The sequence below is a fragment of the Phyllostomus discolor genome, chromosome 3 (genome assembly GCF_004126475.2).
Source record: "Phyllostomus discolor isolate MPI-MPIP mPhyDis1 chromosome 3, mPhyDis1.pri.v3, whole genome shotgun sequence".
NCBI lineage: Eukaryota > Metazoa > Chordata > Mammalia > Chiroptera > Phyllostomidae > Phyllostomus > Phyllostomus discolor.
In genome coordinates, this window is record NC_040905.2 from 88200281 (window position 1) to 88344459 (window position 144179).

At 37.3% G+C, this 144179-nt stretch overlaps 1 protein-coding gene across 2 annotated transcripts; it reads left to right on the forward strand.

Annotated features, from left to right (window-relative positions):
• Positions 1–11140: 11140 nt before the first annotated feature.
• On the forward strand, positions 11141–101505 carry SLC12A2 (solute carrier family 12 member 2). 2 transcript variants are annotated; one of them, XM_028531312.2, is made up of 27 exons: positions 11141–12370; positions 37991–38110; positions 39368–39443; positions 39745–39840; positions 51271–51410; positions 53108–53218; positions 55565–55673; positions 59329–59456; positions 59564–59648; positions 62391–62542; positions 67482–67589; positions 68653–68776; positions 70017–70118; positions 71600–71755; positions 73474–73573; positions 78025–78136; positions 79742–79882; positions 82905–83011; positions 85253–85332; positions 86997–87122; positions 90054–90101; positions 91512–91634; positions 93078–93189; positions 94910–94996; positions 96950–97085; positions 97399–97466; positions 98674–101505. In XM_028531312.2, exons 1-27 carry the CDS (start codon positions 11639–11641, stop codon positions 98807–98809), a joined length of 3615 nt encoding a protein of 1204 aa, XP_028387113.1. In that variant the 5' UTR covers positions 11141–11638; the 3' UTR covers positions 98810–101505. The 2 variants fall into 2 exon arrangements, with proteins under 2 accessions (XP_028387113.1, XP_028387121.1); XM_028531320.2 differs by lacking the exon at positions 90054–90101 and having other exon boundaries at positions 11639–12370.
• Positions 101506–144179: the final 42674 nt, after the last annotated feature.

Here is a 144179-nt window from a genome sequence, read left to right on the forward strand (position 1 = left end):
AGAGGAAATCATTTAGAAAATAAAACCAAAAATAACCTTACATTTTATGGGTTACCATAACCTCTCAATAGAAAAAGCAAAAAAAAAAAAAAAAAAAAAAAGGATTGTTAGAGAAATAATTTTGTTTAGCCATTAGAAAGAACATCTTGCTCTTTAAGTATACTACATGTCTTTAAGTGTAATACTATGGCTGTAATGACTTGTAACTATTAGAATGTTAAAGAAAAAAATGCTTTTTTTCCCCCTTAAGTGTCAGTAGAATAATTATTCTTTAGAGTAGGGATATACTACATAATCCTTTAGGATCACATCCATGTTTATGGCTTTTTGAATTTCAGGCATCTTAATTACAAGACAACTTCTCAATTAAACAATACTTACAGCTTTTCAAAGGTGAAAACGTGGAGAAAAGTTTCCTGGTGGCATAGGTAAACATGGCTCACCTCCTCACACAACCGTATCAAAATTACAACTAAATTATAGAACAACCATCACTCAGAACTGTCAGAAACAGAGTTGAATGGAAGTCCAACAACTACAGAATTAAAGAAATCAGATCCATCCAGACTGGTGGAGGGGCAGAGTTTTTATTCATGTGTGGTGGACAAAAATTGGGGAGGAATATCTCGGGAGCAAGAGTTTACACCAGGGTTCCAGTGCCAGGAAGGTAAGCCCCCAGGACTTCTGGCTGCAAAAACCAACAGAAATTGAGTCAGTGGAAGAAACTTCTGGAGTCCCAAGCAGTTCCTCTTAAAAACCCACACATGGATTTAGACTCAGTCCCTCTGAGCTCCAGAACTGGGGTAGCAGCTGAGAGGCACCAGTGTTATATAGGAACTGAAGTGTCTGGCATCCAAGTGAGAGCTGGGAACAGCTTTCTCCCAGACATTAAAGTGAGCAGAGGCCACTGTCCCTTTTCTGAACCTTTTCCTAAAAAGCCACAGAAGGGTGCCATTATCTGAGACTCCATCAACCTGGCTAACACTGTTTGCCCCACCCTGCAAATCCCCTGAGGTTCAGTCCCATCCAACTCACAGCTGTTAACAGTGGCTTTTCCAGTAGAATGGCTACTATTGGCTCATGCTTCACAACTTCCTAAATCCTTTCAAACAAGCAAGAGCTGGCCTCAGTAAGCACTCAGCCCCCATACCCCTTGCCAAGTTGCCCTAGGCCTAGTACTAGCAGCAGCCAGCCTAGATTCTCAGCTTGGCTTTGCCTGAGAATCTCCAAGCCTAACACAAGTAGCAGCCATCTCAGATTTCTTTAACACTCAGGCAGGGTGGCTCTGGGCAATACACAGATGGGAGTTGACCCTGGCCTGCACCACCCAGGAAACCCCAAGGCCAACACACCCAATGGACAGCTACAGACCACTTTGGACCACCTCCACCCTGCCCCTGCACAGCTGATACTCCAAAAAGGGTGGAGGTTGATGGTCAATGGTCACAGCCAGTCCTTGCAGCTGACTGGCCTGGGTAAATCCCTCCCATTGACCTGCCAAGAGCCACCAAGGCTCAACTACAAGAGGAGGATATACTCAGCCCATACAAAGGGTGTACCTCAAGTACCCAGCCTGGGTGATAGGGGAGGCTGTGCCACGGTACCCTATAGGACACCTACTACATTAGGTTATGCTACCAAGACAGGGAGTCATAGCAGCTGTACCTGATACACAGAAACAAACACAGGGAGGCTGCCAAAATGAGGAGACAAAGGAAAAACCTCAAATGAAAGGACAGATCAAAACTGCAGAAAAAGAATGAAACAAAGTGGAGATATGCAATCTATTAGATGCAGAGTTCAAAACACCAGTTGTAAGTATGCTCAGCGAGCCCTGGCTGGTGTGGCTCAGTGGACTGAGCATTGGCCTGTGAACTGAAAGGTTGCGAGTTCAATTTCCGGCCAGGGCACATGCCTGGGTTGTGGGCCAGGTCCCTGGTTAGGGGTGTGTGAGAGGCAACCAGTAGGTGTTTTCTCACACACTGATGTTTCTCTCCCTCTCTTTTTCTCTTCCTCCCTCTTTAGAAATAAATAAAAATTAAAAATAAAAGAAAAAGAAAAAATTAAAAAAGGGAACTTCAACAGCATGAAAAAGATCCAGTCAGAAATGAAGGATACACTAATTGAAATGAAGGACAATTTACAGGAAAACAGCAGTACAGTGAATGAAGCTGAGAATGAAATCAAAGATTTGGAACATAAGGAAGCAAAAAACAACTAATCAAAACAAGTGAAAGGAATCCAATAAAACGAGGATAGTGAAGCAGCCTCTGGGACAACTTCAAGCACTCCAACATTCACGTCATAGGGGTTCAAGAAGGAGAAGAAAAAGAGCAAGAAATTGGAATCTATTGGAAAAAATAATGGAAGAAAATTTCCTTAACTTGGTGAAGGAAATAGACATGCAAGTCCAGGAAGCACAGAGACTCCCAAACCAGATGGATGCAAAGAGCCTCACTCCAGGATACATCATAATTAAAATGCCAAAGGTTAAAGATAAAGAGAGAATCTTTTTTTAAAAAAAAGATTTTATTTATTTATTTATTTTTAGAGAGAGGGGAAGGGAAGGAAAAAGAGAGGGAGAGAAACATCAATGTGTGGTTGTCTCTCACATGCCCCTACTGGGGACCTGGCTGACAACCCACACATGTGCACTGACCGGGAATTGAACCATCAACCTTTGATGAGCCTTTGGTTCACAGGCTGGGGCTCAGTCCACTAAGCCACACCAGCCAGGGCAAGATAGAGAGTGAATCTTAAAAGCAGCAAAAGTAGTTAGTTACCTACAGGGGAGTTCCCATAAGACTGTTAGCTGATTTCCCAAAGGAAAATTAGCAAGCTAGAAGGGACTGGCAAAAAATATTCAAAGTCATGGCCCTGGCTGGTGTGGATTGAATGATGGCCTGTGAACAGAAAGGCCACCAGTTTGATTCCCAGTCAGGGCACATGCCTGGGTTGAAGGCCAGGTCCCCGGTTGGGGGCTTGGGAGAGGCAACCAGTGGAGTTTCTCTCTTGCACATTGATCTTTTTCTCCCTGCCTTTTCCCCTCCCTCCCTCCCTCCCTCTCAATAAGTAAACAAAATCTTAAAAAAAAAAGAGAGAGAAATTCGCAAAATCATGAAAAGCAGGGAGGGCCCTATAGCCAAGATGGCTCAAACCAGCAAAGCTATTATTTAGAATTAAAGGGCAAATAAAGACCTTCCCAGACAAGAAAAAACTAAATGACTTCATCTTCACCAGACCATTATTATATTGAATGTAAAAGGGACTTATTTTTAAAAAAGAAAATCAAAACTATGAACAGTAAAATGTAAATAAATACATATCTATCAACAACTGAATCAAAAAAACAAACTGAGCAAACAAGAATAGAGATAGAATCATGGATACAGAGAGCATTTTGATGGTTGCCAGATGGGAGGGGAGTGTGGGAAATGGGTGAAGTGGTGAGGGAATTAAGAAGTACAAATAAACCCTGGCTGGTGTAGCTCAGTGGACTGAGCATGGGCTGTGAACCAAAGGGTCACCGGTTTGATTCCCAGTTAGGACACATGCCTGGGTGGCAGGCCAGGTCCCAGTGGGGGCCACCTGAGAGGCAACCTCACTGGCAATAGCAAACAATGGCAAACAACCATTGATGTTTCTCTCCCTCTCTTCCTCCCTCCCTTCCCCTCTCTCTAAAAATAAATAAATAGAACCTTAAAAAAAAAAGAAGTACAAATAAATAGTTACAGAATAGCCATGGGGGTGTAAAATACAGTGTAGGAAATGGAATAGCCAAAAAACTCACGTGCATGACCCACGGACATGAACAATGGTGCGGGGACTGCCTGAGGGAGAGGGGGATGCTGGGTGGATTGGGACAAATGTAACAGCATAATCAATAAAATATAATTAAAACAAAGAAAAGAAAGCAAAAACATGAATTAATCATTAAGAAATGTAATAGAGAATAAAAAATAAGGTATTTTTCATTAATAGTCAGGAAAATATAGGTATATAATTTAGTTATGGGATATACTACAATATTTGAGTCCATAAAGGTGGCAATTACACTAATTATTAAGGTATGTGTTTTTTGTAAGTGTTGACACGTGCTTTAAACCTCTATTTTTTAGAAAGTAAAATGTAATATAGTGAATGCAGACAAAACATTCCTATAGCATATTTCAGTATGTAAAATACATTTAGTATGTAATGGTTTTTTAGTAACAAATCACTGAAGAGTACAGTAGAAGAAAACAATGAATTTAAGGTGAATAAGAAAGAAATCCTCAGTTTAGGCTGTTGCTCCATCTACCAAAAATGTGGCAAAATGATATTAATCATTTAACAACTACTTTAAAAATCCAGAATCTCTGCCCTGGCTGAGATTTTAGATAGAGCTCAGTTGGATAGAGCATTGTGGCAATACGCCAGGGTTGTGGGTTTGATCCCCGGTCAAGGCACATACAAGAAGCAACTGACGAATGCATATATAAGTGGAACAATAAACCTATGGTTTTTTTTCTTTCTGTCTCTAAAATCAACCAACACATTTTTTTTTTAAATCCAAAATCTCTAACAGAAAAAAATAGCTTACCTAGCACTAAAAAATTCACTCAAATGCCTCTCAAAAACAAAACAAAAAGCAAAATTTAAAAACAGGACAGTCACAAAAAAGATACAATTTTAAAAGTTTATCTTAGAACTATTTCTTATTTTGAATAAAATATTAAAAGTTTTAAACACTTATTTAATGTTTACTTACATTAGGGCACTCCTCTAAGCACCGTAAGGGTAGTAATTCATGTAATCCTCAGAACCCTATGAGTCTACCATTATCACCATCTTTCAGGAGAGGAAACTGAGACATAGAGGCCACATTAGCCTAAGTTCACTTGACCATTAACTAGTAGAACTGAGGTTCAAATCCAGGCAGTCTGGCTATGGACACCATGACTGTAACTATCAAACTATTTTGTAAAAGTATTTACTTTACATATTAACGATTTTGAAGTCTGCAAATGTTCACACCCTGCAGAGTTAGAAGTATAAAAGTAAATCAGTGGAGATGGAAGGTAACCTTTCCAATATAAAATCTGAGTGGAAGAGATCTCCTTGACTAGCTTCATGACATACATTCAGGGAGAAGTGAGGAATGAGAAGACAGAGATTCCATTTATTTTCACTGCATTTGTCCTGCACTACTGCTTGGATAAGATTTAAACTCAATAAAACCTTGGACAGTCTTCTTTGAAAGACATAATTCACAAATATGAACTTAAGTATTACAGAAAAAGTCAGATTTTGTTAAGTTCTATGACAAACTTAAAAATGTTTATAATATTTTTAATTAAAGAAGAATGTAGTTGGGACTTAGGTAAGAAAACAAAATTATGACACAGCATAAACAAGTTTCTCTTGGTAACTTTTTTTTTCCATGATAGGATAATCACTTTATTTCTTAATCGAAATACCAGTGACCTAATCTGTATGTTAGTAAAAATGGAAAACCATAAGCAGGCAAAATGTAAGCTTAGAGCATTAAACTCATAAAAAAAAAAAAAGAGATGCTGTTAAAGGATTCACATGGTGTTCACATGTTCTAATGCTACAGATATGAAAAGTTGTAGGTCTGATGTAATTAATATCTCCATTTAGCATTTGTGAAATTAAAGTCCCTTCTAGTTACAAAATTCTAAATACATTCAATACACAGTACTAAGTACACTGAAAAGGCTGACTTTTTAGCAAAAAAAAGGAAAATGACAAAATGACCTAGGTACTTCACCACAGCATCAATGAAATCTCTTGGCCTCAAGGTCAGTCTCTAAACTGATACATCGTGGAACTAGTAACCAAACGTTTGCTGCCGGAACTAAGAGGAGACCTCTCCGCAGTGTTTCTAGGAGTTTCACAAGTATATTTGGATTTTATCTCCTGGAACCCTTGCTTTCCCTCCCAGTTCCCTCCTATCATATCGGCTAATACATGTTACTAAATTCAATATGATATATTCACCTGGTATCTTTTTCCATCTCTTGGTCCAATTTAACACAGCTAATCTACTTCGAAAATGCCTTCATCTGGTTGTGTTCCCACCCTCAGGCCACTCCTCCTTTTATGTAGTCATTAAACGTTGGAATTACAAAACCCTGAGCCCTAGGCTTTCTTTCGAACTGTATATCTATACGGCTTAACATGGTAGCCACTAGCCTATGGGGCTATTTAATAAACTTAAAATAATAAAATTAATTAAACTAAAAATTCATTTTCTTCGTTGCACTAAGCATGTCAGGTGGCTCATGGCTATCACATAGGGCATGGTGGTGACAGAATATTTCCATCATCGTATAAAGTTCTACTGTACCCTGCTGCTCTATACCATGCCAGAGCAGTTGTCTGGATGAAAAAAGGAGTTCTATGGAAAGTAACCTGACAGGGTTATCTGATCTTGAATTTCTAACGGGGGGCGGGGGGGGGGGGGGGGGGGGGGGCTCAAGTGGTGGTGGGTAGTCACTGCCCCAGGCAGATAACTTTTTAGTAAAAGGTTTATCTTTGCCTAAAGCAAGCACTGTCCATGGTTTCGGTGGATCTAGGTTACCACACTTTTGAAATACTCCACCCTCAAGAGAGCACATAATCTTGTTAACTAACCTGTAATCAATCCCACCTTACTTTTTCCCACCTACAGGTCCTGTTCCTTACATACCAGTAATTCAAATGCATTAAAGAAGCTGCAAACTGTCCTTCTGTGGTGTATTTGAGATCTTGATCCCTGGCATATGTCATCAGTTCGGCTCCTAAACAAACTCATAAAAAAATTCTCTACAGGTTTGGACTTTGCTTATGTCCACACATCCACGGTGTCAGTTTTCATCTATGTGCAGAAGGCCTCCACATCTGTACTTTCTTATACAAACTTCTCCTCTGAGCATGAAACCCATGTAGCCAAAACTTTCTTTACTTTTCCACTTGATATCTCAAAGATGCCTCAGCCTAATATGCCCAAGAACGAAATTCACATATTTATCTACAAACCTAGCTTTAGGATGTTCTCTTTCTCGTTCATGTCACCACCATCTAACCCCAGGTAGGTTACAAAACTCATTTATCCCTTTTTCTCTCTCATTCCTTCAATCCAGCTCCAAGTTCTTTGAGTTATCTCTCAAATTTTTCTCCTTCCTCATCTTCCTACCTCTACAATCCAAACTCTTACAGCTTGATTAGTGGAGAAATCACCCTGGACTCAAATCTTGGTTTTGGCTGAATGACTTTAGATAAGTTACTCAACCTATTTTTCTTAACCAAGTTTTTCATCTGTAAAATGGGAGAAATAATATGACTTTCTTCATAGTGTCCTAAGAATAAAATAAAAGTATGAATGTAGAGTTCAGCACAGTATCTGGGATACTAGTTTCTATTGTTATTATCATCTCACACTTAGATTGCTGAAATTGTATCCTGTCTTTTCACACTTGTTCTTGCTCTCTCCAATCTTCTCCCCACAAAAGAGAGACTTTTAATAAATATAAATATAATCACATGCCTCTCTATTTCCCTGGAAACCCATTAATGGTTTTATAGGGCTTTTAGAATAGACAGGCACCTGATTGTGGCTCAGTGGATTGAGCACCAGCCTGTGAACTGAAAGGTTGCAAGTCTGATCCCCATTCAGGGTACATGTGTGGGTTGTACGCCAGGCCCCCAGTTGAGGGCCTGTGAGAGGCAACCCATTGTTGTTTCTCTCTCACATTGATGTTTGTCTCCCCTTCTTTCTTTCTGTCTTCCTCCCCCCTCTCTAAGAATAAATAAATAAAATCTTAAAAAAAAAAAAAAGAATAGGCAGACTCATTCATTTCTTATCTAATCACTATGCTTTAACCAAACTGGCTAAGCTCCTTAGACAGGTCACATTCACTCCAAGAGGGCTTTTGCCTGTAACGTTTCCCTTTTTTTGAAAACCGCCTCCAAGTTATAGTTTAATCCTAATCAACCTTCAGACTTCAGCTAAAAAGTCACTTCCTCCCTAAGTCTGGTCCCTCTATTTTACAGTCTCATAGTACCATGTTCCACTCTGTCCTACAACTTCTCAGTTTTCACTTACACATTTTTATACGTGACTACTGTTTATTATTACTATACATTTATTTTCTCCAACCGACATCTCCTGAAATTCCTCCCACCCAAGGTTGCTCCATTCACCATCTCATCTAAGAAAAGAGTAGTATCATTTTTCTAGTTGTTCAGGCCAAAACTCTTGGATTCTCACTCACACTCCATATCCATCAGAAAATTCTATTGCCTCCTCAGAATTCAACCACTTTCCAAACATTTCAACTACCCATCATGGTCAAAGCCACATCATCACTTCCTGAATTTTTTTATTAGCTCCTAACAATCTCCTTGTTTCCTTCTTTGTCCACCACCACTTACCCACTTGTAAATTTACAACAAGGCAGCTAGGCTGATCATTTAAATATATGTCAAATCATGTCATTCCTCTACTCAGACCCTCCAATAACTTGTCATCTGCTAGGGACAGAATGGTGTCCCCCTCCCCAATCCATATATCAAAGTCCTAAACTATGTGACTATATTGAAGATAGTGTTTTAAGGAGGTTTTTAAGGATAGTGTTTTGCCATGTATAATGCACACCCACATTTTTGGCCCAAACTTTCAAGAAAAAAAATTTTCGTTTTAGTTTTTAATTCAATTATTTATTTATTTATATTTAGATACTTGTTTTTTTATATTATAAAGGACTTTTAGCATTTATTTTTCAACATATTATGGTACAAGAAATTTTATGCAACACATAACTACAAAACACAAGAACAGATACAAGGTATTTCAGATACTACCCACGTATAATGCACATCCTTATTTTTCCCTTAAAAATGTGGGCAAAAAGTGTGCATTATACATGACAAACTATGGTATCAAGATTTAATGAAGTCATAAGAGCAAAGCCCTGATCAGATAGAACAGGTGCCCTTATAAGAAGAGGCACCTGAGTTCTGTCTTTAACATGTGACCACACAATGAGGGGACACTCTGCAACCTGTCACCAAAACTTGGCCAAACTGGCACCCTGATCTCACTTTCCAGCCCCCAGAACTGTAAAAAAATAAATTTCTTTTTCAGTTACCCTGTCTATGATATTTTGTTAGGGCAGCCCAAGTTGACTGATACACTGTCCCACTCAGAGTAAAAGTCAAAGTCCTTCTAATAGCCTAAGTCCTACATGATATGGTCTTTCTTACCCCCAATCTGTAAGCTCTCTGATCTAATCACCTTTGATTTCCCCATCCCTTAAGCAGCTTCAGCCACACTGGCCTACATGAAATTTCCATGAACATGTCAGACATGCTGTCACCTTTTTGTTTTTCTTCTGCTTGGAATATTCTTTTCCAAATATTTGCATTACCCACTTCCTCACTCAAATGTCACCTTCTCAGTGGGGCCATCCTAAGAAAAATTTTACCACCTCCATCTCATATACCTCTCCTAGTCCCTTTTCCTTAGCACTCCAAGCATGCTCTATATTTCTAGGTATTTCTATCTTCTACAGCATGCTAAATACTTTATCCATTTATCATTTATTGCCCCTCCTCACTTTCCCTAGACAATGAACTCCATGAGAGAGGACACTGTCTGTTTTGCTGTTATATCCCCAGAACACAGAGCACCTCATAGTAGACACTTACCCTTTGTGCAGTTCAATGAATGTTGAACTCCAATAGCTATCTAATTAGCGTTGGAACTAAGAGGTACCACACAGATCAGCTACCAAGACAGAAATCCCCTAGTAGAAACAGCATTTCCTAAAGGACCACCTGATTTTTCTGGCCTCTTCTGTTTTTTTTTTTTTTTTTTTTTTTTTTGCTAATATTACTAGTGTGCAAGAAAGCATTTAGAAAGTGTGCCTACATGACCCAAGAGAGGTTCTTTCCTCTCTCCATCTTTACAACAGAGATAATAAAATGAGATGAAAAGTTGTGCAAGTCAAATAAGATAATGGTTGCGACAATTTTTTGGGAACTACCTGGTTGCAGTTTTCTTAACAGTACTGTATTTCCAAACAGCTCTGCAAACTCTGCGGTTCTTCAACGGTTCAGCAAAGGACCGTGTTTATCCCCACAAATAAAATATAAAAATATATAAATACAAATACAGGCAAGTGATCTAAGAAGCCATTCATTGTTATCTGTTTTCATGTAGGGCTGTGGGTAGAATTTAGGTTAAAAATGAATTCTGCTAAGCACGTTGCAAAATAATTATCTCCTATATTTTACATTAGAACAAATTGACCTGCAGAGAAGTACCTTTTTATTTTAATTAAAACAGGAATGATTCACAACCTACACCATATTTAAAGTTCCAGGTTACTGCTCTCATATTCATTTCTGAGCTTCCCAGCATTTTTAGAAATACCTCAAGTTAAAAATCCTGATGAAACAATAAGGTATCACAACTAAACTCCCTGCTCACCTTCAAACACCACAGCTTTTAAAATAAAGGTGTCATCGAAGTGTGGACACACCCACTGCATCACCACTGGGATTAGTCTCTGGTTATGCAAATCTAACGCTGCCAGGCGGGAGAGTTTACAGCCTCAAAGACGGCACAGAGGAAATCCTGCTTCCCGCTAGGCTCAGGCCTGGAGTGTGTGCGGGCGTCACGGCGGGCAGGAGCTCCCAGCAGGTTCGCCAAAGGGCGAACCTCTCCCGCAACTCCGGAAGCACCTGCGGGAGGGTCGGGAAAGCCCCCGGCATCACCCGGGCAGCCGATCGCTCCAGCACTACCGCGGGTACCACGCGCCTGAGGGAAAGCGGCCCACTAACCCTGCAGCATCTCGCGAGATCTCGCCAGCTCAGCCTAAGTACTGCGCGCTCATAACTTAAAAAAAAAAAAAAAAAAAAGCCAGCAGTCTAGATCCTCTAGAGCTGCCGGTGTGGTGGCAGCTGCCTCGGGAGTAGCAGCAATCCGCGTGCGCCGAGGCAGGGCCCGCGCGCCCATTCGCTAGCCGTCGGCAGCCGGGTCTGCTGTGGCTCCGGCTACCATCCAGTAGACGCGCAGCCCTAGGGGCGGGGAGAGAAGAAGGCGGCCGGGGGGCCTGCTCCTCATCTCCGCAGAGCAGGGCGGGGGAAGGAGGTGGAGGAGTGGGAGGAGGACGACGGAAGAGGAGGTAGCGGCGCGGGGATCTTCCCGGCGACAGCGGTCAGGCGGTGCACTGCTGCTCCTCCGCCGCGCTGCTCGTGCTCTCCGAAGCCCGGCGCGCACTGGCTGGACACGATCCCTGCGCTGGCCGTTCTCGCGCGGGGTCGCGCAAGACCCTAGGAGGGCCGGGGCGCCGAGGGAGCGTCCGCCGGGCGTCACTGCGGGACCGCGGGTGGGCGGGCTGAGGGGTGGAGGAGCCACGGGCCCCGCCTCCCGCGTGCTGCAGCTAGAGCCGCCACTGCCGTGGCCCCGCCGAGGCTTTAAACAGTGGGGACCGCCCCGCGCCGGCTGCACTCTCGCGCTGACTGGGCTGCGGACGGCGGAGAGCCGGCCACCGGGAGAGCGACTCCCTCTTCAGGCGTTGCGACCGCGGAGGGCGTGCAGCCCGCGACGTCCGCCAGACTCTCTGGGTCCGCCGAGGGTCGGCTGGTGATGGAGCCGAGGCCTACGGCGCCCTCCTCCGGCGCCCCTAGGCTATCTGGGGTCGGAGAGACGCCGCCAGCCGCCGCGCTAGCCGCTCCCGGGGTGGACCTGCCCGGCGCGGCTGTGCCCTCGGTGTCGGAGGATGCTGCGGCCGCTAGCCTGGGTGGCGGCGGGGTCCGCGGGGAGGGCGCCGCGGCGGCCGGGGACGGACTGGGCAGACCCCTGGGGCCCACCCCGAGCCAGAGCCGCTTCCAGGTGGACCTGGTTTCCGAGAACGCCGGGCGAGCTGCCGCGGCGGCGGCTGCAGCTGGTGTTGGGACGGGGAGCAAGGAGACCTCCGTGGATGGGAAAGCAATCGGCGAAAGCGGGCCTGCGAAAGGCAGCGAGGAAGCCAAGGGCCGCTTCCGTGTGAACTTCGTGGACCCGGCTGCCTCCTCTTCAGCTGAGGAGAGCCTGTCGGATGCGGCGGGGGTCGGAGGCGACGGGCCCAACGTGAGCTTCCAGAACGGTGGGGACACAGTGCTGAGCGAGGGCAGCAGCCTGCACTCGGGCGGCGGCGGCAGTGGGCACCACCAGCACTACTACTATGACACCCACACCAATACCTACTACCTGCGCACCTTCGGCCACAACACCATGGACGCCGTGCCCAGGATCGATCACTACCGGCACACAGTAGCGCAGCTGGGCGAGAAGTTGCTCCGGCCCAGTCTAGCGGAGCTTCACGACGAGCTGGAAAAGGTGAGCTCTCCTGCCCCCCCCCCCCCCCTCCTTCCCCAACCACTGGTTCGCACCGACCGCGGGATGTGGCCGCTGGCTCTCCGCCGGTGAGGTGGCGGGAATGGATGTGCACGACTTGCAAGCATCTCTGGATTCAGCTGTCAAGGGTGGAATTGCAGAGGAATGTAACTTAATCTCTTAAAAGTTTGCTGCGGGTTAGACTAGTTACGAGATACAGGAGAGATTGCATTTAACAACTTTCCTCTTGCACTTATATTGCTCGTTTATGCTGGTTCCCACCCGACCTTAACAATTACCATCCCTCTGAATGAGTTATGCTTCTGGACCCTGGGAAGGGAATGTACAGGAGGTATAGGTGAGAAAGAAGGTCAGTTCGTAGAGAAGAGCACACCTCCATCTGTGTTAAAGATTGTATTGCAGGGCTCACGTACACCCATTAGGGGTCCCAAGAGTGGGAACTTCAGTGTTTGAAGGAAAAAATCTTAACAGTGTGTTTGTGGTCCATGAATTATTAAAACTCAATTCCTGCAGTCCTGAATATGCAAAGATCATAAATCTTGGGACATGGTGTTCCTGATAATGGCATAAATCCATTTTTAATGTAAACCTTTTGGTAGAGTACTATTAAAAAAGGCGGGGGAGGGGCTCAGCTGGGGAGGGAGGGAAGAGAGAGAGAGATGGAGAGAGAGATTGAGAGAGTGAATGCTTTTTTCTGTGGAGGAAGTTCAGAAAGACTTTCTGGGGTCTTGCATAAGTAGTTAACACTTTGTGAAGAGAAAATCATTCCTATATCGTTTCTGTAATTCTATTTTATGGCCATATACGGCTTTTATCTTTTATTTCTTTATGGTACAAAATTGGGATTTCAAGACAACATTGATGCTTCTGAAATTCCATCAATTAATATTTAACTTTTTTTATGGGCTGGGATTACTTGAAGTTTGCTTTTACAGTGTGTAATGACCACATTGATGGAATGTGGTGAATGCAGAGTTGGTACCATACAGGTTGAAAAGATCACAGTGTGGACGAGTTTAAATACAGAAGTATGAAGTTTCTTTTTGATACGATTATTTGATCTCATAGTCATTTCATACAATAATGTATTTGTCCCAATGTTTGATAATGTAACATTCATACAGTCTGAAATAATTCTCTCAACGCTTACAACTTATTGAATAGAAGCCTGACATCATTTAGCTTTGGATAATAGTACTCTTTTGTTATTCCGTTGTGGTATTTTGTCATATTAGAAGAAAAACAGTTTTCATGATGGTTACTTATACTCCGGTAGTTTCTCTCAAATCTATTATTTTTTTCCTTTCAAAACTCAAAATCTTTACAAAGTTGATATGTACCTGGTAATTTTCCTTTTTTGTGTGAGAACTTTTATTATTGAAAACACCTGGTTTATTTTACCAGAGCTGAGTAGTTTAGCAGTAAAGCACTTTATATTTACCCTTAAGTTCTAGAAAGGCTTTTTGTACGTTGAAGGATGTTATGCCTCCTTAAACTTGTATGCCTCCTAGGAAAGTGTTGTTATTTTAAATTAAGTTTTCTCGGTAAGGGAAAGGCATTTGAAGTTCTCCACAACTTTGGTTTTTTGTGTGTGTGTTTATTTTGGCATTATTGGATCAGTTTACAGTGTCTAAAAAAGAACACCTGTATTGTAAGTTGTGTGGCAGTGGAAGGCACCCAGCTTTTCAGTTTCAGCTTTTTCAGCTTTCAGGGTTATTGTAAAGACTAGAAAATGCTCATAAAGGCTCATGTTCCGTGCCTGAAAAATAATGGCTAGTGTAGTTACAGTTTCGATCTTATATTGGCCCTTCAGAAAGTATCTAAACTCCATGAGTCCAATTTTAGACCCTCTTAATTCCTACATTATTTGATGAATACAGTATGTAAAATGTTATGTTCAGAGTTTCACTTATGCAACAAGTGGTATAGTGAATTCTTTGTAGTTTTTTATATTCTACCACTGAGGTCCTTTATGGCCAAACCCCCCCCTAAAAACATTTATTAGGTTAACTAAGCATAGACTATAATATTGAAGATAATTTTGCTTAGAAGTTAGCAAATACATTAAAGAAAAGTTTTGTGTTAGGGAGTACCTATCTGCCTATACCGCTGTTAGAGGAGGGCAGGAGTGGGGGATAGCACTGATTGGGCAGATCCTAAAAGTTGTTTCTCATCCTATCTAGATCGAGTTCTGTCTCCTTAAAACCTCTTCTAATGCTTCTAGCCCTCAGTGAACCAAATGTTATAAAATGTTAAGAGTTTTATAACATTTAATTTTAGCACTTTATTGATTATCATGTAGTATCATACTTTGGTCACCAAATACTTAAGGATCTACCATGGGTCTGACTCTATGCTAGGAACTATGGAAGAACAAAAGAAGTGAAAACATAAGCTGTCAGAAATTTAGGGAACTTGTCTTCCTTCTACTTGAATCCTTTTCATTACCCAGCACTGTGATTTTTTGAAGTACTTTACCTAAAAATCCAACTGAAGGGGATTAGTTAAATATCTGTGGTGTATCTTGCTGTATTATGCAGCCATTCTAGGGCCAGGACTCTTGAGTTGTCCGTTTATCTAATATTTACTGGTGAGAGGAGTTTCTTAGCTGTTGGACACATGGATGTGGCATTGTGCAATGAGGCAGTGATTAGGGAGACAGATACCGACTCAGTTTAAACATTCACTAACCAAATAGTTGTACATATAACATAGTTATAAACTTTTTATTTTCAATGCTAGGGAAGCAAAGTATAGGCTGCTAGTGAGGATATTATAGGACCTAATTTTAATTGTGGTTGAGGAGGCCTTTTTCAAGAAGTGTGACTTTAAAGCACAAACCTGAAGGATAAGTTGATGATAGGGTAGGAAAACATTCTAGGTCAAAGGAACAGCATATATGAAGGTCATAAGGTGAGAGAAGGATACATCCAAAGAACAATAAGGAGGCCAGTGTAAGATTTTACTATAAATGTAGTTAGAAGTGATTGAAGTATTTTGTGTGAGGTAGCAACACGATCTGTATTGTTTTAACATCTCTGGCTGCTGGGTGGAGAATGGATTGGCAGGGGCAAGGATGGAAGCAGGGAGACCCAATCTATTACTGTGGTCTGGGGTACAGCAAATAAGCCTTGGTGGCAGATTGAATTGGATGTAGGTAGGTTGGGCGTGGGAGTGAAAGAGAAGCTGATCCCCAGGTTTTGGACTTGAGCAACTGAATAGATGGCAGTACTGTTGCCTGAGATGAGAAAGATTAGAGAAGGAATAGATATTGGCAGGGTGGGTAAACAAAGAATTCTGTTTGAGCAGCCTGTAAGACATCTTAGTCCGTGAGTCATGAGGGAGGGAGGCAGAAATGTATGTGTGTCGTGTGTATGTGTTTGTGTATATGTGTATGTGTGTATGTAGTGTCTAAGGTTGTGGCTGAAATTACCTAAGGAGAGTGAGTAGATAAGAGAACAGGTACAGGCTCTGGGATTGAGCCTAGAGAATGTCCAAAGGTATGTTAGGGATCGAGGAGACACTAGCAAAGGGAATTAAGGAGAAGCTGGTAGGCTGGTCATAAGTAGATAACTAGGAGAGTAGTGTCAAGGAAGCTGAGAGAAAAGTTTTTAAAAAAGCAGAAACTCTTCAAAACTGATGCCAGTAATTGATTTTTTTAAAAGTATTTCTAAAAAATACCCAAACTAGTGATTCCTGCCCCTAAGAGAAGAAAAAATGTAGAGGAAGGGTAAACAAAGACGTATTTGATGGAAAACTTCAGCTTGTATGATGGAATGCATGATTATCAACTGTGGAAAAATATGGTGGGTAGACAATACATAATAGCTCCTACTGGATTTAAAGCATTATTAAAACAAGTTTAAAAGGTAGCATTACCTTAACATAGTTGCCTTTGGCCAAAGCTTGGGAGCCTTTTGCTAGTGATATGTCAAGTCTTTGTATGTGGCCTATTTTCAGCCTTTTTCATTAATTGAAAGGGAGTTAAAGAGAGCAACTATATCAAGTGTCTTTTATACCTTATGAACTTGTTGAATTTTTAAATTTATTTCTTAGGGAATAAAATGATGATAATGGTGATGATAAAATGGGCACATAGAAGCTGAAGACATTGCTTAATGTCACTCTCACAGAAAGTGGTGCAGGAAGGCTCCCTGTAGAGCACGCCCTCACTTTTCTTCCCCCTTTCTTTCTCAGCATGTATCTCTGCTCTCTTTCTCCTAAGTTCTAAGGGTCCCTGGGAAACTTACTACCGGGGGGCAGTAGGCTGTAGCCCCTTGTCCTGGGCCAACCCCCGAAACTGTCTCCAAGGCCCCCTTTTCTCTGACTCTTCCCTGCTTTGGTTCACTTCTGTCACTGGGACTTTTACTTCTCAGTGAGTCCATGCAGCCCAGTGTGGCTCACTTTTTTCCTCATATTCTGGGGAGCCAAAGCAGAGCACCGCCCCAGGCTCGCTTATGTTGCTTCTTCTATCCTAAGCCCTTCCTTTGTTTCACTGTCCCCAGCTTTAATAAATGTTCTCTCAAAATTAAAAAAAATACATAAAAAGAAGGAAAGAAAGTTGTACAGAGGGTTTTACACCCAGGTTTTTCTAATTCTAATGCCAGAACATAGTAGTAATTCCCCTTTCTTATTTCTTCTTCCTGCCTATCCCCCAGACTGGCCCTGGGATGGCAGGGATGCTGACGGGGACATGTTGGGGATACCACCATCACCTCTCTACCATGACCCCCCAAGAGGGTAATGATCACATAACAGAGAAATGAGGAGGAATTCTTGTGATGATGTATCATATGACTGTCTCTTTCACTGGGATCTGAACCTGTGTCTTATTCATCTCCATACAGAGAATAAATAATAAAGATTTGTTCATTGAATGTATCGGGGGTAGACAATCCCTCCCACTTAACAAGAACCTCCTGTAAAACATAAACAAGTATGTTATCTCCTGACTCCTATAGCTGCTTTGGACTGGGCTGTGTTGATTCTTGGGCAAGCAATTCCACACACTACTAATTACTTCAGTACGTATCTTAAGTTCTTAAAGGTTACCCTGGAGGAACAAGGATGAGCCACATCCCTGAGGTTAGGGAGTATTTATGTTCCAGGAGTGAGTAAAGGTGGGACCCTGATAAGAAATGCTTGCATGTGGTAAAGTCACACTTGCATGGGTTTGACAGGGCAAAGCCACCAGAGGTTAAGTCTGTTTTATCCATAATACTGGATGCATTCCCTAAATGTGGAAGAATCATATGTATACTGCCATCATACTTGATGTCTCCTGTTTGTGTATTTGTCTTCATGCTCACATTTCCAATCCTGTGCAATTGGTATCTAAAGGACTAAAATAATATTTCTTGGTTATGTATTGAGTGTGTTTGCCTTCATTAATTTTTCATTACATGTTTTATATATGTGTTTGGACAGTCTGTAGTACTAATCAGATTGGTTCCATTTCATTAGTATTCATTGAAGTGAAATGAATATTAATTTGATTATTCAACAAATTCTTATTGAGTACCAACAGCACTATTCTAAGTGCTGGGGATTTTAAGTGCTGGGGATACAGCCATGAACACAGCAGAGTTATGGGGCTTTCATTCTAATGGTAGCACACAATAAACAAACAGGTTACATGTAATTGTGAAGAAAACTGAAGGTGGGTAGACAGTGATGGCTGGGGTGGGGCTGTTTTGGAGGAATCCAGGAAAGCCTCTCTGATAGGTGAGCAGACACTAGAAGGGACTAAGGGAGGAAGTATCTGGGGGCTAGAACACTCTAGGGAGATGAGCTGCAAACACCAAAACCCTGAGATGGGAGTGTGCTTGGTGTAATCGGGAAACAAGGAGACCACTTGGGCTGGAGTGAGGAGGGGGAGAGCTTTAGGAGAGGAGGTGAAAGCAGTAGTGAGGAACAAATATTGGAGAACTATGTAGATCATGATAAAGACTTAGGATTTTACTCTTGAGTGATGTAGGGAGCCATGGAGGGTTTTGAGCATAGACTTGGCAATCTGACTTACCTTTTTAAAATACCTGTCTGCTCTGTGGAGGATGTACTATAAGAGGGTAATGGTGGAAGCGGGGAGACTTGTTAGAAGCCTAATTACAGTATTTCAGTCAAGATGATAGGACTTTTACTAAGATAATAGAGTGTGATACAGTGAGAGGTGTTCACATACTGAATATGTCTAAAAGGTAGAATTGTTAGGATTTGCTGATGGTTTGGATGACAGGGTGTATAGAAAGATTGATGCCAGGGTTTCCCCCTCTTTCGAATGGGGTCTGTAGCTTTGGAGATTCTGAAGACATCTGGGAAGAGCAAGTTTGGGAGGTGGATTCAGGAGTTGGATTTCATTTTAGAAATGAGTTCTGCAGTGGGGTAAACACCAAATTGCAGCTACTGATTAGTGAAATAAAAGAACTTAAGAAAATGGGATTTAAATAATTGTATAAAATGTACTTTTATGCTACAAATTTAGGTAAAGCCGTGAAAATTAGTAGTTTTTTGAAGGGATGGGGAGCTAATACATTGATTCCACAAAGTGAAAGTGTTGGGGATGGACAGCAAGGAAACCTACTTAAAATACTGAAGTTAAAAATATATCACTGTTTTTAAACAGAAAGTAATTGGCTTTCTATTTAAAATATGAAAGCTATCATCTGCCAGTGGCTTTGTTATTCTAACACTTTTCACTAGATCCAGTACCAGTTCTGTCTTAACACTATTACACAAACTATGGTCCTGGTAAAGAACTTGGGGATTTCTAATTAGAAGAAGGGGAAAATCTAAAAGCAAAATTAGCTTAGTGGACTGTTGTCTCTCTGCAGAAGCTAATTATGGGCTGGTGTGTTTGTATTACCCTTGGGCTCAGGAATTTCTCTGCTTTAAATGTTTACTATGCCATTCCTGAACATTCACAAATTAGATATTCATTTAGGTTAAAAACCACTGGCATGGTTCGTTCTTGAGTTGGTGTGAATAAGTTCCTTTAACAATGTAGCTTTGAGTTTAGTATGCAAATCATTTTGGAGGGTAGGTGGCTTGGTAGGGCAGGCTTGATTACTCCAGTGGAGGAAGACTTAGAGGATCCATGACCATCTGCTGTAATATGACTTCTACACCATCATTTTACCTAAGTAATTCTTATTAAAGTCACCAGTCACTACCATCCTTATCACCAATACCAGGACCCCCCCCCCCCATCCCCGCCCCCAGCAGCATGCAACCTTCCAGCAGCATTTGATGTTCTTTTGAAGTCTTCTTATCATTTCCTTGGCTTCCATAATACCACTCTGTCTTTCCATTTTTCTTCTCCCTCTCTGTGGCTCTTTCAGCCCAGTGTCTTTTGCAGTTTGCTTTATTTTTAAATTTAGCCAGCCCCAAGGTTTGATTCTTGATTTTGGCTTTTCTTCTTCCTCTGGCTTCTTTCTTCTCTTCCTATGCTGTATTATCTGTCTGTAGGCTAATGACTCCCAACATTTTTGTCTCTCACCCCATACCCCCTTTCTGAGTTTTAGGCACCCATTGCCTGCTGAACATTTTTGCTTTGTATCTCAAAGGCACTCCAGACTCACAAACTTATGATTTCCTCCCTCGCCCTTCAGAAGCAAAACAACCTAGGCCTTTTTCAGTGGGCCCTATGTCTCCGTGAATGGTACCACCATTCATCATATTGCACAAGTGAGAAACCCAAGTCATCCTTGACAATTTTATTCCTCCATATCCAGTCCATCACCAAGTTCTATCACCTCTATTTCCTAAATATTCCTTTTATCTTCACTGCTGCCATCCTAGACTCAGTTGTGGCATGTCCCTCCTACAGTAGCCTTTTAACTGGGTTCCCTGAATTCACTGTGCCCTCCCATCATTATTGTACCCAGAACAATCTTTTTGAAACAAAATTGGTTATGTCATCCCTTGGCTTAAAACTAGCCCTGCACTGTCTAGCTCTGGCCTACTTGTTCCTCAGTGTTAAAATTACTCAATGGCACAATTCCTTTGGTCATTTGTGATACTATCCACAAACTCTTCCTTTCTGCCCCTTCATAACACACGGTTAACTTTTCAGTTTAAATATTTTACTTTAATCCTTATTTCCTGAGAGAGGAAGCCTTATTGTTCTCTGGTATGGAACAACCCCTTTTTTCCTTAAAACTCTTACTTCATTTAGTGATAGTATATTTATTAATGTGGTTGAGTCAACTGGAGCTGATGTCAGACTCCATGAGAAGCAGACTATGTTTGTGGCTGTTATGTTTGTGTCACTACGTTTGTGTCATTATGTTTGTAGTACCCTGTGTAGAGACCTGACATAGCTGACTCTCAAGCAGTGCATATTGAATAATATAACTAGTTTCTTTTTAATGAATTAATATAGTACAAAAGAATCTTAAACTCTTTTATATGTCTTATATTTGTTATCTTTAATCTCTGTAATTCATTTGACAAGCAAGTTGCCCCAATTTGCATGGTTGGAGTTTAAGGCACAGAAGAGCTAAGTAACCTGTACAGAGTTATAAGGCCTGTGACTGGCAGAACCAGGGGTGGTAACATTCTTACGTCCAGTTGGTGTTACTTCCAAAGATTTGGATTCCTGAGTTTCATTCTATGGCTGTGTCTTTTCCTAGTAGAAAAGTCTTCAAAAGAAATACAAGAAAGTTTCTTATTTGTTTTGAAGATATTATTTATTTATTTTTAGAGAGGGGAAGGGAGGGAAAAAGAGAGGGAGAGAAACATCAATGTGTGGTTGCTTCTTGTGCGCCCCCTACTGGAGACCTGGCTCACAACCCAGGCATGGCCCTCGCTGGCAATTGAACAGGCAGCCCTTTGGTTTGCAGACCCAGCACTCAATCCACTGATTCATACCAGCCAGACCTAAGAAAGTTTCTTACAAATGGAATTTTGCTAAATTTTTTCTTCCATTTCCTCTGCCTTTTCATATCTGTCCCCCAAAAGCTTAATCTAAATTTGCAAATGTTCTAGGGTTGTGTTTATTAATACTGTAACCACTAATCACATGTGGCTGTTAAACTCAGTTTAAATTCAATTTAAGATTTCAGTTCAATTATTTGAGTCACATTTTAAGTGCTCAATACCCATACATGGCTGATGGCTATTATATTGGACAGTGGAGATGTAGAACATTTCCATCATCACAGAGGTTACTGTTATATAGTACTATTTAGGAGACCTTTTTCCTTTCCTTGTTCCTCCTTTTTCTTCTTTTCTTCCACATAGTCACCACTAGTTTAAAACTATTACCATTCAAATTTTCTTTTGATTTTGCATGGAATTCTTTCTTAAAGGTTTCCAGAATATATTAGGCCCTCAACGAAGTGTTTATTGAATCAGTGGAATTTATCTTTTTCTGTCTGAGAATTGAAATGTGGTTTTTAATTAGAAAGGCTGTGTCGAATTTCTTAATATGGTATAAATTGTTAGTGTTGCTAAAGCACTCTTAAGCTACATACCTATATTTGGTCTTCAAATCTACATTTGGGGGAGATGGGTTTTTAGGAAGTCTTGGTAGCAGTCTCATTTTGGAAGGTTGTGATTTGCCTAAAGCCACATAAGTAATAGTTGATAAAGCTGAAATTTTTAAATATTTTATTTATTTATTTTTAGAGGGGAAGAATGTGTAAGAAAAACACTGATCATTTGCCTCCTGTCTACCCCCAACTGGGGACCTAGCAACCCAGGCTTATGCCCTGACCTGGAACTGACCTGGTGACCTTTCTGTTTGCAGGATGGTGCCCAACCAATCGAGCCACACTGACTTTTTTTGAAATTAGGTCTTCGTTTCCCTATCCTTTTCTTCTGGACCAGTGATTCCCAAATTTCTAAAAGGATCACTTGGAGAAAAATTAGACTTCTTTCTTCCAAAGAATGTATAGGCAACTTTTGTAAACCTTTCTGGTGATTCCCAGAAAGTCAGGTTTGAGCCCAGTATCCCGGACCATGTTGCAAGTCTTACACTTACTTTGGTTGTCCCTACAACAGTAGCACACAGTTATTTTCTTTACTCAACTTTAAAATACCCCTGTGGTAGACATGTGCTAATGATCAAAGAGCTGGCTTTAATCATTAGACAGCTATAGACTAAATTACATTAATTTGCCCATTATTGAACATCTGCCATATTTCAGGAGCTCTCTCTTGTCTGGGCACAGTAACCTTCCAAACCAGGTAGTTTACAAACAGACAAACTCAGAGGCTATAGCAACCTGCCCACGTCTCACAGCCAGTAAGTGTTAGATGCTGCAGTTAAACCTAGGCATGTTAATGAAAGCTTGCATGTCAGTATTAAGACAAACATATATGTTGCTTATTAAGTGGTCTGTTAAGATCCTACAGGGAATTTAGACATAAAAGTACTGTTAAGTTTGAATCCTGATTAGTTCATGTGGAATAATTGGTCCTAGATATTACCTCTTTTTATAGAACCTAATGGTTTCAGCTGTAAAACAATCAGTCTTTACTATTTCGAAATTAAGCTTTATGATAATTATTCTCAGCACTGGCTTACCTATACATTTCTAGAAATAATAGATTTGGCTTGGAGAAATTACTATCCCACCTATTTCAATCTCAGTCATTTGGCAGATTTGCTGATCATTAACAAAGCCGGTCCAGTAATTAAGCAAAGCAACAACATGACAACAAAAAAGATTTTACATCAAAGGGATTCACCACATCTGCACTGGGGACTATATAGTTACACTTTATAGTTATAAAAAATATTGCTATCTGGTTTCTAGAACCAGGGCAGGTTAGAAGGGGAAATGAACACTGGGAAAGGTGGATCCAGAGATAGCCAGCATGTTGTACAGACAGAAGATGAGAGAAGCAGAAAGACAGTTCTCAGAAAATAGCAGCCTAGAAGAGCCCTTAGTGTAGGTCCAAAGATAGGACTTAGGTTTTGATTATTGCAGCATCTCTAACATTGTGCTGGCACAAATTAGCAACAGTGTTTATAATCTTTTTTTTTTTTTAAGATTTTTAGAGAGAGGGGAAGGAAGGGAGAAAGAGAGGGAGAGAAACATCAATTGGTGCATCTCATATGTGGCCCAACCCAGGCATGTGCCCTGACCGGAAGTGAACCAGCAACCTTTTGCTTTGCAGGATGATGCCCAACCAACTGAGCGACACAGGTTAGGGCCAGTGTTTATAATATTGATAAAAAGTAGAGTCCACAAACTACACATTTTTTGAAAATTAGTCTCAAATCATCTAGAGCATCAAATTTTATTTTATTTCATTTTTTAGCATGTATCAGTCAATATTTTTTAATTTTTTTTATTGTGGAGTATCAAATTTTAAAAGGCTGAGGATTAATCCTTTTCAAAACCAACACTTAAAGAATTTATTCTAAGAGATTTATTGTGCTTTGTTTATTTAAAATGTTTATTGTTTTACTATGAAGAGAAAATAATATAGAAGGGTTTGAAAACAAAGTGAGTTAGATACTTTAGATTCTTAACATTTTTGTACTTGTATATATATTTTAAACTATAATTTTGTATGCTACTCTTCTTGCCTAGCATTAAATAACTTATTAGTAAATAAGTAAAGTTTTCTATGTCACCCATAGTACTCTTGTGTTTAAGTGAATGTTTGCATGTATGAACTATTATGACACATGTATCATAATTTCCATTTTCTCTTTGTAGCCTGTTTAGTCCACTCACATTTATTGTGATTTGGTTATAGTTAGGCCTGGTATTTTACAGTTTGTTTTCTGTTTTTCATTCCTCTAAACTTTTTTAGTATGACTTTCTAGTTATATGTCTTTTTGCATTATTGTTTTAGTGCTTACTCAGAAGTTTGAATTTCTTCAGCTAATATATGGGGACCATAGAACAGATTACTTTTCTTTCCTTAGTGCTCTAGTTGTCATAGAAATTATAAACCCAACAGTACAATGTTGTATTTTTGCTTTCAGCAGTCATATGGCTTCAAAAGAGAAAAGAAAAATAGATACCACATGGGATTTATTTTTATTTTTCATTTCCTCCTGTAGATCTGTGTTGCCATCTGAGTACTTCTTCCATGATTACATCTTGTAATGGAGGTCAAATGGCAACAAAATTCTTTCAGTTTTTGATTATCTGAAGATGTCTTTATTTCATTTCACTTTTGAAAGATAATTTTGCTGAATGTAGACTTCTTGGTTGACGGGGTTTTCTTCGTTCAGCACTTTGATAAACACTTCAGTGTCTTCTGGCCATCATTGTTTCTAAGAAGGAGAAAGCTCATCTCTATGTATGTTGTTTTTAAGATTTTCTCTTTACCTTGGCTTCTAGCAATTTGACTTGCAAAGGAGTATTTCTCTTTCTGTATATTCTTTTTTGGGTCTGTTAAGTTTCTTAAGTTTGTAAATTGATGCTTTTCACTGCTTCCTCCTTCTGAGATCTCCATTCTGCTGTTGAGTCCATCTAGTGAATTTTTTCTTTTCAATTATTGTGATTTTCAGGTCTAGAATTTCTAATAAAAAAAATAGCTTCCATTTCTCTGTTGAGCTAACCTCTCTGTTGCTCCCTGGTACCACATTTACCTTTAAGTAAACTTGAATATGTTTATTATACTTAGTATGAAGTTACTGTCTCCTAAATCTACCATCTGGGCTTACTTGGGGTTAATTTCTAATGATGTTTTTTTCCATCTGATTATGGGTTATATTTTTCTGTTTACTAATATTTTGGTATGAAAACTGGAAATGTAGATAATACATTGTAGTGACTTTAGGTTGTGGTGGTTGTTTGTATTCTTCTAAGGATTATTGTTTTCTGTTGTAACAAGTACTTGCCTAGGTTTAAACTTCAAACTGGGTCCTCCCCAGCTTACTTGGTAGCTGATGCCTCTGTTCCATTTTATGGTTTCTACCTGCTTTTTTTTTAAACTTGGCTCCTGGGGGAAGGAGGGTAACCACCCCTACACCAAATCTCAGTTGTTAGCTGAGATTTGGGGCTTACTGTTGCTATCGTTCCATTTTTTCCTCGAGATTCTCACTTAATTGCCAGTTCTTCTGGGTTTTGGACTCCCTTCTCTGATGGTTCAAGCTAATAAGGCTTCACCTAAAGCCTTCCAAGTTACACATATCTAGGGAATGCTCTCAGTTTAAAAAGGCAGTGAACTCAGGAATCTCGCCCAAAGCAGCTCTGTCTATTAAAAGTACCTGTATTTCCTTTCTGGTTTTTGCTTTTTGTCTGTTTGCCCTAGGTTCGTTCACATGCGTGTATAGCCAAGCTGTTAGTCATGAATTTGAATCTCGGTCTTTCCACTAATACTTGTGTTACCTTCAGAAAAAGGACTTGCCATCTCTTATGCTCAGTTTCCTTCTATAGAAAGTGATACTTAACAGTGAGAAGTAATTATATGTTCATGTGCGAAATACATGAAATACCAAGTGCATGCCATGCACTAAATGTAATTTTTGTTATCACATGTTTATCCATGTACATTGTTTCTATAATATTCTGTCCATTTATGATGCCACTAGTCATATATTTATATTCTTGACAACTTTTGGTTTTTATTTAAAAAAGTAAAACATTTCGAAATGTAACTCACGTTGTTATACTATTAATACTGGAAGGTACAAATTTTCTGGTAACTTGAATTAAAATGTTTTCAAGTTGTTGGTTTGTTGACATTAGCAAGTTGTATGGGTTTGAAATACATAATTATGCTATTCTTTAATGCATTCTGTTGTAACTCAGTCGTGAATGATCAGTAAAGAACATGATGGGCTAGGAAGAGAACTGAATTCTTTGGCTGCAGTCAGCAGTTCTGACTTGGTTCATTGTAAAGTCACATGGGCACACCATCCACTTTTATCTCAGGCACTTGAGTTTGAGCTTTGCATTAATGCCACTGGATATTAATAGACCATTGTTAACCAGAGCAGATTGGATGCCTGTAAAACAATACTTTGTTTTGAGAGAGTAGTCTGTATGGGGAGCATTACACTGAATACACCAATCACCGACAGCACGGATAGGAAATGTTGGTAGTTTGGGGATGAAATAATGGCTAGTACTTGATGAAAAAAATTGTTAGAATAAACTCAGCCACTTTGGTATCTAAATTTGCATATATGTGCATCACTTTATTCATTTGGCTATGTTTCATATTAATTTAACACTTTGGCTTATGTTAGTATTAAGCAGATGCTATCAAACTATATTAATTTTTATCTTCAAAGTATCTTTATTAATACTTCATTAATACTAGTTCAGAGGTTGGTTTATAGGATTTAATAGCATTTTTTTGTGAACTTGAACATTTTTGAAGTACAATTTTGGGTTGATCTAAATCAATACTAAGATGCTTGTAAACAAAACAATAAATTCTTATATATTAACAGTGCCCTGAAATAAAGACTCCCATTCCTTTAGCTGTCATTAACAGAGGTTTAATTTGCTTAACTAAAGCTGGACCCAGAAGTTTAGCTTCTATTCTCAGACTGTGCAGTCCACCATGAACCTAGGCTAGCCCAGATGTAGTGTTTATCATTTGCCACTGAAGGAAATAGGGAAGGGAGGAAGCTATCATTTACTAAGCATGTTTTTATTTATAGAGAAGTTGCAGAACATTTCTACTAGTGGGATCTGTGATCATCAAAGCTGCATTCTTTACACTATGTGCAACTGACTTGCCAGTGGCATAGGTGATAAATCCTTTCTCACCAGGCAGAATGGTGATACCATGTTTGTAAGTAAAGGTTATTGTTTTTGTTTTATTTTTCCAGAGGTAATCTTAAACTCTGCCAATATCAAATTATTAGAAGCTATGTAGTAGAGTCTAGATGAATGATGTTTTGCAGTATTTATTTTTATATATTTGTTTAATATCCAGTTATTTAAACTCATGGCATGGGCAATCACAATAAAAGATCACTTATTTCTTGTTTATAATAATAGCCAAAATTTACTTAGCACTTAGTCTGTTAGTATCAGGCAGTATACCAAACACTTAACACAGTTTTGCTACTCTTTTAAAGGTGTTTCTTTTTATTGTGGAATATAGCAGAGAGAAAAAAACATAAATGTATAACCTAATTAAATGACCACCACCCAGAGCTAGGAGCAGAACGCTGCTGGCACGCCTGGCAGTCCTTAGCGCGCTCTTTTCTGATCCCTCTGCCAAAGCAGCTGCTGTCAGGACTTAGGGTGATAATTTCCTTGGGCCTTTGTCCTGATTCCTCCCCCAAAATGGCTTTTACTACCTTTCTGGATTCCTGAACAACATTACAGTTGATCCTTGAATGATACAGTTTGACCTGTGCTGGTCCACTTACATATGGATATTTTTCAATAAATACTGTACATGTATTTTTTTCTTATGATTTTCTTAATATCCTTTTCTCTAATTAGTTTATTATAAGAATATAGTATATAATGCATATAACATACAAAATATGTTTTAACTGACTTAATTTATGTTGTTGCTAAGGCTTCTAGTCAGTAGTAGGCCATCAGTAGTTAAGTTTTGGGGGAGTCAAAAGTTATATGTGTATCTTCCCCTAATATCTACACCATTCAAGGGTCAACTACAGTATAGTTTGGCATGCTTTAAAATGTTATATAAATGAAATTATAACAAACATTTTTACCTTCTTTTGCTCACTGTGTGTATTTATAATTCATTCATTTTCATTGCTATTTCATTTTTATTCCATTTGTATGAGATGCTACAATTTATTTGTTCTTCATGAGAAGAAACTGTGTGTTGGGTGGACGAGGAAGGAGGAGGCTACTTTTAAGCTCAAACCTACAGGGTAAGAAGGAGCCCTGCCATGTTCATAGTATATTATAGGCAGAGGGAACAGCAAGCAGAAAAGTCCCCTGGGAGAAAATACTTTAAAACCAGTATTTCAGCAATAAAGCAATATTATTATCTAATTAAATATTTTAGTTGGAGCCCTTTTAGTAATTTTCTAAGTTAAAGGATAGGAGTTTGAGGGTGTATAAAAAACTTAAAGGAAAATTAATAGAAATAGGAAAGTGATCTATGATTAGAAAAATATAGAAATTTCACTTCTAAAACAGACTACTGTTTACCTTTAATCATATGAAATTTTACTGTGTGGTAACAAAACCACACAGGACGAATCTCAATAATTCTATGTGGGTAATTTTGTTTTTCAAGCCTTCTGAAAGGGTGTGGGTCCAGAGGTTGCAATGGTAAAGGATATTAGGGAAGAAAAAATCTAGTATGACCTAGTATAACATTTGACTAAAAGGAATTGCTGGTTGAGCAGCTAATGTGGGTTTTTAATTGGGAGGAAAAAATCTGTAGGTAATACAGAAACTGAATGATCAGCATATTTTACCTACCCTCTCTACCACAATAGCCTCCAAGTAAACTTCCACAGTTAAATACACACACAACTTTATCTAGTACACAATTTTGTACTTTAAACATTTGACATGCCTTCCCGGTGGGTTATGCATGGACACTAGTCTCCAGAGGTGATCCGATGCAGCTGTCTATAACAGTCCTGTAGGGCAGAGTGTCATAGATGCTGTGGACCCTGGAGGAATTTCTACAAAGCTGAGTTTTTAAAAAAATTCTTTCTGGTGCCATCCAATGCAGAACTTCTGTTATTATGAGGCCGTATCAGAAGCCCTTAGGTTTGGAAGCAGAGGAAGAAGGGAAAGGTGAAGCAAAGTAAAGTGAAAATAGCTGGGGAATTGGGAAGTTTGAGCATGATGATTTCCTGAGTTGGGTGATCTATCTTTAGTTCCCTTGCTCAAAGTAGATACCTAAAGTAATTTTCCTTGGCTCACTGACATGTGTAATTCTACCATTTGGAAGATTCACTGCACTGCCACATTAATAGACATATGATTTGGGGTAGGTTAACCTCTCAAAAAACTGTTTCCTCATTTGTTAGGGGAGGGAAATAGTACCTACCCCTCAAAGATGTGCCGATACAGGAAAATAGGACACGAAGCATTAGGGAAATGTCTGACACACAGTAGGCTTTCAGTAAATAGTATTTGTTATTAAAGTAAGCCAGACAGATCATGAGGGTCTCACATACTAAGAACTCTTTGTCTATTGCTTGGGAATAAGTAACTAAAACTTAGAGATGTACAACCAGATTTTATAAGAAACTCTTGAAGTCAGAAAAACTATTTCATTGTATCTTGTAATATTACTTAACAAAAAAAAATCTGGTATATGTCACAGTAAACTTGAATTAGATTGGATTCTACGTGAGGTTTCATTTCACCCCTAAATATGCAAGCCACATTATTTCCTAACCTACAGACCAGTTCTTATCCAGGATTGAATTGGGATGTTCAGTTGACATGAGGAAAAAAAAAATCACCCCTTTTCCCTGTTGTATTTTCCAAGTATTTCTGTAGTTAGAGGATTGCTAAATTGTGAGGGGATTGCTCAGAAACACATAGAAATAAAGTGTATTTAACTACTAAATAGCCTTTTCCATCGTTTTTTTATTTAATGCAAGTGCTAAATTGGGGTAGAATTTAAAATTTAATTTCTAGAAGGGATTATTATATTGGTTTTATTTTGTAATCTTCCTTAACATTGGACTTGTGATTTTTTTGGTGGTTGTAGTTACCAGACTTTTTTAGCGTTTAAATGATACAAACTGTCAGAATAATTTGAAGTTGGATAAGTTGAATGAGGGTAGATGTTTTTGTATATTTTAAAATTTCTAAATGCTCTACCATAGCTTCTACTCTGTACTTTCTTAAGTAAGCAATTATTAAATGCATTAAAACTGTGTAGCTATGTTACCCCCCCCCATTTTTTCCTGTTCATGTTGGGTTTTTTTCTGTCACTTGTATATTATTAAGGTTGATTTACTGTGTAAAAAGGTACATGAATTGTGATTGGGATCTAAATTTTATTTCCCAGATCAGAATGCTAGGCACAGTATAGTTTCCTAGTCTTTACTTGGCAGGGTTAGTCATTGTTTCACCCACACTTTATGACAGCATGAAAATGATTAGTCAATCCATAAAACTTCGTCTTAATGAAAAACTGAAATGATCTCATTTTTTTCTTTCTTTGCATTTGCTTCATCTTCAATAAGTAATCACTATTGCTTTTTATTTTGTATAAACAAATACCTTATCTTACACAATCTTCACATCAACTTTGCCAGTTACTATTATCAGTTTAAGAACCACTTTCTACTTGCAGAGGTGTCAAAAAATTTTGTTCCTCGAAACAAATAGACCTCTACACAGAAGCAGAAAGACTCACCATGGGTCCATAAAACATCAAGATTTAATACAATATATATTTCAGAGGTGTAGTGAAGGGACAGGAAGAGGATCCCTACTTGCAAGAATTGGTAAGGGCTTTGGTCCTGCCATAACATGATAGATCTGAGCTTCTCATTAGATGCCACAAGAGCAGTGTTGACTGGACACAGAGCGCTGGGTTCCAGGGAAACTGCTGTCATTGCTCTGAGAGGGTCAACTGAGTGTATAATCTTGTTCTTGTTAAAATGGCCAGGCATTGAGATGCCAGGCCACCTAAGAATAAGGTTTGTTCCTCTAATTCTTTTGAAATATATAACTATAAGTGAGTCACATTCTCACATTTCTAATGTGACACTGCATGAAATTTAAATTGGTGTATTATAATCAAGTTGTATCACACTAGAAGCCTCAGCTGTTTTATATGGCTGTTTTATTACAAATTGATCTTTGTTTAGAGAGCCTCAAGACTCCAAAGGATGGTACTAGAGGCCGAGATTATCATCTCCATTTTAGAGGTTAGGAAACTGATTTTCAGAGAGAGGCTGACTTGAAAAGAGAGTATTATTGGAAAGACACCTAACCTTTTTTTGATTGGTTAAGCATTCAATTTAATAGACGCTAGTGGGTACAATGGAAAATGCCCTGGATTATAGTTAGAAGACATATCTTTCATCTCTAGTCTCTACTATAAAAGTATCACCTCTAGAAGGGCTGGGAAGTAACTAGTATGGTGCTTGATAAAATAGAGTAGTAAGTATTTAATGAATGAGTGGAAGGATATATGAGATTGTGGTTTATGCTGAGAAACTTTTTTTTTTGCTAATTCAGAATCTGCAAATAACATCACATCAGTAATTACTTGGGACATTTTAATATATTAAATACAGTTAAGGCAATGGAATGTTTCCCTCTTCAGAGTGTCCATATTTCAGCATCCTGAAGTCTACCTGTAAACAATATTGTGGCATCCTGAAGACTTAAAGAGACACTTTGGAACAGCTTTGCTTAATTGTTCTTTAAAACAATACCAAAACAAACACTCAAACATTCCTTCCTCTTTCCAAATTAAAAAAAAAAAAACCCTGTAGCTTATTATCTTTTGCCAACTGTGGTATGAAATTGCTGAGCAAATACCCTTTTGCCCAGCCTTTGCCAGTTAAACTGTAAAAACAATAAATTCATATGAAAAATGAATAGATTGGTAATAAACATTGGCAGAAATGTGTTTTATTAGTATTTTAACCGTTATTTAGAAAGTGTACTGTTTAAATGGTCTTGATTTCTCTTTGCACAACGATAAACACCTTTATTAACTTACTGTGGAAGAAAATGTGGTCATATATGACTTGATTTTTGCATAGTCATCTTTCATGGATGTTAAGTCCTTGGCCAGCGACATTGCAGAGACCACCTGTGCTATGCTACATTGTATACTTGAGATAAAATTTTTGTGAACTGAGAAACTGGATGTTCAACGAAAGATGAAAAACTGTGATATTTTAATGTAATGTGTACTTAAAGCATTTAAGAATGAGAATCACATTGGTGTGCACTTCTGGAACTGAGAAGGATGTAATAATGTACACAGAACATAATCCTACACTATAGGTTACAGAGATAGTTAAAACAATGTCAAGGCTTTTGATTGTAAGTTTTCTAAAAACTTGAATAAGTGTTGATTTTTGTTTGTTATTTTAAAAAGAAATCTGATTTCATCATAGGTTGTCACCTGAACAGTGAAGAAAATTCTAGTGTTAGGGAAGAAACAATAGCTTGATTTTATAAGAATTTTTCACTGAAAAGTCATCATTAAATGAAGTCAGTGTGTTAATGAGCACTGTTTTCTCTTAAGTCAAGCAGAATTGAAATATGAACTTTGTTATGTAAAAGATAATTTAAATCAGTGAGTTAAACGACAAGTTAATTTTTGTATATTGGAAACAAAATTTTGTAAATAAGTTGTGCAGTAAGGAATAAATCTAAAATACATTTTATATTATAAAGAATTTTAATTATTAAGAACTTACTATCTTGTCATTCTTTTTTTGAAAGTTGAGTATCAGGAAATAAAAACTAATCAAAAAGAAATTATTTTCTTTTATTTAGAGAAAAATTGTTCAAGGTACACTGACAACTTCTAATCCCATTGGTTAAGAATTAGAGTAGTAATTGTAATGAAACATCTAAGTGGCAAAATTAATATTTACACACACGTCTGAAATTCAGAGGAGAGGTCTGATATGGAAATGAATGGGGTCATCACTTACTATTTATCACATTTAGATGGTGCCTATAGCTTCAGGTCTGGTAAGATGATAGTAGAAAGAAAATATGGAGTGAGAAAAGGAGATGGGTCTAGGACCAAGTGTTGAAGGGACTTTACTGTTTTATTTCTGGGTAGAAGAGGGTGGGAGAAAGCATGGTGTTTCAAGAAAGAGGGAGTTGTTAATGGTATCAATAGTTGTTTCAAAAGTCCAGGGAGACAGGAACTGTACATTGGATTTGGCAGCAGAGAGGTCTTTGGAGGTTTATAAAACTAGTTCAGTGTTGTGGGTGGGGTAAAGCTAGGTTGGTGTATATTGAAGAATGTTCCGAGTGGTGTTAATGATCAAGTTGAGGAGGACAGTTGAATATACAATAGAGAAGAGATTATCTGTCTACAGTGTAAAAATTCTCCTTTTCTATGCTCCCTGCAAAGAAATAATGACCATGGGGACCAGAGTTCTCTTTCATTCTTGTATTTTCTATATCCCCAGTGAAATGTTCACCTCCTCATGTTTTCTCTCTGTAAGTTTCTCTTTTCATTCTGTTTCCATAGCTTCACCCTCAGGTTTGTCATTCTGGCCCCTCTCCTAAGTTCCAGTCATGAATTTTTTAACTGCCTGGTAGAACTCTTTAATTGTCTCATGTCTCCTCAAATTTAACAGGTCCAACTGAATTAATCATTTCCTTTTCAGACTGACATAATTTACTAGTTCTCTATTTCTTTCATTAAGAAATTTTAGGCCCTGGCTGGTGTGGCTTAGTGCATTGAGCCCTGGCCTGCGACCTGAACGGTAAGGTCCCTGGTTCAATTCCCAGTCAGAGCACATGCCTGGGTTGCAGTCCAGGTCCCCAGTTGGGGGTGTGAGAGAGGCAGTGGATCGATGTTTCTCTCCCTCTTTTTCTCTGTCCCTTCCCCTCTCTAAAAAATAAATAAATAAAATTTTTAATAATATATTTTTAAAAAAGAAAAGAAATTCTAGTTCCTGAGATCTTCCTATCTGGATCCTCCATTATTTCCTATGTCTTTTCCTTATTTCCCCATTCTGCTCTCACCTGACTCACCCTCAATTCCTGCTTGGTCAGTTCGGAATCACAATGCTTGGCTGATTCAGAACCCTTTTTGAAGGGTTATTTCCTGAAATAAATCCAAATTAATTTGTCCCACCTCATTTAATATGATGTTATCCATAAAATCACTTATGTGCTATTTCTGACATTTTATCCATTATGTAAAAAACAAGTTGAAGATTTTATTTATTTATACCTTTATATCAGCATAATTTATAGTTCATAATTGTAAATGTGAAACTTTCCTGATTGTAAGGTCTTTATGCAGTTTTTTTAATGTGTAGACCAAATGCCCTACCCAACAATTTACTTACTTCTCTGAAACTGATGTATTTAAAGAAACAAAATACAGGTATCCCCTACTTTTTGAAAATTGGCTTTATGCCACATTGCTTTTATGAAAGACCTGCATTAGTACCTGGTTTTGCTAACCGAAAAAAAATCCAAAGAGAATTCTTCCACTTATGAAAAAAAACAGGCAAAAAGTGAAAATAGCATTCGGCATTTGTTTTGCAATGAGCCATTGTAGAGGCAGGGCTCAAGGGGAGTGGCACCACCAACCTGCTTCTCTGGGAAGTACATTCATCATCCTGGCATCAAGCCACCCTAAGCTTTGAACTGTCTGGGAGCATCTGTGCTTTGTCTGTTTATTATGTGTGTTTGCTAACAAGATGTGTCTTAAAGTAATTGCTTCTTCACTTTATGCCATTTCATAGTCTCTGCTTTTGGATGTGAGAGAAACCTGTATGTGTATTCTACTTTGGTTTCCTGTTACTTTAAGAAATTAATACAATTATAAACAATCTCATTGTATTTAAATATAATGAACTATAATAATGTTTTTCATATTTTTTGAAATAAAGCTATTGGAACATGATGAGGAAGATAAACTTTCATTTTATGTGGACTCATCTTTATTTTAAAATGCTATTTCATATATTATGGAGAGTCTTTGTTTTTGAATATAGTTGTTCTCAGTATAGTGGAAACTAGCATAGTTGCTAATAAATCTTCAACTTTGAAGTGGAATTCTGATAAACACCCACAACAAAAATTTTAAGATGCCTGCATACTTTTGCACTGTTAAAAAGACGCCTGTATCAATACTTAGTCTTAGGCTAAGTAGCGTGTTATATATACAGACATACATCTTTAGTTTTCTTTTAAAAGAGATGGAAAGAGAGATGTCTTTTTGTGTATATTATCCACATTATATTCTTTGGTAATACTTGGAGGTTTTGTAATAATTTTATAGCCTTCATAAGTTAACTGAACAGTACTAAATATCCTAGAATCAAACCTAAGGAACTGCTGTCTGCTTTAGAGTTAATTGAATTAAGAGGCAAACGTTTTTGTTTTGGCTTTTTATTTGAATAATTGAACAGTTAAGTCATCAGGCCCCATGAGAAATGTTTTTAATTTGGGATCCTCACTGATGCTTGACCATCTAGAACGCATCTGACAGTGGAAGTAATCAAAAGTGGGTTACTCATGTGATTGAGCTACACAGACCCCTAGTCACAATTTTCTTTTCTGTTTATACATATTTCTAATAAGTTTAATGGTTACTGGTTTCCATGTGCATACCAGAATCGAAGGGAGGGAGAGAACAATAGGCAGCACATTGATTGAAATGAGGAATGACAGTCTACTGTCTGATGTAAGAGATGAGAAAGTGACCAGAAGTAGTCATTTCAAAAAGTATTCATGACCCCAAAATTCCATTCTTAGGTGTATACCCAAGGTAAATGAAAACAAGTCCACATAAAAACTTGTAGACAGATGTTTACAGCAGCATTATTCATAATAGCCAAAATGTAGAATTGTCCCAAATGATCATCAACTGGTGGATGGAAAAACAAAATAAGGTAAATCTCATAAATCGAATATTTGGCAATAAAAAGGAGTGAAATACTGATACATACTATAGCATAGAAAAACCTTAAAAATGTTATGCTAAGTGAAAGAAGCCACACACAAAGGACTCAGAACAGCAAGTCCATAGAGACAGAAAGTTGGTAAGTGATTGCCAGGAACTGGAGGAAAGGGGACATGGCAAGTGACTGCTAATGGGTATGGAGCTTTTTGGGGGAATGATGAAAAAATTGATTGCAATGATAATTGTACAACATTGAATATTCTAAAAATCATTGACTTGTATACTTTAAATGGGTAAATTATGTGGTTTGTAAATTGTATCTTAAAGCTTTTTAAAAAATATAGCAGGTTGGGATGACTAAAAAAATTTTGTGGGAGTAGGTAGTTCTATGTATCATAAGCCTTATAGTATAGTGCAGTAATCATTGATACAGTAGGTAGTTTTGAAACTGTTTTTTGAAAGGGCAATTATTATAATTAGTTTCTCTTAGGATCTGTTTTAAATTTGTGAACTATCAAAAATGGTTAACATTAAAGTTCATTTTTAAGTTCTTAGTGATCTTTGAATTTATTTTCTATATACTTCACATAGTTGAAGTTATAGCTCTGTGTGTTAATGCAAACATAGGGGTTAGTTGAAAATTTTATTATTTTTCTCTTAACATCATTAAAAAGCCAAGGTAAAGTAATTTTCAAAAGATACATTTAATGGCATTATTGCATCTATTACAGTATTTCTTCTGTTGCTTAAAAATCTAAAATTAGCAGTAGTTAAGATATAAATTGGAATCTAAGAGCTAATTTAAGTTGATAATACTTTGAAAAAGCATATAATATGTTAAACAGAACTAAATGACCCTATGGGACTAACAGATACTGGACAGGGAAAATAAGGAAGTTTCGATGATGTTACAGATTTAGCTCTGTGGTAACAGAACTTGCTATAGTTCATTTCTATGAATATTCAGTATTAACTAGAGGGTATCAACCACTGAAAATGTTTTTCTTTAATGTACTATAGGAAATCTAGGTCTTGGTTTTCAGGATTAAGTGATAATTAATTTAGTTGGCTCATCTACATTTAAAGAATGATATTTGCAATATAGCTGGTTTTTGTTCCCTGCTCTTGAGAATATGGGTAGACGAGCAACTACAGGGATAGTATTAGAGACTTGATTCTAGGCCTAGACCATTTTCTGTCTTCCAAAACCTCTCCCTCCACCCTTCATGACCTGCTTAAGACACTGTTACTGGTTTGGAAATTTGTCATGACTTGGTTGTGTTGGGACTGAACAAAAGTTGAGAACCCTGGAGAATGAATAGAGAATAAGCCCCAGCTGGTGTGGCTCAGTGGAATGAGTGTCAGCCTGTGAACCGAAAGGTCACTCGTTGGTTCAATTCCCAGTCAGGGCACGTGCCTGGGTTGTGGGCCAGGTCCCCAGTGGGGGGCATGCGAGAAGCAACCACACATTGATGTTTCTCTCCTCTTTCTCCCTCTCTTCCCCTCTCTCTAAAAATAAAAATCTAAGAAGGAAACACTAGTTATGGAAATGTATTGTGTCAACCAGTTCATGTGTGAATCTGAGACAAATTGCAAAGGAAAAAATGAACAGCACTGAATGATTGAAACGAGTAAAGAGGAGTTGTAAGTGAATGTTGGGATACTTGGGAATATTGCTGTCATGGATTATAAAGAGAAAACTGTTCGTTGGTGGTGAAAAGAAGCTCTAAATTGTTAATGTTGAAATTTCAGATGTGGGAAAGATGCCAACTAGGTGATAAGAAGTTGTGGACTGGAGGTCTGAATTTGTCTGAATTGACTGACCTAGCTAGCCTGTACTTAGCAAACAATATTTAGTGTTTTGTTCAGACACCGCCAAAGTGTAATTAAAATTTGAAATTATTAAAATGGGTTTTCTGTCATATGATTTAAATTTTTAAAACTTAATAATTACGTTTTTTTCAATTCATTGCTTTATATTTTCCTCAGGTAAAATATTCAGAAACCATTCATTCTTGGAATTTTGTAATGTGTCCTTTTAAAACATGGCTAAGTGTATTTAGTAATGTTTGTTTTTATGAGATGATTTTAAATTTTAAATAATTCTTAAGCATTAATTCACATTTTTCGATTTATAACCAGGAACCATTTGAGGATGGCTTTGCAAATGGGGAAGAAAGTACTCCAACCAGAGACGCTGTGGTCACGTATACTGCAGAGAGTAAAGGAGTTGTCAAGTTTGGCTGGATCAAGGGTGTATTAGTATGTATATATATACTAATATTTTAGAGTTATAACATTTCTATTTATTATAAAATCTTAATAGTATATTCAAATTCTGAAGAGAAGTCTTTTTTTCTCTTTAAACTTTTTGATCTGAAAGTTAATAGAAGACAAAATTAATAAATAACTTCCTTCCGTTGTGCCTATTAATAATAATTCAGTAAAGGAACTATAGTTTAATCAAATTATACTTGATTACCTCTAAACTGTATTTTATTGCCTCATAAATTTCACATAGCGTCACCTTTCAATAGTTAAGTAGGAAGCTGTCAAATTGATGGGAGCATCAGACTCCAGAAAGCTGAGTAGGCAATAGATCTGAAATATACCTGTTTCCTTTTCTGCTACCTCATTATCTTTAGGAGACATGTCTAGAGGTTACAGGGAACAGAATAAAGAAAAAATCCTTTTCTTCAGTGTCGAGTTCATGTCAATAGACATTTTTAGGTGATAAAGGTTCAGATTTACTGCTGTTTTCCTGTGTTTGAATAGGCACTAAGGCTCTATCTGACTAGAGTAGACAGACTAAAAATGACCTCTCATTGGGATTTTGAAAGCAAGTAATTGGAGTTGTATAAACATTTAGGGGAGAAGTAGAGGGAAAATCTCAGTTGTAGTAGTGATTTTATTACCTAGTCAATAGACTGAATGTGAAGCTCCAGATATTTTAGTTTGCCTATGCTTAGATTTTAGTATTTTAGATTGTATTCTGTGTATGAGCATAGTAAACAAAAGTAAATTAGGCATTGTCTTACAAATAGTTAGGATTTTTGAAAGATATGTGAAAAATTGGCATTTTGTGTCGACAGATATGTAATATACAGTAGAAATGAAAAGGCTATTATTTTCAAAAAGCAAAAATTAAGCTTATGTGCATTGACAAAAGGAAACATGAACTACTTTTTTTAAGGACTGAAGTCTAGCTTTCTTGTTCAGTTGCTTCTGGTGCTTCAGATAACTGTGATGGATGTGTGTATGGACATATATACCCAGTCACATATTACATTATACATTTAGTTGCATTAGCACACATTTAAGCTAATTTAAACTAAGAGGTTCTCATTTACCTCTTTTAAAAAACTGTTAAAGGAAAGGTTGGGGTAAGAGTTATATTTAAAATGACTTCCTATAGATTTAAATGTAGTTATCCTACTTTTGGCTAGTATAGAATTTGTGCTGTATTATGTACTTGATCACTTTTTTTCATTTGTGACTCAGCCTCTCTTCCTTTTCCAGGTACGTTGTATGTTAAACATTTGGGGTGTGATGCTCTTTATTAGATTATCATGGATTGTAGGTCAAGCTGGAATAGGTAAGTGAAGTTACCTACTGCTTGACTCATTTAAAGATGAATGAACAGAAGTAGCGTGGTGCACGTCTGGGCTCTGAACTTTACCAAATATAAGTAGTTGGAATCATTCTAAGCTTTGATCTCCCTTCTACAAGATTGGTGTCTTAATATTACCTTTTTCATAATTCTGATTTTATATTTCTAAAATGGGATAAAAATAAGGTAATTATTTTGAAATTTAGTATACTTGGACTAACCAGTTCTAAATATGGCACGTTTAAATAAGAGTAAAATTCTCAGTCTTGTCTCTTCTTCTCTAAAGGTCTGTCAGTCCTTGTCATAATGATGGCCACTGTTGTGACAACCATCACAGGATTGTCTACTTCAGCAATAGCTACGAATGGATTTGTACGAGGAGGTAAATTCAGTCTTTTCATATCATTGTCATCAGATTACTGTTACTAAAAAAAAATGAGATTTAAATCTTATTTTTTTACCTTTAAAAAGCAATATATCAGTCTATATAGATAAGAAAGTTACTACTAAACACTTTCAAGCTAGTATATTTGAATGTAAAAATTTATATTGACCCATTCATATACAACATATGTGCTTTAAGTTATTTAGGGTGCTCTCTATATTTGGTAGCAAGAATGGAGCTTCTCACTAGGTTTCTTCTTCACTGGGCTGCATGTTGGCCTCCTCCCAGGTTTCAGCCCTTGGATCAATAGAGCTTGAGGATCATTCTGTATTTGGTCTGTATTGTACAAATGTAACCTCATTCCTTCACATTGAGGGAAACTTAGGCACAGTTCTTTCTCCATTATCTAACAACTATTGTGGGTTATCTCTGGGACCCTGAATTCATAGCCTCAACTATAGCTGTCTTCTGTGGGTGCCTGAGGCCTCTTTCATTGGAATTCACAAGATCTGCCTAGTTAAGCTTTTACCCTCTCAGGAAGAGTACCCAGGAGACTAAGAGAATGGCCCTGGGACCCCTGAGAACAAGAAGAAAAGAATTCCATTTTCCAAACAAAAACTCATCACTCAGCTAGAGAAAGAAGAAGAAATATGTACCAGCTTCTACAAAGTCATCATATCAGATCACCTGAGAAAAATATCAACCTGTTCCATCTGCCTCAACTATTTTTCAGACCTATACTGGACATTATATACACACAATTTCTGATTTGTAGTTTTCTTGGGTAGAGAGAGACCCAGATTGAGACCCATTTCCCCCCATTCTCTCAGAGGATTCAGATCACTGTGGTCCTGGGGGAAGCTGGTAGCTTAAATCCATATGATTGTGACTATGCTGGACGTGATTACCGTTTGTTGAAGTTTCATGTGTGCATGAAGCCTGGATTGAACAACATTGGGGCATAAGATGTGGATGTGTCCAAAGACTTATCAGACAAGACTAAAAGTTGCTTTTTGACTTCTTGTGTACTAGGTGCCTTAGGTGCCCCATGCTTCATTTCTTTCTGCTACTATCAGGGAATGGAGTGGAAGGAGAAAGGGAATGGGGGACAGGGTGTTCGAAGGAGTCAGGAAATCGTCAGAGAATTTCTCCTTATCTTCAGCTCTTTGAATCAAGGTTGTGAGCCTCAAGGGGGGAGTGGGGCATGAAGCCACCGGCAACACGAACCCCAGGCCATTCTCCATGTGAATCCAAACTTATGGGGGGTATAGATTTTCCTGCACTGTGGTTAAAAACCTATTTCATCTTTCAATACTACCAGTAGTTTTCACATATATTCACAAATATATCTGTCTCAGAGACTGTCTTGTCTTCTGTCCTGGGACACTAAGGATGTATGAGAATGTGGAGTGCATAATGATGTATCCCAACTAATTACTGTATATGTTGCAGTTTTGCCCAAGTTCCCTCAAAATGATAGAATCAGCTCACAAAGGAAGAAACTACAGGGAAAATTCCGTTGCCTCATGCAGTTCTGAATTCTTATTACCAGATATTCATACACATGAGAAGGGAAATACATTTGTTGAAATAATGAAACCTAAACAGGAAAAATTGAAAGGCTTTAATTTAAAGAAATAGCTAAAGACTTTGAAGATTTGCTAGATGGCTTTCATTATCACTTGTCAGTAGTGACTTTGGACACCTGGCTGATTCTTTACAGAATATAAATGAGTTGCATCATCTACACTGAATACTTCTTGGAGATTGTTTCAGTGAATATAAGCCCCTTCTGTCTCCTCTGTTAGGTGCCTCATGGAGTTGGAGACCCCTAACAGGATTTATTGGTTTCCTGAGAAAACAGTATTTTCCACATGGGAGAAAGTAAATGCAGGCATTAAGCTGATGAGATTACATTGCATCCTGTATTCACAATTCTAAATTGAAAGTAACGGATCAGTAATGACCCATAGATTTTATCGCAAAAGTATATATTGCTTCACTCTGTCCACAGAAATCACCTGTAACAAATAATCAGCCCAGTAGCACTGAGCACCCCTAGTGCCCACATTGTATATTTCTATTCAAAGGAACCAGGGGACCTTGAAGAAAAGGTTGATTCCAGATCTGGCCAAGAAATGTGCTAGAGGAGTTGAGACATCCTTTCACATCAGAAAGTAGGGAAGGAAACAAAGGCTAATAATTTTATGTCCAAAGGACCCAGGAGCTGACTTGAAGAAGCTAATACGGACTGAAGTTTTCACAGTTTGAACAGCAATACTATTATTACTAATAATGACTGATTTGGATGAAAACATATACAATCCATGAGCTCACAGATATCACACACACAAAAAAATCTGTGTTTACCTTTGGGACATGCTAGGGAATGCTATGAAATTGGTAAAGATGAAGAATCTAATGTTTAACAAAGCTTTTCTGAATGAAAGTTTCCTTCCTTGGACTCAATGTAACCAAGAAATTAATAAAAGATTTTTACAATTTTGATAATATACTTAATATGAGAAGAAGGAAAGAGAATTAGAATATTACAACTTTGTAAACCCTTTGCCCAGTAAGAGTACCTGTGAAGTATCGTTTTCCCACAAGTTGAATCTGAATTGCATCATACCTGCAGCTCCAGGAATCATTTTATATAATACGCATATAGGGGAGAGAGGAACTTACTAAATGACACCATAGGAGGACAACAGCAAATTCCAGACTGGGAATCTCCCTGGAACAAGAAGATTTTATTCAACAAAATTTTCCAAGGAGCAAAAGATATGTAGGGTGTTATGGTTGAAAACAAACTTTAAGAAATTCAGTGTATGTATATGTGTGACTTTGTTCACTGTTCTTAACAATAAACTACCTGCAGATTCAGTAGGGTGGGACCAAGAATTGGATCTCCTCTAGCTCAACCACTGAGGACTTGACTGGATTGCTTCCCTTGAAAGGGTTGCATAGAGGACAGTGACAGAGCCAGAACGATGCTGAGGATCAGGGTGCCAAAGGCTTCCATAGGAGAAATGGAGGGATGCTGTAGGAATAGTGATGTCTGGAGACCCATGACAGGATTTATTTTGGTTTCCTGAGACCCATCTTAATTTCCTATGAACTGAAAGTTGTTGATAAGGGAATTAAGGGGAAATAAATATTTTACCTAGAATTTTGCTTACCTGTTGGAGTTGCTCTGGTTAGTAATTTCAATTTGAAGAGCCCCTTTTAAACTTGTGCAGTTACCTTATAGAAAGAACTATTTTGAGGTAGGACTTGATAGTTTAATTTTGTATATCTTGATTCTTAACTGAATTATAAAGTCTGTGTTTTGTTAATATTGAGTAATATTTTATTCTTATTTGGTAAGGTATGTGTTTCCAGCCCTCTGGAAGTTGTGAAGTGTGAACTTGTCCTAGTGTTGTGTGCTTTTTGCCACAGGAGAGATTTAATATTAGCTGGTAACCTTAAATTGCCTTTAAAAAAGTACTTTTCAGAGATAAAACAGATACCAGTCTGGAAAAGTGTAGGCTGATTCAGTCCCCCTCACTCCCCGATTCCCCCATTCAGTCTTAGCTGCCACATTTAGACAGAGAGGACAAGGACCCCTTCTTCCCCCTTGCACCTGCAATGGAAGTAGTTTTTAAATCTATGAACTGCTTGTAAACATGTCATAATGTCCAGTTATGAATGTTCAGTGTTTCTGAAAAAAAGGTAAAAACTCAGCAAATAAAAAAATGTTTAGTTTCAGGCTTGATTAGATTTTAATAATAATTTTGGGGGGCACTGTTTAAAGTTACTAGCAGCAGGTTAGTGAATCATCCCCTCAGTTCTCAGTCACCACAGAAGAAGAATAGCAGTGACAAGTAACTGACCTCACACCTTACCTTCACCTCTGGCATAGTCCCTGCCCTAGTAGACACAGTTATGTTCTACAGGCTATTGCCCAGAGCTCTCTCCTGTTCAGCAAGTCCTATCAATCTTCTTGAGAATTTGGGTTTTACAGAATTTAGTTGGGCTATGTGCAACAGGTTCTGCAACTTAGATGGTCCTGGCCAGCAGCCACTTTTGCTTAGATCTGCATTTCCTAGATTCACACACCAGAGTTCTCCCATCCTCAATTGTTACCTGTGATATGACCCACTTGTGAAATAGAGGGCAACCACAGGCAGCTTTTTATAAGATGGAAGTGAAAATTCTGGTCTTTAAATCATACTGTGTTATATGAACTGAGCAATAGAAGAGAAAAAGTTCCTCAACTACTTTTTGTTTTGGAGCATTATGTTAAAAGCAGAAGTCAGTACACTTTCTAATAAAAACTCAGGCTATGTAAAATTTTAGACAGGTAGTTTTGAGAATATAAATATAAACCTTCATATTCTGTGACTAAGTTAAAGTGTTAAGTTCCTTGTATTTCAATCAGTCAACAAATAACTAAACAATGTGTGATAGGGTTTGTAACAAAGAAAATCAGACAAGATCCTGTTTTCTTGTAGTTTATGTACCTCATTGCTGGGCATGAGACCCTGGTCTTGACTGTTAGTGTATTTACTGTACTATAAATACATTGCTGTATTTAATGCAACATTGCTGTTGGTCTCATAATTTGTGTGGGTGATAACACAAAAATGGAATAATTTATACTCATTTTTCAACAAAAGTAAATTTTATGCAGATTATACTGGTTAATCTTTTTAAAATATCTGAAATATGTCAGAATTATTTCTATATACTTACATCTTTTTCTTTTCTCTGAAATAATGGAAGACCTCTTCACTTTTGTAAGATAAAGCCAAACATTGGAAGTGAAAAGCTAACATTTTACACGTTATGGCAGAAAATTGCTTTCTATATTGGTATAGTCAGATTACCATCGACTGTCAGATTTTTTGTTTAGTCTGTATGTTACCTGCACCAATAGAAATGCCCACCTTCTAATGTTGTAATTGTTCTCTTTCCCCTTTGCACAAATACCAGTTGCCTTTGTCACCTAGTTGGAGCCCTGTTTGGGATGCTGCCTCAGTCCATGCTTCCTGAATAGCTATTCTTATTAATCTCAATAAACGTCCAGTTACCTCTCCACTTTGAAAGTGAGCATTTTATTTTTAGGTTAACAAGTCCCTTATATAACTTTATTAATTCCTATCATCACCAAGCAAGGAGTTGTAGGTTAGAATTCAGCTCCAAAGTTCTTCCCTTTCATTGCTAATTTCTTTGAAATTGTAGCTTTTCAGATCAAAGAAATGTTTGAAGAAACTGGGCTTAATTAAATATAACATGTTTTCAATTCAGTAAAATACTACTTATATGCCTTAAGAAGCTCAGATGTAAATCTGGCAGATCATTGTAAATAATTTTTGAAACATTTCAATTTTGTCAATCTTTAATGATTAAAATTATTTTAACTTAGTTCTCCAAAGAGTCTGCTGCAGAATTAGAGCTGTATGTTTGCTTTTATTTACTTATTTTTTATTAAGTTTCTTGGGGTAACATTGGTTAATAAACAACAAATTTCAAGTGTAAACAATTCTATAATCAGATGTATATTGTATTGTGTGTTCACCACCCCAGGTTATATGTCTCTGCTTTCAAACTTTAACTTATTCAGGTGATTGGTCACAATGATAATGTCGTAGTACCCAATTCTGATCTGAAGATTCCATGTTTATTACTTTGCCTCTACCTATTTGACTTAATAATGGCAATAGAATAGAGGAAATTTGCCAAACATTAACAGGCAAACAGACTTCTTATTGTGTATTTGTAAGGCAGGGTGTTAGAATGTAGTTCCTAGAACAATAACCAAAACATATATGGTCTGTTTTTTCATTCCCTTAATGGTGTCATTTGAAGAACAGTATTATTACATCTAATTTATCACTTTTTTTCTTTTTTGGGTTATGCTTTTGGTGTCGTATTTAATAAATATTGCCTAACCAAAGATCCCAAAGATTTTCTCCCAGAACTGTTATAACTAGGTTTTCAGTTACATCTATCATCACTTTTAGTTGATGCTTGTGTATGGTACAAAATAGGAATCAGTGTTCATATAGATGTCCAGTTACTCCAGCACTATTTGTTGAAAACATTATCCCTTTTGTAGAAAAAAATTAATGGACCCTAATTACCCAAAGCCATCTATAGATTCAGTGCAATTCAAGCTAGTCAGAGAAAGACAAATACTCTATGACCTCACTTATAGATGGAATCTAAAGAACAAAATAAACTGACAAAATATTTGAAATAGGCATGGACACAGGGAACAGACTGACAGCTGTCAGAGGGGAGAGGCGCGGGGGGACCAGATGAAAGAAGGTGAAGGGATTACGCAAAAAAACACATTCAGGGTCCAGCAGAAGTAATGCCTGCTTGAGTGTGGTTGGTAGGGTAATGATATGGGTGTAGTAATTTATAGTTTTAATTAGAACATTATCTGAAATGTCATATGTGTGCTTGAGTGTGGTATTGTTATATTAGAGAGTTGCATGCTTATGATTTTGTAATAAAGGACATTATTTGTGCTAGATTATTTACATATAAATATACAAAAACATAATATATGTAATATATAAGTATAAATATATAAATATACATAAATATAAATATATATGCTGTATACGTGTGTGTTATATGTAACATAAAGATGCAGACAACGAGGTGGTGATAACCAGAGGGAAAGGGGGTTGTGGGGTAGGTTGAGGTGGTCAAAGTGGAGAAACTAGGGACAGAAGGAGACTTTGCTTGGGGTGACAGATGCACAATTCAGTGTGCGGATGTTTTTTTGAGTTGTACACTTGAAACCTATATGGTTTTGCTAATCAATGTCCCCCAATAAATTCAGTAAAAAAAAATAAAACATCTCAAGTTAGATGATACAAATAAAAAAATCCCTATGGCATTTTTCACAGAAATAGAAAATACTATTCTGAAATAAATAAGGAACCACAAAAGACTCTGAATAGCCAAAGCAGTCTTGAGAAAGGAAAAAGCTGGAGCCATTGTACTTCCTGATTTCAGACTGCATGGGCACCTAATATATGACAAGGTTACCAGGAATACTCAACGAGAAACGGATAGTTCGCTCAGTAAAGGGTGTTAGGAGAACTGGATATTCACATGTAAAAGAATGAAACTGGATCCCTTTCTTATACCACTCATCAAAATCAACTCAAAAAGCATTAAGGACTTAAACGTAAGACCTGAAACCATAACATTTCTAGAAGAAAATACAAGGGAAAAGCTCCTTGCTGGTGGTGTTGGCAGTGATTTTTATTTTTTTTGATATGACACCAAAAGCACCAGAAAAAAAGCAAAAATTAACAAATGGGGACTACATCAGACTAAAAAGCTTCTGCAGTGTGGTGATTGCTGTGGGGAGTGGGGTATAAGGGAAGTAAATGGTAATGGAGAAAAGATATAGTGAAGATTAAATTAAAAAAAAAAAGACATGGGTTGGACCATCTGAGACTCAGAACTTCCTGACTTAGTGAATAAAATGATTTATGTATTTGTGCTGCTGAGAGTCACAAAAATAAAATAGATAGATAAGATTAACTCCATAAAGGAAAACAAAAACAAACAAGAAAACCTTAAAAGTTTCTGCATAGCAAAAGAAACAAAGTGAAAAGACAAGAATGGCAGAAGACCTGAAGAGACATTTTCCCAAAGATGACAGCAAGTTCATGAAAAGGTGTTGAACATGACTAATCATCAGGGAGATGCAAACCAATACCACAGTGAGTTATGAGTTATCACCTCATACCTGTTAGAATGGCATTATCAAAAAGACTAGATAATAAAAGTTGGTGAGGATGTGGAGAAAATTGAACCCTTGTGCATTGTTGGAAGTATAAATTGATACAGCCACTCTGGATATCAGTGTGGAGGTACCTCAAAAAATACAACTACTACATGATCCAGCACTCCTACTTCTAGGTATTTGAAGGAAATGAAATTATTATTTGGGAGAGGTGTTTGCATCTCTGTGTTCATTATGTTCATTGCAGCATTATTCATAATAGCCAAGACATGGAAACAACCTGAGTGTTCACTGATGGGTGAGTGAAGAAAATGTGATGTATATGTGTATACACACACAGAGAAGACTATTACTCAGCCATCAAAAAGAAGGAGATCTTGCCACTTGCAACAACGTAGATGAACCTTGAGGGTATTATGCTAAGTGAAATAAGTTAGAGAAAGAAAAATTCTGTATAATCTCATTTATATATGGAATCTAAAAAAGTTTAACTCATGGCAACAGTAGAAAAGTGGTTACCAGGAGTTGTGGGGTGAGAGAAGTGATGAGATGTTGGTCAAAGTGTACAGACTTCCACTTATAAGAAGAGTAAATTCTGGGAATCAAATATGTAGCATAAAGGCTATAGTAAAACATACTGTTGTATACTTCAAAGTTAAGAGAATAGATCTCAAGTATTCCTACCATAACAACAATAAAAAATGATAATTGTGTGAGGAGAAGGGTGTGTTAAATAGCCTTATTTTGAATGTATATGTGTATCAAATCATCACATTGTACAAAATGTTATATGTCAATTATGTATTAATAAAGCTGGGGGGAATATTAATTGACCTTGCATGTGTGACTCTGTTCCTGGAATCTATTCTAGTCCAGTATCTATAGATTATCTTTAATCCATTGCCTCACTATCTTGGTACTGTAGCTTTAGTAATTCATGAAACTGGGTAGTATGAATCTTTTAACTTTATTTTTCAAAATTGCTTTGGCTATTCTAGTACTTTTTAAAAAAATATATTTTATTAATTATGCTAGTACAGTTGTCCCATTTTTCCTCCCTTCACTCACCTCCACCCTGTACACCCTCTCCCACCCACATTCCCCCCCTGTAGTTCATATCTATGTGTCATAAGTTCTTTAGCTTCTACATTTCCCATACTATCCTTGCCTTCCCCCTGTCTATTTTCCACCTACCATTTATGCTACTTATTCTCCATACCTTTTCCCCCTCTCTCCTCCTCCCACTCCCCTGTTGGTAACCCTCCATGTGATCTCCATTTCTGTGGTTCTGTTCCTGTTCTAGTTGTTTGCTTAGTTTCTTTTGGTTTTGTTTTAGGTTTGGTTGTTAATAATTGTGAATTTGCTGTCATTTTACTATACTGTTTTTTTTTTTATCTTCCTTTTCTTAGATAAGTCCCTTTAACATTTCATAAAATAAGGGCTTGGTGATGATGAACTCCTTTAACTTTACCTTATCTGAGAAGCACTTTATCTGCCCTTCCATTCTAAATGAAAGCTTTGCTGGATAGAGCAATCTTGGATGTAGGTCCTTGCCTTTCATGACTTGGAATATTTCTTTCCAGCCCCTTCTTGCCTGTAAGGTCTCTTTTGAGAAATCAGTTGACAGTCTGGTGGGAACTCCTTTGTAGGTTACTGTCTCCTTATCTCCTGCTGCTTCTAGGAGTCTCTCCTTCATTTTTACCTTGGCTAATGTAATTATGATGTACCTTGTGTTCCTTCTTGGGTCCAACTTCTTTGGGACTCTCTAAGCTTTCTGGACTTCCTGGAAGTCCATTTCCTTTGCCAGAATGGGGAAGTTCTCTTTTATTATTTGTTCCAATAGCTTTTCCACTTGTTGCTGTTCCTCTTCTCCTGGTACCCCTATAATTCGGATGTTGGAACGTTTAAAGATGTCCTGGAGGTTCCTAAGCTTCTCTTCATTTTTTTTTTGAATTATTTCTCTATTCTTTTCTGTTTGATTGTTTCTTTCTTCATTTTGGTCCACTCTATTATTTTGAGTCCCAGTTTCCTTCCTATCACTATTGGTTCCCTGTGCATTTTCCTTCATTTCTCTTATTGTAGCCTGCATTTGTTCATCTAATTTGCACCCAAAAGCAACCAATTCTGTGAGCTTCCTGATCACCAGTGTTTTGAACTGTGCATCTGATAGCTTGGCTATCTCTTGGTCACTTAAAAGGATGGGTGCTGGGGCTTTGATTTGTTCTTCTGTTTGAGCTCACTCGCTCTCTCTCTCTCTCTCTCTCTCTCTCTCTCTCTCTTTGTCTCTGTCTTTTTTTTTTTTTTGGTCTGGTCCAGCCTGTTACAGTAAGGGGCAGAGCCTTAGGTGTTCACCAGGACGGGCACCCCAGTTGCTGGGTTGTGACGTTGTATGTGGGGACGGGGTCGAGAGGGAACAATGGCGCTTGCTCCATTCTCTGTGGGACCTCAGTGTCTTCTGCTGCTTCCCCCGAGCAAACTGGGCCCCTCTGGTGCCAATTCCTATGTGGGTGGGCTTGTGCACACCATGGGACCCTCCAAGGACCTCTCCTGTGAGGTTAGGTGTCTCTCCGTGCACCTCAACTCCCACAGGTGTCCTCAGTCAGCCTCCCAAGGCTCTATTTCCCAGCGCTGGGATCCTGGGTTGTGCGCACTGCCTTGATTTACAATTACCGCCTTACTGGGTCTGCTGGTTGCCACCCCTTGGCCAGGGTCTGCCAGCTGCCACTTGCGCAACCAGGGTCCACTCGCTGTCGTCTTGCACGCCCTGGATGCCTTACGTGCCCGGTCCCAACTCTCTCTCCTCTCCGCCCCAAGACCCTCGCCTGGCTTCCTGACTCCGCACCTCCTACTGGTCTGGATGAACAGGTCTATTTCAACTTCTTGGTTGTCCGACTTCCATTCAGATCAATTTTCTGTCAGTTCTGGATGTTATTCTGTTTCTAAATTGTTGTTGTCCCTATCTTGGTTACACATGGAGGCACAGTGCATGCACCTATGATGCCTCCATCTTGGCAGGGGGTCCTAGTACTTCTTCATATAGTACCTTTTCATGTAAATTTTAGAATCACCTTGTTGATTTCTTTGAAGTATCCTGGTAGGATTTTGATTGAAATTGTGTTGAATCTAGAGATCAGTTTGGAGAGAATAAACATCTTAACTATTGTCTTCCATTCTATAAACATGGTATATCTATTTCGTTCTTTGGGGGCTTTAAGTTGTCAGTACAAAGGTCTTGCAAATAATTTTTAGGTTTAGACTTAAGTATTTCCTGTCTTTGAGTGTATTATAGGTTACTTTTTAAAATTTCAGTTTCTAGTTGTTCATTGCTAGTATGTGGGAAAATGGTAGATTTTTAAATATTTACCTTGTAATATATTTGTATTAGTATTTTCCAGAGAAACAACCAATAGGGTGTGTGTGTGTGTGTGTGTGTGTGTGTGTAGATTTATTTAAAGGAATTGATTCCCATGATTATGGAGGCTGAGAAGTCCAAAACCTACAGAGTGGGCTTGCAGGTCTGTAGACCCAGAGAGGAGCTGATGATGTAGTCAAGCATGAAGGTTGTCTGCTGCAGAATTTCCTCTTCCTTGAAGGAGGTCTGTCTTTGTTCTGGACATTCGAAATACTAACTTGAGTACTGTCATCCCCCCCCGCCTTTTTTTTTTTAGGAGGAGCATATTATTTAATATCTAGAAGTCTAGGGCCAGAATTTGGTGGTGCAATTGGCCTAATCTTCGCCTTTGCCAATGCTGTTGCAGTTGCTATGTATGTAGTTGGATTTGCAGAAACTGTGGTGGAGTTGCTTAAGGTAATTCACCTTTTTTCTAGTCATTTGTTTCCCCCATCTTTACTGAGGGCTTATGTGCCACTCAACATATATGTGCTAGGAAAGCAGTGATGAACGCAAAACTCATCCTTCGAGAACTTCAGTGTGTTAGGTAGACGAAGAAGAAAATCTTAGAATGTCAGAAGTGGGTAACTGTAGGAGACCTTGGCAACACAAAGAGGGAGTAGATCACTTAACTTGCCATCCATAAATGGGGGTGACCAAGGAGTGTCGAGGAACGGAGTCTAGACTTCAGTAGGCTGATGGGAAAGGTGGGATGTGGTATGAGGGGACAGGGGAGAAAAGGAAACAGGCCTGAAAGGCATGGAGTATGACATGTTAAACTATAAATATTTCTGTATGACTGGAATACAAAGTGGCAAAGAGATTTAAGATGAGAGAGAGTAGGAAAAAGTATCAAGCCAGGAAGATTCTTGTTCAATATCAGATTAGGTCTTATCCTGATTGGAGCTGGGGACCGTGACTTGATGAAATATTGTGATATGACCTAATGAAATATCTGACCACAGTGTAGAGAATGGATCGAGGGAACACAACTGGAGATGGAGACCATTAAAAGGTGGTTGTAGCTATGCTAGGAGGGATGTAGTGTATATTAAGAAAATGATGAGGGGCTGGAGAGATATGGGTGAATTGGACAGATTTTAAAAATGTTGAATAAGTGGGTTGATGGTAATGGGAGGGAGAAATTAGAAGGACTTCAGATTTATACACAGATTTCTGAGATGGGGATTTAGATGGAAGGCAGTAGCCTTCATTTGAGAGAGAGAACACAGGACAGTTTGGTTTTAGATGTCTAATTTGAGGAACCAACAGGGTATCTAAGTAGAGCTGGCCAGAAAGTAGTTGATAATACTGTTCTGAAGTTTAGAAGAGAACTTGTTTGAAAAGAATCATTGGATGTGTATAGTTACAAAGCAGTAGAAGAAGAGTAGGATTCAGTATTATTAAATGAGAGAAACCTCAACTGACATTTCATGTTAGTTTGCTGAAACGCTTCTTCTGCAGTAGTATGTGGTATGTTAGGAGATGTAAAATCTGAAAACAACTGACACTTAGATTGGCATTGCCCTCATCAGTGGAGACCAAAAGGATGAAGGAAAGGAGGGCTGTAAGTAAACAAGCAATAAGATCAAGTTCTTGTTCTTTTATTGTTTAGTTTATGGGGGGTTTTTTTGCAGATTTTTTATTGTAGTATATGTTTTAATTTCATCGATACTAAACCACAAGTACTTTTTTGCGCATAGAATGGGAACAATGTATTTGGACAACTGCATGGAAGTGTATTCATCTCTTACCTTTATGCAGACTAAAAGGCCATTTTAAGCACGAGTTCACTAATCACAATGAATGCAAAATATTTCTGCTATGTAACTTAAGAAAATCCTTAGTGTTGTACAATTTAGTCATATTATGATTTTTATTTACTGTTAGGAATTCCGTTTTTGACTTACTGCATCTGATTAAATGTAGCATTAATTTGATATTTTGATGTCATCAGATGCTTTACATAGGTTATCCTATTCATTTATTAAATAGGCATTTATTCAACTTCTACATGTAAGGCATTGTGATAGCTCTAAAATGTTTCAAAAGAATTAAAGAGTTTACCTAAAATAACTAATCTTGATCTTATATTTATAATTTCCTTTTACTAGGAGCATTCCCTTTTTATGATTGATGACATCAATGACATCAGGATTATTGGAGCCATTACCGTGGTGATCCTGTTAGGTATCTCGGTAGCTGGAATGGAGTGGGAGGCAAAAGTAAGTAATGATATCACTGGAATATCTGGAAATATTTAATGTATGGACTTTTACAGCTTTTGTTTTTAGGAATGCTATAAAGTGTAACATTTTTAGATTTTCAAAGTTCCTAAGTGGTCATTTTCAGAGAGATTTATGTATAAGGTTACTTTCTAACTGACAAGATGGGGAAAATTTGGAGGTAGCCATAAGTCTAGGATCCAGTTAAACAAGTACTTTTTACATTTTTGACTTCCTACCTCTCCTCCAGCCCTTTCTATGATTTATATTATATAGAAATGCTCAGGTCAGTATATTAGGTAGCCCTAATTAAACTGTTGGCTTTGTAATTTACTTACAAGTTCAATTTCAAAAATTAACATGGGGGCAATAAAATTCAATTTAGTGCCATTAAGGATTAGAGAAGCTAATCTTGTACCTTGTTACTGAAATCTCAGAAATCGTGACTATCCAAGCCAGTACCATTGCTTCTGTAAAAAAAAATTGCTGAATTCATATATTAATATGTAGGCAGAGCACCCAAATACAGGGGTGGGCAAAAGTAGGTTTGCACGAAACACAGAATTTATTCTTGTATTATCATTAATGAAAGCTGGCTTTTTGAGCTCTTATGAGATTGTACATAAGTGCATTGTGCTATTGCTACTGGAGTAATCATAACCTGCATGTCTTTTCCACATGAACAACTGTATATATAACTTTGCCCATTGCTGTATATTTCTGTATCTTTGAGAGAATATCCCTCAGTACAGCTTTTGTTTCCTGAGTAATGCATGTTCACAAAGGTGCTGCTGAGCATCTTAGTTGCTTCAGATTTTTTAGTGTTTACTTTATAGATTTTATAAAAATCACATATTTGTGTTATAGATGAGGTATGATAATATTTACCAGATCAAAAATTAGGACAATCCAAAAGAATAATTTTTTCATGGTAGGTAAGTCATTAGTACAAAATTATAAACCATTTACTTATATATTTAACAAATTGACTTTACTAAAAAAATTTCAATACTACCTGGGGCATTACCACATATAAGTGGTCCTTATTTCCACAGATTTCACAGTTTTTCATGAGTATCTGTTCAATTTTATTGGGAGGCTGAGAGTGGAGGAGGAGAAGAAGGGGTGGCAAAATGGGTGAAAGGGGGTTAAAAGGTATAGATTTGCATTTACAAAATAAGTCATGGGAGGTAATGTTCAGTCATGGTGACAGTAGTTAATAACACTGCACTGTATATTTGAAGTTGTTCAAAGAATATATCTTAAAAGTTCTCATCACAGAAAAAGAATTGTAACTGTATAGTAACATATGTTAACTAGACTTCTTGTGATCATTTCACAATATATATGAATATGAAATTATGTTGTACACCTTAGACTAATATCATATTTTGCCATGTGTAATATGCTCCCATGTGTAATATGCTCCCATGTATAATATGCACCCACATTTTTTGCCCAAACTTTCAGGAAAAAATCTTTCATTTTCATTTTTAATTCAATTTATTTATTTATATTTAGAAACAAAACCAATTGCTGCATTCCAGGGCATTACTTTGCATACAGATATCATTGCTTTCTAGTTACACTTTTAATGCATAAGCATAAATAAAAGAATTAAAAACATTTATATAGATACAGAATTAGTACTATCCATGTATAAATGTACATCCTTATTTTTCCCTCAAAAATTTGGGCAAAAAGTACACATTCACGGCAAAATATGGTATATTGTTATATGACAGTTATATCCTGATAAAACAAACAAAACAAAAAAGTGAAGGAGAAGAAATGGTAGTTCTCATAGATTGTTCCTGTCTTCCAGTCCCATTGCTAGTTGAATTCCCCTCCTGGGTGTTCTCTTCTTTTTGTACTTTCCCTTCTTTTCATATAGCTGTCACTGAATCATCATGAGGTTTGGAGTTGGTCTGAAACTGGGTTTGTAGCAAATATGTTGTCCATGTCTCAAGATTGTACTGTCAGGTGGAGGGGACAGGAAAGAATGATACATAGAATGGAAAGTTTACAGTGTTATGTAATTCACATATAGTGCTTTATGATTTGGGGGAAGGCATGCACATCATTAATGCATTGCAAATATATATGACATCATCCTAATTTGGCTATTCATTTTCCCCCCATTGTATTGAACATTCTAGGATAGTACTTTAAAGACTGTTCATTTAATAAAAGTTTACGGAACACCTACTTGGTGCTTCGCATTGTTTAGGGCACTGAGGAAACAAGACAGAAGTCCTTTCCCCCATGGAAGTTATATTATAGTGGAACTGAATCAATGTACAACATAAGAGATTTGATTTTGATTTTTAATGTTTAAAATTCCAGGCTCAGATTGTTCTTTTGGTGATTCTGCTACTTGCTATTGCTGATTTCATCATAGGAACATTTATCCCATTGGAGAGCAAGAAGCCCAAAGGTTTCTTTGGTTATAAAAGTAAGTGAAAAAGAGTATTTTTAAAGGTTCATATGATACCATTCTATTAGTAAATACCATTCTATTAGTATATTTTAGATATTTTGTGATGTAATTGAGTTTGATGTAGTGACTGATTGGCAATTCAGTTTAGTTTTGTATCCTTTATGTATGTTACAATTGGAGTAAAAAATCACTTTTATTTATCTTGCCATTTCATTATTAGCAACAAAAGGTAATAGAATATAAAAAATCAGTGTTACTGAAAACAGGTGCTTTAATTCTCTACTAATTTTGGGAATTTGTAAGTGAAAGGTAACTTTTGTTCTGACATGACTTTTTCGTTCTTTTAGTTGTATTTCTGAGACAGAAAGTAACTAGAAATATTAGTTTCTGTGTAATTGCAGTTAAAGTTCTTCTACAGTTTGCATTATTAATTGTGTGATAATTTTCGACAGTTTTATCTTCTGTAACCCTTTTCATTCTACATCTAATTGTCACTACTGGTGAAATTTACTTGCTGTTATTTCCTGAAGGATCTATCTGTATCTTCTCCCCTCCTCTTCCAACTTGGCAGCTCATAAAAGTATGACATAATTAGCTAGAATAGTAATAATTTATATTGCACATCTGGGCCTATTTCAGTCAGATGTAAATAAATCTAAATATACTTTGGAATGTGACTTTCTTTTTTGGTGGTTAATGCTGCTTGGTTCTCCTCTCATTATATAACTAAGGCAGTGTGAGGAGTAAACCGGTTATGTTGTTAAACTTGTCCGTTCAAATTACTGCCTAATAGGGGAATTCATTTTTTCCTTTTTGATATAAGAAGTGCCTCTCTTTCACTAAAGACCAGTCCCTCTACTGTATTCTGGATCCTATTTCTTTTACTTTCTCAAAGGCATTTATCCTTTTGTAATTGATTTGCTTCCATGTATCAAAACTCTCACCTCCATATAAGCTTACGAACTGGCTCTAATAACTCCCATACTTGAAAGTGCTGTCTCCTGTCTTTTATTCTCAGCCAAGTTACTACTTCATTTTTCAGTTCCCTTTCATAGACAAATTTCTCAAATCTGTACCTCTCACTTACTCGTTATTTCAGAATAATTTCAAACTTACAGAGCACTTGAAAAATTGATACAAAAAAAAATCCCTTACACCCTTCACCTAGATTCACCAATGGAGAATGCATTTATATTCCATCTTTTTGCCACATATGTTTTATCACTTCATAGATATCTAATCATTAATACTATGATTGCTAAACCTTTTGAGAGAAGTTTTAGAAATCATGGCTTTACCTCTAAACATTGTATGTAAACACATATCTATAAGGAAAAGGACAATTTGGGAAGTTTAACTTTGGCACAAGGCTAATATCTAATATATGGTCCATATATAAACTTTTCCGATTGTTTCTATAAAAATCTTTATAGCAACTTTTTCTTCCTGTTCCAGGATCCAGTTCATGATCATGTGTTGCATTCAGTTGTCATGTCTCTTCATTCTTTTTTTAAATGGTTCTGTATATAATCTTCAGTCTCCTTGAATCTGGAATAGCTCCTTAGCCTTTTTGTTTTTCATGTTGACATTTCTCAAGAGTACAGGCCATTTGTTTTGGAGAACTTTATCCAGTTGTGTTCATCTGATTTGTTTGTATGGACTCAGGTTATTTGTGTTTTCCAGGAACACTACCTGAACAATATGTTTTCCTTAGTTTATTCCACTAGGACACTCACATGAGGTCATTTTTCCTCATCAGTGATGGTTTTAACATCGAAGAGAGTGGTACTTCAGAGGTTTCTTTATTGTGAGGTTGCCGTTTTCTTCTTCGTAATTAAGTAATCTGTAATCTGTGGTAAGATACTTGGGAACAGTAGGATACTGTTCTCATCATACTTTTACCAGATGATTTTATTTCCTTACTTTAAATCTTTCTCTGCTTTCTGTTTGTCAAGCTGACTTTCACACGGTGCTAGATCCAGTGTGTAGTATTTTAGTCCTCTGCTTCTCAGCAACATTATGCTCAGTTGTCCCATTCTCCTTGAAATACTTTTCTTGTTTTATGTCACACTGGTCACTGTCTGTCACTCCTGTTACCCCTCCTCTTCTTCCTCTCCTCTAAATGTCAGAGTTGCACAAGTCTGGGACTGGGACTTCTAACTATATTCTGTCCTTTGATGATGTGTTTCTCAGTGGCTCCAAATGTTGTAAGAGACTGACATGTTTCTATTCCTGGATTTCTTTTTTAAACTCCAGGCTTAACCATAACTGCTTATTCGATGTCTCTCCTACCTAATCCTCCTCAGAATTTCCATTTGAGTACATGGAAGAAGCCAGGGTCTCAATGTTTCCTACTCGCCCCTTTCCTTTCTAATCTTTCTCCAATCAGTATGTGATTCTCCCCTCATAGATTGAATCACTGGAGTAACCACCCAATTGGTCTTCTTGCTGCAGATGTTGATGCCTTCAGTCCACTGTCCACACAGCATCCACATAAACCTTAATCACATCATGTCGTTTGCATGTTTCTAAGCCCACACTGGCTTTTCATTATATTTAGGATAAAATCTAAACAGCTTTAAAATTTTGCATTGTTTAACCCCTGCTGATCTCACCAATCTGGTTTTATTCTTCTCCTTACTGTATAAGAGCTTTACATTATTTTAATTCCTTGAAAGAGCTAAGCCTTTGTCCTACCTCTGGGACTTTTATAAATGTCATTTCTTATTCCTGGTGTAATCTTTCCTGTAATTGTCACCTGGCTGATTCTTGCTTAGTAAAGTCTCTTTGTAAGTATTGTCTCCTTAATTACAGTTCTTTAGCCTTCTGTAACCCCAATGAATTAGATTCTGTCATTTTTAATCACAATACCCTGTTTCTATCAGTATATTTACGGCTGTTCGTAATGACCTGTGTCTTTACTTTCTGTGTAGCTCCCCATTGCTACTCTTAGGGTCCATAAAGGTAGGAACATTGCCTCGCTTCTTGCTATTGTATCTCTTGACATACTAGATGGCTTCAGTACAGGACCTGGCACATTTCAGCTACTTAAATATTGAATGGATGGATGAATACATGACAGTTAATTGGTTGTTTTAGTGTCAGCACTATCAGAATAGATAGGAATAGTAGGAGTAGTTGAAACTTTTTCATTGTTGAAATGGAAAGGACCTTTCCTAATTTACTTTAACTAAAATTATCTGGAAGCCCCCAAAATAGCCTCAAAAATCAAACAAGACACCACTAGGAAATAGAGAAAGCTGCACAGACAGTATTTAGGTTGGGTAAAAAATGGGTCCAGATTAGTATGATGTCCCTTTTGTTTTCCTACCTCTTATTTCTTTGACTTCTGAGGTTGAGGGGGTTATCCACCCTTTGATTCACCTTTGGACTAGTGGTAACGGTCAAGTTAGGGGTGACTGAAACTGGATTATTAAGGTAAACAAACTAGTAGGGGATATCCCAGGTCAAATCATCATTTTGATTGTAAACTGTTTCCTCATATAAGAGAAGAGGAATACCAGTTTGTGAATTAGTAAATATTAAAGAGTTTATCAGTTATTAGAACTGAAGAAATATCAGGGATCATACATACCACTTACTCTTGATCTAAATTATTATGGTCTGATTTGCTATCTGTTAATTGCCAAAAATATTTTGTTCTCTACAGCTGAAATATTTACTGAAAACTTTGGGCCAGATTTTCGAGAGGAAGAGACTTTTTTCTCTGTCTTTGCCATCTTTTTTCCTGCTGCAACTGGTATTCTGGCTGGAGCAAATATCTCAGGTGATCTTGCAGTAAGTACCGTATTGATTATACATTAGCACTATATTGATCATATGTTAAATGGTATACACGTAATTATTTTTAAAGGTATACTTAAAAAAATCTTCTTGTCTTCTAGGATCCTCAGTCAGCCATACCCAAAGGAACACTCTTAGCCATTTTAATTACTACGTTGGTTTATGTAGGAATTGCAGTATCTGTAGGTAAATAACCTTACATTTCTTTATATGTTTCAGAAATTTCGTGATGTACATAGTATAAATAGTTATTTCATGACATTTTTAAATTTAGAAATATTTCAGGAAAAAAGACATGATGTGGCATATTTTAATTAAAAAACAGTTTCAAATAAACTAGTAGCGATCTTCTGTAGTCACCAAATGATCTACTGCACCTCCTCCAGGATTTTGTTAATTATAATAAATTAGAAAATTATGTAAGATCTGCAAACTCTTAAAATTTCAGATATATTTATAGAAAATGTTATTTATATGTAAAACTAAATGCATTTAACTCTTTTCTTTAAAAATTCTTGAATATTTTTATATATGGTGGTGATTTAGTACTTTCTTCTAATCTCATTATATGAAGATTGTTTCAAGACTATTAAGGAGTACCTAGCATTTTTTTATCATAAAAGCTGCTTTTGATAAATGGGATATACTACATTGAATGAAAACACTAAAGTCTTAATAATTTGAACAAAATGGTGTTTACCATTTTATTACATTTATGGACACATAGCAGTTTAGAAACTTGAAAGGACAGTGGTCATCCAGTCTGTAAAATCAGTGTCTTATAGATGATGAAATTGAAGTTTAGAGATTTCACTACCAAGGATAACTGATGCTTGCTTTAAAAAATTGTTTTCATGGCAAAGTAGATTTTAGTTTTTTGTTTGTTTTTCAAATAAATTCTTTATAGGCTATTTATAAGAGTAGTTTCTTTAATTGAAACATTCTAATCCAGAAAAAAATTACTAACTTAATTTACATATAATTTGCATACAGTGATTAGATGAATTGTCTCAAATTCATCAATTTTCATGAAACTATATACTTTACCCAGGAAACATATATTCTTTTTTTTTAATCATTGTTCAAGTACAGAAACATATTCTTGAAATGTAAGCATTGTTTTTAATGCATAAACTCTATAAAGTTCAAATTTTATACTTAAAAATGTTTTAAGCATACTGTAAGAGTCAATCTTATTTTAATACCAATTTAAAGAATCACAAACTCCAAATTCAAACACTATAGAATATAAGGTTTCTGTAGTATTTCTGTAAGAAATTTTATTGTTGCCATATAGTCAGTCATTTTGGGGAAGTAATGACAGAATTCTTTTTACAAACTCTGCTGCTAATTTGTGTAAATGTAATTTTTAAAAATCACTAAACAAGAGTTAGAAATCCTAATATTCAGTATTAGTGTGGTGGGCTAAATTCAAATTTTAAAAAGGAATTGGATATTATTTAGCCTTATAATTCTTACATAAATTTCATTTTTAAAAAACAAATGCACTATAAGCTATTTATAATCTTACCAAAATACAAAATTTTTTTTCCTTTAAACGTTCCTACCTAGTGTTCTTGTATATTTCATATATAAGATACAGAAAATTTAGTTTCATAGCTAAAGAGAATTAGTTTCACTTTAAAGAATGATATAACTGAATATATTTCAAATTGGAAAGTAATTTGCTATAACAGATAAATGTTTTCTGTTTTTATCTGATCCTGTAACAGTACTGGCCTTCATATCCCTTTTTTTCTATCTACACTAGCCCTTGGAGAACTGGAGTAACCCTTTCTCCTGGTAATTCAGTGGGTGTACCAGGAAAGACTCTCTGCACCAGTATAACTAGCTCAAAGCGATGGGGCCTTTTTTCCCACAAAATGTATTTTGGAATGTGAAACACATAGAAGTGTAACTACATTAGAGATAGAGAAGGCTCAGTTCTCCCCTCCGCTCCCCAGTGGTTTCAGAAGTACCTTTAAGGAAACATGGTTTTGCAAACATTTTCTGAAAGTTAGATGAAGAAATTTAAGAATAAAGAACTATGTGTAGTCTGTCCAGTCATTAAAATAGTCTGCCTTTCAAACTTAATTTTTTCTTTATTGTGAATTTTTTTTCTGTAATGCTTATATTACCTCATGATAAGTAAAATAAGTACTTTTACTTATTTCAGGAGTAAAAGTACTTTCTTCAAGAAAACTTTGTAAATGTTTATTATGGGAGTTTTCAATTTTGCACAAAAATGGAGAGCATTTTCTAATGAGCCTACTATAACAACTGTCACCCAGCTTCAAAAAAGTTTTCAAGAATTATCAGTACATGGTTGACCTTGGTTCATATATATCCATTCACTTTGCCCCATAGGATATTTTTAAGAAATTTCTCAGATACCATATATTTTTTTAATACCAGGGTAGACTTACTAGAAACAAAGGTTTAAATAGAATTATAATTCATCAGTGTTCAACTTATTTTCCAGTACAGAAAATATTACTTGAAGTCTGATCTTTTTCAGGTTTCAAATATAAAATACTTGGAATACAGGAAAATATTTCTGCCATTTGGAACTCTTCCAACACAAGGTTTTTATATTTGCTTAAGGACGTCTTAACCAAATAGGCCAGGAGATAGTTTTCCTAATATACCATTTATAGACAACCATTTCCAAGGTTTTTAACTGTATAGGTGTACATAACTACTCTTTATAAGGTTCCATTTCACAACTTAAATACTGAGGAAAATGGTGCTTTCCAAATTCTGTTTCATGTAAAGCTATCTTAACTGTCAGTGCAGTGTGAGCTATTATAAGCAGGTATATATATATATAGTCAGTATCAGAATTTCTTTATGGGTATATATATATAAATTTGAAATGAATATAAAAGCTAGCTATATTATTTGTTCTTATTGTCACTTGTGCTTCAGGCTCTTGTGTTGTACGGGATGCCACCGGGAACATTAATGACACTATTGTAACAGAGCTAACAAACTGTACTTCTGCAGCCTGCAAATTAAACTTTGACTTTTCTTATTGTGAAAGCAGTCCCTGTTCCTATGGCCTAATGAACAACTTTCAGGTGAGCATTAAATTTATGTTATATACACATTCTACTGTCTAGGATAGAATAATAATGACAATAAAAATAATGTCATTAAAAATCTAGAGGTCAGACTAACTTAGAAGGTTAAGTTAGGGCTCTTCTTACAGTATGCCTAGATATATTTTTTAAAAGACTGTAGGTAACTAATTGGACAAACAGAAAAATGTGAAAGAGTAAAATCTGAAGCCATTAAAGAGCAAAAGGACCTGCAAGGGTAACACTGAGAGTGTAATATATGTAGTACAGTTTTAGACAGGAAGGATGCGTTGGGAGCATCTCACACATGGTCATATTTGTTGGGTCTGTTTCTGGATTCTCTGTCTATTTCATTGATCTGTGAGTCTATACCTCTACCAATACTATACATCTTGGTTACTGTAGTTATATAATAAGCCTTAAAGTCAGGTTGATCAATTTTTTTTCCATTTTATCCTTTTTCAAAATTGTTTTAGCTATTTTAGTTTCTTTGGTTTTCCATATAAATTTTAGGATAACCTTGTTTTTATCCTGTCAACAACAAATCTTGTATGTCAGTTTGAGAATTTATATGTTTACTGTTTTGAGTGTTCCAGTCCATGAACACAGTATGGTTCTCCATTTACTTAGATCTGCTTTGATTTCTTTCATTAGCATTGTGTAATTTTCAGAATAAGAGTAAGTCACACAAGTAACATATTTTGTTAGATATATTCCTAAGTATATAATTTTTATTTTGAGCAATTTAAATATATTCTAGTTGAAATGAGTTGTTTTCTAAATAGAGGTGTCTCAATTGTTTAATACCTCTTTAAAAGTATTGGTCAGTATCAATAGTGTTATTTAATTAGATATGGCCCATATAGTCATGCTGTGATAAACCACTACTTAACAATAGAATTAAATTCTTAATGGATGCTTAAATGTTTCTGGACTTTTAAACTATATGAACTATATAAAGGTTAGTAATTGCAAGTATTTGGAGAATATCAGTCCTACTTTTTTATTATTACCTTTATTAAGATACTGAAAGTGAAATGAAATCTTTATAAAAATTTATAGGTTTTTTAGAGAAACTGAGAACAGATTATATAAAGGGAGAAGGAATTATTAAAATTTAGAGGATAATTTTGAGAGTTGCTTAAGTCTTAGAATGCTAGAAAGAAACTCACAAAGATGTAGTAGATTCAGGAGACTGAAACAAAATATTCTGTGGTAAATTTTTATAATTGAAAATTTATTTGTATCTTAGAATTGTTCTAATTCTAAGTAAAAAATAAATTAAAAATTTTCCTTTCTAGTGTTTTCTCAGTATTATGTAAACACAATAAGCAGAACGGTTGAGGATTTAATATATTTCAGAACAGTATAAATTTTATGTAGAGTATATAAATTTTATAACAAAATTTTGGAACTTAAATTTTTAATGACATTATTTTTATTTTCTATTGTATAGCTTCAAGCAATTGACTATACTTTCAGTGGTTTTAAATTTTGAACCCAATTATGTAACAGAAGTTTGTTTTTGCTAGTCACAAGACTAGGCAAAATCGTAGGAATGAAAGAAACTATTCATGTTCAGCTAACGATTCAGGCCAATTCTGACATTGATATTGTGTATGAAAGGCACAAATGTTGGTCTCTGCCCAGTGACTGAAATGCCAATCAAATTTCTGTGTTGCTGCGTTAAAGTAGAAAAGTGTGTTGTTTTTATCAACTCTAGTATGGACTCATTCAAGCAAAGAGGAGTTGTGTACATAAAGCTGCTTTTCTAATTTAAGTAAATTTTTTAAAAATGCTTTGTAAAGTGATACATGTAAAAAAGTCCTATGAAAATGTAAGTTGCTAGTCATTTGAAAATGAAGAATGAAGGTGGCACACATAACTGAGGGGCATGTAAGTTGAAGTCTCCATCATGAAATATATACAGAGCCACACTTTGTAATGCCATTTTACATGTATTTGACTTTTAGTACTTCAGGAGAAAAGTGAGTTGGTCCACCTTATTTGTCTTAAATTTTAAGTTTTTATATATATATTATGTTTCTTATCGTACATGTTCTCTTAAACTTTGACTCACCCTTGTTTAATAAATAAAATGTGAGCTTCTGTGCTCTCAGGCCAAGCGCTTCATACTCATACTTCTATGCCACTGCCTTCTGTTGGGACAGGACTCCAGTCCCGGTGTGTGTGTCTGCATGCATATGCGCGGACTCTACCCTCTTCCTTTATTTGGTGCTTTACTCTGCTTAGAATGCAACTGCTGCTTCTTTTTTATATGTCCAAATCGGTGTGCTCTGAAGATTTTGTTGAACTCTAAATCATCAACACATACAAACCTGACACACAAAATTTCACCATTCATTTTATTTGCCATGTTTTTAACTTTTATTAGACTTTTATCTTTTATCTTTTTTTCCTTTTCTTTTTCTCTTCTTTTCTTCTTCTCTTCTCTTCTCTTTCTTCCCTTCCCTTCCCTTCCCTTCCCTTCCCTTCCCTTCCCTTCCCTTCCCTTCCCTTCCCTTCCCTTCCCTTCCCTTCCCTTCCCTTCCCTTCCCTTTTCTTTTCTTTTCTTTTCTTTTCTTTTCTTTTCTTTTCTTTTCTGACAAAGCCATCTTTTCCTTTTCTGCTTTGTTTCCATTATACATTGTGGGCAATACTGATGTTACCAGTATTGATGTTATCATTATTGTTGCTACTCAAATTTTATCATAAAATGGTAGGAAATGCAGAAGTTATTGTGTAAATATGTAACTAGAAAACAGGGAAGTTGGCAAATAGTATTTTCAGGTGCTAAACAGGGAACATTATTTACCTCAATTTGAATTATGGAAGAAGAGAAAATGTAATTTTTTCTTCAAAACATAAAAGGTGAAAGATTATGATTTTAAGTAATGCCACTGGTGTGAATTTTGCCTTAATCCATCAGTGTATTGCATTTTCTGTTGTCCACTTTTTTCTTCATTTATCTCCTGTCTTTCCACTTACTTAGCTTTGAGGTCATTGAAAACAGGCATGGAATTCTCTTGTCATCTATCAATAAGCATACACAACAGAAATAAAGTCCACCCATTTTTATCTTGCTCCACCTTATATGAGGAACTAAAAACCCCCACAATTTATTAAAAATTGTGTATTTATTCTTAGATGTTTAAACTTTAGTCACCTTCAAAGTCATTTGATGCAATATACCTATCAAGACTTTTTACGACTGCTCAAAAGAGTTTTTGAACTGATCAGTTTTGATGCCTTTTAGTGCTTCTGCTGTTCTTTGTCTCATCTCTTCCACATGGGCAAAATGTTTCCTTTTGAGGACTTTTTTCATCCAGAGAAACAACACAAACTGTCACTGGAGTGAGATTGGGTGAACAAGGAGGGTGGGGCACAGGGCTCATGCTCGTTTTGGTCAAAAACTGCTGAACACTCACTGCGGGGTGGGCAGGTGTGCTCTTAAATCACCCATCATGAATATACAAGAAAAAATTTTAGACATTGCAACATGACAGTCAGTTTGAAATATTTTACACATCCTGTATAAGCACAAATACAATTATCCCACGCAAGTAATTTAATGTTGATGAAATACTCTTTATCTAAAATGTATATTCCATATTCATATTTCCTCACTTGTCCCATGAAATCCTATATAGTTATTTTCCCCACATTTAGTATCCAATCTGGGATCATGCATGGCAGTTAGTTACCTTGTTATTTTATAATCTTTTAATCTAGAGGACTTCCAAACTGGCCTGTTTTTTTAGGATGCTAACATTTTAAAGAGTTACGGCAAGTTATTTTGCACTGAACTCCTCAGTTTATATTTATCTGCTTGTCTTCTCATGATCCAAATGATCTATCCATTAAAAAAAAAAACTTCACCATTGGGAAATGTTTGAACATGTACAGAGATAGGGAAAGCAATATAATGTATCTAGTATACAAGTTTTCCATATTCACCAATTATCAGTACATGGCAAATTTTGCCTTATTTGTAATTCTCACTTCAGAAGTAAATCCTAGACATAGATTATTCTACCTGGAAATATTTTCACATTTATTTCTAAAAAGTACTGTTTAAAAAACAAACACCTCCTCAAGAACACCTAACCACAACCCCAATAACTATCTTAATCTCCAAAAAGGAAACAATCTTCCCAACAGAAGTATATCAAATCACCTTGAAATATTGCTGCCAAAAAATCTGTACTTTAGTTTGAATAACTGTCAAGATCTACCTAGTAGTTTATTAGAAATAGAGGTGAGAAGAACAGATTAAATAACATAGTGGAGATGCAGTTATCAAAATCATGAGTCGGGGGGTTTATAAGAGAAATGGCATAAAAATAGTAACATGTAAAGGAAAGGGTAAACCTGTAGATTTAAAAAGACTTATGAGAGACATCAAATGTAAAGTATAATCCTTCTGTGGATCCTGATTTGAACAAACATATTTTGAAAAGCAAGAAAAGAGGGACAGTTTGGGAAGTTTGAAAGCTGATTGGTTATTTGGTGCTGTAAAAGGAATTTAGTGCTTAAGCTGTGACAGTGGCTTTACAATTGCAGTTTTAAAAAGTTCTTACCCATTAGACATAAGTACTGAAATATTTATGCATGAAATGATATCTTTGGTTTGATGAACAGTCATGTGGGGACTGGCCCCTAGGTGGTCATTGCTGAATTTGGGTGATGGATGCTTGGTGGCTCTGTATGCTCTTCTCTCTGCCATTATACATCTTTGAAATTTTACAAAATAAAAATATTTTTTAAAGGTCAGGGTTAGTGGTAGGTCTGTTTCTGAGTTTGTAACGTATATAACAAATTATTACTGTTTATTATTATCAGGGTTTCTGTAATATTAATCTTCTTTATTAGAATAATAATGATATATTGTGTTCTTTTTTAAGGCTTATTTTTTTCATTTTCACCACTTTTTTTTAAGGTAATGAGTATGGTGTCAGGATTTGCCCCATTAATTTCTGCAGGCATCTTTTCAGCCACTCTTTCCTCTGCATTAGCATCTCTTGTGAGTGCTCCCAAAATATTTCAGGTAAGCATTTTAATGTTACATGCTTTATTAAAGGGGAGTTTAAGGTAATATACTTTAATCTGGGATTGTAAATATTTCTAAATTATTTGCTTTTGTCAATCCCATATATATATATGTATGTATATATGTATGTATATAATATATATACACACAAATCAAGACTGGTATATTTAATTTTATGTACATGAATACATATATTTATGTAAACATTTATATATTTACATAAGGTCAGAGTGTAGCCTTTAAGTTCTATTTCCAGAAGTAGTGATGAACTTTTTCTTTATTTAGACATACTCTATTAGTATAAATTTTCATGTCATCTCAACAAAGATAAGGACTACAATCCAGGACCATACATCAGGAGAATTAAAGTCTCTTATTTACATTAGCATGGGGCTGACCTAAGTGTTTTATTTTTACAAATATTTGAATGCCTGATATTGCTATATAGTGTGTTAGGTACTCAGAGTACAATGAAGACTGAGATAGATTTTATCTCCCTTTAATGAGCATGAAATGAACAGCTGATACTGAACAGAAAATATTTTTATTACTAAATCAAATCAATGAAATGTTGATTTTGCAGCTTTGTTCTTAATGATGTGTTGTAGCCAGTTAGTACAGTAAAGATGTAGAATATATTTCTTAAAACAGTTTTCAATATTTTAACAAAAATGATTAAGTTCTATAATTAGGATTTTTATCTGCTTTAAGTCTAGCATTTGGACTTGATTTAAAGTAGGTCACATCTCCATATTTCTCAAGCTTCCAAATGTCTTCTGTTTCTGTGCCTGCTTTTCTGATTCTTTCTTCATAAAAGGATTTCAGCATAGAGGCAGGGTAAGGTGGATAAAAACTTCTGGTATGGTAAACCCTTTCTGATTCTTGGAGTATGTGAGTCTCCTTTACAGTTTGTAGGTGAAGCAGCGTGGGACAGGGGAAAGTGCAAAAAGAATTAGAAACATGGGTTTCATTCCTGATTCACCTGTTGTAACTGTAAGCAAAGTTGCATGCCTGTTCTCCAACTGTGTCATTTATTTTATTGTTTACATTTCTTCATTAGGCTCTATGTAAAGACAACATCTACCCAGCATTCCAGATGTTTGCTAAAGGTTATGGGAAAAATAATGAACCTCTTCGTGGTTACATCTTAACATTCTTAATTGCACTTGGATTCATCTTAATTGGTTAGTCAAATAAATGGTGTGGTAATGTAGATTTTGATGCATTTATATTAGCTCTAAACATGAAATGATTAAACAATAAACAATGTTACTTTGCATATTATACTGTTTTTTTAATCAAATGCGTATTTAAAAATACTGCAAATAATAGCACTCAGTACATATTTTCTTTTTTAAAGATTTTATTTCTTTTTAGAGGAGGGGGAAAGACAGGGAGAGAAACATCAGTGTGTGGTTGTATCTCACCGCCCCTCCCTTACTGGGTACCTGGCCTGCAACCCAGGCATGTGCCCTGACTGGGAATCGAACCTGGGACCCTTTGGTTGGCAGGCCGGTGCTCAATCCACTGAGCCACCCAGCCAGTGCCATATTTTCTAAAATTATTATCATCACTAAAGTCCCCATTAGGGCTGGGAAGAAATTTTAGGTTCTTGTCCCTAAAGCCAATAAAGGAACAGCATAAAGGGAAGGATTTCAGAGTCTCTCCTGAAGTAGGGCCTCTGCTGATCTGCTCTTTGGCACTTTGCCTCTGATCACCATGAGCTGATGGGTCTTATACTTGTATTAAAGGTCTGATTCATTAAAATTGTGGAAACTAACTCTCATGTAATGCTAGGTATGTATTCAGTATAGCTGCTTTTTGAGAACAAGTGGGCAATATTTAGCAAAGTTTCCTGAAATCCAGCAATTCTCTTTAGGAGTATGTACCCTACAGAAACTTGGATATGTGCCCATATACAGGAATATTTTTAGTGTTAATTATAATAGTCAAAAATGGAAGCCACCTGAACACTTACCAATGGAAGAATGAAACTGCAGAATAATATTCAGCAATGAAAAAAGAATGAACTTGGTTTTATATAAGGATGAATTTCAAATAAATGTAAAATCACATTGCAGAGTGATACATATAATACTATTTATTTAACTTATAAAACACCTAAAACAATACCACATAATGCTAATTGACCATATATATGTATGTAGTAAAACTATATAGCAGTAGAAAAAGAATATACCAACTTTGGAAAAGTGATGTGTATAGGGGTTTGTAACTATTCATAAGATTTGATTTCTGAAAAGTAAAGTACATGAAGTATGTATGGCAAGATGTATTTTTAAATCTGAATGGTTGATATAGGAGTAGCATTATACTATTATTGAAAGGCTTGAATAATTCATAATTTTTGAAAAGTTAAAGTTGTCCTAATATACCAGTAAATATGCCTTGTTTCTTTTGCAGCTGAACTGAATGTTATTGCTCCAATTATCTCTAACTTCTTCCTTGCGTCCTATGCACTGATCAATTTTTCAGTATTTCATGCATCACTTGCAAAATCTCCAGGTGATTTTTCACTTTTAAAAAGTTTTTAAAGTGTGGTAATGTCTTTGATTTTAGAGGAAATAAATTATTTGAGTGCATTTTTAAAATGGTATGTGTGGGATTTGCTCATTAATGCCCAGTGTGTGTTCATAGTTGAGTCAGATTAAGTGAGTCTTCAAAGATCCCTTTATTATGAAGTTTACTGGTAATATTCATTTTTTTGTTTTGTTTTCATCATTTAAGATAGCATTACTCCCAAATTCTGACCAGCACTATGAAGTAATTATTTTGCTTTTGGGGGGGTTTGTTTTTATTGCTTATTTAGTTGCTTTCTCTTTCATTTGTAAGAATATTATGACTCAGTTAACCTGTCCAGAAATATTTTTCACACAGTGAGTTCTGTGGAGTTCTAATATAGAGGGAGGTCTTTATCAACTGAAAATATCTTTGTTACGGAATTTTTGTTACAAACCATGACACTAGTTGGGCATCAGGGATGGAAATGAAGGAATAAAAGCACTGTTCCATATAGGGATCGAAAAATCTCTCAGAAAAGGAAAGAATAAAGTGTGGAAACTTAGAAAACAAGTATCTTCGTTTCAGATTTTCTTAATTCTTTTTCAAATTTAAGATATAAATTTAAGGAGTTGGTACTGCTTTAAAAGGGCAACACAAAGGATTTTTGTGCTGGACTCTTCTTTAATGTGAATGTATGAATACCAGTATCTTAGTTGTGGCATTATAGTACTGTTTTATAAGACACTGTAATTGGGGGAAACAAGGTAAAAAGTACCTGGAATCTCTCTTATTATTTCTTATAACTTTGTGTGAAGTTGTAATTATCTCAAAATTAAAAGTTTAATTTTTAAAATACTGTAAATTTTATTGAAATGATTTAAAAATAATAGGTTTACCTGTGGAACCACCTATGAATGGACATTTTAAAGCATTATCTTCAACATTTTTTAGAGTGAAGCTTAATTCATAAACACTCCACCAAATAAGATGTTTCTATAATTAACTTAATTTTTTTAGCAAATGGATGAATTTTTAACAATTCTTAAGAACATTTTGTTGAAACTGTTTTGTGTATTGATTAGAATATGGGTATATCTCATAGTAAAAATCAGGAAAGAAAGTTACCACACTTAAGGGCTCAATTTAAACTTCTTTTGAAAAACCTTCTCTAGCTTTTAGCATTCACTGGGGTAGGTTGACTTACACTTCTTTGGTAAAGTGTTTATTACATACATAACTAGTAAGATAGAATAATGTGGAAATAAATAGATGTACTCTTTTTATGGCCATCAAGAATTGTGAGATTTAATTGTTATTAGTAATGGTCTATGACTTTACTGTTTCATATAGCCGTATACTTAATATTTAAAGCCCTCTCTGTGTAGCAGCCAAAAGGAAAGTTATTTTGTACATGAATATGTACTGTTGTCTAAAGCAGATGAGGTATGTGACTTTTATTTATGTATTTTATTTGTTATTGTTAGGATGGCGCCCTGCATTCAAATATTACAATATGTGGATATCACTTATTGGAGCAATTCTTTGTTGCATAGTGATGTTTGTCATTAATTGGTGGGCTGCACTGCTGACATATGTGATAGTCCTTGGGCTGTATATTTATGTTACCTACAAGAAACCAGGTCAGTAACCTTTTCTACTTAGTATTTCAACCTACAAACACCTAGAAGTTCTTCGTTATTTTTCATATCTAAGCATTATGTTTTATATATTTATTTACTTATTTCTTAAGATTTTATTTATTTATAGAGAGAAGGGAAGGAAAGGAGAGAGGGAGAGATATATCAGTGTGTGGTTGCCTCTTATGCACCCTCCACTAGGGACCTGGCCCCCAACCCAGGCATGTGCCCTGACTAGGAATTGAACCAGTGACCTTTTGGTTCATAGGCCTCACTCAATGCACTAAGCTGTTCCATTCCAGCCGGGGTTCATCTTTTATATATTTAAAATGTAGTTTGTCTACAACTTCAAGTATTTTTTTTCCAAATACATGTAGTTTCAATAAAACAATTACATTTTATTCTCTGGAATTCTATTTTTACCCATAAGTTAAATTGAAAACTATTTGTAGAAAAATAACAAATTTATATTTTTGACATTCTGTTGCACTCAGTAGGCTTTAAGATTATTCTTTGACCTGGCTGGCATAGCTCAGTGGATTGAGCTCGGGCTGCGAACCAAAGTGTTGCAGGTTCGATTCTCAGTCAGGGCACATGCCTGGGTTGCAGGCCACAGCCCCCAGCAACCGCACATTGATGTTTATCTCTCTCTGTTTCTCCTTCCCTTCTCTCTCTAAAAATAAACAAAATCTTTAAAAAAAGATTATTCTCTGAAAGGATTAGATAGTAATACTGTAGTAGCTGTTAGCTTAATAAGCATATGTATATGTATTACCCTACCATGTCTTAGTACTTACTGTAATATGTACAACGGAATTCACAAAATGCCAGAAGACATAGTATCTTCCCACTAGCTTACTGTGTGGCAGGGAAAATTGGACAAACATGCTTTAACTGGGAAATAGTCAGATTACCTAGAAGTATCTTATTGGTAACTGTTGGTATATTGTCACATAAGAAGATGATGCTAAGATATATTAGGATTGGTCCACTATTCACTATGGTAACCCATAACACAGAAGAAAGATCCAGTGGTACTAGTTTGAAAAATTTTGGCCCAATAGAATAGACTAGGGAGAGATTACAAGACTAGTTGCAGTATAGTCATTTAAAACAGTGAGGAAACATTTTGTAATTCTAATACTACATAATGAAGTTTTGGATTAGAGTGATGGCTTTACAATGAAATGGACAAAGAAGGTATTATTTTAACCATCTTAGAAGCAATCATTTCTATAATGTGCCTATTATGTCTCTAAAGTAACAAATGCCTAAAATCAACATTTGTGTCCGGGGTGTTTATTCAATAAGGGGAAAAAATTGCCTATTCAAATAACTTAAAACTGTTAAGTACTATAAATAGGACTTAATATTTGGAGAGCTGCCTCTTTCCCTTTTAACCTTTGGCTATATAAACAATAATTTTTAAATGTTTATTTATGAAAGACTGTTGAATTGCATGTGTAGCATGTCTGCAGTCCTGTCATCTCAGTCTTTTCTAATTTGTACTTTTTCTTTAAATGCAATCACAGTTCATATTAGCATTGTCTTAATGTTGTCCTGTGAACTTGAACTATTAAAAGTTCCAACTATAATAGTTTATTTTAGCAATTGATTTTGTAAATGTGTGAGCATTGTTTCCTTCTCTCTTTGTGTCTCAAATTGGTTACTGATTAGTTGTTAACAATAGTGTTCTGCTGTGTAACACTGTCTCCCCACAGATGTGAACTGGGGATCCTCCACGCAAGCCCTGACCTACCTGACCGCACTGCAGCATTCCATTCGTCTTTCCGGAGTGGAAGACCACGTGAAAAACTTTCGGTAAGTGATAGGTAACATAGAAGCATTCTGTCTTAGGTGGCAATCAGTTATTTACTTGTTCATATGCTGACATTTCATGAAAAGTTATTTAAAGGCGTAGAATATTTTTTGTTTTGGTTGGACTTGGGCAGTTCATTTAAGAACAGGGTTGCGGGGGTGGGCTAGGATGGGAGTAAAAGGCAGAAAGCTAATTGAACAACAATTAAAAGAATTTTAAAAAAGCAAAAAAAGGACAAGGTTGAGGTTCTTAGTTATCAAATTTTACGAAAAGATAAATTTTCTCCTATGTCACAAAAAACGTGAGTGTTTTAGAGATCTCATCTGAAGACTTTTGAATGGTAGGTATCATCAAGCAAACAGTGTTTTTCCCCGTGGCCACTGAAGCCATGTAACTACGATATAACTACTAAGTGTGAAACCCATAAAGATTTTTGACATACTTTATTTTGTAATTTATTGTAGTATTATTCACTTATGTATATCCTAAGAAATTACAGATTATACTTAGTTAAAAGTACACTTGTAATTTTTTTTAAAAGATTTTATTTATTTATTTTCAGAGCGGGAAGGGAGGGAGAAAGAGAGAGAGAGAGAAACATCAATGTGCAGTTACTGGGGGTCGTGGTCTGCAACCCAGGCATGTGCTGTGACTGGGAATCGAACCTGTGATGCTTTGGTTCGCAGCCCGAGCTCAATCCACTGAGCTTTGCCGGCCAGGGCAACACTTGTAATTTTTTAAAAATAAATCATTAGACGGTCATTCTCATACTGTTCACTTAAAGCCTGGCTGTGAACAGGTGACTTTCTGTAGTCATGAGAATCACCTCTTACTGGCTTCTGTGCAGGAAATACAGAAATATGTTCTATGTTTGTCAGTAAACCAAAAGGGAAAATGTGTTTTAAAGAACCTTAGGAGTGGATGAGCACCAGAAAAGACGTGCTCTACCAAATTTCTCCAAGTAAGAAAAGGTTTTGTGTATTCTTTTTGTTACTTGTTTTGATCCACATGTCCTCTTTTTTCTCAAATGAAAAGTCCACAGATCTGCAACTTTAGAGAGAAATTGGGGGGGGGAATTAAAAAAGGAATGAGAGCCCTCGTAGGAAAACTTTAATTTCATTGCATTGTGGATACTTGATGCCAAGTATGGCAGAAAATAGAAATCATTCCTTTATGGAAAAAGTTGTATCCCAGAACTGAAGAGCATATTATGTACTCAACAAAGATAATTTGCTGTCGAACTTGTTGCTTTGGTTTATTATAATGGGGGGAACATTTTTTAAAAAATATTTTATTCCAGTAAGTCTTTTAAGATTTTTATCAGAATTATACATTTATATAGTTTGAAGAGGAAAACTTAGGTTTGTCACTAAAATCAGTGTTTTCCCCACTGATCATACTCCTGTTCCTCTCATACCACAGGCAACCACTTTCAACACTTATTTAGTGTTTACTTTGTATTTCTAAACATGCTTGTCTTGCTATACTTTTTGATTTTTAATTTTAGTCTTTATCTATTGATATCGTTCATCCACATGCACTTCCCACACCCTGTCACCCTTCCCTTTACCTCATCCTCCCAGAATATTTTAATGACATTATTTTGATTAGATCATGCCTAGCATTTTTTATAACTTTTAAAGATGATTCAGAGCCAAGTCATGTGGTAAATTATGACTCCTTTTTCTTTCCTTTATGGCTTTGTTTTCTCTAAAGTCAATCATTTTTTTTTCCTATTTAATTTTTTATCACTATCACAGCCTTCATTAAACTTGCTGAAAGATTTTGTTTCCTTCACTTTGTTGTTTCTATGTCCTTGAAGTATCTTTCTCACTGCTTCCTGTTTCTTTAATTTGGGGTTCTTACATTTAGCCTTTTCTTAAGTATCTGTGATCCTTAGCCAGGGAAGTTTTACATTGGTGGGTAGGGCTTGTTAGTGAAGTCCTTAATGTAAATTGATGTGGCCTTGATGGTTCCTTTGAGAAATTTACCATATTTTGCCATGTATAATACACTCCCCTCTATAGTGTGCAACCATGTTTTTGCCCCAAACTTTCAGGGAAAAAATCTTTTAATTTTTTAATTCAACTTTTATTTATTTATATTTAGAAACAAAACCAATTATCCTATTCCATGGTATTATTTTGCATATGTGCATGTTGTTACTGCTTTCTAGAGTTAAGCATAAATAAAAGAATTAAAAACATTCATATAGATAACAGAATTAGTACTACCCATGTATAATGCACATACTTATTTTTCCCTCAAAATTTTGGGCAAAAAATTGCACATTATACACAGCAAAATACGGTAAGTCATCTTAAAGGCTTTCTTTTTTGATCTCACTAGATTTCCCAGAAAAGAATCTTTTAATCTGCTTGTCGCTAAACTCCTGGCTACCAGAGTTTTGAGAGCAAAGTGGGACAGGAGCTCTGCGTCCTCTAACTTCCGTATTTACAGTAGATGTCTCTGCCCTCCACTGTTGCTGGTGCCTCCCAGACCAGTGGCCCTCTCCAACAAACAAGTCCTGGCCTAATAGGGTTGGAAAGGGACAAGGACAGTTGCCCATCAGAGTGACGGAAATAATTTGGCTTTGTCTAGTTGCTTCTTATGAAAACCTTAAGGCAGTTCTCATTTCACTGTCTTTAACTCATTGCCCCCACCACTTCCAGATGCACCTACTGCCTCTAACGTCTCTTAGGCGTTTGGGTTATTTTTTTAGGTGTAAAATCAGGTAGCTTCACAGATTTCTCTTATACTCATTTAGGATTTAGCCTTTTTTCTGGTTTGTAAAATATTGTATTGCCATTCCATCTATTTTCTAGCTTTTAATATTTTAATACTATTATATCCTATTGTAAATATTCTTTATATTTTTGTGGTTTTGTGGCTTAAAAGATCCCATTATATCATGGAAATTTTTGAGGAAGGAGTTAAAATGAAAGCAGATGTTCATATCTGTCATTGTTACTCAAAGTCATCCCTAGTATATTTTGCACCATACCTTTTTTGGTGTGATAAAACTATACCAAATTATGTAGCTTTTGTGCTGTGTTTACTATTTAGTAAAGATGGGGACTACTAATTAATTTCCATAGTAATAGGCTATATTGAGTGTAGGTTAAAATACTATAACAAAAAGCAGAAAAAATACAGTGGCTGAATAACAGACATCATTGTTATGTGCTATTCAAGAGACGGATGGTTCATGGCATATTTGTTGCACCTGGTCATTCAGGTTCCGTGTTCCTTGTATCTTCTCAGTCTGCCATTCCCTGGGAGGTGTTTTATCCATGTGGTCAATGTCATTGCCACATCCACAGGAAAGGAAAGGAAAATTTGGAAGATGTCCAGTTTCCTTATTAAAGGACATGACCTGGAAATAGGACTATTATGTGGGCTGTAAATCAGTTATAGGGCTATTTTTAGCTGCTAGGAAGGCTAGGAAATGTAATCTGTAGCCGGGGAGCCCACACAGCCAGCTAAAGCACAGATGGGGACAGTGGGCTGTATTCACCGTGCGGGCCGTAGAGGGTGACCGCACGTTTGATTGCCCCAAAGCATTTCTCCCAGACAGAATTGTTTTTTAAAGTTATGAATGTTGGTATATTTTTCAGTCTTTAGGTTTTCATGCTTATTTTATAACTAACTACCCTAACAATTAATTCAGTGACTAAGGCAGAATTTTTAATCTATTTGCTTTTTGTTGTTTTAATTACATAAATTCTTGTTTTAAAGACGTTTTGCTTATCTGTTTGAACTTATAAAATAGATACCTGAATATTTTTTCATCAAAGATTGATTTCCATTTGTAGTTGGGGAAAATAAATATGAAAGTCATGCCACTGTTGTGTCTTTGCAAAGGCATTTTAATTCAGTTTTGGCTGTACCCAGAATTAATTAGATTTAAAACTTTTAGTTCAAGTAGAAGCCTTAGAAGGCTTTTCTGAACCATAGGTGGTTTTACTCATAACAGTCATAAAAATTAAGCTGGATTAGAAAGGGCTACTATTACAAAGTAGAAGTAATTAGGAAGTGATCAAGCTAAGAAGGACAGTGACCTGTTTTTGTAGGGCCATGCTGTCAGGAAGTTTTGTGAAAGCACTGGAATATTTATTACCTGTAGAAGATGAAAAGTTGTTACATATTTTTAAATCAGTATGGTCCTTTCTGTAACACCTACCAGAATCTCGATGTATTTATTTCCTGTTACTTTCGAAGAACACTTGGCATGATGTTTATTCCCAGAAGGTTGTTTCTGCATTTCCCATACATCAAAAGACCCCGGTTAAAAGTCATCTTTTATGAAAATTCTGTGGCCTGTGGCTTGAGGACAATTCCACAAATGAGATTCTAGCTTAATAATATATTCTTAGAGAAACAATTTAAAATCATGTCCATGTTACCAAAAACCTAAACTCTAATGTTGTTTTTCTATTTAATCTTAAATTAGGCCACAGTGTCTTGTCATGACAGGTGCTCCAAACTCACGCCCAGCTTTACTTCATCTTGTTCATGATTTCACAAAAAATGTTGGTTTGATGATCTGTGGTCATGTGCATATGGTAAGTGTCTGTTTTGTTTTCTATATTAAACATTTTTCACTCCGTGTATATAATTTGTATTATGTGGGGCTTTGTAGAGCTGAAATAATTTGGGAAGGTAAACAAATCTGTTGAGCTTTTTAAAAGGTAGTTATTTTTGTCAAAATATTTTTGCTGCTCAACTGTCTTAAAACCTTATTTCTAAAAAGATACTGGAATTTGAAACCTTAACTGTTTTTCTTATTTATTTTTAGTAGTTTTTAGCAAACTATGTTGCCCTTATAGTATGGCTTGGCTAAGCAGAATAGTTTATTGATGACTAAGGAGCCTAAATGAAATTCAGTGTGTCTTTTTTCTTACTGATAATTTCTCAAAAAGTCCTGGGAACACTAGGAATGTTTACTTACCAGAAAAAGAAAAAGGAGGTTGAAGGAGGTAGACAAATCATGGTAAATATCTAGTATTCAGTATTTAAAAAGAGTAGAACAAATGCTGAATTTCCAAGTTGAAACACTTTTAATTACCCATTAATGTTTGTTTTAACCACAATGAAAAAAGAAATACTAAAAATAGTGGTAAACATTCATCCAAAAGTAGTTTTCTGGGTTTTTTTGGCATCTTTGATATTGAAAATAGTCACTAGATGATAGATTGCCTGTTCTGCACAAGAAATTGGGGTATTTATTGTCAGATAAGCTTTTTCCCAAGCTTAATTGTTCATCTTGTTGTGGCACTAGAAATGTGTGTTGTTTGCCCGTGTCTCGGCCCCTGCTAGAGCTGCTCTTCTACCTAAAAAGCAGCAAAGCCAAAGCCATGTCTTGTGTGTTTGTGTGCGTGTATGTGCAGTGCTGGAAGGACATGTAGAAACATGGATCCTACTTGGGACCTGTCGAGTTTTCTAGTTTGCTTCAAGTTCATCAATTCATGCTGGAATCTTGAGCACGAGAAATTAAAAATGGGGCATTTTTTCTACTAGGAAAGACAAATTATATTTTTCCTTTACTTATTCATGTGTAATTAGGGTGTACTCTTAAACTTATTTTTAGATTTTTTTTGCTTTATACATTTGTATATAATACATTTTATGAATTGTATACAAGGATCAAATGGAATTGCTAGTTAAAACTCATTTCTTACATTCCTGTTTTTCATCGTATAACAGAAGTATGAAGAAAAAGCATTTATATTGTATAGCTCATTCTGATTTTCAGTGATATTCCAAGGTTACTGAGAATTAATAACTCAGACATTTGGGGCAAACAGTAAACAAACTGGGGAACTTCCTGTGGAAAAACAGGAGGCTACTTTTCTCTACAGGATCTCTTCTCCAGACTTAATAATTTCTGATTGCATTTATTTATTGAGAACTTCTTGTCTTTCAGTCTGTTTTTCTTCCTTTTCCTTCTACAGGCACCTGCTGTGTGCCTTAACTATTCCATCAACTCCATCTTTTCATAAGTATTGGAAAGAATTCACTGTCATGAAAATGAACTACTGTTAGTATACTTCTTTTCTGACCCTTCATGTTTAGGCTCCTTGTTTAAGCCCGTGTAACAGCAAGATTTTTGTAATTGTGGAATAGGTTGCTTTTGAATTAAAGATATTATTAATATTTTTACTTTTAAGGGGCCTCGAAGACAAGCCATGAAAGAGATGTCCATTGATCAAGTTAAATATCAGCGATGGCTTATTAAAAACAAAATGAAAGGTTTTTATGCTCCAGTACATGCAGATGACTTGAGAGAAGGAGCCCAGTATTTGATGCAGGTGAATTTCTAATGCCTTTCAAATGACATTTTAGTTTTTTGTAAGCTTTTAAAAACTTATCTAGGTTTCATTCTTCATATTAATACAAATGGTAAACCTTTTTAAATTATTAAAGTAAGCCACTAAGATGTGTTTGAGAGTTAAAGGGACTACAGAAACTGCTTTTGGCTGACAAACCTATTATCTTAGCCTACTCTCTAACCTCATTGGTTTTGTTTGGTTTTGGTAGGGGTGTTAAGTAATGGCAGCCCTTATTTACTTTTTAAAGAAATTCTAGTTCTTTATTGCATTTCTCACTATTTATTAACTAGTACTACAACTTAAGACTTTTATTTCAGTGTTGTGTATGGCATAGTAGACAGATTGAAGGATTTGGAATCAGTCATAGCTCTAAATGTAGCACTGCCACTTCCTTAAATACAGATTTTGGACAGAGCAAGTTAATAAACTTCTCTGAAACTCAGTTTCCTCAGTCCTAGAGGTTGTGGGAAAAAAATGGGTTGATACAGTGTTTGCCAGCAGGTTTTTGTAGGAACCCCTTTCTTAAAAAGCAGCTCTCTCACTGGTGTTAGTTGTCGTTCTGCTTTGTTAAAGTGGAGGAGGGAGGCTCAGAGTACTGTCATCTGAGCCCTTTCAGTTTTGAGTTTCTCAAAACTTGACAAACACAGGGTTAAGAATAGCCTCGGCAATTCTCAGAAATAACAAGGGGTAAGAGTGGCTTTGCTTTGGCAGATACAAAGCTTTATCATAAGACCATAGTGATTAAGAAGTGGTATTGAAGTAGCAATGTAACAAACAGAAGAAATACAGCCACCTGTTGAAGAAGTTTAATATTTGACAGAGGTGGCATTGAAAGATGAGCTGGGACGATTGATTATCCATATGAAAAAATAATATAACAGATCCTTACAAAGACTTCTGTGAAAGACAATTTTTAAAAACTTTTAGAAGAAAATATAGGGGAGAAATTTTTTAATGCGACACAAAAAGCTGAACTATGAAAAGGAGATCACTTATTTTTTAGGTAAAATGTAATGCTTTTGTGTTTATAAAGAAAACATGAAAATGAAAAAGGAAGCCACACACCTAAAGAAGATAACATGTTACCAGCAAAAGAATATGGTTCAGAACATATAAAGGAACACTACAATATAAATTAATGAGAACAAAAGCAGCAAAGGATATAATGAGGAAACCTAAAAGACAAGTAAAAATTAAAACTGCAATACAGTTTTATTCCATACCCATCAGATTGACCAAAATTAAGTCTGCCAATACTAAGTTTCAAGAATTGTGGAGAGCAGATGGAAATCTTTGAACTGTGTGGTAAAGTAGATTGACTTGGCAATGTTCTGCAAATTTGAAAGTGTGTAGATATCCTAGGACATTCCATTCGTAAGTGTATACTGTAAAGAAAATTTGGTAAGTGAAAAAGTGTATTTCAAAGTGCACACCATTATTTGTAATAGTGAAAAAACATGAAAGAAACTTTACCATCAACTGCAAAGTTGAAAATTATGGTATAATAATGCAGAGTGGAATTCTATATAATGGTGAAAGGATATACACACACACACACACACACACACAGGAATAAACTTCAAAAAGTGTTAAGGAGAAACTGCTGGTTAAGGAAAGAATATGAACAATTTCAAGATAAAGATATGTAAATTTATGATTTGCATATATAAATTTAAAATATATACGTATGTTTATCTGTTGGGGTGTCTGACCTTTTGGCATCACTAGATGAGGAAGAGTTGTCTTGGGCCACACATTAAATACATTTCAACACAATCACATAAAAAAATCTCATAATGTTTTAAGTATATTTACGATTTTGTGTTGGGCCATGTTCATAGCCATCCTGAGCCTCATGTGGCCTGTGGGCCACAGGTTGGACACCCCAGGAAATAATGGAATACATAGTAAAAATACAAAGAGGGCATGAAAAAAGATACATAGGTCCTTGGTGCGTGTTTGTAGTGTTTATTAAGGTAGCTGGCAGGTATATGATTATTTATTACTTTATTCACTTGTTTGTGAAATATTTAAAGATTTCAAGTAGACTGTGACTCCTAATCATAAGGTTGTTTCTAATGGGTAAACATTGCTTACTTTCATACAATTTATAGGAACATTTTAATAACTACATTTAATAGATTTTATGAAGGAGATATTTCCTTAGAGCAATGGTCCTTAAACTTCATTATGCATGAGAATCATCTTGTAGACATGTTAAAATACAGGCTGCTAGGCCCAACCTTTGAGATGATTTCAGGGGGCGTGGGGTTAAGGCCTGAGTATTAGCATTTCTAATAAATTTCCACGTGATGCTTTTAGTGCTGGTCCAGTCCAGGCACAATACATTGATATTTCCACTTACAGGAGATATCTAGGATAAGCAAATTCATAGAGACCAGGGTCTTTATGATTCTCTATGATTGATTCAATGTTTACCAGGGTCTGGAGGGAGGTGAGAATGAATAATTATTACTTAATGGTTACAGAATTGCTGATGAGACAGTTTTTGAAATAGGTAGTGGGATGGGTTGTATAACATTATGGATGTAATTAATGCCAATTAATTGTACATTTAAAAATGGTTAAGATGGCAAACTATTTCATTTATTTTTTACCACAGTTAAAAAAAAAAAAACTAAAAGAGGCGCACCCAATGTTGGGAATAGAAATTTAAAATCTTAAAAAGATACAGTTCATTGCATTTTGGGGCATTTTTAGAGGAAGCAGGAGAGAGAGAGGTATCGCCTTTGTTGTTCCATTTATTTATGCACTCATTGATTGTTTCTTATACGTACCTTGATTGGGGATCAAACCTGCAACCTTGGTGTATTGGGATGACACTCTAGCCAACTGAGCTAGCTGTCCAGAGCCTGCATTTGGACCTTTGCTTCTAGGTTTTAGTGCCTGTTATCAAAATATATGACTCAGAATACCACTGTATTATTGATTTTTATCAGACTCAGTATATCTTTAAAGTTGTATTTTTCCTGTATTTTAGGCTGCTGGTCTTGGGCGTATGAAACCAAACACACTTGTTCTTGGATTTAAGAAAGACTGGCTGCAAGCAGATATGAGGGAAGTGGATATGTATATAAACCTATTCCAGTAAGTGTACCCTTAATTCAGTAACTTGGTTCAAAAAATGTTAATTTTGGAAGCTTGCACTGATTTTTGAAGCCTGTTTTTCATATAGTCTCTTCTGGTAGAAGCATAAGAATGAAAAGAATCATACACGGTTATCTGGGTTTTGAATTGATGATCTATTAACAAAAAAACCCTGACTGTTCTGTCTCTTTATACACAGGAGCATTTGCACACATGTACACATAGGCACACTCATATACTCTGGCTTAGTAAGCTTTCTCACATCCCTACAGCTACTGCTCAGCAGAGTTCCTGAGTGTTGTTGGACCCGTCATCCTCTAAGTTAAGTCACTATAATAATATTGGATGCTGAGGGAGGCATTCTACTACTGATATGAACCTCGGAGTTTAGGTTCATTCATATCTCAAACTAATCTTGTAGTTAATCATTTGGCTCATCTCTTAGGTTATTCACATTTCTTTCTTTTTTTTTTTTTATGTACTCCTATGTTTTGCTTGTCCATCCCTTGAAGTGTAAGTCCTTGGTTTACTACTCATTTTTAGTCCTGTTTCCAATGATCTCTAACAGAAGCCTTAGTTTTCATTTACACATCACTTTAACTTCGCTTTTATGGGTTTTCTAGTGGCTTCTTTTTCTAATTTTTTTGCTTTGTCTTTCTGATTTTACTTAGTCCATGTTGTTATGTATTCTCCTCACTGGAACTCCTTGTATCTGTGGATAAAGCACGTAAATATTTGCCTGTGTCACGTATGATAGTTTGGTCTTTATAGAAGCTGCCTTAAAACAATTTGAGGAAGTAGCCAGCTCTCATACTTTTACTTTTTAAAAAAAATCTCTATTGATTAATAAAGTATATGATGAATGTTAAATTGTTAATTATTAAATGCTTTCAGTAAAATTAAAGCTTTGCTGGTTTGTCATATGTTGTGACTACTCTTTGGCTTTGGGTTTATTACTTTTTTGTAAACAAGGATTCATTCTGCATTAAGCCTGTTGCCATTCAGTGGAAGAACCTGAAGTTTTTGCAATTTGAAGTTCTCTTAGTACACAGGTGGCAAACACAAGCCCCATGGGCTGTATCTCACCCTCCACTTTGTTTTATCTGGCCCAGCACCTTGTTTCTTGCTGAGCTCCTTGCCTCTAGTTAAGGAGTTAGTTACATTTATACAGTCCTAAAATTATATTTGGCCTTTTGAAGGAAACCATGAGGCTGATGTGGCCCCCGGTGAAAATGAGTTTGACACCCCTGCCTTAGTAGATTGAGGAGAAGTTGGGTTTTCATGATTTGTAGTCTTAACAAAGGTTCCAGGGTTGGGGGGAGAGATGTGGGAAAAGGCAGATAACTGTACTTGAACAACAATAAAATTTTAAAAAGTGAAAAAAAAAGGCAGTTGTACATTAAAAAAAAAGGTTCTAGAATTTAAGTCTGGTTTCAGTTGTGTATTAGGGTTTAATGTGTATTATTGTATGGGATGCTCCCATTTGTGTTTAAAAAAAATTAAAAGGACATATGAATACATCTCTGCAAATGCATGTAAATCTTAGAACTACTTTTTAAACTAGTTTTATAAAAATTTTTAAATTACTTAAAATACGTTTATCCTGACCAGTCCTGGATTGAGCACCAGCCTGCAAACTGAAAGGCCTCTGATTTGATGCCGGGGATCAGGACACATGCCTGGGTTGCGGGCCAGGTCCCCTGTTGGGAGCGTGAGAGAGGCAACCATTCGATACTTCTCTCATACATAGATGTTTCTCTCCCTCTGTCTAAAAATAAGTAAATAAAATCTTTTTTAAAATACCCTTTCTCCTTTCAGAAGTGATCCCTTCATACTATACAGCCTGCTCTCATTCTCAGTGAAATCAGTCTTCTTTGTCTTCATGTGTTTCTCTTGGTTAGGACTACAGGTTTAAATTAGATATGATGGGATTCCTGAAAGTTGTTTTTCCATAATTTTAGCTTGTTTCCAATAGGAGAAAAATAGTTACTGCTTTAAACAGCTGCTGTAGGTAGACTGTCAGTACTATAAAGATCTACACATAAATAGTTTTCAGAGGTGTTGTAGAAAAGGGGAAGAGAAATGGTGTAGGATATGAAGCTAACATGGCTGTCACCATAATTTTTAAAGCATATTAAAGAATCAGACATTTAAAGCTAGAAGTAATTTCAGAGATCATCAATTAGTGCCTTCATTTTATAGAGGAGGGGATACATTCTTACGATATTTTCTTTTTTCTAGTGATGCCTTTGACATACAATATGGAGTAGTGGTTATTCGCCTAAAAGAAGGTCTGGATATATCTCATCTTCAAGGACAAGGTAAATCTTATTTGAAATAAGTTTTTTATTTTTTTTTAATTTTTTAAAATACAATGCTATTTTTATTTTTATTTTTTATTTTTAGAGAGGGAAGGGAGGGAGAAAGAGAGAGAGAGAAACATCAATGTGCGGTTGCTGGGGGCCATGGCCTGCAACCCAGGCATGTGCCCTGACTGGGAATCGAACCTGCGACACTTTGGTTCGCAGCCTGAGCTCAATCCCCTGAGCTATGCCAGCCAGGGCCGAAATAAGTTTTTTATTTTAAAAATATAAATTACTTTGTTAGAAAATTATAGATTGGGTTGGCCAAAAAGTCCATATGGTTTTCTCCATTTAAAAAAAAGACATTTTAATATTCACCAATAACTTTGACTGATTTGGATATTTTGAGTATATAGGCTAGCTCCCATGTGGTATAATATTGGTAGTTCTCAATATCTCAATTTGATCACTGTCAACCTCAGCTGGTCTACCTGACCATGGAGCATCTTTCAGCAAGAAACTTCACAAACACTTTTGACACATTCAGTCAGTCACAGTACCTTCTCAACACACTGCACAAATTTTTTGCATTTCAGTTGCATTTTTACCTTTGTTGAAATAATAAAGCATAATATTATTTATAGCATTCCCTTGGGTAGTTATTTGTAGTGTTCCCTTTTACTCAAAAAATTCATAGTTTGGCTAATAAATCACATAGTTCTATAATTTGTCAAGATTTTGAATGTGATTGGAACTTGAAAATATTGTCATGTGCTTATAATCGTTATGAAAATTGTTTTGAAATCCTTGTTATTCATCATTAGGATTTCAAGACAGGGATTTGGTTTGGCACAGGGATTAAGAGCACAGGCTTTAGAGTTAAATCTGCTTTAAAAACTCCAGCTCTTTTTCTGAGTAGTTTTGTAGGCTGAGCAAATGTACTGACATCCAAGCCTCAGTGTCCTCATTGGTTACAACTACCTCATGGAGCTGTTGTGAAGACTGAAACGGAGATGTGGCCTGTGAAGCTTTGAGCGCGGTGCTGGCACTGAGCTGACAGTTCTGCTGTTCTCTCAGTGCACACAAGTCACTGATGGGGATTGTGGATAGACAGTCAATTTCCTATTATGTTTATCTTCATGATAAATGTTTTTATGGTGGAAGTTAAATGTTTACTAACTCTTTCTTGAAAGACAGAAAATGAAAAAAGTACTCCAGAATGAAGAATGGTACTTTCACCATGAGTTTAGGGAAGGACTTCATCCCCTAGTTTTGGCTCTGTAGTTACGGGTATTTTTCAGTGTTGTCTGCCAACTTTTGTGTGTAAGAACATTTGTCACAGTTTACATTTTTCACGTGTGAAATGACTTTGAGAGAAGAGTTGGTCCACATTGCATACACCAGTCTTTTGTCTACCAGATTCCTGTGTTTCATGAATCACACTAATTACTGACTCCCTAGCACCGAATTAAAATGCCTGACATTTAACTGTGGCTCAAGAAATCAAAGTGAACAGTCATTTCAGAGCAGATTATTACATTTGTTTACATCAGAAATTACTTATTATAAACTTACTTCGTAATGAACTTTGCTTGAAATTGTCATTTAATTGACGTTATACTATGTTCTTTAATGGTTAAAATAAGATTTAGATAATATTTTAAATGTTTTCATATCTACAGAAGAATTATTGTCATCACAAGAGAAATCTCCTGGTGTTAAGGATGTGGTACTAAGTATGGAATATAGTAAGAAATCAGATTTAGACACTTCTAAGCCATCTGTTGAAAAAACTGTTACACATAAAGGTAATTTCTATTCAAACAAGAAATTTTATTAATGGTAATGTTTTAATTTGGAGAGAAGTAGTTTTTATTATGTAACATAGCTAATAAAATAACCTGTTGTCAAATTTGTACTTTGCATTTCTAATTGTTCAGGTAAAATTTATGGCTTTCAAGAATATCTACAAAATAATTAATTTTTAAGGTATTAAAGTAGATTACAGAACAGAAACTATGTTGATTAAATACCTACTAACATGCTCTTGTATGTTTTTATTTATACTTGCTTTAGAGAAAACATTTTACTTTGAAGCATAAGTTAAATCTGAATTTGGAAAGAATGCATGATAACATTGAAAGGAATGAAGTTTAATAATTAATTTCCTGGGGTTTTTTTTTTTTTGGTAAATCAAGGTATTTAAATACCAGGGGATTTGTTATATGCTGAGATATTCGGTATATTTTTATATCTACTGCATCTGAAGTTGTTCAGGGAAGACAATGTAATAAAAAATCAAGTGCAATGTTATTTCTCAGTTTAGTCTCTCTGAAGAAACAGGCTATTTGTATTTGGTTGCTAAACTGTTCAGCCATAATTACAGGCATAGTACTCCTGGCAGCTATGTGCTTTAAGCCACAAAGAGATTTCCAGATTTCACAAGACTTTCAGATAATTTCATCCACAAATCTATATGTCATGTTTATGAAAAGAGGGATGACTTCCAAATCTTACTCTCCACCCTCACTCTCTTACCTCTGTTTGGTCTAGTATCTCCATCTGTCCTATTCCCAGTTGACATGCAATAAGCAAAAATCTGCACTGTAAATCATCAAACCATATCATATTTTTGATTCCTGTAAACTAATTACCATTCTTTTTCTGAAATTGATAACACTGGACAGTTCCTGTCTCTGAAAATTGATCTCTTCTAGATTAATAAGTATTGATGTTGTTTTTTATTTCTTTCCTCATTTATCTTGTTTGCTTAGAGTAATGGTAGTTGAGAGCTTAGTTGAGACCCATTTTGCTTTTCAGTTCTTTGCTGGCTTGATTATAGTGTCTTTATTTCATCTCAAACTTCTGTAAACTGATTATGACACCACTGTTCTTATGTTCCTGCATTTATGTTTAGTTTATACATTCTTTCATTTCCTCTTTTCTTTTGTCTTTTTCTCTTGCCTAAAACAAATCCTTTACAGAATTCATTAGGAATTAATATATAAAACTATAATGGGAGGGGAAGAAGTAATATTTATTAGGCATCTACTTTGTGCCTCCTACAATTTAGTGGATGTTCTCTATACACTAGCTCATTAATGTGTCACCATCTTAGGAAGTCATTATTTTTATAAAGTAGGAAACTGGTTCAGTACATTTCTATTTATCTCTTTATTGTAAAAATGTAAATACTTTCAACTTAGTTTAAATCAGCTTCAATTTTTTTTACATTTCTGAGCTCTTTGAAATTAATACAGAAAGTCCATAGTATAATTTTTTTTTTATCTTTGAAGGCAGATAATATCAAATATCTACAGGAACAATAATAATTGATACTAGAAAATTAAATGTAGTAATTGAAATGTTTCTTGTTCCATAACAGGCATAAGAAATTAGCATTCAAAAATATCATTAATATTTTTTGTGTTTTTCTATTTATGTTTCTAGTTATGTTCAAAATTAGCATTGAAACTATAGAAAAGAGGATACAATTTTAAAAGTCTTCAGAATTATAAACATTCTGGTATAGTTATCATATAGGCATAGATATTTGGCATGTCTCTCTGGAGTACTGAGGCATGTAGTATACAGGGGAACAAAAAGAGCACCCTTTGAGTACTTATTTTGTGTAAAGCGCTGAGCTAAGTGCAGTAATGTTTGCAATGTAACAACCTTAAGAGGTAGGTATGTTTTTTACAACTGAGGAAAGTGAGGAGTTAAGTCACACAGCCAGAAAAGGGGTTAGTGATAATATTGGAATGCTGGGACTCTGGCTCAGGAGCCCACTGCAGCGTCCTCTTCCCTGTCCAAGTTGGAAGTTTTATATGTCTTAAACAAAGGATGCAAGTTTATATTAAGAAAAAAACATGAGATTAGGAAAACCATTATTAACTCCAAGAAAACATTTATAGGTATTTGAAATTTGAATATAAATGGACCAATTTATGCATATATGCTTACCATATGTATGTATACACACAATGTCATATATTTGAAAAATATCACTCCTGTATAACCTTGTGTTTTAAAAATTTTACTTGTAAAAAAAGGGGAAGGGAGGGGGGAAGAGAGGGAGAGAAACACTGATGTAAGAGAGAAACATCAGTCGGTTGCCTCTTGTGTGTGCCCTGATGGGGTGCTGAACCTGCAACCCAGGAATGTGCCCCGGCTGAGAATCGAACTAGACAACACCAAACTAAGCCACACTGGTCAGGGCTAATCTGGCACTTTGTATAAACTAAGAGACTCTGTCTGATCAAATTTCTCACCATTTCAAGTGGTGATTGTTTTTTACAAATACCAAATATCCATTAAGTATCTCCAAAATTACTTTGTAATCATTTGCATAGTGATGCAGTGGCACATTTAGAGTTTATGTAATATCTTCAATGTCCATTTTTTTAAATGTCATAGTTCTACTCAATGAGCCATAGTTCATCATCTTGTCAACTGATTTCAAATATAAAGGTTCCAAAATTCTGCTAAGGTTTTGGTCAGTTGTATAGGAATATAATTCAGGGGTGAGTGTTAATCAGTAGCCCCATTAGAGATGTCTAAAATATGTTTGCTTTTTGAAATCCTGAACACTCAGTGTAGAAAAGATCGTCAATCCTGATTATTTTTCAGACTCTTTCTTTATACTGTTTTGTTTATTAATGTGCTCTATTTACATTTTTATTATTTTATTAATATAAAGACAATTAACTTATATTTTGTGTTTTTTAAACATAATCTAGATGAGGAAGAGGATGGCAAGACTCCAACTCAACCACTGTTGAAAAAAGGCAGGCATTTTTCATCATTTTATTTTAATCAGTTTTTCATGCTGTTAACTGTTTAACTCCAACCTTATGATTTTCTTTTTTTACCTTAGTTTTTATTTTCATGGTGAGGTGATATTACAGTTACTTATTAAATGCAGATTAGAAAAAATATCATTAGTCCAATTAAAGATTTAAATCATCCCAGGAAAAGGTGACATATCAAAGACAAATTCTTTTAAATCATCATAGCATCTCTGAAATATTCAAATCCAGGAAGTCAACATTAATTCTTTAATTTAAACTGCATGGTTTAGATGATAAGTGGAGACACTGAAATAGGTTTATTCAGTGCCACTGCATTCTTTACCATCAGTGGTAACCAGCCAAGTCCTTAATTTTGATACTAATATATTTTCATTTCAAAAATTACAATATTTCTCACAGTCCTGCTGCGTTTGGGAGATACACAGTCATGTCAACGTACATGAACTTTATGAGAAGGAGATAGAGGTGAGAGTTACGGAGCAGTGTGGTTTGGTAGCCATATTTCATCACGCAAAGTCATTCGTCATGTTTGCATATGTCGTGGCAGCATGAAAAGTGAATGATGGACATACTGCAGAAGTGATCAGATTTCCTCCTCTGGATGTCTGCTTTTAAAAATTTGGTTTAGGAGTTTCATAATAGTCATTTGCTTGCTCACAGAGCTGGTGTTGATTTTTTTTTTTTTTAATTTCCTGGGAATATAAATGGGAACTCCCTTGGTATGTTGTTCTTTCCACTTGTAACATATGGTGGTGCCCTTCCTGGGAGTTCCCACCATCTTTCCGTGGTTCAAAGAAAGATGTGGCTATATGGCTCTAGAATTCAGTGTCACATACGAAGGGGACAAATGCTAGGTAAAATGGGAGTTTTTCCTTAGACTGAGAGGTTTCACTGTGATAATTGTCAGATTGTATTGGTATGTCTTCCACTTCCTTCTGTGTTTCATATTACAGATAACAACATTTTATTTAAAAATTGTTTTTGAGCTTTAAATTACTGAGAAACCACATTACAAAAGAAATATATTCATGAAATAGTCATGAACTTAATTTGTCCAGTTAGCCTAAAACAGCTTTTCAAAAGTCAAAATCCAGCAGTTATAATTTTCTTGATTGGTATTTATGATTTTCTTTCATTCAGAATGCTTCAAAATTCTGGAAATTAGTATAATTTGGATGAACTTAGCTATTGTAAAGATGTATTTATCTGTAACCATCTTAAAAGTATGTTTAAATATAAACAACTGAAAGCTTATGATGGATACCATATACAACTGTCTGCATTATTAACATTTGAATGTGTAAAAGTTAGAAAACTGTATGAATTCAGCAAAAGGGACTTTGATATTTGCTCTTTTACATCTTATTTTCCTGCTTAATCCTTTAGAATCCAAAGGCCCTGCTGTACCTTTAAATGTAGCTGACCAAAAGCTTCTTGAAGCTAGTACTCAGTTTCAGAAAAAACAAGGAAAGAATACTATTGATGTCTGGTGGCTTTTTGATGATGGAGGTAAGGTTGTTAGTATATTTTGAACAGTTTTAAATTTACTGAAGTTGTGGGATCAATACTAAGAATTGACATGTACTCCTCACTGTAGACTCCATTCCAGTTTTGCCAACATTCCTAAAAGCAACAGGATTAATTTCAGAATCAGGTGTCACACATGTTGTCATATATCTCTTCATTGTCCTTCGGTTTGAGAGGTGCTAAGTCCTTCCTTGAGCTTCCTTAAGCTTCATGACCTTAACATTTAAAAAAAATGACAGACCAAACATTTTGTACAATACCACTTAATTTGGGGTGCTTTTTGATGCTTCATTATTAGTTTCAAGTATGTATTCTTGGTAGAAATATCACAAGTGATGCTGTGTTCTTTTGTCTGTATCTCATCAGGTGGCACTTAATGCTGCTTCGTCTCATCACTGGTGGAGTTAGTTTTGCCTATTAAGTAAGGTGGTTTCCACCATGTTTATACACTGAAGAGTTTACTATTTCCCCCTTTTATAATTATAGGTATTTGGGGGATGAGGAGTTACTCTGTGATTATGTAACTGTACCATTGTTACTGAAACTTTTACCACCATCTTTAGCATCCATTGACACTTCTACTTGAATCTATTGTTGTGTTGTGTTTATGGTGGCCAAATGATGAGTTTTCAACCCTATTATTTCTTCCTCATTTATCAGTTGGCATGTTACTGTAAGGAAGAACTTTCTTTTTATTTCTATCTATCCTATTTTATTCAGTGGGATATGATTTGTCATTCTCATTATTTATTTTGATATTCAAATTGTCCCTGACTTCCTGGTTAGTCTGACTTCTGTGTCCCAGTCACTCCTTATTTTCCAATACAGTAAGATGTATTGGCTCTGTTCCAGGCTGTGTTCTGTACTTTCCTTACACCAGCTACTGAGTCACCCTTTATTCAAGGAGCCCTGATTCCTTTTTGTGGGGAGTGGTACTGAGAACAAAGAACAGGGTGTTGGACATGCTCGCTGGTACCAGTATGTCACTGCCCCCAGGTCCTCAGAGTGGACAGATCTGAGCAATACATACATGTGTGTCTGGATGTGTGCGTATAGATTGAAAACCAGTTCCAGTCTGACACTGCAGGGTTCGGTCCAGCTTCTCTCTTTTTGTTTCTAATGTCAGTAAGAAATGACACTCCCATTAGCTTTAATGAATATTCTCATTTTCCCAGTCTTCCTGCATGTGACTAATCCCCCAGCTTGGCCAGGCCCCCATCCCATGTCACTGAGCTCCTCACGTGGGCCCTGACTCCACTGGGCCTCCCTCCTAGTCAGGCCTGCCTATGGCTCTATGACTGAATCAAGGAAGGACAGAAAGAAAAATTTTGTTTTATATTGAGTTGTTGTAAACATATTGTTAGAGACCTAATTGAATTAAAGGTTTTTCATTAAGTAATTTCTTGTTATATTTTTATGATGCAGGTTTGACCTTATTGATACCTTACCTTCTAACTACCAAGAAAAAGTGGAAAGATTGTAAGATCAGAGTATTCATTGGTGGAAAAATAAACAGAATAGACCATGACCGAAGAGCGTAAGTATACTTTAAATTGAAGAGCATTTAACTAGCAGTACTTTATTATTACTGTATAGATTTCATAGGATAAATGTTAGGCAATCCATAAAATGTCAGTCATGTTGCTTTGTTCTATACCAAAGCTGAACATTTTCAAATAAAACCTCATTCTTTTTAATTCGGTCTTTATTTTTAAACTGTAGGTACTTAGTTTTCCTGATATGTAATATTTTTAATATATTGATATTTTAGAAAGTATTAATATTTGTCATTAAAGTATCAAGCAGCTTTTTTTCACATCAGCGAGAAATTGCACAAAACTTACACATGCACACATAGGCTACATTTTGTAGACTCTAGACGTCAGAAACGCAGGTGCAGTTGTCATCCGCCCCTTATTTGTCTGTGCCGTCGCCAATGTAGTTCTGGCCTCAGTGCTTCTCTGAGTGCTTTGTGTGGTGTCTCTGGACCTTTTTAGCATGTATTTTGCACATTGCTCCCAATTTCATGTTTGGAAAGCAGAACTTTGATTTTATGATTCTTCTGCCCAAAATACTTGATAACTTTTTCTGTTACATACTTTAGACAGTCTATGCTAAATGTGACAATCAAGGTCTTTTATAATGTGTCCCTCTATTCCCCCAAGATGTGCCTTATACTTCAGTTTGCATTTCTGCACCTGCCCTAAATATGCATATGATTTCAGACTTTCACTCCTTTGCCTACTCTACTATAAACAGAGCTTTACTTCTCTATTAAAATACTCCATTCTTAACATTCAGGACAGTTGTTACCTTCTTCCTCACACCTTCCCTAATTTTTTCCCTTCCCCTCCACTAGTTGTTATATTTCCTTCCCAGATCACGATACACTTGATACCACTCATTGTTTATTTTCCTGTCTTAGATTTGAGTTTTGTGGGTCCTATAACAAACACACAGCAGGCACTTAGTAGATTTATACCAGAGTTCAGCTAGGTGTTTACTCATTTCAAATAGTGAATTATACAAGAAGTAGTAGAAATAACTTAAAAATTAAACTTGTTGCTCATCTGTTTCCTAATATCTTAATTTAGAATATTCATGTTATTAAAAACAAAATTCTGTTTTATTTGCTTTTCCTGTTCATGTGTTTCAACTTTGCTGTTGTTGCCACCAAGGTATCATTGCCAGCTATGCTGCCAAAAAGGCATTTACTGAGAAATCAGAGGCTTGTTGAAGCTCCTTTCCCATGCCTGTCCAAGTTCATTCTCGCCCCACAACCCCGCAATACTGTGTACTTAATCTACCATCAGTTGTTATTGCTTCAGTTTGGTCCCAAATGTCACATTTGAGCCTTTTGAGGTATGCATTTGGCATGGAGGAAAGAACTATCCAAAAATAATTAGACAAATAACTGTTTACTTGTTTTTACTGAAATCCATATACTTAAAATAGTTTGACTAAAGTTAATTTTTCAAGAACTAGCTACATTCAGATTTCATTATTAATACCTTTCTCTGTCCATTATTGGATACTAGGAGAGATTCAGAGAAAGTGAAAGAATATAACACAAAAGTCTCTACTCAGGGAACTTGAGACGTCAACCTTGTGAATGTATCCAGATGGACTTGTTTAGAATGTGATAGGTATATTTCCTATAAGTCATGCTTTTCAGATATACAGATTCAGCCCTAAATAGAATAAAACTACTTATATACAGCCTTCATGTATCTCAGCACTCTTTATTTTTGTTTTAGGATGGCTACCCTGCTTAGCAAGTTCCGGATAGACTTCTCTGATATAATGGTTCTAGGAGACATTAATACTAAACCAAAGAAAGAAAAGTAAGTTATTGAACAAATTACTTTTGGATACTTTTGGGATAACCTACTCAGACACTCCAGTAATAGATCATTCAATTTAAACTAATATGTGGACCTTTTGCCTGCTGTTACTTACATTTGAAGTCAGCTTTCTAAATTTAGCATTGATAGTTGGCATGCTTTTATAATAGGTATCAAAGTAAGTCTAAGGGCCTTAAATTCTCAGAGTTCAATTACCACTTTATAAGTAATTTCTGAAAATTATTAATGCTACAGAAATTTCACATGGTTCTTCAAATTTCCATGGTTTCTGCTCACACTCACTGTGACCACCCAGTCCCTACTCCACATACAAATTACTTCACACTGTTTTGTTTTATTACTAAAATAGGAGAATCTAAGAGTTTGCCTATAATAATTGCATTCAAAATTTTCAAGATTCAAAAGTAGATTTGTGGAATAGTCTATCTGAAAATGGTATATAGTGATTGTTATAGTTATATGTATATTACCAGGCAGAATTTTAATTATTCTCAGATAAATGTTGTATAAATGATGAAGCTGGCATAAAGAATTCTTTTCAAATAAAAAATAATGAGGTTATACCTTGTAAGGATGTACTGAGGGAGAGATTTATTTCCTCTTATACAACAATAAAAACCAGGAGCTTTGTATAGACCTGATACTTGAAAAGGAGTGTTCAGGATTCAGTTCCAGTGTGTGCGAGGAGGCTTCCCCACACCAAGCAATTTTCAGACACCAGCAGAGCATCGGAGAATTCAACTCAAGTAGGACACTTTCTACCCAGAAATAGAATCATATTGCACAGGTAAAGGGCTGATCCTCATAGGAACTGCCCTCTACTTTTGATTGTAGTCACAAGCCCAGGCTGTTTACCTGTACTTCTGACCAGCTGGCTATAAATCAGATGTTCACATGACCCCCTCTTCACTGTCAGTTTGCTAGAATGTCTCACAGAACTCAAGAAAACCCATTTACTCACTAGATTACTGATTCGTTACCAAGGATATTAGAGGATACAAATCAATAATCAAATGAAGGGCTACATAGAGCAAGGTTTCCAACAGAGGAGCTTCTGGCCTTATGGGGCTTGGGGCCTGGCAAGGTGGCACTTGGAAGCATTCTGGTCTCCAGATAAAGAGAGAAAGGGACCAATGAGCTGTCCTCCCCAGTTTTACAGAGGATTCATTACATACTTGTGATTGACTGCATCACTGCTCAGTAGCAACTGACTCAATCTGGAGCACCTTCCTTCTTCTGGGAGGCTAGGGGTGGATGAGGGGAGATGACTGAAAATTTCAATCCTCTAATCACAAGGTGGGTTCTCCTAGCAGTTTGCCCCTACCCTTGGATGGGGTCCAAAAGTCATCTCATTAACTTTATAAAAACCTTTATCACTTTCAACACTCAGAAAATTCCAAGGGTCTTGGGAGCTGTGAGCCAGCAACTGTAGGTGAAGACCAAATATCTTATAAATCACAGTATTGCAATACTGAAAAAATGTTCTTCAAATTCATAGAGGATTGGAATGCTGTTCATGTTCTTTTACTATCTTTTGTCCTATTAAGTATATTTGGATCTAGATATTAATTCTGCATCCTTAAATATTTAGTACTTGCCCACTCCTCCCTTCAAAATGTTCTGATGCCTCTTCTTACACTACTTTCATTTAGTGGTGGTGCTTGCACTGGGAAGGCCTTTGAATGTTTTGAATAAAGGGGTAACACAATTTGACTTACTGCTCAAAGGGATCATTCTGGCTACTGTGGTGAATATTTACTTAGGTTTGGGGTGGGGTGGACATAGGAGCAGGGGCAGATAAAGAGAGATCCGTAGAGTATGGAGGGGGGCACAATAGATGGAAAACACTAATTTTTTAAATTATAATTTTGTGTTTAAGATCTCATCGTTAAGTAATACAAAATAAGATTGTTATTATTCTTTCTTTTAAAGTATTATAGCTTTTGATGAAATGATTGAGCCATACAGACTTCATGAAGATGATAAAGAACAAGATATTGCAGATAAAATGAAAGAAGATGAACCATGGCGAATAACAGATAATGAACTTGAACTTTATAAGACCAAGGTATTCTTTCTCTTTTGCTTACTTTTCATTAACTTTCCATGTTATTTTTAAAAAATAAGACATAAAAATAAGTATCAAGAACTACACTTTGTTATTTGGTGGGGGGGAGGGTGTAACCAGTGTGTAAATTAAATCTACTTTAAGTTGGGTTTATATGTGGACATTATAAATAAATAATTTTTAAAAATTATGAAACTGATTTTTATTATACCAAAATTGATTTTGGTTTCTTTTGTATACTTCAGTTTTATGAATCACGATAGATTCTAATTTTGAAATGGTCTAGGAATGACTTTGTCTTGTTTAATTGCAGACATACCGGCAGATTAGGTTAAATGAATTATTAAAGGAACATTCAAGTACAGCTAATATCATTGTCATGTAAGTAATACCTGTACTGATTGTCTTAAGTATTTATTTTATGACAGTGCAATTAGGATTAATTTCTATACCAAGTACATATCTTTTTAACTCCCATAATGACTTAGTAGTTATAAGGAGGAAAAAACAAGCTTTTAAAAATACACTTTTCTTAAAGCATATGGAGAAATCATTTAAGGTAGGAGGAAAGAAAAATCTTTAGCTCATGAATCTAAATAATTCATCGTCATAGTTTGTTTTGGATTTTTTTTTCTTTCTCCTTTGTCCCACCTTTTAACTTCGTTTTAGCTTTGGAAACAGTGTAGTGTAGCCATCAAGCTAAGGGGTATGATGGCCCGAAGTTTAAGTTTGGACCCAAGCATCTTCTTCATAGAAATAATGAAGTTATTTGGAGAATTAAATTTAAGAAGTGGTTTCTGTCTGAATCCCACTCCAAGTTCCCACAGACTTTACAGACAGACACATTGTCTTTGCAGTGAACACAGATGCTAATGCTCACTCTGGCTTTCCTTCCACTAAGCCAGGTTAGCCTGGTATTACTTAAACCCAAATTTTCTCAGTCCTGGCGCCTGGGTCCTTAAATAGGTAAGGAAAGCTCAGGCCTTCAAAAACACACCAAATGATTACGTAAAATAACACCAAAGGATTGTGCTTTTGATTAACAACAAACATTTAATGCACCAGAAAATTTTAAGTTTTGCTCAATGATGATCAGATATCTGTATTGGAACATGCTAAAACAAAACATATTGCTAGAAATCGAGAAACACTACAGAGCATACTACTGCCCCCATCTACAAGTAGAAGTGAAAGCTCAGAGAGAGAAGATACAAGTAATATGTAGAAATAATTATGTTTGAATTTTACTTACTTTCTAAATTCAGATAGAAACATACTTTTCTTCTAAAAGAATTATATACTTATTGAAGAAGGGGAAAGTAGGGGTTTGATGTTAGGCACTAAATGTGTTATGCTATTCTAATGAAAAAAAATGTTTAAACCTTTTGTTCAAAGTTGAAAAAGTAGAAATAGTGTTATGGGAGTACAGTAGTTGCTATACTATATGCAGAGTTTCCCTGCACTTAAAAATATTATTTTACTACAGTAATTTTTAGTTACTATATTGTGACATAATTTAATTTTTATTACATTTTATTCTTTTCAACTTAAATGCATTGCTGAATTTCCTTTCTCTTTTTGATACCAGGAGTCTCCCGGTTGCACGAAAAGGTGCTGTGTCTAGTGCTCTCTACATGGCGTGGTTAGAAGCTCTATCTCAGGACCTACCACCCATTCTCCTAGTCCGTGGGAATCATCAGAGTGTCCTTACATTCTATTCTTAAATGTTCTATACAGTGGACAGCCCTACAGATGGTACTTCATTGCCTAGTGAAGTAACTGAAATCTTCAGTGACACGTTAACATCACAATGGTGAACTGTGACTTTTCTTTCACTATTTCATTAATTTGAAAGCACACAGGGAAATTTGTTCCATTGATACGTGTATGGAGACTTCAGTTGTAGTCAATAATGTGTCTCAGTTTTCATGGTGATTCCTTGTTGTTGGACTAAAGCTCATGAGAGTAAAGTTTTTCTTTGCTACTTGAATAGCAATAAAAGTGTGTTATTTTTGATTGATGAAAGGAATACAAAAAGCCTTTAGCCTTGCGGTGCCTTCTGAAAATAACCAAATTTCATCCATATATTGTCTTTTATAAATTTATAGAATGTCAAACTTTGCCTTCAGCCATTATTTTTTATTTTTAGTCTCTTTCACCGTAAAATAAAATGGACACTGCTTTTCTTCTTCCATTGACCAGTTTAATGTTGAGTACTGTATGTTTTCTATTATTTTTGTAAAGGTATATGTTAGCTATTAAAGGTGAAGGTTAGGGCAAGTTAATGAAAAATGCAAAAAAAAATGGGAACCAAAAAGTGACCCAAGTTTAGGTTTGTATAAATATATATAAATGTAGACCTAGCAGGGACAAGCCCAATAAACCTTTTTTTTTTTTTTAACTTCCAAGTGGCTCATACTTCTATCTTTATTCAATTATTATTAAAGCCTTAGGGAAGGTTGAAGATTTATCCAGTACTAGATACCAACGAAAAATTATATATTGTCATTCTTTGGACAAAAATCCTCAAGATCATTTGTATTTATTAGAAGAGTGATTTGTCCTAGAGTTTTTCTCAAATCTGAGGGACTTTTAAGAAATGCTAAACAATTTTTCTGGAGGAAAAATACTGTCATTTCATAGAATATCTCAATAAACACTACATGGAATTTCACTACACCATCCTTTATAAATCATTAAATGTTTCATCAAATGGTTAAATGGACCACTGGTTTTTTAGTGAAATGTTTTTAGGCTTAATTCATTCAGTTGTCAAGTACACATAGTCTTAATTAATATACTCAGGTTTGAACAGATTATTCTGAACATTTAAATCTAATCCACTCTTAATACTTTAAAACTTGTGTTAAGAAAACTGCCAGTTCGTGCTTTTGAAATGTCTGTTTTGACATCAGTCTACTATTACAAATACGACAGTGCATATGTACTGTTAGTAAAAGCTTTATATACAATTATTAATGTGAAATTTTTCATTTTTTATTCAAGGAAGGATTTCCTAAAAACATTTCAAGGGATATATATCTACATGTCTGTATGTGTGTGTGTGTATATATGCATACACAGATGCATATATGTATATATAATGACATTTATGTTGCTGGGTTTTTTGCATTTTAAGTGATCAAGACTCATTAGATTAAAATTTTGTTTTAATACACAAAAGTTCAAAATTAGATAGAGACAGGTTTCCTGGAGAAAAGAGATGATCATTTGAAGGGCATGTCATTCACAGTTACCATTTAGTTAGAAAGTGGAGAACATTTCATCTAAAGAGTGGGTTCATTGGTGTAAGTTATAATGGTGAAGAATTTATGCAGGTTTTAATGAATCTTGATAGAAAGCTATAAAAATTACTACTGTTGTTAATAGTGCAGTATTTTAGCTGCGTGAATATGAACTAAGTTAATATAAAAATGGAGATCTGATAATAATTTTGAAATCAGAATGTTAAGAAAATGAAGTAATTGTTTTTCCAAAATATTTTTTCCTACCTATAACTCACAGCATTGTTGCATTTATTACAGTTTTTGTAGTATTTGGGGGTAAAGACGGTAGAAATGTCGTATTACTCAGTAAACAATATTTATGTTTGAATTTTTTAAATGGATAATAGGGCATGAACTGAATGCTGCTATCTTGAAATGTGCACAGGTACACTTACTTTTCTTTCCGTGTTCTCCCTGTTCAGAAAACATCATTGTGATCTATACTGCAGGAACCAAATGTCATGCATCATACATGTGTATAAAGTACATAAAATATATCTAAGTATGCATAATGGGGAGGGTAATATTCTCTGTGAAGTAATGTAAGAAGCTTTTCACTTTTTAAAAAATGCATTACTTTTCCTTAACACTAGATACCAGGTCAAAAATTTCAAGGTTATTGTAGTGCTCTAATAAAGTTCAATAATTAGTTCTTAGAGTTGCTAGATAGTGTTAAAGCTATTCTACTCTATTTTATTTATACTAAATTCGATTACTTTAGTGTCTTTTTTCAGTTCTAATCATTGGTGATAACTTGGAAACTAATTATGCAATGGCATTTGGCAGTTCATTATTTCTATAGGTAAAAATTCAGTGGGATTAGCGGTGGTGAGATAATTATTAATAGTTAATTAAATCAGATATTTATTTGTTCCATTATTTCATTGGTATTTTAGGTTTCCTTTTACATTCTTTTTATATGCTTTCTGACATTACATATTTTTAAAGACTATGGAAATAATTTAAAGATTTGAGCTCTGGTGGATGTTTACCAAGTTTGAAAATGTCATATTTTGATAATGCTGTACTATAACTGTCACACAAATGCTTTTCTAATGTTTTAACATTGAGTATTGCAGTTGCTGCTTTGTAAAGAGGTTACTGCAATAAAGGAAGTGGATTCATTAAAACTATTTAATGTCTACTCATATATTTTATAAATCTATGTCAACTTTGGTTTTAAATTATTGTTGGTATGTGAGTTTTTAAATGGCTTTTACCTTAATATTCATGCCTTGGAATGATCACTATTGATGCTGATAGTGTGATTGAGCCACATAAGATGTAGCTCATTCTGATTTTTAGGAAAATTATTTATCTTTTTAAATTTTGCTTTATCTTTGGTCCAAATCATGCATTTATGGATGAGGAAACTAGAAAATTAAATGGATTCCTAGTTCCTGAATATAATCTGATTCTTTCCTTTCTAACATACTTGTAAAACTGATTTACAATTTTTTCAATTTCTCATTTCAACATTTTACAGTAGGTATGTTATATATGCTGGACAGCTATTTATCCCTTTTTTACTCTTGAGAAAGCAGCTTGGAGCAATATAGGGAGTTTCCCAAAGTCATGTGGTAAATCAGGTAACGGATGTTGGCCTACCGCCCAGGTCTCTATCTCCAGGGACATCTCTGTCATGCATTTACTGCTCTCTGAACCATAACTGAGAGGGCTGTGCTGGACTGTCACTTCCAAACTTTCTATACAGGTAGAAAAACACAGACTGACTTCAAGCTGCCTTAATAGATCTGAAGCCAAATGGATGTGTCCATTGTATAATCTTTGCTTCTTGCTTTTATTCTCTTTGGGGAGTTAAAAAAGAATTCAAAGGCCAACTATGAATGTGGCATTTCCTAATATCAGGAACGTAACTCATCTTTGATCGAGCAGGGTTTTTTGTTCATTCACCAGAAGAAAGATAAATGTAATGTCTTTGATATGTGTCTGTCTTTGTGTAGCAACAAGATGTTTATAGGGTTTGAGCAAATAGTTGGTAGTTTTATGTTTAACTGTTCACATAAATATGGCACAAATCCTAGGGTATACTTATCAGAAAGGACCATTTAGTTTCAGTTCAGATAGTGGATACACAAAATATGTTGGTGGAGTATCCAATTTGACATGCTATTTTTTGTAGACTACTAAAATACCTAAAGATGTAAGTCTTGATGCTCTTTATAGCATTTGGAGGCAGTGGTCATAGACCTGTTTCATATGTGTGACAGGCATTTCAGATAGACAATTAAATGGTAGCATTAAGAACTTCAGCCCATTTTTTCCCTTGAATCTGCCACTGAGTTTTCTGTTAGGCAAGGTAAGAGTTAGAACTATTGTTTTAAGGAAAATGTGAAGGACTCTGAATTTGTCACCTGCTGATGTGCAGCCTTATTTGTAGCTGCTGTCCTCACAGATCAGGAACTCATTCCCAAAAGTAACAGTGTCTGGTCAACACATATACTTTGTTCTAGGATATGAATGCAAAGCACCATAGAGTATGATCAGTGATCTGTGGACATGCAAAAACAGAGGACCCTGACTCAGTCCTTGTCAGATTTCATTAGAATACTGCGGAAGCCTCTGGGCCAGGTAATTGCGCAGATTTTGTCATAGGAGTTAACTTATCAGTATAAGAAGGGAAGTAGTTTGCAGGGCAACTTCATATCCAGCTCTTCTATCTCTCATAATAGATATACCAAGAAAAAGTTTTAAAATTAAGACGGCAGTGTTTTTTACTATGGTAAGCATAAAGGCATATAAGAACTACTATAGCACACATGATTATACTTGCTCTTTGACATTCTAAATGAAAATCAGCTCCAATTTAAGTCACTTTTAAATGAGATAGTCACAATTTGCAAAGCAGTGAGCTTCAGGAGTTTATCTGAATGGCCAATAAGCCACAGGTTATTTTTATTTTAAGCCCACATTTTTTGCCTGAGTTCCTAAAAATGTTATTAGTTAAGAAACTTAAAAGGTGACAAAGGCAGTTTGGGAATGGGGAGTTGGCAGTAGGATAGAAAGTTATGTTCCAAGAAAAGAGGTTTATGGATTGTGAAAGATTTGCATCTTTATGGCTAACAGTCTTGCAGTCATACTTCCTTTTGGGAAATGGTGAATTGTGAAGAACAAAAGTCAGGGTGGTTGTTTCCAGGGTTGTTTTTTCTGAATTTCTAAACCTGTTACTTAGCTTCTCCTGTTAGGTACGTGGTACCAATCTCAGAGGTATAACCAATAGCTTTCAGGTATATCTGTCTCTAGCTTTTCCATCAGTACAGATAATCTTTTGTTTACTGTCTGTGCACCTGTGACTTTACTGTTCTTGACAAATTGCACATTTTTTGATGGTAAGAAGTACAGGTGTATCATGTATTGAAACACTAACTAGAACAGGGGTTTTCCAACTTTAGTGTGCATTGGAATCACCTGGAGGATTTGTCAAACTGTGTTATATTCCCACCAATCAATCTCTTCTAAAGGAAATTCCTCCCTGTCACACATGCTGCTTCTCAGTATAATGCTTCTTTGTATTTGCCTTTGTCCTTTACCCATGCTTTATCTATTGAGTTTCTTCCACAAAGTACACATATTTTCATTTCCTCTTACATTAGCTATGAATTTAAATGACTTTCCAAATTCATCAGTGTTTTCCTTTCATATTAGTTATATCTTCATCAGTGGCAAGTATAGAACCCAAAGTAACCTAACAGAAAAAGGAAGTCCAGGAAGGCAGTTGCCGAGTTCAGGGACTCAAGTTAGTGCAAGCAGGGGTTCAGACAATGTCATTAGGGCTCTGTCCCTACCTTTCCTGCTCTGCAGTTTGCCTCTCAAGCTTGACTTGATTCTTCAGGTAAGAATCACCGTGTAAGTATCTTCAATGGCTTCTGAAGAAACCATACTCAATCCCAATAGTGATGACTGTAGATAAAAAGAAAAAGCAGTGTGTTGGCAGCAGAATAACCTCATTATTTGTTAGGAGCCATACCCTCTCCCTTGGGTTTGCCCCTGGAGTCTGGGGTTTATATAGCCTAGGGAATCAGGAAGGGCCTCAGATCTTCAGTCCGATATGGCTGGCTGCTCCACAAGATGGGTTGCCCAGGTTTCAGCAGTTGGTTCAAAGGTCAGCAGCTCAGTAGGCCAAACCTGGGCTACCGACACCATTACTAGGTTCCTGGATCTCTGCAGCTAAATGCTTATTTAGCATTTAGCATTCCCCCCACCTAGCTTCCACCCCCACCCAGCACCTGCACAGCCACCCACAAGTGTGTGGTCAGGGCCATTAGGCAGAGGGTTGTCGATTCCCTTGTCTGCAGCAGCTGAATCCGCAGCATCTCTCCGTCCTTTCTCTTTAGGGTAGTGTCTCAGGAACTCACTCCCACACCAGGGGGCAGCCTCTCCTTTATTTTCCTTCCTCTTTCCTTGCCAGTGGGTCTTCATGACCCATGGGAAAATGCAGAAAAGCTCTGCTAGTAAGCTCTGTATCACAGAAGTGCCTGCTGTTCCTACAGGAACTAGAAGTGCAATAACCATTTAGCAATGTCTTTACAAATACAATAGCAAGAGTCCTCACCAAAACAGGCAGGGTATACACTTTCTAAAGTAACTGAACAAAATCTATTTGGTATTTCTTACTGTTGCATTAAATTCTTAGCAGCTCACCTTGTCACCCTTGAATATAATGCCCAAGCAATCTTAACCCAACAAAAGCTTTAAAAAGCATAGTGCAGGATCAGCTTGCTGGGGGGAGAAGTCATTCATTAGTACCCACTCTGACGTGGGACGGAGCCAGAGGGCACTGGCATCAGTACCAGATAGGAGGTTCTTACTGTAACAGTTCAACTGAGAGATGACAGGTGAGGGAGGGATTGAACCAAGTAACAGAAAGAACATAGTTTAGATTCAGGAAACCTGAGGAAGAATTAAAAAAGGTAGTAACATATCACTCACAAAAATTACAAGACTTGAAACCATGAAACTCGAAGAAAACACGAATAAAGCATGGCATGGGTCTTGGAAATGATAATTTGGACATGACACCTAGAGCACAGGCAAGGAAATAAACAATCAGTGGACTACATCAAACTAAAAAGTTTCTGCACAGCAAAAGAAACCATCAGCAAAGTGAAGAGGAAACCTTTGGGTGGGAAAAAATATTTCCATATCATATCTGATAAGGGATTAATATCCAAATTATATAAAGAACTCATACAACTCAATAGCAAAAAAAAAAAACCCTAAATAACCCAATTAAAAAATGGGCAAAGGACCTAAATAGATATTTCTCTAAAGAAAGATACATAAATAGCCAACAGGTACATGAAAAGGTATTTGACATCACTAGTCATTAGGAAATGCAAATTAAAACCACAACTGAGATTATTTCACACCTGTTAGAGTGGCCATCATCAAAAAAACAAGACAACATAAATGCTGGCAAGGATGTGGAAAAAAAGAATCCTTGTGTGCTGTTGCTGGGATTGTAAGTTGGTACAGCTACTATGGAAGACAGTATGGAGATCCTGAAAAACATAAAAACAGAACTACCATATGATCAAACAATTCTATCTCTGGGAATATATCCAAAGGAAATGAAAACACTAAAACACAATGGAATGTCATTCAGCCATAAAAAAGATCCTATCATTTTCAACAACACGGATGGACCTTGAAGGAATTATATTATGCTAAGTGAAATAAGTTAGAGACAAATAGTATATGATTTCACATATATGTGGCATCTTGGGGGTGGGGGGGGGGACCTGATAAAAAGAGATCAGACTTCTGGTTACCAGAGGCAGAGTCTGGGGGAGGCAAATTGAAGGAAGATGGTCAGAAGGCAAACTTGCTGATTATAAGATAAGTATGAGGGATGTAATATACAACATGATGACTATAGCAAACACTGACACATGATATATAGGAAAGTTGTTGAAAGTAAATCTCAATTCTCATCACAAAGTTTTTTACCTTTTATTCTTTTTATTGTATCTACACAAGAAGATATTAGCTGAACCTATTGCAGTAATTATTTCATAATAAATGCAAATCAAACCATCATGTTCTATGCCTTAAACATATAGTGATGCACATCAATTATTTCTTAATAGAACTGGGGTGAGGGGAGACCACAAGATGTAGTGTGGGTAGGAGTAGTGATGGGCATGAGATGAGGATGACATCAGGGTTTCTGGCGGGGCCAAGAGCGGGTGCTGAAATTGATAAAGCAGGAAGTTGAGCAGGTTTGGGGAAAGGTGTACCTGTGGGTGAGGAGAAAAGGAGCTCTTTGGTGTGGAGACAGGTCAGAATGACGTAATATGGGAGGTAGAGACAATCATTTTGGGCTTACTGTTTAGGTTTTCTGTTTCTTACTGTGTCAGTTTTAATAACGGTCACACATTAATTCCTATGCATTGCATTTTTTCAGCAATCAGTTGGAGCATGCTTTTATAGTTTCAAATTTTATACACTTCATAGATTTCTTCCCCATTTCTTGATTGGATTTCCGTTCCCTAGAAGAGACCACACTCTTGGATATATCTAACACTTTCACTCATGTTCTCAGGTGACATGGCTGAACAAACAAATGCAGAGAAGCAATATTCCACATTTTAATTCTCACCCTCATCAAAAATAACCTAAATTCCATGGAATATTTTTTCTCATAATCCCTAAAAAGATACACTATTAGATATCAATCTGTGGAAATATATTCATTGGTTTCTGAAAGATAACACCACCTTGCAAATCTGTAGATAAGGGAAAACTCACGCTATCTCCAACAGGCTGAACTGTTTCAAAACATCAAAGGAACTCTTCTGTTTGTAAAACTATGGCACAAAATTAGCTCCCTGGCAGGAAGCTGTACACTGAGCTCAGGTTGCACAGAGAGCTGACGTGTCCTGTTGGAAGAACTTGTACTGGAATAGCTGATAAACAAAAGCTATCTCTCGAACTTTTAAAAAAATGATGAGGAAGGAAGTCACCAGTATAGTTCAGTGATAGAAATATTATTTTCTGCTTACTACAGGAGATCAGAGAAATTAAGAAGTTGAGCATGACAATACTGAAAGGCCCTTGTGTGAGAGGAAACATAATTGTTGACGGGGCTTTCCAGGGCCAGGTGTCAGTCCTGACTCTGCTGCGTACTGTGAGACGCATAGTTCCTCTAAGCTTTGCTCCTCAACTCAACAGTGAGGAGAATTCTACCCACTTCAGAGGGGTGTTGTGAGATCTAAGTGAAAATATGCCCACTGATGGCCTGTGGGGAGTGTTCAGTTGATGTGCACTCTTGTTCCTCCTCCATCTCTCCAGAATGAGCAGTAGGAAGACAATACTCCACTGTGATGACTCCATCTTCTTGCTCACCACCCAGGGCAATCCATCATCCAACTCTACTGATGGTCTTCTAAACATCTCAAATCTCTGCCTCTCCCCAACCAAAAGATTAGCTATGACATCAGTTCTGGTTTCCAGCTTGGGGAGACTGGCCATGTCGGGCCTATTCTAAGCCTAACGTGACAAGGAGGAAAAGTGGGGACTATAAAGCCAGGGCAGAGGAAGAACTCCCTGATCCTGGGGAGGCAGACCCTCTGGTGTTGCTGTGGGCCACACATGTGGGCTCCTCACTCCTGAAGGCTCTCTCCCTCCACATGCCCTGCATGTGCTGGGTGCATCCCTGCGGAACCAGCCCACCTCAGAGCTACGTCCACCAACTTGTACCTTTGCACTGTCCCTCCTTTACACTATTTCTTTACTAGCTCTTCAGCAAACCCATGCAAAGGCCACTTCAGCTGAGTCCAAATCTTCCTTCTCCCTAGTCCTTTCTGTAACTTAGACCCAGATTTTGTGGACTGGCCAAGATTGATCCTATTTTGCTCTCAAATTATTGCACAAGGTTTCTCATTTGCCTCCCATAATTACATCATTTGCCTCCCATAATTACATCATTTTGACCTGTCTCCACACTAAAGCCAGGGTGAAGGCTTTAAAACAAAGTTTTGCCAATATCATTCTTCTGCTTAAAACCTCTCGACCCCATTTCCAAGAACTTCAGCATCTTCTGAGTCCTTTGTCCCACTCTGTAGGTTCACTCTCAGCCACTACTACTGCTGCTGGCCTTTAGCTCTCTACCCCAGCCAGACTAACCAGCTGCACAGGGCTCCCTTTTGCTTCTAGGCAGTTGAATGTGCCATTTTCTCTGGCTGATCTGTCCTTGACCAGCCTCTCCAAGAGAAAGCTCAAAATGACCTGCTGTGGGAAGTTTTACCTGATGCCACCAGGCTGCCTTAGGGACCCTTTTCTCAGCTCTGCTCGCCCGTCTGCCTCTCTCACAGCCTCACCATGTGCAGCCCAGTTACCCTTCTTGGTTCTGGCTCCCTGTGGGCAGTGACCTTACATGGGGCTTACAACTTAACATTGTGGAATATGTGAGGAAATGAATGAAGTGAATGAATAAACAAAAGAACTTGTTTTTATCTAATGAACCCTTTGGACTGTGTAATTTACTTTGTTTTCCACTTAACTTTGACTGAGAGGTCAAGGACTATCAGGAGTTTATGGTGGATAGTCAAGATATTAGGTCTCCTCCTGGCCTTTCATATCCTTTCTCTTACTCCACTCCTACTCCTTACTCAATGATATTAAAATATCAACACTTTCTGGACCTAAGAAGGAGTATTGAAATATTTTAAAACTAAATAAATGTTTTATCATTGTGATAAAGCCAACTGAGCATCTACCATCAATGCCTTGTCTTGTCAAGTGTCTGAGGACCAAATGCCTCTCAAACCCATGATCTTCATACATACTTTATGAGAAAATGCTATGTAAATATTATTCATAACTTTTCTTCATTGGCAAGATCCTGCCTGCCCTTTGTATGATAGCTCAAAAGTCACCTTCTCTGTCAAACTGTTGCCATACTCCGGCAGCCCCCTCACTTGTCTTCTTAAGCCACCTCAGTGTTAATTACTTGATTTCCCCATTAGACTGAGAAACTGACAATCACTTTCATATCTCCAGCAGCTTATCTTACTTGTGAGAAGCTAGGAAATTTCAGCACAGGATTTAATTAATATGACAAACATCTATTGAACTACCACATCCCAAGTACTGCAAGAGGTGCAGAGAACATAAAAAAGAATAAGACACTGTTCTTGTCCTTGAAGAACTCACAGACTTCTATTGTAAATAAGTAATTGCAAAGCAATGCCAAAATCCAAGAACAGTGAAGCAGATTTTTTAAAAATGCTCTAGCAAAACACTCGCTGGAGGAATAGGGCAGAACTATTGATATGGGCCTGGAGAGTTTCCGATGGATACTTTTTTCATTTCCATAGTTCATGAGCTGGCGATGCGAGGAAATGCAGGGGTTTAGGGTGCCCGACTTGGAGGAACTCACAGTAACAGCTAGCAACTATTTCCATGCGTTATCTCTTTGAATCTCCAAACCTCCAATAAGGCAGTTTCCATTATCATGCCCATTTTATAAGAGAAAAAAGAGGGCTTCCAGAGTTTAAGTGATGTCCTTACCAAGGACCCTTACTTTGACCTTAGAGAAAAACCAGGTGTGGTGTGCTGCCTACTGACATAAAACTAGGAAGTCGTGACCCCGAGATGCCATACACTGGAGAAGAGTGCACATGCTCCAGAGCCCTGGCTTCAAGAGGGACCTTCATTATCCCAACACTGTAGCCACTCTGAGCCAGGCCTAGACTGTAGGAGGCTGAGCCCCAAGGGAGATGGACACAGTCTTGCATCTGTTCCTGTGCCCATGGACTCAGATGTGAGAGCAGGGAGAACAGGAGGAAAAGAGCTGGGGGTGGGATCTGGGGCTGGGGAGCTGGATGAGGGGTGCGTGCCCTCCTTTAAGACGTCCTTAAAAGGCCATTCACAGGTGACATGAGCCACCAAACCAGGCTCAACAAGGAAGTCGGGTGGGCAGTGTGGTGGGGGCCGCCCTGGGGCTCCTGCCCACCTTGGCTGAGAGGCAGTGGGGCTGTGAGTGAAATGCTCATGTCCAGAAAGGGAGCCAGTATTTAACTAGGTGTCAAGTATTTCCTTAAGAATTAGACACCTGCTTGGCCAAGTCCAGGCAGCAGTTTATATTTTAACTGCCCTTTAAATATTTCTCGGTGGATTTGTTCTTTGAGGATTACTGAACAATTCAGTCCCACAGGTGTCTGCTGTTTTGAGAAAACTTTGTGCTGAAAAGTACACAAATGGAAGTAAATCCTTATTTATTGTTAAACCTCCAGTCTTTTGAAAGATTCTTTTTTGAGACAGGTGACTCTGAGGGCTGGCATAATCTCAGGGTCCTAAATGGAGTAGGGGGGTCCCTGCTGAACCAGCGTGCCCTCAACTCAGGTGCAGACGAGCAGGAGACACCTTGATAGTTTCCTTCCTCTTCCTCCCTCCTTCCTTCTTTTTTTCTCCCCTTTTCTTCCTTGATCCCTCGCTTCCAATTGGTATAACTGTAGCTATGATTTAGCTCATTCCCTTCTGTCCTTTTTGTAGCATTTCTCAAGTTTCACTATTTTATTTATTGTTTTTTGGAGGGGGGTGTTTTGGAGTACAAAAAAGTGACCCGAAAATATTTTATTTTGAAATCATAATTTTTCCTTATTTTTGGCTTCAGTTTTATTAAGCAACAGCCAGCAGAGTGAAGAATGGATGTGGGTGGGTCCCTTTGCCTGCTCCTGGGGCTAGGTAGAGAACTCCGGCAGGTGGAGAACCCGCGCAACTCCGCGGCGACCTCTACTGGACCCGGGCCGCGGATTCCACGTTTACACTAACGAGGGCTCCCCCGTGTGGCTCCAGGGTTAGTAACGTCTATGACTTGAATACTATTAACTTCCGTTGTCTTTTGAGCAGAGGAGACGCTCTTGGGGTTTTTTTTGCACATTTCTTTTTGTCCCCCTCAGAGCAGAAGTTGTTTCCAGCTTTTCTCAGGCTAACATGGACTCTGGCAGAGGAATAAAACGTCCAGCTTCATTCAAGTAACCAAATCCTGTCCGGGAAACAAGCTGGGGTAGAATCATTGCAGGACGCCTCAAGGCTCCTCTTGCTGTGCAAATGAGGAAATGCGGAAAGACCTAGAAGAGACGAATAATATTCACTAGGTGCCAGGCACTTTCCATCATTATTTAATCTTAGAATATCCTGATTTAAGTAGGAATTATCTCCATTTCACACAAGAGGAAACTGAGGCTCTGAGGCCCAAGGTCTCAAAACGATGTTAAATGTAGGCGGTGTTAAATGTCGACCTTACTAATTCCAAAGCTTTGCACTAAAAGAGACATGATACAATAGAGAAGAATTTCCTGCTCAATTCCCTCTCTCTAGAGATGCCACACTCAGAGGAAGTTCCTTAGGTTTTTAAGTCCAATAACCTCATATCTATATGGCTCATCTATAGGAATTTTTAATTTTAATGAAGTCTAATTTAACAATTTTTTATTTTGTTGCTGTGCTTTTGGTGTCAAGTCGAAGAAATCAATTTTAAATTCAGTGTCATGAAGATTTACCCCTATGATTTCTTCTAATAGTTTTATAGTGTAGCTTTTATATTAATGTTATTGATCCATTCTGAGTTAAATTTTACAAATGGTATGAGGTAAGAATCCAATTCATTCTTAACCAGCTGTGTCATCACCATCTGCTGAAAGGACGTTCCTTTCCTCCACCACAAGGTCTTGGCAGCCCTGCTGAAAATCAGTTGACCATGAACAGATGGGTTTGTTTCTGGACTCTTCAGTTTTATTCCGTTGATCTGCATGACAGTTCTTGTACCAGTATGATGCTGTCTTGATTGCTGTTGCTTCATAGTGCACGTCTGTACTTCTTTTGTCAAATTCATTCCTAAGTATTTTGCTGTTGATGCTATTGTGAGTGCAATACTTTTCTTAATTTTCTTTTCAGATCGTTCATTACAAGTGAATAGAAGTACAATTCATTTTTGTATATGGAGCCAATATACTTTTAACCTTAATCCTGTTTGAATTGTATTTTTGGTACTTGAAACTGAAGAACGCTAACCAATATTTTTCTCTAGACTTTGCCATGACTGGCTTCCCCAAAGGTTGTGATATAGCAATATGTTTAACCGTGTTGTTTACAAAGAGCTTTCACATGATTTTATTTGATCCCCACTCATCTTGAAAGTTGTACAAAATGGATATTTTTACCTGTATTTTAGATACAGATGAGGAACTGAATGGTGAGGGACTATATGACTAACCTAGACCTGAGCTTGGTGAGTGCCTTATCTGGTACCAGAACCCAGGTCTTCAGACTTAGTCCAAAGCCTTTTATGTAGTGCTGTCCTGTAAACCTCCTCAGGCCTGACAGATTGACCATCCTGATGGGCCTGCTTGGAAGCAAGGGCAGGGCAGGGCAGGGAAACACTGCCCTGAATAATAATGACACAGAAGCCGGGTCTGAGAGAACGAGTCACGACTGCACTGAAACTCAAGGGACTAAATTCTAGTGCCCACTCCAAAAAGAAATCATTATTTATCAACTGCAGAACCTTTTTTTAAAGTCTTAATTCAAAAGAGTATGGAAAATGAAACTGCACACCCCCTGCCAAAGAATAGTTTGGAATATTTGTGGTAGATAATTTACATTATCTTAGGAACTATACAAACTCTTTAAACTGCAAGACCAATAGCTGAGGAGGCAAATTAGGCACTGCATTTTTAAAAATAAACATAATTGTGATGAAAGTTGAGAGTCTCTCCTCAGACAACTGCAGTTCCGCTCCACCCTGCCTCCTCTGGAGCCCAGGTGGGCAGCCATCAGCAGATGGAGAGAAGTTTGGACGACTGCCTGTGTACTGACTTAGAGTATTCAAGAACCGGTTTCAGAACTAAAGAGCTCAACATCCAGAGCAGAGCAGAAGTGGACACCTGAATGCCTTGCAGAAGGCCGTGATCCTGAGCCTCACCTGTTGTTTCAGTAGACATAGGCCACTGGTTGACTGTTCCCAGCAGCTCTCATCACTGTCCTCCTTTTTACCTTCTCTTTAACACAGAATTAGTAGCAGCAAGAGCTGCTTTTCCCCCCTCCACGTTTCTTGTTGCTTATTTTTTTTCTAGGGACTGGAGCAATCACTGTGTCCAGGACACAAAGACAGTGCAGTAAGGAGATAAATCTTACGTTTTTTGAAACTTTGAATCACTTTTTAATATGACTGACTTTAGGAAGAGGTCACTAACCTAACAAAGGGGAACTTTTGATGTCCAGAGCAAAAAAAGAAAGAAAAGAAAAAGAAAAATCCCCACATACAACTAGAGCGTCAGCACAGCAGCACTGATTTGCTGGGCTCCCCATACATTGCTACTACAAGGGCCTACACATTGTCAATGTGAAATCAGGGAGAGGGACAATTCTGCAGCCTTCCCACACTGGGGCATTGTGCAGAAACTGCAAGGCTCCTAGAAGAAATCCTCTGAATGTTCTTGCTACAGGATTAGGCACAAGCATTTCTAAATGGGGAAACTCAGGAAGGTGAGGCTTCAGGACTACCAGAATCACCCTTCAGTTAGAAAAAATTTAGGCACTACCGGACAAGCTGTAAAGTTGTCAGGACCTGGGCTTTAGGAAGAGAAAGGCATCATTCTTTCCATCCCAATACAGGCCTTTCTGCTTGGGATGCAGATCCATAGTGACAGGGAAGGATTAGGATCCTGTAATACTCATCAGGTATAGAATCAAGACCTAGACAGAAAGAAGGAGCCATTACATGGAAACCAAAAAATGTTTTTTTCATCTCTTTTCTGCGTGTGGCACTTGCTTGCCTCAATGATTGTTGCCAAACCCCATAGGACTTCTGGAAGCACTCTAAGCACCAAACTGTAGGTGCCCTTCCGAAAGTCTGAATGACAATAGCAAAAAGAATTGTCATGACAAACATGATTTATTCACTGCTATTACCACCAACTGGCTGTCTGGGCAACCGGAGAACTGTAAACAAAACAAGGCAAGGAATGTAACTTAAGAAGAGCTCTTCCACATGTTTCTTTGGTTGCTGTCCTGGAGTTCAGGAGAGAAACTTGAGCTTAGGTACGTGTGCATAAAAGTAGCAGATGCTATAGGTCTTGAACATATAAGTCCAGAACCATGAGTTGTTATTCTAGCTCTCAGTGCTGTTACAGACAATCAAATACAACTTTAAACTCTGCCTGTGAAACCCAAAGCCGACATCACACTCAAAGCGAAAAAATTACAAGCATTACCCTTAAGATCAGGAATAAAACAGGGCTGTCCACTTTCACCACTCTTATTCTGCATAGTACTGGAAGTCCAAGATGCAGCGATCAGACAAGAAGAAGAAATACAAGCCATCCAAATAGGAAAGGAAGAAGTAAAACTGTCATTATTTGCAGATGACATGATACTATATAGAGAACCCTAAAGATTCCACCAAAAACTACCAGAACTGATCAATGAATTCAGTGAAATAGCAGAATACAAAATAAATATCCAGAAATTAGTTGCATTTTTATAAATCAATAATGAGCTACCACAAAAGGAAACTAAGAAAACAATCACATTCACAATTGGTTTAAAAAGAATAAAATACCTAGGAATAAATTTAACCAAGAAGTAAAAGACCCAAACTCAGAAAATTTCAAGACACTGAAGAAAGCAATTGATAAAGATATAAATAAGTGGAAGGATATACTGTGTTCATGATTAGGAAGAATTAACATCATTAACGTGTCCATACTACCCAAAGAAATCTATAAATTCAATGCAATTCCTATCAAGATACCGATGTGTATTTCACAGAACTAGAACAAATATTCCAAAAATTTATATGGAACCATAAAAGAACCCAAATAGCAACAACAATCTCAAGAAACAAGAACAGACTACTTCTGGCCAAGGTGGAGGTGTAGGTAGACATACCGTGCCTCCTCACACAACCAAAAGAAGGACAACAACAATTTAAAAACAAAAAACAACCACAACTGCCAGAAAATCGAACCGTATGGAAGTCCGACAACCAAGGAGTTAAAGAAGACACATTCATACAAACTGGTAGGAGGGGCAGAGTCCGGAGGCCGGGAAGACAAGACTCGTGACAAAGTGGTGGCAGGTGGACCCAGTGAGGTGGTGGATTGTGGAGCGGGGCGGGCAAGGCTGCAGCCCCAGCAAGGCAGTGGATTGCAGACTGGGTGGTCACACATTCACGTGCAGATAAACTGGGAGAAACAACTGGGGAGCAGGACGGAACTTGCAACCCAGGGCCCCAGCATGGGGAAATAAAGCCTCAAGCCACTGGCTGAAAACATCTGTGGGGGTTGGTGCAGTGGGAGAAACTCCCAGTCTCACAGGAGAGTTCGCTGGAGAAACCCATAGGGCCCTAAAATGTACACAAGCCCACCTACCTGGAATCAGCACCAGAAGGGCCCAGTTTGCTGGTAGGAAGCAGGGGAAGTGACTAAAATATGGCAGAGAGTGGAGCAAGTGCCATTGTTCCATCTCAGACTCCTTCCCCACATACAGCATCACAACACAGCAACAGGGGTTACCCTGCCCTGATGAATACCTAAGGCTCCACCCCTCACGATGTAACAGGTACATCGAGACAAAAAAAATGGCCAAATTGAAAGAACAGATCAAAGCTCCAGAATAAATATAACTAAGCAACCAAGAGATAGCCAACCTATCAGATGCACAGTTCAAAACATTGGTAATCAGGATGCTCACAGAATTGGTTGAATTTGGTCACAAATTAGATGAAAAAATGAAGGCCACACTAAGTGAAATAAAGGAAAACGTACAGGGAACCAATACTGATAAGAAGTCCCAATACTGGGACTCAGATCAACGGTGTAAACCAGAAGGAAGAAAGAAACATCCAACCAGAAAAGAATGAAGAAATAAGAACTCAAAAAATGAGGAGAGGCTTAGGAACCTCTAGGACATCTTTAAATGTTCCAACATCCAAATCACAGGGGTACCAGAAGGAAAAGAGGAAGAGCAACAAGTGGAAAAGTTATTGGAACAAATAATAAAGGAGAACTTCCCCAATCTGGCAAAGGAAACAGACTTCCAGGAATTCCAGAAAGCTCAGAGAGTCCCAAAGAAGTTGGACCCAAGGAGGAACACACCAAGGCACATCATAATTACATTACCCAAGATTAAAATGAAGGAAAGAATCCTAGAAGCAGCAAGAGAAAAGGAGACAGTTACCTACAAAGGAGTGCCCGTAAGACTGTCAGTTGATTTTTCAAAAGAGACCTTCAGGCAAGAAGGGGCTGGAAAAAAGTATTCCAAGTCATGAAAGGCAAGGACCTACATCCCAGATTGCTCTATCCAGCAAAGCTTTCATTTAGAATGGAAGGGCAGATAAGTGCTTCTCATATAAGGTCAAGTTAAAGGAGTTCATCATCCTCAAGCCCTTATTATATGAAATGTTAAAGGAACTTATCTAAGAAGAAGAAGATAAAAAATATGAACAGTAAAATGACAGCAAATTCACAATTATTAACAACCACACCTAAAACAAAAACAAAAACAAACTAATCAAAGAACTAGAATAGGAACAGACCCACAGAAATGGAGATCACATGGAATGTTATCAACAGGGGAGTGGGATGGGGAGAGAGGGAGAAAAGGTACAGAGAATAAGTAGCATAGATGGTAGGTAGAAAACAGATAGGTGGAGGGTAAAATAGTATGAAAAATGTAGAAGCCAAAGAACTTATATGTATGACCCATAGACATGAACTAAAGGACAGGGGGATGTGGGTGGGAGGGGCTGTGCAGCATGGAGGGGAGTGAAGGGGGGGAAATGGGACAACTGTAATAGCATAATCAATGAAATATATTTTTAAAAAAGAAACAACAAAATTGGAGAAAACACACTACCTGATATCACACTGTTCTACAAGGCCAGTGTAATCAAAACAGCACGGTACTGGCATAAAAACAGACATATAGATAACTGAAATAGAATAGAAAGCCCAGAAATAAACCCACACCATTATACTCAATTAATATGTGACAAAGGAGGCCAAAACATACAATGGGGCAAAGATGGTCTATGCAGTAAAGGGTGTCGGGGAAAACTGGACAAATATGTCCAAAGAATGAAACCAGACCACCTTCTTACACCATGCAGTTTAATTGTATTTGATTATACATTATTGCATATGGACATTTTGGTATTATTTAGAAATATGTGCCCATATATTCATCTCCATAAATCACCTATGATGATGGCAGACGAGGTACAGAAAAAATGTTAGACCCGGTTTGAAAACCGAGCTGACATTCAGAGGGAACATTGACCAAATGACGAGGACCAGAGTTCAGAGCAGAAGGGTTAGGTAAAACAGACACCCACACTCAGCCCACAAGCTGGCAAATGGAGCATACACGCCTTCCTGTCTCTATCACACGTCTCAGTGACACCCAAGTGAGTGGGTAAAAGCTTCCATGCATGGAGGCCCCCAATTGAGTACTACATTGTCTGATGCCATCTCAGAGTTCAGTCAAGGACAGCCCTGCTGCTGAGTGTGGGTCCAAAGGCCCAGAACAACTCAGACCCCAGCTGCCACCAAAGGAGGGCTCCCTCCTTCACCAACAGAGGCAGCCAGCCACCTGAGAGAAAATAGTTGGTCTTGTGCTATACCCTTTTCCTTTTCCCTTTCTGTCTTCCTCCTGTCATTACAGGACTGGGAAAAGAACCAGAAAGAAGTTTTTGTCTTCATTTTACTCAGGTAACCCTCCCCTGATACATACTAAAGAGTGTAAGATCCTTATTTCCCCACTGTCCTCGGACAGGTCCTTGCACATAATTGACTCTCAATGAATTTTGTTAAAAAAATTTTTTTATTGCCCAAGTGCTTTTTTTATTGCTCGAGACACTGTTAAAAGTAATTGAATCTGTAATCACTCTTAATGCACTTGTGGTTCTGTGTACCTCAACAATAGTGACAATGCAGGATAGTTTTGTGGTGCTTTCCACTTAAGTGTCTGCCTCTCTGTTTTTGCCTTTGCACATCAGGAAGAAATTACTTCTTGCCTGCTCTAGCTGAAGCCCTGAGTCCTGATTATGTGTTTATGTGACCACAGAGAAACATTTGTCTCAAGTAGAAGTGGCCGTTTTCTTGAGCTCTCACAAAATGCTGAGCCAATATAAAGATCCCTTAAAAAACTTAAATAGTAGTTTCTACAAGAAAGCAAATGCAAATATTTATCCAGAAAAAAATATTCTTCCCAATGCAAATTCAAAGAAATACAAATTAAAGCAAATATGAGGTGACATTTGCCACTACTTAAATTAGGAAACAAACATCTTAACATGGTAATCAAATATGCTAATATGTTTATAGTGAATCCACTTTATTTTTATAGCATATTGGGAAGCAATCTGACAATATTAATATCTACCAGTAGGATTTTAGTGCACACAACTTCACAATGTAAATGGTGGCCCTCCACATAAAAGTGTTTATCTTGTAATCTTCGCTCCCAGGTGTTTTTTGCTTAAGGACATAATGCAAAAGAAGTTAAAAGCTGTATGTGAAGACACTGAAGACTTCCAGTGTTAGTAACATTACAGACTTGGTTACCTGAAAATCTTCTGACAACAAACATTTTGAAATCATACATAAAATATAATAAATATAATAAATATCAGGTATAAATAAATAAATTAGAGTTACATGTATCAACATGACTAAATTTAAAAAATATTAGCAAGAGAAATGTTCATACAGTATAACAATTAGTAAAAAGTTTAAATCCTAAATAATGTTATATATTGTTTCTAATACATACATTTATAGAAAAAATGTAAAGCCAGCCAGTAATATTACCAAATTCACATTACTAATTACCTCTTCGAGACAGCTTGGAATATTTTATCAAGAGTGGTCTTTTTACTATATCCTTAATTTTATTTCTTTTTTAAAAGATTTTATTTATTTAATTTTAGACAAGGGGAAAGAAGGGACAAAGAAAGGGAGAGAAATATTGATTGGCTGCCTCTCACACACCCCCAACTGGGGACCTGGCCCACAACTCAGGCATGTACCCTTACTGGGAACTGAACCAGCAACCTTTAGGTTCACAGGACTGTGCTTAATATACTGAGCCATACCAGCCAGGGCTAAATTTTATTTCTTTTAAAAACAAAAGATCTGAAGCAATATGGTAAACATTTGGTGAGTATTAAGATTTGACAAAAGTAGGTTCATGCTAAAAATATGTTATAATAAAAAAGATATCCACTCTATAGTGTTTTAACAAGAGATAATATAAATGTTCAATAAGTTTAGAGTGATTAGATAAATCATGACATTTAAATTTTATACAATATCATGCAGTTGTAAAAAATGAGCATTTATAAGGCATATAGTGTAATCAGAATTAAGGGAGGCAGTTTTATAAACAAATTCCATAGACACTCATTCAAAGAAACATCATCCTGAAATCTAATACCGTAAAATTGTCAGAATCCAATCTTCCAATCTAAATCTCCCAAACATATTAAAAGCTCCTCCATTCTCAAAGCACAGTAGAAGCTCTTATCGTCTGCCCTACTGAAGATGGTAGAATAAGTAAACTGGCATCCTCCCACAACCACATCAAAATTACAACTAAACTAAAGAACAGCCATCAATGAAAGATCATCATTGAGAAGATGATCTTTCTGTATCTCTTATTCTTACTATCTCATAGGTAAGGTTAGCTACCTGGGAAACCTCTATTCCCCCTTTCTTCTACATTTTTAATGTGACTCCAAAACCAGTCCTACAGACTATTCTTTCATTCCCGAAGGTTCTGGATTTATTTAGTTTTTCTATCACCAGTAACTCTAAGCCCATTCCAGTATAAACCACTCAAGCATGTTCCAAAGCCTTTCATTTGTTCTCCTCATCCATTGTCTCAATTCTGCCAATTAATGGCCCTGGAACTGAACTGACAAAGAAGGAATTCTTATCCAATGAAGGAGAGGGAGTAACCATGAACATACTGCATTAATAACATTTTTCTGGCTTGTAAAAACAAGTGAGCCCCAGCTGGTGTGGCTCAGTGGATTGAGCACCAGCCTGCAAACCAAAGGGTCGCTGGTTCAATTCCCAATCAGGGCACATGCCTGGGTTGCGGGCCAGATTCCCAGTAGGGGGTGTGTAGGAGGCAACTGTACACTTATGTTTCTCTCCCTCTCTTTCTCCCCCCTTTCCTCTCTGGCTAAAAATAAATCAATAACATCTTTTAAAAAACCACGTAAAATGTTTATGATCTATTGTTAAGCAAAGAAAGTCACACTATGAAATTCATGTTTGCTATGACTTAACTATAGATTCAAACTGAAGTAAGTTTCGATTTCAAGTAATAAGGTGGGCTAGGTATTTGGATCAACCTTCCCAGTGAAGGTAGAAAAAATAAAATAAATTTTTAAAGCATCAAAGTGCTAAATAATAAGGAATTATTGGGCCAATATCTAAATGAAGGTGGTCACTGAAAAAGCTAAGTAGAACCCTCAAGACACAGTGCTCAGAAAGCATTTTCCATATCTTTCCAACATGAACTTCAGTTTTTAGGACCTTAAAGGGCACATGAGACCAACAAAAAAAAATGTTCACGGTACACTCAAAGTAGGAGTGTAGCAGAAGATCCTCTCAGAAAATGCTGAGACCTCAGAGGTTCACACTCTCAAGTAAGCATCTGTCTGAACTGCTGACTCTAGAGGAATACATTGAGGACTGCTTCATAGTGAAAACAAACAAACAATCAATAGCCAGAAGCTTATCTCTACAAGGGTTTGCATTCTAACATTATCTCTTTTGTGGTCCAAATAACTCTATGAGCTTAATTGATAATTATCCTGGAATAATAATGCCCTGACATACCAGGAAGAGGCAACATCAATCTTCTTTGAAAGTGAGTACTTTATCTTATGCCTCACTGAATTCTCATAATTACTTTCTCAAGAGAGTAAAAAAAAGTTAACTAGACTCACTGTGATGTCTACTTTCATATGTCAATGTGACTGAACTAAGGGCTGCATAGTAGCTGATAAAAGATTATTTCTGGGTGTGTCTGTGACAGGATTTCTAGAAGAGAGTACCATTTGAACCCATAGACCAAGTAAAGAGTATCTACACTCACCACTGTGAGCAAGCATCATCTGATTCCCTGAGGGCCCAAATAGAACAAAAAGGTGAAGGAAAGGCAAATTTTTGTTCTCTTTCCTTAAATTGGAAAGTCCATCTTTTCTTGTTCTTGTACACTGAAGCTCCTGGTTCTCAGCCTTTGGACTGGCACTGACTTGCTTGCAGACAGCAAATTGTGGGACTTTGTGGCCTCCATAACTACATGAGCCAATTACTGTAAAAAGCCAAAATAATTTTAGGACTGTATAAATGTAACTACTCCTTAACTGTTAAGGAGTTAAAATTACATTCAGCCCTTTGAAGGCAACCATGAGGCTGATGTGGCCCCCGGTGAAGATGAGTTTGACACCCTTGGTCTAGAAAATATCAATGGGAATGAAAAACTTATCATAAGCTTTTAAGAACACAGTTGTTGTTTTTTTCAAAAAATTAAACAGAACTTCTTGACTGCTTAACATTTAAAAAATCGGATAGACAGATTTAATAACAGATTCAACATAGCTGAAGAGAGGATTAGTAGACTAAAAGATAGCTCAGAAAAAGTTACTCAGAATATAGAAGAGAGAAATGAGGAGATGGAAAATGTGAGAGAGTGAGTATGAGATATGGAGGATAAAGTGAGAAAGTCAAAATACATTTGTTAGGAATTCTCATATAAGAGAAAGAATGACATGGGATAAAGGCAATGTCTGAGTTTAGAACACATACTTTAGATGCTCAGAAATAAATGAAGAACATAAATAAAAAGAAATTCATTCATAGGTATTTTTTTTAAATTTTTTTTATTTTAATCATTGTTCAAGTACAGTTTTCTCCCCCCTACTCCCATTCCAGCCCACCCACCCGACCCTCCGCCCTTCCCCCCCATTACCCCCCACCCCTAGTTTTTGTCCATGTGTCCTCTGAATTTGTTCCTGTAAACCCTACCCATTCCCCCCTGAAATTCCCTCTTATCTCCCCTCTGGTCACTGTCAGACTATCCCCTATTTCAGTGTCTTTGGTTATATTTTGCTAGTTTTTTTTTGTTTTGTTTTGTTGTTTAGATTCCTGTTAAAGGTGATATCATGTGGTATTTGTCTTTCACTGCCTGGCTTGTTTCACTTAGCATAATGCTTTCCATTCATAGGTATTTAATAGTGGAACTGCAGAAAATCAAAGTCAAAAAGAAAATTTTAAAAGTGGTAACAATTTGTGACGACATGGACTGAACTTGTGGACATTATGCTAAGTGAAGTAAGTCAGACACAGAAACACAGATACTATGTGATACTGTATAGTGTCACTTATATGTGGGATCTCAAAGAGACAAACTCAAAAAAAAAGAGACTAGCACTGCAGTTACTAGGCTGGGCGGGGAGTGTTAGAGATGAGGACATGCCAATCAAAAAGTACAAACTTCCAGTTATAAGATGCATCATTTCTGGGGACCTAGTGTACAGCAGGGTGACTAGAATTAACTACTTGTAAGAGAATAGACTTTAAATGTTCTTACCCCAATAATAATAACAATATATACTTAAACGAGGTGATGAACATGTTAATTAACCTTATGGTAGTCCTATCACAATATATGAATCACATTGTATATTTAAACTTACATAATGTGGTGTGTAAATTATACCTCAATAAATATGGAAAAAATTTAAAAAATTAAAAGCTGCAAGAAAAAAATTGGTTATCTTGACAGTAAGCTTCTCAACTGCAGTAATAAAATTCAGAAGATAATAGACTTCTGGCCAAGATGGAGGCATAGATAGACACACTGTGCCTCCTCACACAACCAAAAGAAGGAAAACAACAAATTTAAAAACAAAAAGCAACCAGAACTGCCAGAAAATTGAATTGTATGGAAGTCCAACAATCAAACAGTTAAAGAAGAAAACATTCATCCACACTGGTAGGAGGGGCAGAGATGGGCAGTCGGGCAGAGAGAACCCATAGCAAGGTGGCAGCTGGAGGACCAGCTGAGGCAGCAGCTAGCAGACAGGGAGGTTCCACATTTTCATACAGATAAACTGGGAAGAACAACTAGGAAGCAAGACAGACCATACAACCCAGGGTTCCAGGGCAGGAAAATAAAGCCTCAAAGACTCTGACTGAAAACACCTGTGGGGGTTGGCGAGGTGGGAGAAACTCCCAGACTCACAGGAGAGTTCGCTGGAGAAACCCATAGGGCCCTAGAACATACACAAGTCCACCTACCTGGAATCAGCACCAGAAGACCCCAGGTTGCTTGTGGGAAGTGGGGGAAGTGACTGAAATCCAGCAGAGAGTGGAGCAAGTGCCATTGTTCCATCTCAGACTCCTTCCCCACACACAGCATCACAACACAGCAACAGGGGTTACCCTGCCCTGATGAATACCTAAGGCTCCGCCCCTCCCTACGTAACAGGTGTGTCAAGACAAAAAAAAAAATGGCCAAAATGAAAGAACAGATCAAAGCTCCAGAAAAAAATACAACTAAGTGATGAAGAGACAGCCAACCTATCAGATGCACAGTTCAAAACATTGGTAATCAGGATGCTCACAGACTCAGTTGAATATGGTTGCAAATTAGAGGAAAAACGGAAGGCTATGAAAAGTGAAATAAAGGAAAATATACCAATAACCAACAATAATGGGAAGGAAACTGGGACTCAAATCAACAGTATGGACCAGAAGGAAAAAGAAATATTCAACCAGAACAGAATGAAGAAACAATAATTCAAAAAAATAAGGAGAGGCTTAGGAACCTCCAGGACATCTTTAAACATTCCAACATCCGAATCATAGGGGTACTAGAAGGAGAAGAGGAAGACCAAGAAATTGAAAACTTATTTGAACAAATAATGAAGGAGAACTTCCCCAATCTGGCAAAGGAAATAGACTTCCAGGAAGTCCAAAAAGCTCAGAGAGTCCCAAAGAAGTTGGTTCCAAGGAGAAACACACCAAGGCACATCATAATTAAATTAGCCAAGATTAAAGATAACGAGAGAACCTTAAAAGCAGCAAGAGAAAAGGAGACAGTTACCTACAAAGGAGTTCCCATTAGACTATCAGCTGATTTCTCAAAAGATACCTTGCAGATAATAAGGGTCTGGAAAGAAGTATTCCAAGTGATGAAAGGCAAGGACCTACATCCAAGATTACTCTATCCAGCAAAGCTGTCACTTAGAATGGAAGGGCAGGTAAAGTGCTTCCCTGATAAGGTCAAGTTAAAGGAGTTCATTGTCACCAAGCCCTTACATGAAACGTTGAAGGGACTTATCTAAGAAAAAAAAGATAAAAAATAAGACCAGTAAAATGACAACAAACTCACAGCTATTAACAACTGAACCTAAAAAAAAAAAAGTAAAATCAAACTAAACAAAAAGCTAGAACAAGAAAAGAACCACAGAAATGGAGATCACATGGGAGGTGATCAGTGGGGTACAGTGGGAAGGAGAGAGCGGGGGGGAAGGTACAGAGAATAAGTAGCATAAATGGTAGGTAGAAAATAGACAGGCGGTGGTTAAGAATAGTATAGGAAATGTAGAAGCCAAAGAACTTGTATGTACAACGCATGGACATGAACTAAAGTGGGGGAAAGTGGGTGGGAGGGGGTGTGCAGGGTGGAGGGGAATAAAGGGGGGAAAATGGAACAACTGCAACAGCATAATCAATAAAATATATTTTAAAAAAGAAATTAGGGCTTTTCAGCGACTAGGTTTAAAAAAGAAGATAACAGAATATCTTTAATGTGTTAAGCAAAAATAAGTGCTAACCTAATATCTTTTAAGGATGAGGATGAAATAAAGACATTTGCAGACAAATGAAAATTGTGTTCTAATCAGTAACCCTCACAAGAGAAAATTCCAAAGGTTGTACTTGAAGTGGAAGTAAATCAGAAAGAATAGATATTAAGAATAAATGAAGATAAAAGGGAATGACTATATGAGTAAATCTTAGTAAGTACTGACCACATAAAGCAATAATACCTTGTGTGGTTTTTTTAAGCAACACAGAATTTAAATAAGCAATTTAAGCAAAAATTTGGATAGCTTCCAATTAAAAGAATGAAAAACAGTATGAGAAATACTCAAGCAATCCCCCCAAAAGGCAAGAATAGATGGAAAAAGAACAGTAGAAATAAATAGAAAACACAAAGATGTAGTATAATTTGAAATCAAGTAGTGTGATATGATACCTCTAGCTTCATTCTTATTTCTCAGGATTACTTTGGCTATTCAGGGTCTTTCATGGTTCTGTACAAATCTGATGACTATTTTTTGTTTTATTTCTTTAAAAAAGTCATTAGGATTTTGATGGGGATTGCATAAAATCTGCATATTGCTTTGGGTAGTATGGCCATTTTAACTATGTTGATTCTTCTAATCTGTGACCACAGAGTATCTTTCCATTTCAATTGGTTTTTCAATCTCTTTTAATAATCCTTTGTAGTTTTTCAGTATATAGGACCTTCACATCCATTGCTAAGTTTATTCCCAGATATTTTATAATTTTTGTTGCAACTGCAAACAAAATTGTTTTTTATTTCTATTTTTTAAATTTTTCTTTTATTATTAACGTTTGAATACAGTTGTTTCCATTTTCCCACCACCACTCCCCTCCCCACCCTGCTTTGGCTTTGTCCATGGGTCCTTTATACATGTTCATTTATGACCCTTTCCCTTCTTTCCCATGTTATTCCCCTCCACCCTCCCATATGCTTACTGTCAGTTTGTTCTTAATTTCAATGTCCTGGTTATATTTTGCTTGCTTGTTTGTTTTGATTAGGTGCCACTTATAGGTGAGATCATATGGTATTTGTCTTTCACCACCTGGCTTACTTCACTTAGCATAATGCTTCTCCAGTTCCATCCATGCTCCTTCTTTCTTTCTGCTGTATAGTATTCCATTGTGTAAATGTACCACAGTTTTTTGATCCACTCATTTACTGATGGGCACCTAGGTTGCTTCTAGCACTTGGCTATTGTAAATTGTACTGCTATGAACATTCTGGTGCATAAGTTCTTCTGAATTAGTGTTTTAGGATTTTTAGAGTATAATCCCAGCGGTAGAATTGCAGGGTCAAAAGGTGATTTCATTTTTAGTTTTTTTGAGAAAATTCCATACTGTTTTCCACAGTGGATGCACCAGTCTGCATTCCCTCCAACAATGTACTAAGGTTCTCTTTTCTTCACAACCTCACCAGCACTTATTGTTTGTTATTTTGTTTATGATAGCCATTCTGACTAGTGTGAAATGGTATCTCATTGTGGTTTTAATTTGCATCTTTCTGATGGCTAGTGAAGCTGAACATCTTTTCATATGTCTCTGGGCCCTCTGTATGTCCTCCTTGGACAAGTATCTGTTCAGCTCCTTTGCCCACTTCTTAATTGGGTGTTTGTCTTCCTGGTGTGGAGTTGTGTGAGTTCTTTATATATTTTGGAGATCAAACCCTTGTCCAAGATATCAATGGCAAATATATTTCCCCATAAAGTTAGTTCCCTTTTCATTTTGCTAATGTTTTCTTTAGCTGTGCAGAAGCTTTTTATTTTGATGAAGTCCCATTAGTTTCTTCCTTTTTCTGAAATTTTATTATTAGTATACAGGAAAGCAGTGGGTTTTCGTACATTGATTTTGTATCCTGCAACTTTACTGTATTTGTTTATTGTTTCTAATAGTTTTTGGTGGCGTCTTCAGGGGTTTCTATATAAAGAATCATGTCATCTCCAAAAAGTGGCAGTTTTACTTCCCCATTCCCAATTTAGATGCCCTTTATTTCTTTCTCTTGCCTGACTGCGATGGCTAGGACTTCCAGTACTATGTTGAATAAGAGTGGTGAGAGTGGACATGCTTGTCTTGTTCCTGATTATTACATGAAAAGCTTTTAGTTTCTCACTATTGAGTATGATATTAGCTGAGGGTTTATCATATATGGCCTTTATTATGTTGCGATACTTTCCCTTCATATTCATTTTATTAAATGTTTTAATCATAAATGGATGTTGTATCATCAAATGCTTTTTCTGTATCTACTGATTATATTACAGAGAAACGATAATCAAAACAGCATGGTATTGTCAGAAAAAATCGACACAGAGACCAGTAGAACAGAACTGAAATCTCAGAAATAAAACTATATGTATAAGGGCAAATGTTCGACAAAGAAGCCAGTAACATATTTACAATGGAGAAAGGAAAGCCTCTTCAATAAATGGTGCTGGTAAAATTGGAAGGCCACTTGCAAAAGAAAGCAACTAGACCACAGCTTGTGCCCATGTACAAAAATTAATTCAAAATGGATCAAAGACCTAAATATAAGATCTGAAACAATAAATTACATAGAAAAAACATAGGTACTAAACTTGTGGACCTTGGTCTTAGAGAAGATTGTACAAATTTGACACAGAGGTAATGGAAGTAAAGGCAAAACTAAATGAATGGTACTATAACAAACTAAAAAGCTTCTGCACAGCAAAAGAAATGGACAACAAAATAAAAAGGTGACTAACTGAATGGGAGAAGATACTTACAAACAACAGCTCTGATGAGGGGTTAATATCCAAAATTTATAAAGAAGTCATACAAATCAACAACCAAACAAACAATCTAATTAAAAAATGGGCAGAGGACCTGAACAGATACTTCTCCCAAGAAGACGTACAAATGGCCAAGAGATATACGGAAACATGCTCAACTTCACTAACTATTAGAAAAATGCAAATCAAAACTACAAGGAAATACCACCTCACACCTGTTAGAATGGCTATGTGGCCCAAAACAAAATCGTAAATTTACTTAAAACATTATGAGGTTTTTTATGATTATGTGTTGCAATGTATTTAATCTGTGGCCCAAGACAACTCATCTTCCAGTGTGGTGCAGAGATGTCAAAAGGTTGGACATCCCTGGTTGGAGAGGTTGGAGAGAGAAAGGAACCCTCATCCACTGCTCGTGGGAATGTAAACTGGTGCAGCCACTATGGAAAACAGTATGGCTTATCCTCAAAAAATGAAGAACAGAATTACCGTATGACCCAGCAATCCTACTGGATATCTACCCTCCAAAATTTGAAAATATTTATTCACAAAGATATATGCAGTATTATTCACAGTGGCCAAAACATGGGAACAACCAAAGTGTTCTTTGATACAGGATTGGAGAAAGAAGATGTGGTGTGTATATACAATGGGACACTGCTCAGTCACAAGAAAATGTGAAATACTGCCATTTGCAACAACATAGATGGACCTTAAGAATATCATGCTAAGTGAAATACGTCAGTCAGAAAAAGCCAAGAACCATATGAGTTCACTCATATGTGGGATGTAAAACTGAAACTCATGGACACAGACAACAGAATGGTGGTTACCAGTGGGAAGGGGGTGGGAGATAGTAAAGGGTAATGGGTGCCTATATATGGGAATGGTAGATGGCTGACTTTGAGTGATGGGCACACAATGCAATATGCAGACTTGTGTCATAGAAATGTATACCTGAAACCTATATAATCTTATTAACCAATGTTACCCCCCTAAATTTAATAATAAAGAAGAAAACACAAGGGTGTCATTACAGTAACCTGAATGAATTGCATACTCCAGGTAAGGGAAAAAAGAATGCCTGCTTAGATACACAAAATCCCCAGCCATATATTGTTTACAAAGAGACATATCTAAATCATAAGGAGAAACAAGGGTTGAAAGTAAAAGGATGGAACAGAGTACACCTGGTCAAGTCTAAAAACATGACTGGTGCATTTACATCAATATTTGAGAAATGAAACTTTCAAGTATGAAGCATTACTAAAAAAATAAAGTAGGTTGCTCTTAAAGGATAAAATGTTCAATTTACAAGAGATATAATAATTAAAAATAATTAAAAGTGTATATGCATTAATAACATATCCTCATAAAATATAAAGTAAAAATTGACAGACCACCCAGGACAAAGAGACAAATCCAAAATCATAGTAGATTTTCCCATGCCCCTCTGTAATTGTTAGAAAAAGCAGAAAACTGCAATGAAACATGCAAAGAAGAAAATACTGGTGGGATTATGCTTGACTTTTTTTCTTCTATTTTCCTCACCTCACACTTGTTAGAATGGCTATTATCAAAAAGACAAGAAATGAGAAATGTTGGCAAGGATGTGGGAGAAAAGGGAACCCTGGTGCACTATTGGGGGAAATGTAAAATGATGTAGCCACTATGAAAAATAGGTATGTAGTTTCCTGAAAAAAATGAAAATAGGACTGCCATAAAACTCAGCAATTCCACCTCTGGGCACTTATCAGAAAAAAAACAGTCATTAAATTAAAAAGAGACATGCACCTCACACTCACTGAAGCATTATTTTTAATAGCCAAGATACAGAAACAACCTATATCTTCATCAATGGATGAATGGATGAAAAGACGTGACATGTATCATATGTAATATAATGTACACACAATGGAATACTATCCAGCTATAGAGAGAATGCAATCTTGCCATTTGTGATGACATGGTTGGACCACGAGGACATTATGCTAAATGAAATAAGTCAGAGAAAGACAAATACTGTATAAGCTCTCTTATATGTGGATCTTCAAAAACAAAACAACAAAACCAGCTCATCCATACAAAGAAGAGATTGGTGGTTGTCAGGGGAAGGGGGTGGGAGATGGGAGACCTGGGTGAGGGGGGTCCAAAGGTAAACAAAACAAATCCCCTAACTCAAATTTGCAATTACAGTTGAACAAGAGACAGAGGAGCCAAACTGAGGCTTCCATGCATTTGTGTTTTGAGGGACTACAGAAGTTGAGGTTACCTATCTTTCACGAACATCTCGGTGTCTGTGAGGGATTATGAACAGCAGAGGGAGAGGAAAGAACCGGTGGATCGGGTGTTAACAGCATGTTTTCCAAAGATTTTCCTTCCTGCTTTTCCCAATAACTTTGGTTTTGGAAAGTCCCTTGTGCTCCTCTGAAGTAAACCAAGCTGCTCCCCCTGGGAGTGGGCCATGGTCTGGCCATCAGCTCTGTCCCTTTTGATCCTGATTCCAGGAGGGAAATGACCTGGAAAGGAGCTGGGATCCAGTCCTGTGGTGGAGCGAACACACTTCCCAAGATGTGAAAAATCCCACTTGTTCTAAGTCATTTTGCTTCCTGCCTGGGACGTGAAAAGGGTCCCTTGTTCTCAGTGAGTGGGGGGAGTGCAGTTTATCCTGGTATGAGGTAAAGGCACTTTATATTATTTTATTGTCTGTGCAGAATGAACTGTCACCGCCCAGATTATTACACAGGAGTCTTACAGTCTTACTTAGTATCAGAGGAACACACCCAGAGGCCAGAACAGTTCACCAGAGACTGAACGAACAGCGAAGTATGGAAGAGAGCCATTCCAAGATGAAAGATGTTTCCTGGTGCCGAGTGAGGTGATGGAAAAATAAAAAGCCAGACAAGTATGTACACAAATGTAGAAAGGGTACCTCTTCTCCAACTCCATGCAGTACTTAGGGCTTGCTTTTGCAAAGTGCCTTTCATACGAACTCTTTCCAAAACCCCTTTACAGTTAATAAAACGCTGTGCATTAGCCATTTGTTGGTGTGCAGTAATAAATCATGGTAGAGGCAAGGGAAAAAATTACGTTCAGGAGATGACACTGCTGTCAACTGTCTGTGCAGTGGGGACCACTGCTGCTGGGCCACAGTAGGGCTGGCTCAGCTCACCCGCTCCACTCTTGCAGGGTCTTCTGAGGCTCAGTCAAGCAAGGATAACCACTTTTTGAACAGTAGCCACAAAGACTGGCTTCTCAGTATTTCTCAAGCTTCCCTCACCTCCCCATGTATGCTGTCTGTCCAATTTGTAAGGCGGAGATACCAAACCACACACAAATTGCCACTCATTAAGTTAGTTTTAAGTGTGACAGCTGAGGGTAAAAGGTTGAAGACACAGATACACAAGGTACAGAATTTGGGAGAAGTTTGACTAAATTTAGCCAAGACCCATACTCAATCTTGAGCCATCTTTAAGCCTCAACAAGAGATCTTCAAACAATAAAATTCTATAAAACAGAGTTTATTCTAGAAGCTGAAATAGAAACTGAAGTATTCATTTTATAAAGTAGAAATGTTTTTGCAGCTTTGCTCAGAGCAAGGTTTCTCTTCGGTGATTGTGAAATGGAAACGGTAGATGGCGATGTTTCCCTTATTTTGGGGGGAAATACCTGCTTGAAGCTGAATAGAGTCAACATTTAAAATGTTTCACTTGTGTTAGAAATATATGTATATCCTACCAGAAGACAAAGAGTTTCTCTCAACTTTTTATGAGCTGCTTATACCTTTTGGCAGTGGTAAGGCTGTGTACTTCTGTACTGCAAGGTGCAACCAGAGTATCAGGTACAGGGGAGGAATGTATGCTAAGCCCAGGCCACTTGCTTTGACCTCCTAGTATATTCATCAAGGGAGGTAGTCAGGAGCTGACAAAAACCTAATGAATTACCAGTTTTGGAAAAATTACACTCTATATATTTGTTTGGAGGAAATGGTAGACAAATTGTAGGACTGATATGCTTTTACCATAGCAAATTTCAGAAACTGATAATAAAAAAAAAGCAATGGTAATAATATTACAAATATATTCACCAGTGTTGGCTATGATCCAGGAACTGTGTCAAGTATTTTTACGTGTTTACTATTATTAATTGTCAGAAAAATCCATAAGGTAGGTATCAGGACTCCCCATTTTACAGATGAGGTCACTGATTCTCAGAAAGTTTAATGATTTTTCCTGAGGCTTTAGAGTTAGTCACTGGGTCAACCAGAACTCAATTTTAAGCCTGTCTGACTTTTTGCTGGCTACTCTAAACTATAAAAATAATTTCTCTCACTTGTCTAAAGTCGGTTAAGGTAAAGGCAAGTTTACTGTTTTTGGAATTGGCTTTCCCAATTTTGATTAGCTAAGTCAAAATTTAGATACGAGCTATATACATTTCAGAAATGTGAAATAAAGAAGCCTGTGAGGTTAGAATACTTAGAAAAATTTTTAGAACCTATATGCTACCCAAAATAATCAGATGAAGTTTGATGTGTGTGTTTGTGTGAATGTGTAATACACATACAATCCTGAAAATAATTAATATGGCAATGGCATTATGGACTGAGAAGCCTGCCTGCTTCTCTTTTAATGGTATCATTGCAAATTCAAAAGAGCTGTGTGGTACAAAAACAAGCTTCCCACGCTGCCATCTCATAAATCAATAAAAATGTTTCTTAACCATTATATACTTAAGTATAAGTTTATTTCAAGGAAACCCTTTTCCCACAGTGAGCCAGGCAGCAACTTTCCTTACTGGCGAACTGCTACTTACTGCCGAGTCCCTAAGGATGTGCGGCATTAGAAACCTTCCTGCCCGCCTTCCTCTGGGAAGTTCGGGTAACAATGGATAAGCCCACAGTCAGTACAAAGGCACTTGCTCAGAATCTCTGCAACACAGAATGTATATGCCTCCTTTGTGAAATCAAGAAAACTCCTTAGGACCAATCAAATCCTTTTGAAATCACCATGGTAGGAAAGAATGCCCCAAGTATGTACTTGTGATGTTAGTTACACTTCAGATAAGCACAATGAGCAAAGTATATAAAAGCCCAGTAAAGGTTGCCTTTGGAATATCTTGATTTTTAGAACTTAGGGTGGAAGAAAAGCAGAGGTAGAAAAAAATATCTGCCAATCCAATTCCTAGTTGGGGTTTGCTCATGCCTTTGAATGTGAAGTCAAGGCCGACCAAACCACTCCATATCTCCTTTAATTTTACTTCAGGACAACCCGTGAGTCTTCCCAGGCAGGGGACAAATCTGGGTGAACATGAACTCCAAATCCAAGTGTCCAGGCCCACCTTTCATGTTCACAAGATTGGGGCAAGAGTACAAATGAAAGCCCTAGATCCTGGTTTCTCATTTTAACTTTATAAATCAAGCTAAAAACTGTTGAATCAAATATGTTCTATCACCCTTTGTTGACAAATATGCTTTCTGATGGCCTGAAAAGAGTCTGGATCCCCAGAGCCCTCAGGATTCTGCCCGAGAACATGGACATGCAGGGAACGCTGACCCCTGGCTGCCCAAGAACCTTCTGTGCATGTGTGTGGACACCCCTGTCCACTTGTCCATTCTCCATTCTGTCCCTTGCCCTTCACCCCACCCCCAGCCTTGTGAACTGCCCTTTGGAGAAAAGACCCAGAGAAGCTGCTGATACTTCTTCTAGAAGCTGTCTGGGACAGACATGAGATGTCCCATGAAATGGGACAGACATGAAAAGCTGCATGAAATGGGACCAATGGAGTGGGGAATTCTGGGGGCCATGTTTGAGCTTGGGGGAGAGGTGAGGGCCCTGGGCCATCGTGCTCACTTGCCCCTGCAGACTTTCCACTCCATGGAGAAGGGCACAGAGGAGGACAGCCAAGGCAGGGCACACAACACGTGGGGGCCTGGCTGAGGCCTTCTTGAATGAATCTAAATGCACCAAGTGTAAGATGCTTCATAATTGGCCAACAGTATCTCTAAAGGTCAGCTTTTTCTGTAGAAAAGGAGGTCATAAGAAGGGACAGAAGATCAAGAATGGGCAAGGAAGGAGAGTCAAGAGAATGTTCTTCAGAAGAAGCAGGAGGAGGGTAAGGCGATAACTGCATGGCTCAGACAGAGGACACCAGAGATGAGCATAGCTGCTTGAGGAAAGACATCGACTCCTGAACTGTAGGCCCAACATTTCAGAAATTAGAGAAGTATGTGCATCTCTTAGAAGCATTGTCATTAAAAATAGAAGAAAATCTGAGTCTCACAGGAGTTAACATTTTGGTTGTTGGAAACATAAATTACAGTCATGCCACTATCTCAAGTTGGGAGGGACAGAGACGTGTGGGGTCCCTCAGTTACACATGGAGGGAAGGCAGCCTGGAACGGCCCAGGTTACCTCATGGCGAGGCCTCCTGGGGGAGCTGCCCTGCTGTCATTCACCCAGGCCTCAGCTTCTGCTCTCATTTCTTTGGGTGGCCACTGCACACATACCCCCCACTCTTAGGGCTCAGCCTCTCCTCCACATCATTTTCTATTTCTACTCTGTGGTGTGACCTATATGCAAACCTTCCCAAGAGATACTCTAATTGGATTATCCTTATCCACTATGAAATGCACAAAGTCTTCTTGGACCCCTCCAGGTGTGCTGGTGACTATTAGCTGGGCTACTGAGCACTCCAAACCCACACTGGCCAGGGTGCCTGGCCACCTGACCTGAGGCTGAGGTAGGCCTTGGACTCACACCTGACCTAATTCAAGGTTGGCTGCATGAAATAACCTTGGCCAGTCCAGAGCTGAGGCCTGTGAGCTGATTTGCTAAAATAAAGCAAACTTTGCCCATGATGTCTTTTAAAGCTAATTAAAAGACAAAACACACAAAGAAAATGATTGAACAGAAGGGGAGGCATTATGGTAGCCAAATGTTTACCAATATTTTGCTTTGGCTTGCTGCTCCATGAAGTGAAGCATTTGAATTCAGTGCTCTCCAGGTCCTTTCGGGGCCTGCCTGCCTCTGATTTGATTTCATGTGCTGGACTGCAGCGTGGCCTCATGGAGGTGAACACAGTGTTCGCAGACGCTGTCGTAGCGCCTTTCCCACGCAGGAACCGCCTGCTCTGCTTTCATTACCCCCTCGGAGAGCAGCGTCACCTCCCTGTCCTCTTTCCTCTAAGAATTAGTTGTGTGCCAGACCTCAGGAGGTCATTTGCAAAATCCACATCTCAGAAAAAACACAGACCTTTGGTGACCACAGTGTTGAGGGGGCCTGGCAGAAGCTTTGCCAGGAGCCACGCTGTTGATCCTGGCAGGGTTTCTGCCCTGATGTGGACAGGGCATGGGAGACCAGCCTCGCTTGCTCTCACTCCCAGTTCCCGCTCCCCTGCTGTGCAGTTAAGGCCTGGGTTTCTGACTCGCAAAGGGAGCCAAGCAGCTTGCCTCGGGCCAGGGGTTTGTGGCCTGTGCCCGTAGTCTCCCGAGCCAGCCTTAATGTGCTCAGATGAGCTTATGCCCAGAGAGAGACCCACGGCTGGAAAATGACTCAGGGCCAGATGCAATCAAACCCTGGACCAGTCAGGTCTTAATGAAAGCTGGAATATTGCAGATCACACCTAAAATATACATCATATAAAACATGTAGTGGGAGGATGTGAATTATTAACTAGAGTTTCCCACCTCTTTCCACCACGATGTCCTTGCCAGTTGGGCTGAGACCAGAGCCTGGCATTGTCCCTTGGGCTAGGGAGAAGTATCAGAAGGGAGCTGGAAAACAAAGACAGAAGTCTGAGCTTTTAATTTCAAAAGCCTTGGGTTCAGGTATTTTAGGATCTTGAGACAAGCAGCCACAACTAGTACACACCCGCACTCCATAAAGGGCCCTAGGCTGGGGGAAGGGATTGTTGAAAAATGAAAGGAAAAAAAAAGAGTTCCAATCAACTTTGCCTGTGAAGAAATAACCCAACATAGAATAACCATTCATCAGAGAGAGAGAGAGAGAGAGAGAGAGAAGGAAGAAGAAGGAGGAGGAGGGCGGGGGGGGGGGGGGGGGAGAAGAAAAAGAAAGGAAGGAAGGAAGGGAAAAGAAAAGAAAAGAAAAGATAGTCAAGTCTCCACCCAATTCCAAATAAACAAAACAAACTTAAACCTCATAAAATAATAACTACTTTTTGCTCCATAGGCACCCAAATAAAACACGCCTTGCACTGAGTTCATGTCCTTTCTTCAGCTCCAGTCTGCTCTTCCTCTGGTATTTCTGAACTTGGTTGGTGGCAATACCACCCAAACGATGTCCCCTAAATTACTGTAGAAACCAAATTGTCACTTTCTACTTCTTTCTTTCTAACCCTCTTCTTTGCTGGTGCCAAAAGATTTATCTTCAGAGCTGGAATACTCCTCAGTGAACTCTCTTTCTGTTTATTTCATCTGCGGATAGTTAAGAGTGGTCTTCAGATGTTTTTCCCTCAGATCTCCCCTAAAATAATTTTCTACAACTATGTAACTGCTACATATTATCAAGCTTCCCTCTGAAATGTTTCATCATAATTTCAAATACTTGCAAAGGATCTAATCCAGCATATTATAGATACTGATATGTGTAAAGAAAAGCATTTTGTTTCTTATTGTTACTCTTTAAAATATATTCAATAAAATCTAAATACTAGTGACCGAGACCCAGTATCGTTAATTTTAAAAATATGTTTCAACAAATGGCATTGATACAAATTATGTCTATATGAAAAGAACTTGAGGCTGGGCTCATACATCAAATTCTACAAAAGAATTAACTCAAAATTATCATAGACCTAAATTTAAGACCTAAAACTATAAAATTTCTAGGAGGAAATTTTGTAATCTTGGGTTAGTAAAGTGATTTTAGATGTGACACCAAAATAACAACTCATAAAAAAATTAATAAATTAGACCTTATAAAAATTTTAAAATGTTGCCATGTGAAAGACACTGTAAAGAGGATGAAAAACCAAGCCACTGACTGGGAGAAAGGATCTGTAAATAACATATCTGGAAAAAGACTTATATCTCTCAAAACCCTACCATAATAACAAAAATAAAATAAAATTTTGACAAAATATTTGGATACTAAAAAAAGATGCTATGTGGACAGCAAATAACCACATGAAAAGATGTTCCATTTCATCAAGGAAAAGCAAATTAAAACTGCAGTATGACACCATTAAACATCCTTTGAATGACTAAAATTAAAAACATAAAACAAAAATCTGACTAGATCTAGTGCTGGTGAGGATGTGAAGCAGTGGGAGCTCTCATTCATTGCTGGTGGGAATGCAAAATGGTGCAGCCAACAGTCTGGCAGTTTCTTTTAAAGTTAAACATGTACTTGCTCTATGACTCAGCAATCCTACTTCTCATCAATGAAAGCAATCACTTTCACTCATAATGGCCAAAACACTGGAAATATATCTTTCCACTGGTGAATGGGTAAACACTCGGTGACCTGTGCGCAAAACGGAATACTACCAAACAATGAAAAGGGGTGGACGCTTTGATGAGCACAACAGAATGGTTAAAGTCAGACCCCAAAGGCTGTATGATTCCACCTATATGATATTTGGGAAAAGATAACACTATAATGCTAATAGCCATTGCTACAGCAGTTACCAATGGTTAGGGCTGAAGGAAGAACAGACTACAAAGAAATAGCATATTAGGATTTGGGGTGATGCAACTGTTCTACACCTTGATGGTGGTGGTGAAATCATTTGCCAAAACTTAAAAAATACATGTACATTTTATTTTTAACACATTGTATGCGGGAAATGTATTTATACATTTTACGGTGACTGGTGGTAGAGCACATGATAAAAACTACCTGCAATCAATGTGTTAAGCATGCATTTTCACTTTACTCCAAGAATTATATCCTAATATATTTTTATAGTTGAAAGTCTGTTATTAAAGTCATTATCTCTTTCACAAAGTATACATAAATTGAGAATTAAAACATTTAAAAAATTTCATGTGATTATAAGTCTATATATAATTTTAACATGCTGGTTAGAGTTGTTTCTGTCATCCATAATAGTTCAAAATGAACCAAATTAGCTGAAATACATTATAAATTTTGGTAATTAATAAATGTAAATTCATATAAAAAGGCATTTACATAACAAGTAAATGTTTTTGAAATGTACCTCCTAATGAGATGGATGTTTATACTTTTTTTTAAGATTTTGTTTTATTTTCAGAGAGGGGAAGGGTGAGAGAAAGAGGGAGAGAAACATCTATGTGTGATTGCCTCTCACATGCCCCCCATTGGGGAACTGGCCTGCAACCCAGGCATGTGTCCTGACCAGGAATCGAACCAGCAACCCTGTGGCTCACAGGCTTGTGCTCAATCCACTATGCCACACCAGCCAGGGCAGGATGTTTGTATTTTGAATTATGCTTTTGTTTGCATCTTCTCCCACACCCCCACCCCAAGTACTTTTGCCCCACGGTGTTGCGCCTCAGTCAAGTTCTAGGTGCTTCGCTTGCTCTCATAAGGGGAGAGGGTGACTGTGGAAGCAGAGCCAGCCCGCCGCTGCAGGCTCGCCGGTCCAAGGAGGGAGGACAGGAGGAGACTGAAGATCTGCCTGGGGACCCCTGGGAATGACTCAGACACCTGCTGCCTTCGAGTTCATCCTTCCCCATCTCTGCCTCGGCCGGACCAGCAGCTTCTATCCCTGGTCTTCCTTCTCTGATCCGTGGTCCATCCAGCCATCAAGCGTGTCTATCTCTCCGAATGACAAACTTGATCCAACACTTTCCTCCTTGGCCTTCAAAGTTCACTGCCAAATCTTCCCTCTCCCCTACCACCCTCCATGCACAACACCCTCTTTATCTACCGTATCCAAACTCCTGAGCCGCTCTTTTGTGAGCTGGGTCGTGAACACCCTCATTGTGCCCTTATCTGCCCCACCTGTGCCCTCACTGCCTGGTCTCCACTCTAGTCTGAGCATTTGGTGAGCACGTTCTGTACATTTCTCAGCTCTCTTCCTGTGCCAAGCAGAGTGCTTGTCCTGTGAGAGGCTTTTAGGGGGTAGCAGAAAAGTGAATGTCAGAGAAAGGGAAAGAAGAATACCACTTTTTTTCAATTGCCATAAAATGTTTCAGTGTGGAACAGAAAGAGACAGAGAGAACTTACACCTATCAAACATTAAGGTTTATAGGACCCTAAAATGATTGGTCCATGCCTGTGTGGCATTTTAATATTTTTATAGAAAGGATATGCCAGATGTGAGCCTTGCCTTGTTGGGCTGTAAAGTCTGATTGGGAAGGGGCCACGTGTGTGTTCTCTCCATTTCTTCACACAGGGTGGGCTCTAAATATATATTAAATGACAATGAATTGCCAGAGGGTTAGGTTGGTTTGTTGATCTTGGCACTCAGGTTAACCATGGTGATGTTAATAACGAAATTCCCTTTCTGAACACAGCCCCTTTTCATCCACAATATGACATGCTGTGGCTTTGAAGTCTCATCTTATGAAGGGGAGAACAAAAAGGATGTTAGTGTTATAAAGTTCCAGTACCATTTCCCATAAATGCATCTTTTAATTGTACTTCCATAACAACTGCTCAACTGCAGCAGATAGGGACCTCTCTTGTTCTGTCCAAGAGGAAACTGAATGAAGGGAATGCTTGCCAAGTCACTTGGAGCGTGCGGATTTGTACAGCAGCATCAGCCTGTGTGGGAAGGCTGCGTGCTGTACCCTGGACTCTGAGTCAAATTTGTGCCACCAGAAGGGACCAGCTAAGTCTCAGAGGTTGGGGAATGTCATGGAGTTGTGACAGCACTAGTCAGCAGCCTTCGTGGTGGATCAAGGTCCAACCACAGAATGCCTTTGGGTTCCTGGCTCCCTGCCCCCGTGAGAGAATGACTGGCAACCTTACAGTGTTTCGGTTTTACTTATTGTAAAAATCCACTAGTCTTTATTCAATCTGGCATCTCCATGGCCTCTCCAGATAATGTGTCGCAGACACACATGAGCCTTTTTGAAGCCCTGGGGCTTCCTGGCAAGGTGAGTAAAGGAAGCATTAGCAGAAGCAGCCACAGGCCAGGGGAGCTCGTTCCCATCTGCTGTCAGCCCGACCGTCCCTCTGGTCCAAGGCTGGTAGTTGCTCTTTGACACACAGCTTTGTCAGATCTCCCAGTTTACTGAGATTCCCCAACAGCTTTAAAGGGCTTCAGTGGTTAAGGGTGTTAAAATCTGTAGATGAAATAAGTCTGGAAATTTAAGTAGAGAAACTTGCTGGGGGAATCAGGGGAGGTGGTGGGGGGGGGGGTCAGAAAAATTGCTGAGTGTTCAGCAATAAGAAAAAAAAAACTGCCTCCCTCTCTCTTTTAGCCAGCCTAGTATGGTGCACCCCTCCATTATTAAATGCCCTTAGAAAAAATCTACAAGAACACAGAGACTTTCTAGTGTCCTACCTTGGTCTGGTGGCAGCTAGGAAGAGGTAGGTTTGGAGAATGGGGATGGGCTGAGAGGAAGGGGGTAGGTTTCAGGAGGGTGGAGGTGCTAATGCCTTAGCCTTTCAGGGCCCAGGCTCCTAGAAGCTGAGAAGTTACTACTTTTCTGGGAGAGGGAATTATGCTAAAAGGGGTGGGAGGGCCATATGTGCAGGCCCAGTGTCCTGGGGTGGGGGACATGGGACTTGCTGTGGACAGGAGGGAGTGAACTATTTATTCCAGGGAGCTGAGACAGAAAAAGAACCCAGGCCTGGTTCAAACCTGCGCTTCCTCTATAATTTTCACCTCTGACCACAGTTCCTTGAGAGCGTTGTAAGAGTTGTAGCCCCTTGAAAAACTGTAGCACTCTAGATGTTTCTTTAAACTTTTTCCCATCTTCACTCTGACAGATAGTATGATATCCATCCTGATGAAGGAAGTTCTAAGAAGTTATAAGCTTTTGAGTTAAGGAGTATAACTGTGGCAAAAAATGAATCAGGACAAGGAATAGACTTATAAACTCAGGTCAAGTTTGGAGGGTCCATGGGAAGGATCTGGATACAATGCTTTTATTCTATAGATGAATTGAAACAAAACAACAGAGAGTTTCTTGCCAAAGAAACAACCAAAGCAGTAGGACAATCAGAACAAGAATGCTTAGTGATTGCTAATTCAGTACAAATCCTTCTTCACCAGGCTATTTTAGCAATGGGGCCACACTAACATGCATGTACATTATGTGTGTGTGTATGAAAGGGAGACAGAGGTGGGGATGGGTACTCAGGCACCCAGAGCACACCCCCACATACTTTTAGGCTGACCTATTCTAGTCCCTAGGAATGACACCCTTGCCATTGGTGGGCCCTCTGATCTCATAATACACACACACCTCCAGCCTGGCTGTGGCGATGGACAAATATGGGTACATCTGCCAAAGGAGGTGGAGTTATCCTTTGATGAGGCTGAGTCACTGTCTTTGCAAGCTGCTGGCCAGCTAAGGGAATGGTTCCCTTCCCTTAGAAGGAGTCACTGACCCTCAGTGCACTTTGGCCCCCTGGTTGTTGAGAGGAGCAACCTGGCCTTGAGGCTTTGTGATATATGGTCTGGAGGGTAGGCAGCCATGCAAATTCCTGTTCTGTGCAGGGCAGTGTCTTTCTGAAACCCTGCTGTGGCCCCACCAGCTCTGCTCTGGCCCCACCAGATTCACTGCACAACAGAGCCTCATCTGGCACTGTCTTTAGGGCCTTACTGTCCTCCACAGAAAAACCCCATGAAGAAAAAAAGTAAAATGAGCTTACTAAATACCAACCACCTATACTATTTAAATGAAAGTTTTAAAATTTAAACAGTACAGGTAATTACTTTTTAAAAATTAATATACATAATTTAATAAATCTCCTGTGGATGTTTATTAGAGACATTAATGCCAACCCAGGAACAATTAACATACGCAGGACCTCTGTTTCATCTTAATTATGCTTTATTTGCACCAAGGAATTGAGATTTAATTTTTTTTCTAAACTGTGCTATTGGCTGACCTTGCTGGGATTAGGTCACTTAACACCAGTAATTCCTACCCAGACTCTCTGCAGACACTACACATTTGAGCAATCATTTGTTTCACTGTCCCTCTTTGCTAAAGCATCTGTTGTAGGTGGCATTGTTCCAATCCCACTTAATCAACAAATTAAACTTTCCCAGGAACAAAGAATGGTCCCTACAATTTCTTCAACTGCCCTGGCTTAAATACAGCCTGGTAAAAGCTGAGGGGTGACTAATGCTACCAAAAACGGGTGTTCTCAATCTTGCATGGTGGTCTCCTCAGTTTGCATGGGGGCAGCATCCCACATCCCACAAAGAATGTGATACACAGGGGGGATGCGAGCATCTCACAGGCAGGGCCAACTTGTGGGCACTATTAAATAATGGAAGAAAACCTCGGATATGCTAACTATTTAAACTGCACGTTGTCCCACAGTTTATTGTTGGAGCCACATAGTAAATACTTTCTCTACTCCTCCCAAAACATATTATCATGGCTCTCAATATTGATGAGTTAGTCACAATGTTTTTTATAAAATGTGCTTTAAAAGTTAATCTCACTTAAGCAAGGTCTCTCCTTTCCTTTCCCCTCTCCCTCTCCCTCTGTCTTTTAATCAAGAGTGTTTTCTGACTTCAGCTTATATGTAAATACCAAGACTCTTTCTTGGCTGGCTTCATTAATGATATCTCACTTTCCAAGCTGATTATGATGCTTTGGCTTCTTATTGCATGTGCTTTTTTTTTTCTGTACCAAGAATGATAAGAGAAAAAGTAATTTACAATTCTGAAAAGTTACCCAAAATGAACTTTTGGAGAAGGAAGCTCAAACCCACCCAGATCAGAGTAAAGTCCACAGGTCTCAAGATTCCTATTTTGCTTGCCTTTGATCAAGGTATAATTTGGGTATAAAAGTAAAGTCCCTAAGAACTTTACTTTTTCTAGAAGGTTTAGGGAGGGAGAGGTTGGTATGTCTAGAAAAGGGAGTTGACATTTCTGGGTTGGCAGGGATTACGTGCTGTTTGGTGTTGAAAAAACCAGCCAAATTATTGAATATTAATTTTGACACTTAACACTAAAGCTACTTGGAAAAGTCACACCAAAGGAATTTGTTCTACCTCTTGTAACCTAGACTTTCTCCATGTGGAGAGACATGAGGGAGGCAGTCAGTCATTTGAGTCTTGACCTGAACACAGGAGTGTTCACTGCAGGAAAACCAGCAGCAAGTATGGAATGGAGGGGATGAGTGCCTCCTCCCTGTCCGGCTGTGCTTGGCATCCTAAAAAATGCCTTACTTTGTCTAACCCCAGCAGCAGTTTGGGGCAGGTACATGGCAATCTCCACTTTCACTGAAGTGGTCTGCCAAGGTCCTGGGTCATGGAGATAGCACAAGCCAGAGCTGGACCTCAAACCCTTGTCTCATTCTGAAGCCTGTTGTCTTCGTACTTTGTTACACTGCCTAAGTTTAGCCCAGAGGTGGAACAAGAAAGCTCTCTTCATGTCCAGTTGATAGGGATTTCTTTACTCAGTGATGAAGTCCACTTAGAACGTATTTTTTTCTAGAATGCCCAGGATTTACCCACATGAAACCTACAAATTCAAATATCCCCCCTCAATTTAAGTAAACCATTTCAAAAGGAGTTTTCATATTTAGAAACGATGATGAAATACTCTTCTTCTTCCAAAGGCACTGCCACAGACTGAACATTTGTGTCCACCAAAAATTTGTATGCTGAAGCCTAATCCCTAATGTGGTGGTATGAGGAGGTGGGGCCTATGAGAGGTCATGAGGGGGGCGCCCTCATGGATGGTGTTAGTGCCCTGATGAAAGAGACCTCAGAGAACTCCCTTGCCCCTTCCACCATGTGAGGTCACAGTGACAAGAGAGCCACCTATGAATAAGGAAAGTAGGCTCTCTGCTGGTGCCTTGATATTGGACTTTGCAGACTCCAGAACTGTGAGAAATAAACTTGCATTGTTTATAAGCCACCCAGCCTATGGCATTTTTGTTACAGCACTGCAAATGGACTGAGATAGGCACATAAAATTAATTTCACCTTCTTCTGCTAACCATAAGAGAAAATTCTTTTAGACCTTATAATGGGCTAAAAAGAGAATCTATATTTCATGTTAGCCTTACAGTGACTT

What these genes read in the sequence shown, in the direction of transcription:
- SLC12A2 (XM_028531312.2), top strand. Translation starts at nt 11,639, where the DNA reads ATGGAGCCGAGGCCTACGGCGCCCTCCTCCGGCGCCCCTAGGCTATCT. An exon ending in AGGAATTGCAGTATCTGTAG is followed by an intron (nt 59,649 to 62,390) that starts GTAAATAACCTT and finishes CTTGTGCTTCAG; the next exon opens with GCTCTTGTGTTGTACGGGAT. An exon ending in GACCACGTGAAAAACTTTCG is followed by an intron (nt 73,574 to 78,024) that starts GTAAGTGATAGG and finishes ATCTTAAATTAG; the next exon opens with GCCACAGTGTCTTGTCATGA.